This window comes from Xenopus laevis, chromosome 6L, assembly GCF_017654675.1.
Source record: "Xenopus laevis strain J_2021 chromosome 6L, Xenopus_laevis_v10.1, whole genome shotgun sequence".
NCBI lineage: Eukaryota > Metazoa > Chordata > Amphibia > Anura > Pipidae > Xenopus > Xenopus laevis.
In genome coordinates this window covers 74,205,440-74,349,618 of record NC_054381.1, presented here as the reverse complement: position 1 = coordinate 74,349,618, position 144,179 = coordinate 74,205,440, and the positions used below count along the sequence as shown (strand labels likewise).

At 39.2% G+C, this 144,179-nt stretch overlaps 2 protein-coding genes across 2 annotated transcripts; both read left to right on the top strand.

Moving 5' to 3' along the window:
* Positions 1-54,207: 54,207 nt before the first annotated feature.
* dap.L (death-associated protein L homeolog) lies at positions 54,208-111,034 on the top strand. Its single transcript, XM_018267642.2, has 4 exons — positions 54,208-54,429; positions 71,151-71,256; positions 106,424-106,466; positions 107,825-111,034. Exons 1-4 carry the CDS (start codon positions 54,375-54,377, stop codon positions 107,942-107,944), a joined length of 324 nt encoding a protein of 107 aa, XP_018123131.1. The 5' UTR covers positions 54,208-54,374; the 3' UTR covers positions 107,945-111,034.
* Positions 111,035-126,947: 15,913 nt separating this feature from the next.
* LOC108705944 lies at positions 126,948-127,889 on the top strand. Its single transcript, XM_018242681.2, has one exon. The coding sequence runs from the start codon at positions 126,948-126,950 to the stop codon at positions 127,887-127,889; it is 942 nt and encodes a 313-aa protein (XP_018098170.2).
* Positions 127,890-144,179: the final 16,290 nt, after the last annotated feature.

Genomic DNA, 144,179 nt, shown 5'->3' with positions numbered 1-144,179 from the left:
GTTAATGAAATACTGGCCACGTATTTCCTTGTTTGTATCCAAATCACCATCTCCTATGTTAAGGGGGTTATTTATTAAAATCCAAATGTTTAAATCTCGAAAAAATTAAAAAAAGAATTTCCACTAGAAAATTCTAATTTCTAGAAGGGAAAAAAACTTGAATTTTTTCGAGATTTATTATACCCCAATGCTGCAAAAAGCCTCAATCCAAAAATCCACCATCTCAGTCAAAATGTTTTCATTCATGTGCGTAAAAGATTTGCATTGTTTTGAAAACATTTTCATATATTTTTATATTAAATTGGTGCTAACTTTAGGATTGCTGCTTTCCAAATGCTCATTTGTGCCATAGTTTCATTCTTTATATTGCCATTTAAATTCAAAAATTCAATGCCCAAGTTATAGATGTCACATTAAATAATGTTACCAGTATGGTTGTAACAGATAAGGTAAATGTGCTAAATTAGTAACTTTTCTTCAGTGTATACAATAGAGGAGTCTGAGTTCCCAGGCTTACTTCATAGCTGCACTGATGGCTTAGCTCATTCTAGTCTAGACTCAGGATATGATTCATAAAGCTTTAATAAAAATGAATGTAAACAAGGTGCCATGGCCAGATGGCATACACCCCGGGCCCCTATTTTGAATTTTTCAGATTTGCTTTCATCTGGTATGGTACCTATGGATTGGCGAAAAGCTGATGTAATTCCAATATTTGAAAAGGGGTTACGATCTCCGCCTGGCAGTTATAGTATGTCATCTGTGGTGGGCAAATTATTTGAAGGCTTGTTAAGGGATCACATTCAATATTTTGTTCTAGTGAATGGTATTATGAGCAGCATGGCTGTATGTCAGACACATTTGATTGCTTTTTATGATGAGGTAAGTAAGATGCTGGACAGTGGGGGTCAGTAGATCTATTTGGGTATTGCCAAAGTGTTTGATACCGTGCCCTCACAAATGACTCCTTTCTAAACTAAGGTCTGTAAAGCTTAATGAAGTCGTTTGCACATGGATCGGAAACTGGCTACAGGATCGGGTACAGAGGGTGGTTGTTAATGGTACATTCTCTACTTGGAGTAAGGTTAGTGGGGTCCCTCAGGGCTTGGTATTGGGTCCACTTTTATTTAACTTGTTCATTAATGACTTAGGGGAGGGTAAGTAATATATCAGTGTTTGCAGATGACACAAAACTATCCAACCCAATTAATTCCACCAGGATGTGGCATCCTTGCAACAGGATCTTGACAAACTGGCAATCTGGGCAACTGAGTGGCAAATGAGATTCAATGTTGATAAATGTAAAGTCATGCACCTGGGATGTAAAAATATCCAAGCCACTTATACCCTTAATGGGGCTGCACTAGGAAATCCATTATGGAAAAGGACCTTGGAGTCCTTGTAGATGATAAACTTGCCTGTAGCAAGCAATGCCAGTCAGCATCATCAAGGGCAAATAAGGTATTGAGCTGTATTAAAAGGGGCATAGATTTAAGGGAGGAAGGGGTCATTCTTCGACTGGTAAGGCCAATCTAGAATATGTTGTACAGTTTTGGTCTCCAGTGCTCAAACAGGACATTATTGAATTAGAGAGGGTACAGAGAAGGATAACTAAGCTGGTAAAGGGTATGGAAAACCTGCTATGAGTTCTGGGGGTATTTATACATGGAATGACTTCTGCGTCACCCTGCTATGAGTTATGGGGGTATTTATATTTTGACTTGCCACTGTGCTATCCTGCTATGTGTTCTGGAGTTATTTAGACATGGCAGGAGTTTGTGAATGGGGTGAGGGTGGCGGGCCCTTAAGGCAGTGGCCTATGTGGGCCCCCCAACCCCCAGTCTGAGACTTTGGAGTGTGGAGAGAAAGCAAGGCCTGAAATATAAATGCAACATGGAGGGAGAGTGGAGTGAAAGTGAAGGCTTGGAACACAAATGCAGAGTGAGTCCTCCTTATAGGCCAGATCCTGATGTCTATGTTAATGCACACATGACTTTGGGAGCTCTATGCATCACTTTAGAATGGACTGACATCATTATTGAGTGGTGGGATTTAAAGGGGTTTTACGTCTGGTGCCTGATACATGAAACGCGTAGGGAAAAGGACAATTACGCTGCTTGAATTGGGATTGATCCATTATGCAATGCTGCTGATTTTATGAACTTTATTCCCATTGAGTCTTTTTATTTTTTGAATAATAAAATGTATTCCACTATCTGGCATTCTCTTACCCCATTATGTATATGGAGTTATATACCTGTGGATGTTGTTTGGCCTCTAATTACCAGGCATCTGGTGAGTAGGTGATCTAGCCATTAAAAGAACACCACTCACCTGCATGTTTGAAAAAAACAAAGGTGTGTTGCACGTGTACTTTATATATTTTTCTATATATTTTATAGAGATTACTTCACTAGGATATTCATGTATATTTGCACTTCCCTACAGAAATATATGCTATTGTGTGGATCCAGCAAAGTAGAAGGTTAAGTGGGAGCTGCAATCAATATAATTTACCCCACTGCTGAATGGACTTTCTTTGAGTTCTGGATGATTTGCCCACTTAAAACACAATTCACTGAACTGATAAAAATGTAATGAGTCCATTTTTTTGTCTTTTAGGATTTTTATTAGCGTACACTGTATATGCCTGCATTAGTTTAAAGAAGGTTAAAGGGCACAAAGGAAGAAAATGGCGTATTTTGTGCTTATAGTTAACAAAGCAGCACAAGTGCCAAGCAAGACATGAGATTCAGGAGATGTTTGAGTAGATTGAAGAGACGGGACAAGAAAGGAGGCAGACAGCAGTCAAAAGAATTTAAGAATAAGGCAAACATCCAGACAGACAGTAAGTAACAATCCAGAAAACAGGCCATGGTCGGTACCAAAACTCTACAATTTACTTTATAAAGCCAATGCCAAAATGCATTGAGGATCACAAGCTATGAACCCTTAATAACTGATAACCTTCAAACTGACAAACATGTATGTCTGTATTTCCTTTTGGCTCCCTGACATTTTTTCACCTAGGAAACACTTCTACTGAATAAAGTATTAAAGCATACCTGGTTGAATCCTGGAACTGACAATTTCCTGCACCTCATACTCTGGGGTAGGAGTATGTACTCTTCACACCTCAAACCAAGGTGAAAGTGCCCACATTGTTCACCTATTCACACCTCAGACAAAGGGGCACCAGCATTGTGTCACATTATAGCACAGTATGAACTGTTCATCTTAAAGTGTCTCCTGCTGTATTCTGCCTGCCCTATACTCCCTGTGTGTGCCATACTCTGCCCGGCCTGTGCTCATTGTGTGTGCCATACTCTGCCTTCCCTATCCTCCCTGTGTGTGCCATACTCTGCCTGTGTGTGTCATACTTTGCCTGCCCTATGCTACCTGTGGGATGTGAGCCTGGTAGGGTTTGTTCTGGGGATTTGTTAGCATTTGGAAATTGTTGTTAGGGCCCCCTATGGTGTTTAATCATGTGCTGGGGGTTGCTGTATTATCCACAGAGGAGGAGGAAGCATACGGATTTAAGGATATGTTTTTGTCACGGCCGGCACCCGATACCAGAACAAATGCCAAGCACCCTGGTCTCGGCTCGGCTTCACCAGTAATGTGACCACCGTTGGGCTTCGGGAGGAGCCCTCAGCTTACTTGGGTGCCACATGGACTTAACGAGGGGTGCAAGGCGAGATGTTCTGGCTGGCAAAGGGGCACGGCTGTTTAGCAGAGTCTTTAGGCCGAAGGTCACGGTACAAAAGGACCAGGCAAGCGGATAGTCAGACAGGCTGGATCGAGGCAGGCGGATAACAGAATCGTCAGGAAGGCAAAGGGTCAAAACCAGGTGATCAATCAGATGGGTTGAGGCAGAATTGGAGTCAAATAACAGGCAGAGGTCAAACCGGAACGTTAAACAGGAGGATTTAGCAGAGTCAAGGTCAATTTCAGGCAAGGGTCAGGTTCCAGAGATCAGAATAGTCAAACAGGCAGGCAAGGGTCAAAACAGATAATCAGGAACAGATTCACACAGAATAGCAACAGCTAAAGCACCAGGAACAAATCCTATCACGGGCAATGACAAACTGTGGGAATGCCCCTTTAATACTTTTGAATTTGACGTCATTACGTCAGCGTGCATGCACCTTTAAATCCGGAAGTGCGCATGTACCCCTATGAAAATATTAGCAGTGGACAAAAGGCCTCTGGGGTCAGGTATTATTTCTAAGAAAACTGTGTTTCATTCTATGCTTACTTTCATACATACTCCCAAATACACATACACTTTCCCTTACCACTACCATACACACCTACATGTATACACACTATTGTGCAACTGCACATATCACTCTACTTTGTTTTTAATTACAACACCTGACTTCTACTTTTCTAAAATGGGCGTTGGTTAAGGCAGTCTCTCCCTCTTAAAAGCCGCTTAGCAGTTGGCGGGGGAGGATTTAGCACAGAGTTTGAAACCAAAGCACAGGAGATGTTTACATAAAGAATTGTTACTACACAGAGAGGTAATATTCCTTTTTTACTATGACTAAAGATAAATAAATTAGGGACCACCATGTGGGGTTTTACCTTGACGTGGTATGGTGGCTTATCAATATTATGATCATATCTTTGTAACAAAAAAAACCCTGTTTCAAAATTACATGCACTTGCATATTTACTTGAATCATTTAGACAGGGCTTTAAACTTTTTGAAATTGGCCTTAGGTGTGCATCCACAATCCCCCCCTAGTTTTGAATAACAAATACCCTTGAAATTTTCCAGGTAAAATACAACTCAACCTTTGATATATAACACCTTTAATGCTTTAAAAGTAGGGATGCACCGAATCCACTTGGATTCGTCCGAACCCCCGAATCCTCCGCAAAAGATTCGGCCGAATACCGAACCGAATCCAAACCCTAATTTGCATGTGCAAATTAGGAGTGGGAAGTGGAAAACATTTTTTACTTTCTTATTTTCTGACAAACAGACATGCAATTTCCCTCCCGGCCCCTAATTTGTATATGCAAATTAGGATTCAGATTAGGTTCGGCCAGGCAGAAGGATTCGGCCGAATCCGAATACTACTGAAAAAGGCTGAATCCTGCCCGAATCCCAAACCGAATCCTGGATTCAGTGCATCCCTATTTAGAAGCACTACTACTGGTTGCATAAATAAGCTGCTGATTTTTGAGATATTAACAATAAACACAAATATGTTTTCTGATATGAAGTCCTTAATATGAGGCATTTTTAAAACAAAAATTTAAATAATTTAAAAACAGTTAATGAAACTGAGAGAAAACTGGGTTTTTCATTACTTTGTGGTAGATTTACTATGTCTCGAACTTTGCAATACATAGGGATTCCCAGAAGTTTTATATGCTTTTTTTTATTTAACAGTTTTCCCTACTGCCAGAAACATTTTCCTGATCATCCATAAAGTTTGCAACAAATTAACACATATATGAAAGCTTTTTTGGCATTTTTAACAGGTCAATTCATCAGAATGTGTTAAACTGCTTTAAGCATTCAAATTCCATCCTGTGCTATGGGCATTAGAGCTCACTGGTTGTTCTAATCTCTAACAACACTGAATCATTAAGCCCCATGAAATTAATAAACAACATGTAAAAAAATAACAAAATGCAAGTTAATAGGAGTCTGAATGCCACACAAAAAGTAATTTTCTGCACTGTAACTAACCTCTTAATACCAAGTGTAACCATCTGTAACCATCTGTACCTTTTGGTAAATCAAGTCTATAGTATTGTCAGGAATTGAAGAACTGAAATCAGAATAAAGAAATGCAACATACTGTACATCAAAAACAGTAAATAAAAATAATAACCTAAATACCTCTAAGTTTTCTATAGCTTATTACTGTCTTGTTTTACATTTTTTCTTACTATGTCCAAAGATGCATACATATTTTCCCTTGTAAGCTCCTTTTATAAAGTTCCTTGTAGTGTCATCTATTCAAGAAAGTTGTCATTCCTTATTGGATCCTTTCTCATGGTAAAGATACAAAATTGTGTCTGTATCTTCTGCCACCCTGTGTGCATGTTCTGGACTGTTGTGATTTCCATTTTAATTTGTTCCTTCCAGCTCTCTGCTTCTAGTTTATTATCCTCACAAATCTTGTTTTCTTTGAGTGTCTGTCTGTGTGACAAAGGTTAGTTACTGTGATATCTTGAAGTATGTGTACCATACCATACCATAGCAGCTTATTTGGTATTCTAGAAGCAGAGTCCTTGCTTTCAGTCAAATTATGCCCCAGTCTGTTTAGACTTTGAACTTGTCTCTTTTTAGAGCTACATGTCAAATATAAAGTCACGTCATTTATTTGTTCTGATATCCTACAACTTAATAGCAAAGGGTCTTGTGTCAATGGGAAAAATGTACTGAAGCCTGGAGATTGGAGAATTATTATATCAAGTGAGTAACACTAAGGTGCATTAATAAAGGTGTGTAATTCCCCTTAAAACGATATAAAACAACACATAATATGACTGGATAAGTAAAATAAATATCAACACATGTTACGTTGCTTAATTCTACTATAAATAAGAGGGGGTCTGAATGGTAAGTAACAAAAACTAATAATAATAACAAAAGGATAGCCTCACAGTGTATGGAGTGTCATTTGTCCCAATAGCACATTTTATTTAAAAAAAATACATTCTGTTTGCAGAAAGATATACATTTTTGGACACAAAGTTAATTTCTTGTAATTAAAGGGCCAGGTTGTGATCTAAAAAAGAAAAGAGACCGGTTGCTAAGAGAGGTATATTGAATATTAACTTGATTATTTCAGAAGTGATACAGAATGGTTACATTTATTATATTTTGAAAGTTTCTTATTTTCATGAAATGAAGTGTATATTATATTTCCCTGATAGTTTCCATTTAAGGCTACATTACTTTGATTGCAAATTATCTCCATGGCAACTTACCAAGAATACTGTTTCCATGACACCTACTATAATAGTATCCATGGCATATGTTAACATACCCATCTTTTTAATTGTCTTCATTTAAATAATTTATGAGAACTGTCTCTGTGGGTAAATGACAAAGTAACTGTAATAATGATTTTCACTCTAACAATGGTCAAACAAGAATGCATGGCAGTGTCCGAACTTGAAATGTTCTCCATGCCAGTCTTCACAATGGTCACTAATTTTTTTTCTGTTACTTTTTGTAACTACCATTTCTAGGACAACTATTACTATAGTTTGCACAACAATTGAATGAATCTCAAGTGATTTATTAAAAGATTTTTTTTTTTTTTTTTCATTTGAACATTTTATTGATTTTCAAAGAAAGATAGGTTTAACAGTCATAATACTGAAAACACAGTACAAATAAAAGTAGCACAGTGTCACTTTGTCTGTCACAATTATACATTGGTATGCATTCAGTCATTGAGATGTATGTGATTTGGTAATGCGCACATTGGTAACATAATGTGCTACAGTTTAGCTCTTACGTCAAACCAGTAGGGGAGGAGGGTGGGTATGGGAGGAAAGAAGAGATAAGGGTTGGGGTACAAGTTTTAGTACAGGTTCCATAGAGACTACTAAAACGGAGAAAAATACGTTCTTTATAATGGGTGCCCTAGGGGAGATTACTAGGTCTCAGCTGTGTGTTTTCCCAATAATGGGTCCACGAAAGCCACTCCAGCTCTCCTTCGTAGCTCCGCTCCAGTAGATGGTCCCTGATTTACTCCATTGCTCTGATCCATTTCACTTTTGTGATTAGCATCTGTAGTCCTGGTATGTGAGGTTTTTTCCAGTGTGCTGCTAATAGTGATCGTGCTGCCGTGAGAATGTGAGTGGCTAGTTTGCGGGACTGCTTTGAGTGTAAGGCACTTATTTTCATGCCTAACAAGAATGATTGAGGAGTTGCTGGTATGGTGCATTGTAGGACCTCGGAGAGCAGGGTTGCTACTGTATTCCAGAATGTTTGGGCTACTGTACAGGTCCACCATGTGTGTATGAAGGAACCCCTTTCCCCACAGCCTCTAAAGCAGGATGAGAGATTTGGGTTGCCACTCAGTTTACTGATACGAGAGGGAGTATAGTACCATCTGAAAATAATTTTGTAAGCCCTTTCACAAGAGACTGCACAAGTAGAAGTCCTTCTAGCAGTATCCCAAATGTTTGCCCAGGTCGTTTCTGAAATGTTGATGTTAAGATCCTCTTCCCATCTGGAAATATAAGGCTGTTGTATGGTTGTGGTATTGATCGCCAAATGGGAGTACAGAAGTGAAATTAGATGATTAGGATGGGCTTGTCTGTAACATAAGTTTTCAAAGTATGAAAGGGATTGATTTGTCTGGGTATTGGATTTGGATTGCACGAAATGTCTGATTTGTAAGTATCGAAAGAATTGTTTGTTTGGGATATCATGTTTTTCTTTGCATTGTTGAAAGGTAACAACCTTTCCGTCCGCTAAAAAGGCAGTTAGGGTAAACATATTTGCCTTTATCCAGGGTATAAAGTCCGCGGGGGTACACCCCGGCAAGAAATCCTTGTTGTGGAAGATTGTGATACAGTATGTCTAGAGGTGGGGGAGCTTAGATTCATTTTGAATGCTATTTTGTCCCATAAGTCTAGTGCCTGTCGCGATGTAGGCATGAGATCCGGGAGGGTGTTCCTGGTTTTCTTGGGTATCCAAAAAAGGTGAGCTAGATTTAAAGGGGCTGCACAATAATTTTCTATTTCCTTCCATGGCTCTCCCGAATGTGTATGCATGTTGACCATAGCCTCCAGTCTGCTTGCTATGTAGTACAAATATACATGGGGAACTCCTAAGCCTCCTGCTGATTTGGGTTTTTTATTAAAAGATCTTAATGAAAAAAGAGTGAATGAAAAAAATGTGAAACATCCGAATATGACAATGAAAACTCATTTGTGAAACCAAAAAAAATACAAACTTTAATAACCCTATTGATTCATTTTACAATGATCTCTATGATATCTGACACAGTGCTTTCAGTATAAATTGTTATCCTAATGCACCAGTACCTACAGTCAACATTTTACATGCTTGGACCTGCTGCTAGATCCAACGTGTAGTGTCGGACTGGGGGGCCCAGGGCCTACCAGGCCTGAAGCTTTAGGGGCCCCCACACCATCCCCAAGGCCCCCCAGCCGCAAAGTCCTCTCCGCCGTCGAACAACCGACAACCCCCCCGGCGCAGGCACATACCTTTTTCGGGCACATCGGTGCGACTGGAGTTAGGGAGGGGGGAAAAGAGAGGGAGTGCAGGGAGCAGGTCTGGGCCAGCCAGGTCCAAAAGAGCCCAGTCCAACCTTGCCAATATGCAATTGCTGTATCTGCATCTGGACTGCCTGGACACTTTATACACAGGAAATTACATTATCATATGCCCAGAAGTGGAAAAATGTCTAGTAAAGAACAGAAGTTTGAGACCCATAGTGATGAGTGAAATTTTTCGCCTCGAAAATCCAAATCCAATGCAGGACTGTACCCTATGACACTATATTTTGTAACTAATCTACAATGGTTTTCATAGCAACAGCTACAATGATGATTATAACTAGGGATGCACCGAATACAGGATTCGGTTCGGAATTCGGCCAGGATTCGGCCGAATCCTTCTTCCCAGCCGAATCCGAATCCTAATTTACATTTGCAAATTAGGGGTGGGGAGGGAAATTGCGTGACTTTTTGTCGCAAAACAAGGACGTCTAAGATGTTTTTCCCTTAGATAGCCTTAGCCTTAATGCAAACCACTAACATGATGTTTATGACAACTGTTGTAATGATCTCCATAACAAAAGGGTCTCCATGTCATCCATGTTACCATTACAACTGTTGCTGTTTCTGCTTAGCAAATATCTAAATAGCATCCATGATAAGAGTTCTCATACCTTATGGTATCTGTAGCAACCATTCCATGACTATGGATTCTGTGAACCCTGTTATCATGTTCACTTTGAAAACCACTACCATTAGAACTATGAACAAGGCAGGTTTGCTGTAGCTGCTCTCTTTCCTGATTGGGCCACACCAGTCCGACCAATATAATATGTAAGAAGAGGGATAGGATGGAGGACACAATTTAGCAGATTTTACTGCAAAATATTTATTAACACGACATGTTTCGGACCTACATGGATCCTTTTTCAAGTGTAAAATACAATTAACCACAGAAACCATTTTAACACAGAACACACCCAAAAAACTCCTCCTTTAGTGACATCACAGACACTTCAATTGGTCCTGAAATATTAGGGAAGTCTTTCCTTAGTCCAAGTGCAAAAGTGCAATGAATCCCAAATCACATAAACACCAATTCGCCAAGTGTTATATCTTTTTAGTAACGATGTCATATCCCCAACATTACACTGTAACGTTAAAAATATTGCAACAATTAAGTATATACATACACAATCTGATTGTAAGAAATGTTGCAAAATTTAAAAACTGTATCAAAATAGCTTAATAAATAATTGAAAACGTAGGTACTACTCTCTCTGGAGTCTACTGCGTAACTTACAGGAACATTTATATTCACTTTTTAACCCTTTAAGTGCCAGCAGAATTTCACATTTTGGTTACGCGAAATGCCAGCCGTTTTTGAAACATTTGTGCTCTCTCACTTTAGTGGCATTTTCTGAGGGGAAACCTATAGTTTACCTAGGAAAACTATACATTGTTTTTTTCGGGAGAAACTGAGCTTTCTAAATCTGCCTGAGTTGTCATGTATTTCCACCTCTGCAAAAAGATTTATAGCTCTAAATACAAAAAAAAAATGAAAAAATCCTATTTTTCACAATATATGCATTTATACCAGAAAAATATTTCATTTTACGCATGAAAATCCAACTGATTTGGAAAGCCTCGTGTTTCACGAACGTGCCAATACCAGATATGTATAGTTTTAGCCAGATTTAGGACATCTGTACAGCAAAAACTCCCGGCAGTATATTACCGAATTTTGAAAGCAGAAGGCAGAAAACGGCATACTTTAGATTCCAACTATTAGAAAAGAGAAATCGATGGCGGAGCTCTCCCCACTCCTTCCACTCTCCCACGTCCTCCGCAGCTATCGCGGGATCCCGGCAACACTCAGCCGAGCATTCACATACACACGACCAATTTACCGCTGGCAGCGCTGGAAAACGTATCCACGGGAGACGGTAGGAATAATATTAATGTCTGGCTTTATTTAAACGTACATAGTGGTTTCAAAGTAGTGGGAGTGCCAAAAACTGACGCGTATCGTGCCCCACACTGGGCACTTCTTCAGAGTTCAATAGAAGTGACGTAAAAATTCAAATAAATAGCTGTGTTCACACGTGTTGCATATTAATCAATTAATTAGTACTACAGAGTTCAATAGAAGTGACGTAAAAATTCAAATAAATAGCTGTGTTCACACGTGTTGCATATTAATCAATTAATTAGTACTAATTAATTGATTAATATGCAACACGTGTGAACACAGCTATTTATTTGAATTTTTACGTCACTTCTATTGAACTCTGAAGAAGTGCCCAGTGTGGGGCACGATACGCGTCAGTTTTTGGCACTCCCACTACTTTGAAACCACTATGTACGTTTAAATAAAGCCAGACATTGATATTATTCCTACCGTCTCCCGTGGATACGTTTTCCAGCGCTGCCAGCGGTAAATTGGTCGTGTGTACTTTAGATTCCAAGGCCACAAAATCCTGAAACTGTAGGTTTACCCCAGAAAACCATATATTTTTAGAAAGTACACATTCTGCGGATTCCAAAATGGTTAACTATGTCTCTCTACTCCTAACTACCAAACATCAAAGCTTGTCTGAACGTAGCGGTTTTTATAAAAATGTATCAAAATTTTGAAAAATCACTTCAAAGGTTTTATTTTGCTGCTCCGCATATCACACACTATATTAGATACCAAGAAAAAGCACCCTGAATATGATTGCCAGGGGTCCACTGAACAGTTTGATCCCCATTGTGCATAGGTTTACCAAAGTACCTGGCATTTAGAGACCCCAATATGAAGTTAGCACATCCAAATTGTCCAGGACTTTACTTCAGCTACTGAAAAATTAACACATTGACTGCATTTTTTGTGGGGTAAAAACACAGAAAAATAGGTTTACCCCCCAAAACCATATATTTTTGGAAAGGACACATTCTACCGAATCTAAAATGGGTACCCATGCCTTTCTGCTCCAAACTACTGAGTCGCAAGGCTTTCCCAAAATTGTCGGTTTTGGTGAAATATCTGAAAATTGCCTCAAACCTTCAACTTCCCAGCACCATATCACCCATGTATCATTAGGTACCAAGAAAAAGCACCCTAAATATGATTGCCAGGGGTCCTCCAAACAGTTTGGTGCCCATTGTTCATAGGTTTACAAAAGTAGCTGGCATTTAGAGGCCCCAAAATGAAGTTAGCACATACAAATAGTCCTGTGGGTAACTTCAGCTAATGAAAAATCAACACATTGACTGCATTTTTTATGGGGTAAAAACACAGAAAAATAGGTTTACCCCCCAAAACCATATATTTTTGGAAAGGACACATTCTACCGAATCTAAAATGGGTACCCATGCCTTTCTGCTCCAAACTACTGAGTCGCAAGGCTTTCCCAAAATTGTCGGTTTTGGTGAAATATCTGAAAATTGCCTCAAACCTTCAACTTCCCAGCACCATATCACCCATGTATCATTAGGTACCAAGAAAAAGCACCCTAAATATGATTGCCAGGGGTCCTCCAAAGAGTTTGGTGCCCATTGTTCATAGGTTTACAAAAGTAGCTGGCATTTAGAGGCCCCAAAATGAAGTTAGCACATACAAATAGTCCTGTGGGTAACTTCAGCTAATGAAAAATCAACACATTGACTGCATTTTTTGTGGGGTAAAAACACAGAAATATAGGTTTACCCCCCAAAACCATATATTTTTGGAAAGGACACATTCTACCGAATCTAAAATGGGTACCCATGCCTTTCTGCTCCATACTACTGAGTCGCAAGGCTTTCCCAAAATTGTCTGTTTTGGTGAAATATCTGAAAATTGCCTCAAAGCTTCAACTTCCCAGCACCATATCACCCATGTATCATTAGGTACCAAGAAAAAGCACCCTAAATAGGATTGCCAGGGGTCCTCCAAACAGTTTGGTGCCCATTGTTCATAGGTTTACCAAAGTATCTGGCATTTAGAGACCCCAAAATGAAGCTAGCGCATACAAATAGTCCTGTGGATAACTTCAGCTAATGAAAAATCAACACATTGACTGCATTTTTTGTGGGGTAAAAACACAGAAATATAGCTTTACCCCCAAAACCATATATTTTTGGAAAGGACACATTCTACCGAATCTAAAATGGGTGCCCATGCCTTTCTGCTCCATACTACTGAGTCGCAAGGCTTTCCCAAAAATGTCAGTTTTGGTGAAATACCTGAAAATTGCCTCAAAGCTTAAACTTTCCAGCATTGTATCGTCCATGTATCATTACCAGCATAAAGCATCCTAAATATGAATGCCGGGGGTCTACTTAACAGTTTGATACCCAATAAACATAGATTTACCAAACTATGTGGCATACAGAGACCCCCAAATCCACATAGGGGATATGAATTTTCACGTATGACACTCTGGCTACTACAACATAAGCACCCAATGAGAGCCCCTAACAATATGGAGACCCTAGAAAACCATATATTTTCCGAAAGTACACAGTCTGACAAATCTAAAGCATGTAAAGACATCTTTCTACTGCAAACTATCAAACCGCAAAGCAATGCTAAACATAACGCTTTTTATGAAATTTCTGAAAATAGTCACAAAGCAAGCATTTTACCCCATTATATACCCCACATTTTGTAACGTACCAGCAAAAGTCATCGTAAATATGAACGCCAGGGCTGTACTGAACAGTTTGATGCCTGATATGAAAAGATTTACCAAACTAGGTGGCATACAGAGACGCCCAAATGAAAATAGTACAAATGAATTTTCACATATGACACTCTGACTGCTACAATACAAGCACCTGGTATGTGCATTATGCACCATAAGACCCCCTAACAGTATGGAGACCCTAGAAAACTATATAGTTTCTGAAAGTACACATTCAGGTGAATCTAAAGCAAGTAATTACATCTTTCTACTGCAAACTACCAAACCACAAAGCTATGCTAAACATAAGGCTTTTTTTTTACTTTCTGAAAATAGTCACAAAGCTTGCATTTTACCCCATTATATACCCCACATTTTGTATTGTACCAACAAAAGTCATCCTAAATATGAACGCCAGGGGTGTACTGAACAGTTTGATGCCTGATATGAAAAGATTTACCAAACTAGGTGGCATACAGAGATGCCCAAATGAAAATAGTACATATGAATTTTCACATATGACACTCTGACTGCTACAATACAATCACCTGGTATGTGCATTATGCACCATAAGACCCCCTAACAGTATGAAGACCCTAGAAACCCATATATTTTCCGAAAGTACACATTCAGACGGATCTAAAGCAAGTAATTACATCTTTCTACTGCAAACTACCAAACCGCAAAGCAATCCTAAACATAACGCTTTTTATGAAATTTCTGAAAATAGTCACAAAGCAAGCATTTTACCCCATTATATACCCCACATTTTGCAACGTACCAGCAAAAGTCATCCTAAATATGAACGCCAGGGGTGTACTGAACAGTTTGATGCCTGATATGAAAAGATTTACCAAACTAGGTGGCATACAGAGACGCCCAAATGAAAATAGTACAAATGAATTTTCACATATGACACTCTGACTGCTACAATACAAGCACCTGGTATGTGCATTATGCACCATAAGACCCCCTAACAGTATGGAGACCCTAGAAAACTATATAGTTTCTGAAAGTACACATTCAGGCGAATCTAAAGCAAGTAATTACATCTTTCTACTGCAAACTACCAAACCACAAAGCTATGCTAAACATAAGGCTTTTTTTTAACTTTCTGAAAATAGTCACAAAGCTTGCATTTTACCCCATTATATACCCCACATTTTGTAACGTACCAACAAAAGTCATCCTAAATATGAACGCCAGGGGTGTACTGAACAGTTTGATGCCTGATATGAAAAGATTTACCAAACTAGGTGGCATACAGAGATGCCCAAATGAAAATAGTACATATGAATTTTCACATATGACACTCTGACTGCTACAATACAAGCACCTGGTATGTGCATTATGCACCATAAGACCCCCTAACAGTATGAAGACCCTAGAAACCCATATATTTTCCGAAAGTACACATTCAGACGGATCTAAAGCAAGTAATTACATCTTTCTACTGCAAACTACCAAACCGCAAAGCAATCCTAAACATAACGCTTTTTATGAAATTTCTGAAAATAGTCACAAAGCAAGCATTTTACCCCATTATATACCCCACATTTTGCAACGTACCAGCAAAAGTCATCCTAAATATGAACGCCAGGGGTTTACTGAACAGTTTGATGCCTGATATGAAAAGATTTACCAAACTAGGTGGCATACAGAGACGCCCAAATGAAAATAGTACATATGAATTTTCACGTATGACACACTGACTGCTACAATACAAGCACCTGGTATGTGCATTATGCACCATAAGACCCCCTAACAGTATGAAGACCCTAGAAACCCATATATTTTCCGAAAGTACACATTCAGACGAATCTAAAGCAGGTAATTGCATTTTTCTACTGCAAACTACCAAACCGCAAAGCAATGCTAAACATAACAGTTTTTATGGAATTTCTGAAAATAGTCACAAAGCAAGCATTTTACCCCATTATATACCCCACATTTTGTAACGTACCAGCAAAAGTCATCCTAAATATGAACGCCAGGGGTGTACTGAACAGTTTGATGCCTGGTATGAAAAGATTTACCAAACTATTTTGCACACAGAGACCTCCAAATGGTTATATAGCAGACAAAATTTTCATGGTCAAAATGAAGTAACAAAGAACAAAGCGAAATGGTATAAAATCACTAAAATCCAACAAAACCGCAAAAATCAATGCTTTTTTTTTTCCGCCTACTGTAATCAGCAGTCAGAATCAATGGTTGAATATTTTAGCATGGCCAAATAAGTTTTACAGACAGAAACAGGGGAACAACACCATCGCACAGCTGAAAATGTAATAAAATGGCTAAACATGCAATAAAATGGCTAAAAATGCACAAAAATCACCAGAATTGCAGTATAATCACCAAAATAACATACAAAAGGTATTGCGCAGTGCAATTAGCGAATACACTATTCGCAATGGCAATAAAACTGTTTTTTCAGGCAAAAAAAAACAGACGATGCGATAAAAACAAAAAAACAAAGACACAACATAGTGTAAGTGTGTATGTGTGTGTACAACTGACCAATTGCATGTTGTGTTCGTGTGCAAGCGTGTGGGGGTGCTGTGAATGTGTGTGACCCCCCCTGATCCCCCAAAAATGTATGTGATTGTGTGTATGTGTGAATGTAAGTGTGTAATGGGAAAATAAGTGTGTGTTTGTGTGTGTTTGTGTGTGTGGATGGGCACTAACCTGGGTGTAGTAGGGTCCAGATCGTCCAGATCTTTACAAGCCGCTCCTCTGTTCACAGAGTGCAGGCAGCAGCAGAGCACGTAGATTTCACGTGCCTGCTGCTGCCTAGGGGCCCCTGGGCGATCGTGACCCAGGGGCCCCTTGTTCTTCACCTAGGCTCGTTGCCTAGGGGCTGGGGAACCGGAGGATAGCACTTAGAACGGAGCGAGTGACTTTACAAGTCGCTCCTCCGTTCTGAAAGTGCAGGCAGCAGCAGGGCACATATATTGCACGTGCCTGCTGCTGCCTTGGGGCCCCTGGGCGATCGCGCCTCAGGGGCCACTCGTTCCCAGCCCCTGCTCGTTGCCTGGGGGCTGGGGAACGAAAAGGAACGGAGCAAGAGGCTTGAAAAGCTGCTCCTCCGTTCCCTAACCCTGAAATGCTGCAGAACGTAGAATCTACGTTCTGTGGCATTTCAAGTGTCATTCCCACAGAATGTAGATTCTACGTGGGGTGGCACTTAAAGGGTTAATATTGACAATATTCATTTGCTTAACAATACAGTTCTATCATATGATCAAGGCAAGTATATTAGGGTCAGCATATAAATATCTTACCGTACCCAAACATTAGATCAGTACTGTCTAGTAAAGGGAGTCGAAATCAAAAGAGTCTGAAGGGAGGAAAATTGTATATATTAATAAAGGTTATAAATGATTATAAAAAACACTTCACACTCCAAGCTCCATTTAAACCTTTGGGGGCTAGCGCATTTAATTTCAAAATTTGCTTAACAATACAGTTCTATCATATGATCAAGGCAAGTATATTAGGGTCAGTATATAAATATCTTACCGTACCCAAATATTAGATCAGTACTGTCTAGTAAAAGGAGCCGAAATCAAAAGAGTCTGAAGGGAGGAAAATTGTATATATTAATAAAGGTTATAAATGATTATAAAAAAAACACTTCACACTCCAAGCTTCATTTAAACCTTTGGGGGCTAGCGCATTTAATTTCAGAATCCAATTAGCTTCTCTCTGGAGTATTTTTTGTTTAAAATCACCCCCTCTATTTAATGGTTGTACAATTTCCAAAACCACCCACCTTAGCTGACCATGTGTATGTTTAGCAGCATTAAAATGACGGGCCACAGCTGTATCTGTATATGCACCTGGTTTAAAATTACGTATATCATTTTTGTGTTCTTTAATTCTCGTTTTAACATTCCTTATAGTTTGGCCCACATATATTAACCCACACGTACATTTGAGCATATAGATAACTCCTTTAGAATCACAGGTAGCATAATCATTTAGTTTGACTTTAGTTCCCTGAGTTGGATGGTCAATATTGTCTCCCTTTATAATTGAAGCACAGCACACACAGTTTAAACAGGGGAAAGTCCCTTTTTTTGGAGTCCCTAAAAACCCCTGTTGATTTCTCTTCATTTTAACTGCTGGACATAATTGATCTCTAATACTTTTGCCTTTCTTATAGCAGAACATAATAGGTTCTGAAAACAATTTGCCATACTGACTATCTCCCTGTAGAATCGGCCAATATTTCCTTAGCACTTTTTCTATTTCCTTATTATGTTTAACGTATTTAGAAATGAATGGTATCCAATTATTTTTATTTATTAAGCTATTTTGCTACAGTTTTTAAATTTTAAAAAGGTTTCTGTGGTTATTTGTATTTTACACTTGAAAAAGGATCCATGTAGGTCATGTTAATAAATATTTTGCATTAAAATCTGCTGAATTGTGTGCTCCATCCTATCCCTCTTTTACATACCATTAGAACTATCACAGTTGTTTCCATGGCAATAATTTCCAGCATCATCTCCATGAAAATTGCTTTCATGACATTCACAGAGAGCCCTGTACTTAATGCATTCAGGATAACTGAATACAGTAACTTAGTATCAAAGATAGTGTAGCCAAGCAGTGGCGTAACTTCGGATGTCAGGGCCCCCCTGGAAAAAAAATTCAGGGCCCCCTCTGCACAAAATAGTGGGAGAATTTTATGTGTAATATCCCTCATAGAAGGACAGTAAAGTGTCAATTTCACATATAAATACCCCAGAACTATAGAAGGACTGCAAAGTGTCAATTTCATGTACAAATACCCCAGAACTATAGAAGGATGGCTGTCACAATTTCACATATAAACACCCCAGAACTATAGAAGGATGGTAAAGTGTTAATTTCACTTATAAATACCCATAACTATAGAAGGATGGTAAAGTGTCAATTTCACTTATAAATACCCAGAACTATAGAAGGATGGCAAAGTGTCAATTTCACATATCCCTCTGTAAATGCTATAAGCAAACTGGGCTGGGGGTGTCAATTGGGACCATTTTTGTGGGGCCTCCTAGACTGCCTGGCACAGGGTTCCAGTACTTGTGGGCTTGTACTTGTGTCTCTCGATCTCTCCACTTGAGTGCTTCTGTAATCCTTAATTTTCACCTTTCTTTTGTTGCATTGGCCCCCAACATTTCATGGCATTATCTGGCTCCCAAGCTCTAAGCACTGACAAGCCACATACTAAATGCAATATGAAACAGTAGATACTGGCATCTTAAGGACTTTATACATAGTAAAAGACATACCCTGCAGTAGCACTATAAATGCAGTGGCCACTTTGTGTGTAATGTCCCAGAATTTTATGTTAAATGCCCCCAAAACACAGCAGTATAAAAGAGGGAAGGCTTTTATTTTACAAAAAAGACAACAGAGATAAGGTTTATTAAAAACAAAATGTGATCTGTTACAGATAACTTGTAAACCCCTGCTCCCAGTTCTTACCCTGTCAGCAATAAGTGCTGCAACTTCCCTACATTCACTTGTGAATCAAATGGATTGATTGTTGAATTTACTGGTATTCTTTATCTATCTGAGGCTCACAAGTGTCTGGTGAGAAGCTACAGCATCAATTACTCAAGTTGTAAAAAAAATTCCTGCACATCTGTCAATACAATGCTTTTAAATCATTACAAGAGTAAGTTATAGATCCACCAACATGCCACTGCAAACAAGCACATTGTTATGAATACAGGTTACTCATGTGAAAGGCCCACATTATACATGCATATATTTTTATAAAATATGTTAAACTAACATACTACTAGCCGTATATTTTTGCTGCCTGTTCTGCTTTTCTTTCCCTTTTATTTCTTTTATACATTCGTGTCTTGCTTTCTTCTATTTCTGTGTTTTTTCTTTCTTCCAGCATTTCTTTAGTTCTCTTTACATACTGCTCTACCTCTTCCTGTTCCCCAGCTAGCACCCCTCTTTTCTTTGTATCTCCCACTGAATATTTTGACACAGCTCTCACATTTTTTGTGCCTTGATCTCTTCATATTTGTTCTGTGCACTAAATGATGACTGCAAAAGCTGCCATAACCTTGCCCCTGATAGCATCAATCTCTTCACAGTAGAATCAGCAACAATAGGATAGTATCCTGCCTCAATACCCTGTAACCGTTCATTTTAAACAGCAGAATAGGGAACAATACTGTTGTCTTCTGGCTCTACTCCCCATCCCATGATACAGTTAATTTTAAACTATAACAAGCATAGCCAACAACAATGGCATCTGTCTTGCATCTTTACAGCTTCCCCCTTTCCAGCAGCCAGTATGCATAGTTAATTTATGATCCATCTTGTGACCTTAACCCACTCCCCCCCCTCAGTTAACTTAACATCTCCAGAGCAGTAGACATCAGGCGATCAGTGGAGTTCAATCCTCCCACATGATTTTATTGAGAAAAGTGCGCACTCTTACCGGACCTGTGTAACTGGATCGTAATTTATTTTCTGATTGTGGTCAAAAGATTTAAGCTACTATGAGCAAGTTTAGGCCTACACTGTGCTACTCCTGCACTCTGCACACAAGCGGGCCACCGTTCTGAGTAGGAGGTGGGCTGGGCCGATTGTGGGGGAAGGGCTCAGCTTGTGACTGAGGGTGGGCTGGGCCAATCAGAGCTGGAGGCAGGCTGGGCAACTTCATGTGCTTATCTACAACTAGAGCGTAATTTAATGGGTGGGACTAGGCGCGTGTGCATTGGTTAGTGACTTATCAGCCATTTGCCTGGTGCGCGTTGAGGCAAGATTGTCAGGCTAGAACTGCTGCGCATACCCCCAGGCCCCCCTGCGACTGCGGGGTCTGCTTCGTCTGTAGTTACGCCACTGTAGCCAAGGCTCACCAATATTGACATTCGGACCAGATGCATATTCTCCAGATCTACCGATTGAGAAGTATGCTTTTAAATTCATGGCTGGCACTAAGAACTAGACCACATCAGTTAAAAAGTAACATAGTAACATAGTAAGATAGGTTGAAAAAGACACATGTCCATCAAGTTCAACCTTTTAACTTTTTTTACCCAGCCTAACTGCCAGTTGATCCAGAGGAAGGCAAAAAAATTCCACCTGGCGCCTCGCCAATTTGCCTCAGAGGGGGAATAAATTCCTCCCTGACTCCAAAATGGCTTGGACTAGTCCCTGGATCAACTTGTACTGTGAGCTATCTTTCATAACCCTGTATTCCCTCACTTGCTAAAAAGCCATCCAACCCCTTCTTAAAGCTATATAATGTATTAGCCAGTACAACTTAGGGAGAGAATTCCACATTTTCACAGCTCTCACTGTAATAAACCCCTTCCGAATATTTATGCGGAACCTCTTTTCTTCTAAACGGAATGGGTGACCTTGAGTCAGCTGGTAAATAAAGCATTAGAGAGTTTGTTATATGATCCCCTTATATATTTATACATAGTTATCAAATCACCACTTAAACGCCTCTTCTCCAATTTGACAGTCTTTCTTCATAGCTAATATTTTCCATACCTTTTACCAGCTTAGTTGCCCTTCTCTGTACCCTCTCTAATACAATAATGTCCTGTTTAAATGATGGAGACCAAAACTATACGACATATTCTAGATAGGGCCTTACTAGTGCTCTATAAAGTGGAAGAATGACCCCCCCTCCCTTGACTCTATGCCCCTTTTAATACAGCTCAAGACCTTATTTGCCCTTGATGCTGCCGACTGGCATTGCTTGCTACAGCCAAGTTCATCATCTACAAGGACTCCAAGCTCCTTTTCCATTATGGATTTGCCTAGTGCAGTCCCATTAAGGGTATAAGTGGGCGGTTCCTGTCTCCAGTTCCAAACTGCACACAAGTGTGATGTAAACATTTTAATGTTATTAATAAGATATGTCATATTTATGACTGTATGTTCTATTTAAAAAAAAAATGTCAATAAAAAATATTGAAACCTAAAGTGGAAGAATGACCGCTTCCTGCCGTGAATCAATGCCCCTTTTAATACAGCTCAAGCCCTTATGCTGCTGACTGGCATTGCTTGCTACAGCCAATTTTATCATCCACAAGGACACCAAGGTCCTTTTCCATAATGGATTTGCCTAGTGCAGTCCCATTAAGGGTATAAGTGGCTTGGATATTTTTACATCCAGGTGCATGACTTCACATTTATCAACATCGAGGGGCCCATTCACTAAGCTCGAGTGAAGGAATAGAGGAAAATAGAGGGAAAAAAAATTTGATTTTCGAATGTTTTTTTGGCTACTTCGACCATCGAATTGGCTACTTCGACCTTCAACTTCGAATCGAACGATTCGAACTAAAAATCGTTCGAATATTCGACCATTTGATAATCGAAGTATTGTCTCTTTAAAAATTTCTTCGACCCCCTAGTTCGCCACCTAAAACCTACCGAGGCCAATGTTAGCCTATGGGGAAGGTCTCCATAGGCTTTCCAAGGTTTTTCTGATCGAAGGATAATCCTTCGGTCGATGGATTAAAATCCTTCGAATCGTTCGAATCGTTCGATTATTCCATCGATCGTTCGATTGAAGGAATTGCGCAAAATCCTTCGACTTCGATATTCGAAGTCGAAGGATTTTAATTCGGCAGTCGAATATTGAGGGTTGATTAACCCTCGATATTCGACCCTTGATACATCTGCCCCTGAATCTCATTTGCCACTTAGCTGCCCAGATTGCCAGTTTGTCAAGATCCTGTTGTAAGTGCAGTAAATAACATATTATTTAGGGAAAAAAAACCATCCCAAATGTATAAAATAAAATCCCTACATGTTTTGGGACTCCACGGGGTACTTTCATAGGTTAGATTATTAAAATAAAATGGTTACACATATTGGGGGAGCCCTTAAAAGGCAATTTTCTCTTTTTACTTATCCGACGGCAACTACTACTAGAAACATATATGTTTTAAGACTATTAATTATTGTTAATTAATGTCCTGTTTTGTATCTTTGAAGTAATTTGGCCTGATTATTTAAACTATAGCTTGCAATTTATTTAATCTTATAATGCCCTAAAATCCTTTTTGTATTTTAATAGAAATTTTCTGCATAAAAAAAATATAGCACTGCAAATTCATTCTTATATTTCCCTATAAACCCTACAGTAGAGGAAGATCAGTTCTTCTGTATCAGTATATTTAGTCTGAAAAGCTGACAAAGCAGTGAGCAATAAAATGCCTGTCCGAGATCTGCACCTGCATCAGTTCAAAATTCATGATATTAGCAGCATAAAACTAAATATTACAAATGAAAAACACAATAATGTAAATTGCAAAAGAGCCCTCTAAGAAATTTAACATTTAAAAAACAACTAAACTTTGTTTTTGGTTAACTCTGCAATAATAAAAAAAACACTAGAAAAGAAGATAATTTGTACAGGAATCAGGCTAACTAACTATATTAGAAAAATTTTTTTATTTTGCACATTCTATCTATTTACACAGTTTTTATTTTCACACTGAACTGTTCCTTTAAGGACCACCCTATGTGACTGAATTCAAGTACGTAAGGAAAAAAATAGTAATTAAAATAGAAACATTCAAATGATGCAAGTCAGAAGGGACATAAGCTGCCTTAAAGAATATAAACAAACAGATAAATCCAGCACTGAAAGTAGAATTCCAACATTAACTAGATGCATTCCATGTTCTCTGAGGAAGTGCGTAGTCATGAAACGAATCAGACCTCGGACGCTGTTTTATCAGATGGATGTAAAGGATGGATGTTTTTTAAACTTTAACATTGAATGGAGAGATCTTTGAGATTCTTTAAAATACAGCACTGCTGTATTTTACTTCCTTCAATAAAGAATATGCATACTACAAGTATGAAGGGAGCAAAGACTAAATCCCCAAAATCTTTAAAGTATATTAACAACAAATAAATACACTTGCAGCCCATATTGCAGGATTCATAAAGACGAGTGGGAGAGCACAGCTTCGCACGTTTCGTGACTGTGCTAGTCACTTCCGCAGAAGCCAGTGTGCCCTCTGCTGAGAATACACTTATTTTGCCACATGTATAAAATCATTGGTCTAAAGGCCGTTATACACAGTCACACAAAACGTTGCAAATAATGGTAAATGCCAATATTGTTGATATAGTTATTATACCGTATCATGGTTGATGTGTAATATAACAGCTGTCAGCAGTGAACAGCTTTGAGAACACTATCTATAAGTCTGTATAAATTTTTGGTTATAGGCTCATTGGGGAACAAACGGAAGGAGATAAAACTGAAGCTATCACAAAAGCAAGATCTACATCTTCTGTTTCAAAATATAGAGAAAATGGTTAAGGCACTTTCGGTATCTGGATACTCTCCCGGTGCTGGAAGCCAGTGGAATACCCTAGTCCCCTGGGAAAGACTCTGAGACACTATTAGCCCCCAACAACCCCTGCATCACTTGATGGATATATAGGGGCACTAGAGTTAACCGACTCACCCACTTGAATAACTTTTTGGTTTCTACTCTCTCAAGCCTTTCTTTCCCATCTATACTCTTTTTTACCCCCTACACTGTCTCTAGAACCTAATTCTTCCTCCCACCCTTCCCCCACTCCGATAGGACTCTCGCCGTTGCGAATGGCATGCCATGACCTATTAGCAACAGGGCCACAAATCCTCATTCTCACAGAAATACACCTGGTACATAATAGAGAACCTAACTACTAGCACAACTTTGATGGGAAATTTTTCTCATAAACCAGAAACAAAACCTGGGGAGTTGGGGTATTATTCCATAAACACTGTCCGCTTGAGATTACAGACATTCAGACAATGAAGGGCTGATACTTATACTGCTAGGTAACATTAATAATATGACACTCACATTAGTAGCTATATATATGCCCCTAATGAAAAACAATCAGAATTTTTTAGCACTGACACCCTTATTGACAAACACAGACGCGGTGAGCTTGTTGTGGCTGGAGACTTCAATTTGGTACTTATATCCAGATTAGATAAATCTAGAACTCTAACAAACAATTCCACACCCAAGGCAACCAAACGTCTACGTGAATTGACCAAGGCTCAGTTACTACTTGATACCTGGAGAGTTTTAAATCCAGACAGTAAGGATTACACTTTCTATTCAACTCCCCATGACTCATTAGAGGGATACTCGTATAACATGCCTCCCATCTCTGTTAACTGAGAGAAGCTGGAATCAAACAACTTACGACAGAAATCCTTCATCTAGAAACCTCACACAAAATAAATCCAGATCCCCTTACATTAGAGACACTAATTTCCAAAAAAGGGGAGCTTAAGCAAATCCTAATAGAAAAAGCTGAAAAAGCTTTAACATACACAAAACGTATGTTCTATGAAAAAGGGAACAAGACAGACTCCTTATTAGCCAAACTTCTGACCAACATAACCTTGACAACACTTATCATTACACCCTTAATCAACATACCATTAACCTCTGGGAAATGATGAAACTCAAATATAAGTATGAGATCTGCTCAAACCCATCTCCATTTACTCCACTATTCTATAACCCAGCCTTTCCTCTAGGCCAAGACTTGAAATCCTTCAGTTGGTGGCTAGACAATGACTTTTCTGACATAAACAGCTTGACCCCACTTGTAAACATTATAACGTGGGAGGACCTGTAAAACAAACATTCTATTCCCTTCGAGAACATTACAAATATTTACAAATCAGCCACTTTATACAAACACAAATGGACAAGACCCTTAAACAAAAGACATTCTTTGAACACCTCTGTATACATCCCCATAATAGGGGACAAGTCTCTCTGATCTATGCCAAACTCAGATCATATGCCATCCCAGATAAAAACAAATACATGGAACGCTAGGAAAAGAGACTCAATACTGTGCAAGATAAATCAATGGGAATTTACACTTGATTGTATCAGAAAGGCATCTATCAACACAATTGTTAAAGAAAACGCATATAAAGTACTGTATGACCGGTATCTGACTCCGGCTAAACTACATAAAATCTAACCCTAACTGTTTCAGGGGATGTGAGGTAGTGGGAGATGAATTGCATATGTGTACCTTCAAATCTGACTACCTCACCAAGAAGTAATATAAACTATGCTCACAAATTTGCCTAGCAACTAGATGTACTATAGCACACAAATGGAAGGAAGGCATTCCTACACTACTGTAAGTTAAAAGGAGGATCTGGTGGGTGTCCTCGATGGAAAAACTTACCTCAATGATTCACCACAAAATGGACAATTACAACGCAATTTGGACCTTATGGTTAACCTGGTGTGAAACGCAAATCCCCCCAAAATTAGCAGGAACTGCAACTTGAAGTAAACAATATATGAGACTACTATATAACTACTGACCCAGATTGGTAACTAGGATAGCTATGTTATTTTAAACATTGCACTCTGACTCTGTGAAGAATGTATATTCAAATTGGTGAGTCCTAAACCCCCCCTTCCCCCCCTCTTTCGTCTCCTTTCTTTTCTCTCCTATTTAGTTTTATATACTACAGTCTGTAATACAATAAAGTTGTTACATCACAGGAAAATAAGAAGATTGTACTTTACAGTTTAAACATATGATATGTAACGAATAAATGAACAAAACATCTGACTGTCAAAATGTTAAATAAAAAGTTTAAAAAAAAATATGCAAGCCTGGTATACCCTTAAAGGAGACACTTGGGGGTATATTTATCAAGGGTCGAATTTCGAATTTCATTTGAATCCCTGAAGAATACATTAGCGTTTTTTCATTCATCTTATTCAGGCAGAAACTGCCACGGGATCAATTTCAATTCACATCCTATGTGTGATAAAAAAATCAATCTGGTTAGAGATGGAGTAATATCTACTACTGTGTTTTTTAAACTTTGGGAAAATATATTTCATCTTACATATAACAGAAACTCATCCAGGTATTGAAATATATTCTCTTAGGTAAGCATGCCTCAAAGCAGGTTACACACTGGCAAAGTAACCTGCTACATATTTATTCTTAAATTTGTGATGAACCTGATAAGAAGAATGCCAGTTTCTGCTAGAAAATGCAGAGAGCTGGTGTTAGAAATTAAGGGAGTTATTTATCAAATTTGCTTTGCCAGAAAAAAATTTTGCGGGGTTTTTTTTGATTTTTCACCCGAAAATTAAGATTTTTTTTTGCCAGAAAAAAATCATTGGGACTTCTCCCATTGACTTATATGCAACCTGGACAGGTCTGAGATGAGACTTTTCCATTAATTATTTCTGAAAAATTCATGATTTTTTTTAAAAGTCAAATTTTATTAAAAAAAATCACAAATTGTTTGTGATTTTTGCATTCAGAGTTTAGTAAATAACTGCCCCTGTGGGACAGGGACATTTTCCCTGCTTTGTTTCTTACCACATGGCACTCAATCTCTGTATATTTACACTTGTTTATTTTGTGTGGTGTAATGCATGTCCTTGGCTTAATGCTAGCTTGAGCTAAAACAAATAGTCTGTGAAACAACACAACCACACAACTCTGTGCATCAAAACGTTGAAAGAAATTAATTATTTAAAGCTATAGGTCTAAAGGACTTGAGTCCTGAAAGAGACAGACAAGGAACAAGTAACACAATATTTTGAAATGAAACATTTTAAAAGTGGTGCCTTTTTTAGTTAACTAAGATGATTAACATAGCAAAGCTGATTACATAGAATCTCTGATATATATACACAGAATAAACCCCAGGCCGATGCTCCTATAAGCAGAAAACTGCACCGGCCCGGATTATTCCAGCGAGCACCACTGAGCGATACTTTTCCGGCTTCTTCTTGCTTCTCATGGCTGTGTATGCGCATTCGAGTGAAAGGCCGAACTTTAACTAAAAAAACGGCTATTTCATTCTACTGCAAATGCGTCTGCCTTGGGAAATTTGAAGAAAGAAGAAACCGGAAGAGGATAGCTCCATGGTGCTCGCTGGAATAACCTGGGCCGGTGCAGTTTTCTGCTGATAGGAGCACTGGCCTGGGGTTTCAGGTAAGTAAATACAATAAAGTTGTTACATCACAGGAAAATAAGAAGATTGTACTTTACAGTTTAAACATATGATATGTAACGAATAAATGAACAAAACATCTGACTGTCAAAATGTTAAATAAAAAGTTAAAAAAAAAATATGCAAGCCTGCTATACCCTAAAAGGAGACACTTGGGGGCAGGCCCGGACTGGCAATCTGTGGGTTCTGGCAAATGCCAGAGGGGCTGCTATAAGCTCCCATTGAAAGTCAGTATTTAGTGGGCTGGTGAGGGCTGTTTGGGCCTCTGTGTGGGCTGATTGGGCCTCTGTGTACCTGAAATGCCAGGGCCTATTTTAATTCTCAGTCCAGGCCTGCTTGGGGGTATATTTATCAAGGGTCGAATTTCGAATTTCATTTGAATCCCTGAAGAATGCATTAGCGTTTTTTCATTCATCCTATTCAGGCAGAAACTGCCACGGGATCAATTTCAATTCACATCCTATGTGTGATAAAAAAAATCAATCTGGTTAGAGATGGAGTAATATCTACTACTGTGTTTTTTAAACTTTGGGAAAATATATTTCATCTTACATATAACAGAAACTCAACCAGATATTGAAATATATTCTCTTAGGGAAGCATGCCTCAAAGCAGGTTTTGATAAATACCACTTCAGAATTCTTGAAACATCTAGAGAATAACGTCTTTTTTCCTCTTCAGTTGAAGGGTTTGGAAAAAAGGAAGGTAAAATAATTTCCTGATTAATGTTGACCTCTGAAGCAACTTTTGGTTGGAAAGAAGGAATTGTTCTTAACATAACTCTATCTTTCAGGAACAGTAAGTATGGTTCCTCTATAGATAATGCCCCTAGCTCAGAAACTCTTCTTGTCGAGGTGATTGCTAAGAGAAAAGTTACCTTCATTGACAAGATTTTAATGTCCATTAGTTCTAAGGGCTCAAATGGAGGGTTACATAACCCATTTAACACCAGGTTCAAATCCCAACTAGGGACCGGATCTTTGAATGGAGGTCGAAGTTTATTCAGAGCTTTCATGAAACGTATCACTAAGGGATCTGTTGAGAAGGATACACCTGTGAAAGCTGAAATAGCTGACACATGAGCTCTTAGGGTTCCTGGTTTCAGCCCTTTATCAAAACCTTGGTGAAGGAAGTCTAGTACACCTTGAATTGTGGGTAATGAAGGGTCAAATCCATGATCTGTACGCCAAGATTTAAATGTCTTTTGTACTCTACCATATGTTCTATTGGTAGAAGGCTTTCTGGAATGAAGCATTGTTTCAATCACTTTCTCTGAGAGACTCAATTGCTTCAATCGGGCCCTTCAAGTTCCAGGCCATCAGGTGAAGTCTTCCTACTTCTCTGTAGAGGAAATGACCTTGATACAGTAGGTCTTTGACCTGTGGAAGAATCCAGTAGTCCCAGTGACTCATTTGAATGAGTTGGGAAAACCATGTTCTCTTTGGCCAAAAAGGGATTATTGCTATGACTCTTGCTTGGTCTTCCCTTATCTTCCTGAGGACTCTGCTCACCATTGGGAAGGGGGGAAAGATGTATGCCAGTTTGTAGTTCCAAACTACAGACATTGCATCCAGTGTTTCTTTTTATGTGAATTGCTGAAATCTGATCCAGAAAAGTTTCTGAATGTTCATGGCTTATTTTAGTAGCAAGGAGGACCTGGTCCCCCCCCCCCTGGCAATTTATATATGAGACAACCGTAGCATTGTCCATCTGGACCTTTACGGATTTCCCTACAATATGATCCTGGAAACTGTCTAGGGCCAACCCTACTGCCCTCAATTCTCTGAAATTTGATGATAGAGTTCTCTCCATTAATGACCATCTGCCTTGAACTGATAAGCTGTCCAGGTGATCTCCTCATCCTCTGCTGGAAGCATCCGTGGTCACTATACATGGTTTTTTTCTGGAGAAGAGATTGTCCTTGATTCAATCTGGTTCTGTGGGACCACCGCATGAATTTCTTCTTGCGGGACTTTTTCCAAGACCTTGTCTTGGAGAAATTCTGAGTTGAGACCTTGTCTCCTTTGAAAGAATACAGGTGTTGTCTAGTGAGTTGATTTTCCTGTCCCATCTCTTTAGGACTTCTTGTTGTAATGGCCTCATATGTAGTCTTGCCCAAGGAATTGCCTCTATTGATGATGCCATCAAGCCTAAAACTTACATGGCTTTCCTGACTGAGACTGGATCTGGTCTCCTCAAACTGTCTACTTGCTTGAGCAGCCTCATCCTCCTTTCTTGAGAAATGCTGAGCGACATCTTTTCCAAGTCTATTATGAATGCCAAAAATGTAATCCTTCTCTAGGGAATTAGGGAGGATTTCTGGGTGTTCACAATCCATCCTAGTGATTGTAGCAACTCCAGGGTCTTGTCTAGATGTTTCTTCAAAAGGGATTCGGAGACTGCTTTGAGCCACCAGTCGTCCAGATATGGGACTATACAAATGCCCTGGGACCTCAAAACCGCCATTACTGAAGCCACAATCTTTGTAAATGCCCTGGGGGCAGATGAGATCCCAAAGGGGAGGGCTGTGAATTGAAGGTGCCATATTTTTCCCTGTATGGGAACTGCTATTCTCAGATATTTCCAATGAGGTTGATAAATCGGAATATGCAGGTAGGCTTCTTTTAAGTCCAAGGTAGCCATATAATCTCCTTGTTTTAGTAGGCCTATCACCGATTTTATTGACTCCATACGAAAAGGTTTTCTTTTTATGAAAGTATTGAGATGTCTTAGATCTACTACCATTCTGAAGCTTCCATCCTGTTTTGGTACCAAAAAAATAATTAAATAAATTCCTGCATGAATTTCTTCTTGCGGGACTTTTTCCAAGACCTTGTCTTGGAGAAATTCTTGAATTATTCCTTGTATGATTGATTGTTTCTTCGAATTCTGTCTGTGAGGGGTGAGAAGAAACCTTGGCTTGGGACGATGTTGAAATTCTAACCTTAGACCTTCTCTAATCACTTGAAGGACCCAAGGATCTTGTATTTTGTTTTCCCATTGATGCAAAAAAAGATGTAATCTTCCTCCCACCCTTAGCCTGGCGTCATGCATCTGAGGACTTGAATGACTGGTAAGGGCCTCTGCCTCTGAAAGGCTTGTTGTCTTGGCCTCTTGTTTTCGAACCTCTAAATCTGTCTTCATTGCCTGCCTGTGATCTATTACCAGACCTCTGTCTGTATCTAGGAGGGGATCTTTTGCGCCTATGAAAAAAAGCTCCTCTCCCTCGATCTCTTGTTCTATTCTGTAGCAGGTTTTTGCCCTTGTCATTTGAGAGTTTTTCCATTAATTCATCTAGTTGTTTTCCAAAAAGATGACCTGGTTCAAACTCCATGTTACATAGATTATTTTTGGACGTGACATCCGCTTCCCAAGGTTTCAGCCAAATTGCCCTGCGGGCTGCTGTTGAGAGTCCCATAATTCTTATTGACAATCTTAAGTTTTGAATTGACGCATCACATAGAAAATCTGATGCTAACTTGATGTTCTGTAAGGATTTTGCCAGGTTTTCCCTAGGTACCTTAGCTTCCACATCTTCTTCTAGTTGGAGAATCCAGTTTCTCAAGGATCTGGCTACAGATGTAGCTGCAACCATTGGTTTACACTATGCAGCCGCTGCTGAGTACATTCTTCTCAAGGATGTCTCAGTTTTGTGGTCCATTGCATCCTTCAGGCTGGAGCCATCCTCCACCGGAATAACTGTGCGTGCCACAGCCACATCTACTTTAGGGGGTGCTTCCCATTCCTGTAATTTGTCCTTCTCAAGAGGATATAAGAGTTTAAATCTCTTATTTAATACTGGAGCTTTCTCTGGATTCTTCCATTCCAACTTCATTAAATTCTTCATGAGTGGATGCATAGGAAACGCTTTTATCTTAGAACCGCTTCTGAGGTCCCCCTCTGGGGCCTTAGATTGGCTTGTTCCTTTAGCAGAATCAATTTCAGATCTCACCGCCTTAATCAATTTTATCACCTTTTCAGTCTGTAAAAGGGCCACCTCCTCCTCCTCTGAGGAAGAAGACCCAACTTCATCCAGGACTACCAGTTCCCCCTCAGGGCCTGTATCTGAGTCCTGTTGGGGTAATTTTTTCTTAAGCACGCCACTCTGTTGCTCCAATTCCATCCAAGATTCTTTAATTAGATCTTTAATCAATTTTATTGCAGATCCTGAAAGTTGTTCATTTTGGGAATCCTTCTGTAGGCAGTCTGCACAACGCCCCCTCTGGTAATCATCGAGCAGGGGAATCTGACATTCCCTGCATATAATATCTATACTTTTTCCTAGCTCTTTTCTGAGCCCCTTGGCTCTCTGATGAACTTGACATCTGAAATTGAATAATAGAAAAAAATAAAACCTGTCTTTTGGCGCCAAAACATGCTTAGGGAGACGCAGGATGCCTCTGCATCATTCTCCTCCCTCGCTACCGTGATTGGCCTTACACACACCTTCTGCGCGCTCTGATTCACTGTACATTTTCCATGCACGCTGGCGTAATTGCGCATGCATCTTTATATGCGCTGATGTCATCGCGCATGCGTCCTCCGTACGTGCTGACGTCATTGCGCATGCGCAAAAAAACTCGATAATATGGGCCAATTATACCTAACCTCTACAAGGTAATACCAGAGGGGGAAATTTTCCTTGCATCTTCCTTCTGTGGTTGTTTGTCCATGTAGATGAATCCAATCGCAGCACGGGTATTGTTGCCAGACTCATACAGTCCAAAAAACCCGTCTGGTCCTTATCCTATCCTTTATCCGCTAGGACAGAAAAAACAATAAGGGTGGAGTTACTAAGAGGCTATTTATGGGATTATGCAAATGTTATGTGTTAACTGTCCTATCCTTTTAAAGGGGTGGAATAAATCTCATGGTGCTGCTGCTGCGCAGGATGCAAAGGAAAGGGGTGTTTAAATCTGGTTTTCATCTGCCCACAAGTACTATTTATGGACAAATGAAGAGATATTGGGAGCACTCTTTTCAAAGTCAAAGTAAACTTTATTGTCATCTCAGCAGTATACGAATACACAGTGAGATGAGACGACGTGGCTCCAGCTAGTACATATCACAAAAAGGCACTTAGAATACACAGTAAATATGTAAACATTTGAAATGTGCAATATATTGGCAGAAATTGGATATATACATGTGTAAACCTTGAGAATTATGCAAATAAATTAACAGTTCACATATATCCAACCCATGTGCTGTTCTCCAAATGTTTTAATGCAAGAGGCAATACATTAGTAAAAATAATGAAAAATAAAATGGATATATGCAAAATAATGGATGATATGCAAGAGTCAACCAAGAGTATCTGAACTAAGCTAAAAAGAAGAAAAGAGTATATCATTCATCAGGTCTCGAAAAAGTATTTTTATTTCAAGCCCAACCTTTGGTCGGGATGGTGAAAAGGGTGCTTACTTTAGATATGTACACTGTTAATCAAGACCCAATGGCAATTATCAAATTACTACACTTAAAAAGGGAAAAAAGGAATGGAACCAGCAATCTTATTATTGATCATGTCCCAGTGCTGCACAGGTTAATATTAAAATATAACACAAAAAAAACTTTTTAAAAAATGAGTAATAATAGAAATATAAATGCATAGAGAATGGCCAGGCCACGAAAACATGTTGGTCCAACACATGGGGTCCTGTGTATAACATCATAGTTTGGTCAAGCTATACAAACAGTTCCTCTAGAATTTGTGTTTTGTAACAGTGTATTTTCATGACGAGTGCCCTATATTTGTAACAGTTTCAAATTTCTATGGCAACATTTTGTTCTGTGTAATACATATTATACTATGGCTACCTGAAAATTAAGCTTGCTTGGCCACGGTATTTTTTATATATTTCCATGTGGTAACATACCACTGTTTTGACACCCTTTTCATTTGAAATAGGGAAGGGACTATACAGTGACTACAATTTTTCTTTTAATTCCCTCACAAATATTTTTCACTTTGTCAAGACCTGTTGAGTGCTGTGTTGCTAAATATAAATATATATATATTTTATTTTTGATTGATAAAGGTCTGAATATGTGATATATACTGTATATATATATAGTTCTTATGAGAAATCCGGATGCACGCTGGGATTTTTGAAAAGATAAAAACTTCACCTTTATTTAGTTCATCATTAAAAGAAAACAGGCCAAAGGTGAAGGGAAGTTTTTTCTTTTCAAAAATCTCAGTGTGCATCTGGATTTCTTAGATGGACTTTAAATAATAGGCAAAGGAAAGCACCTGGTTTCAGTAAATAACTAGCGTGGGAGTGCTTGATCCACTACAACTTGTGTATATATATATATGTATGTATATATGTATGTGTGTATATGTGTATATATATATATATATATATATTTATAAATATATATATATATATATATATATATATATAACTCAAAGAAGAGGATCAGCACTCACAGGTCTTAAAATGATCAAATAATAGTTTATTACAGAGCTATGGACTGTGTCGGACTGGCCTGGTGGGACACGGGGAAAAAAATTGATCCTCATGGGCCCTCGCCGGGCCAGATCCCCTCTCCCCACATGGGATTCTACAAAATAAAAAAAAACGCGGCTGCATATGTGCGTACCGAACGGCGCCTTATAGTAGGGGACGGGCGGAGAGACCGGAGGGGGGCCCTGGACAGCGGTCCCGGTGGGCCCCGGGCCCCCCAGTCCGGCCCTGGCTATGGACTAACATTTCGGCCCCCCTTTCTCAAAGTGCCAAACAATCAGTGAAAATGGCTTAAATTCACGTACTGGCGGGAAAACAGCAATAGTGACATGCATGCATCGTCATAGAACCAGCGACTATCATTTAAACATCACATTGAAGTTATAAAATATAATTAATAAAAATTAAAAACTAACTCATATGTTGCTTCCCAAATGTATCATAGTAGCAAGTAAAAATAAAAACAAAGCAATGTGTAATTCTGTTATCTTTGTGGCAACATTGTAATGATCCCATTTAGAGTCTCACGTTACAAGAAAACTCTGTTGCCTGTGTTACTCTATGCTAAAATTTGGGAAGGTGTTTAAAAATTGACCCTTGGGTATACATCTCCAGGTTTATAAAATTCAGTACTCATCCTAGGTTATTGTAAATGTCTAAGATATTGTTATTTACCAGTTAAACTTACACTATAATAAATACACTGCAAATCTTCTTTCCGAACTCTGTTGTATTACATGCCACTATCTCACTTACTCTGCTGCTGATGTAATCCTCTCCCCTTATTTTCATATGTCTATTATTATTGTGTACCTCATGTGCCAATGTGTTATGCTCTCACACATCTAATTGGAATCATTTGTCCCCATTATGCGTTAACTGACTAATTGATCATTGCATGTGTTCCATTCCTATAACCTATCTCCACCCGGTGCCAAAACCCAGTATCTTATTAGTGCTAAATATTGCTATACCTGTATGTCTTTCCATGTAAGAATATATCAAACATCACCTAATTCAAAATAATCATATAAACCTCAGTACATCCCCATGGCTGTTGCGATCATACCCTCTAGAAAATCTACAAAAATTACAAATAATGCCCATAATTCAGAATCGTGAAAAAGTATAAAAAATATTAAAAAATAAAAAATGTGAGGAAAATGATGAAATGCATCCACCACGTATGTGTATAAAACAATCCGTATTTATCTGTCAGTCCGTCTTCATCAGTCGTTTGCATGACCCAATATAAAATCCATTAACAAGTCCTTAATGTGTAGAGAATATACAGTATTGTTTCTTAAGCTTACTCACACCAAAGGTATCTCTCAGTGCGGTATATCCATGGCCCCGTCCATAGGCAAATATTCAATGCCGCAAGGTACAGGACAGTCTGGGGCCTCACCATGATTTTCAAATCAGCAGTAACTCCCAATAAGCGGTGCAGGCCATTCATGTATTCACTTTCCTGAGAAACATAGTCTACATATTTAGGCCAAGTATCCACCCCAGTGTCAATGCCCATAGGACAGGGGTTCAAATACCTCTTTATTAGGACACGCTGGATAGTATAGGGGGCTCTCTGGTCTTCAGAGTCACTCTGTGTCCAACTGCGTGCATAGTATAACACTGCCTCTGCAGTACTAATTTCAGCACTATGTGTAATAATATTTGATCAAAAGAATATATATACACGGTTGCACAGCTTTAATATTTCACAACAGTTCCAAGGGAAGCCAGCACTCACGAAAAAGAACACAATTTAAATGCCTGAGTATGTGATCAGTAAATGCTTAGTATAAATCAAAGAAGAGGATCAGCACTCACAGGTCTTAAAATTATCAAATAATAGTTTATTATAGAGCTTTGGACTAACGTTTCGCCCCCCCAGGGCCTTTCTCAAAGTGCCAAACAAACAGTGAAAATTGCTGAAAGGAATTGTTCAGTGTAAAAATAAAAACTGGGTAAATAGATAGGTTGTGCAAAATAAAAAATGTTTCTAATATAGTTAGTTAGGCAAAAATGTAATGTATAAAGGCTGGAGTGACTGGATGTCTAATATAATAGCCAGAACACTACTTCATATCTGTTGCTTTTGAATCTTAGCTGAATGCTGAGGAACAATTGCAAATTCACCCAACAGATATGTACCATGTGGCCCCTCTTCAAGTCACTGACTAACTATAACTTATAGAGCTGAAAAGCAAGAAGTAGTGTTCTGGCTATTATGTTTGACATTCAGTCACTCCAGCCTTTTTAGATGACATTTTTGGTTAACTAACTATATTAGAAACATTTTTTATTTTGCACAGCCTATCTATTTACACAGTTTTTATTTTCACACTGAACTATTCCTTTAAATTCACGTACTGGCGGGAAAACAGCAAAAGTGATGTGCATGCACCATAGAACCAGTGACTATCGTTTAAACATCACACTGAAGTTATAACATATAATCCATAAAAATTAAAAACGTACTCATATGTACTTTCCCAAATGTATCATAGTAAAAATAAAAACAAAGCAATGTGTAATCTTTGTGGCAACATTGCAACAATGTAATGAACTTAAGCCATTTTCACTGTTTGTTTGGCACTTTGAGAAAGGCCCAAGGGGGGCTGAAACGTTAGTCCAGGGGTGTCCAAACTTTTTACAAAGAGGGCCAGATTTGGTGAGGTGAAAATGTGTAAGGGCCGACCATTCAGCCGGACATGCTGGATCCCAGGCAATATGAAATGGGAAGCCACTATAGACACTGGGACTGAACCAGCAGCAGCTGTAACACAACGACAAGTACCAGTCTAAAGCAGTGCAACCACAATTCCCAGCATTCCCAATTGGCCAGACACGCAGCAGCTGGGGCAGCATACTGATATATGCTGCCATAGTTTTATGCCCGGGCATAGGATTGAAGCAGGGATGCCCAACCTGTGAGCCTGACAGCTGTTAAAACCAAGTGGGCCCCGGCATTGGGGGGCCCTAGGCCCTCTAGTTGCATAATTGCATTATGTGCCAGAGGAACCAGCTGCTCTGTAACAATGGGCCCACTTGCGCCTGCCCAGCCCATTTGCCGCTTGCCCGGCCCACTTGCCGCTTGCCCAGCCCACTTGCCGCTTGCCCAGCCCACTTGTCGCTTGCCCAGCCCACTTGCCGCTTGCCCAGCCCTTCTGCCGCATCGCTCTACACTCACGAAATGCGATGCTTGAAGGAGTACTGTGGCAGCCCAGCCAGACTGTATTTAGAGCAGCGTGGACCAGGAAGTGGATGCTGACGGGCGGCTGGCTCTGACATGCACGTAACCTCGCTCTCATCCTGGAGTGATGCGATATCCCAATAGCCAACAAGCATGCGCAGCAGTAGAGGTGCGGTTGAGCTGTTCTGCAGCGTGCACGCCGAGCGCTCCTAGAAGTGTGCGTGCAGAGCGACGCGGCACGGTAGGGGGCGGGTGGGGAGGCCCTGTCTAGGGTGCCTTGTGGGTAATCCGGCCCTGGCTGCGGGCCGATTAAAACTGGAACGCGGGCCGCAGTTGGCCCGCGGGCCGTAGTTTGGACACCCCTGCGTTAGTCCATAGTTCTATAATAAACTATTATTTGATCATTTTAAGACCTGTGAGTGCTGATCCTCTTTTTTGATTTATACTAAGCATTCACTGATCTCGCACCCAGGCATTTAAATTGTGTTTTTTCCATGAGTGCTGGCTTCCCTTGGAAATATTTTATATACATATATACATATCTGTATATACAGTTAGTTCATTAATGAACAACTGGCGAGAGCAGGACCGGGGTTTTTTTCTGTATAAGGCATAGTGCCCCTCCGGTTTGCATTATGTCAGTTAAGCCTTCACAACATACCAGGAATGCATGAACAATTATAGGAGCACCATCAAGTCAGCTCTGGAAACAATAGCTGTCTCAAAGCAGATCCATCCTGAAGTGATGGCTCCTTCTAAAATTTCAGGATCAGGCACAATGTACTGAGATGGCTATCTCCACATCAATATTACAGCTAAAAAAATACATTTGTTGGTTCAAGAATAAAATTTTAAACGGTAGAGTGAATTATTTGCAATGTAAGAGTAATTTAGAAATAAAAAGTAAACCATAAAAATCATGACAGAATCCTTTTAATATGTGCCCTACATTCCTTTGACAGGGTATCTACATATATTTTAGCCACTGACAGTCCATGCTGTTTTAATGGGTTTTAGATATTGTTATATTCTACAAATTTCCACAGTGCTTTACATAAATTACTACAACAGTAGAGCATACGATCTGCTAACATGTTGCAGATACATTAATCTGGCTAGAATCAAACTCAGAAATCCTGCACTGGTAGGCAGAGTCACTAACGCTGCCTGTGCTTCAATACAAAGCTTTGAAGTTGGAGAAGCCAGGAGAATTGAGGTGCGCGGAGCCGTGGAAAATGTTTGCGGCCGAAAGTGTTCTGCGAGTGTGCACATCTCTCCACTGACATCAGTGAATGTTCCTGTTCACTGTGGATTTCGGCTGAGACAGTAAAAATCCAGGGGATGAGTTATAATGATGGAAAACCGTTGGAGGAAATAATAAATCGGGTGATTCCTGGCAAAATAGGGGGGTTGGCAAAATATGTTAAATTAAAGTATTAATAAATATTTTTCAATTGGTTACAGGTAGCTCCTGGATCTTGCCAAGTCTATTGTGAAGGATAGTGCAGCAGTTGCCCACCTTCCAGGTTACATATGATGCAGTACCTTAACATACAAGGGGCATCAGACACCGCTGTACCGATTCAGAGCAAGTCTTTACCACACTCAGTCTTGAACATACTGGTTGCTCATACAAAGACATAAACATGGTCTGTGCTATGTCACTTATGCCTGGTTTATAAGCAGTTTCTGAAAGGCAAGAGAAACACCAAAATAATTTTGTAACATTTTAGCAAATAATACAAACTTTTTTTTACCTTAAATTGAAATTAAAACTTACCTGGCCTATGTGGTTTTTTTTTTAAGCAAGGTTTAGCATTATAATTTTTTTTTACATTTATGTACTGTATGCTGCATCGTGTCAGACAACACCAGCATGCCCCTCCATCTGGTCCATGGCAGTCCGCCTATTACTGCGAGTCCAGCCAGCCAGGCCAACTGATGGACCAAGCCCCTTCAGGGCAGTCCTCCCCTTGTCGTTCCCCAGACTTCTGTAGCACTTAAAACAGAAATTTTACCTGCAGTCATACATTAGGATTGCCACATGTCTAGTTTTGACCATTCCTTGAACTACCTGCCTGGTTTTCCTAATTAGGATATCTTGATAGGACTCTCCTCGAATGGCGCGACAATTGATAAATGGGAGTGTTTGTGAAGATTCTCATTCATCCAGGTCATGGTATATCTGTAGAAATAAGTCTAATCAACTGGACTTGCTATGTTTTTTCCCTTGAAGATGTTTCAACAGTCATCCAACTGGCTTTCTCAATTCAGAATAACTTGAAAATCTTCCTTCGAGAATATATATCCTCTGGAATGTTGCTCGAATCAGCATAATCTGTTTATCATAATCATATAATATCTGTCACGGCCGGCACCCAACACCAGAACAGATGGCAAGTACCCTGGTCTCGGCTCAGCTTCACCAGTAGTGTGACCACCGTTGGGCTTCGGGAGGAGCCCTCAGCTTACTTGGGTGCCACCTGGACTTAACGAGGGGTACAAGGCAAGATGTTCTGGCTTAGCAGAGGGGCACGGCAGGTAGCAGAGTCTTTTGGGCCGAAGGTCACGGTACAAATGGAGCAGGCAAGAGAATCGTCAGACAGGCTGGGTCGAGGCAGGCAGATATCAAGAATTGTCAGGGAGGCAAGGGTCAAACCGGGTTGTCAATCAAAAGGGTTAATCAAAAGAGGTAGTCGGTAATCAGGCAAGGGTTAGGATCCAGAAGTCAGAATAGTCACAAGCCAGGCAGGGGTCACAACAGGAATCACAAACAGGTTCAGACAGAAATAACTTAATCACAGAAGCACCAGGAACAAATCCTATCACGGGCAAGGTGCTGTGGACAGAAATGGCCTTAAATACTTTTGAATTTTGCGCCACGTCAGCGCGCCTGCAAATACAAGGAGATGCGCCGCGCGCGCCTTAGAGAACAGCTGGCGCCAGCGCATACACGCTGGCGCGGCTAGAGGAAAGGATGGTCTGAAGGGCGTCCCCGCCGATGGCCCGGCGGACGACCCCACCGCACAGGTATTATTACTGTTATGGACAGAAATATGTCCCGAGAGTATCTGTCCCTTCCAAATTGTGGTGAATAAGTTCAGCTAGCTGATAAGCAGGAATGACACTGACACAGACAGTTCAGTATACAAAATGCTTCTTCACACTTTATTGTAAGGTACAAAAGGTTATATAGGCTAGGTGGGGGTTGTTATGACACCCTCCTAAGCTTGCGGTTTCGCTATGTGGCTTCAAATGGAAAAGTACAAACTTCATAGATATAAAAATAGATATCAAACTTCGTAGATATATATCTTGAAATGGGAGGAAATACAACGAAATATAAAGTACAAAGTTCTTATGCGGTTTTAATTTAGCAGTCATCTTCCAGGAACAGCTGCATAGGGGCATGACCACAAGCTGGCGTGACCTTTTAGGCCGAGTCTGTTTCTGTGAAGAGGTTTATCTTGATTTCATCCTAGCTAGTATTGATATATGTTTTGCAAATAGCTGAGTAAGGAAATATAGCAGACACACAGTATAATAGGACACACAGTATAACAGTAAAATAGACTTTTTAAATGAGAGCACACAGAATAAACTGACCAGTCCACCACAATCCCCCCTAAAAACGTCTATTTTGCTGTCCCTACCTAGATAGAAGTTAGTAAATTGCTCCAGAGGGGGTACACCCTAGTGGTGGGTATGATGCTTCAGCGTGGTCTGGAGAGACCTGCCCAAAATCAGTGACCAACCCTTCCAACTTAACTAACAGCACTGTCCTTAAACTAAGCAAGGGAAGGGGTGGGGTCATAGGAATGTATTGGGAGAGTACTGTAGTCGGAATGTGAGGGACGGCCCGAAGGAGGGGCAGTTGGTAAAGGATATAGAACAATATCTGGTTCCTTAGGTGCATCTGTTTTCTTGCAGTGTGAGGCATGGATCCAGGTGGGTTTTCCTTCTAGCTTCACTGAAGTAGCTGTGGTAAGGAGAACTTGGAAGCGGCCATCAAATTTGGGCTCCAAACAGTGCTTTCTCAGAAACTTCTTGACTAGGACCCAATCTCGTTGCTTGAGGCTGTGAGTACCTGTGGCAAGAGAGGGATCTGGAATAGAAGAAAACCTGAGCATGCACTCTTGTTAGTTCACTGGTTAATTGAGATACAAAGTCAGTCAATACATTTGATTGTAATTGTAATTGTTGGGAAAAATAACACCCTAACCTGGGGGCTGACACAAACAGAATCTCGAAGGGGGACAATTTATGGTCCCCCCTTGGTGTGTATCTGACACTGAACAGAGCAATAGGCAGGCTATCCGGCCATTTCATTCCTGTATCCTGCGCCATTTTGAACATTCTGGTTTTCAATGTGCCATGCATACGCTCCACTTTCCCACTACTCTGAGGATGGTAGGGAGTATGGAAATGGAGGGTCACCCGAGAGCAGTGCAAATTTCCTTGGTGACGGTAGCGGTGAACGCTGGGCCCTGGTCACTCTCTATGACACCGTAGCGACACACAACTTCGGTAAGTAATTTCTTGGCGGTGGTGATTGCTGTCATATTGGCCACGGGATATGCTTCCGGCCATCCTGAGAACATGTCGACAATCACAAGAACCAACTATAGAACACCTGCATCATGCGGACCTTGTATTTCTCCACGGATTCCGCCTAATCTTGGTTGATGTCCTGAATGCTTATAGCCTGATCAGCCAACCTATTCTGTGCCCAGGATTTAATTTGCTCACAGAATTCCACACCGGATTCATAGGTTGTGTCATTTACAACTTTAGTGTTGTCAAGAGAATATGTAATCTATCTGCAATATCTGAAATGGGTACATTGAGTGTACATATTTGGCTGCAATAGATGAGAACCCAGGGCAAACCACACTCTTGATACTGCATCCCACCTCCCCCCTTTTGAAATGTGGGTGAGACCATGTGAGGCAGCAACCAAATATGGTAACAGAGCACGGGGTGCAACAGGGCAATCGCCTAAACGGCAAACAGAAACATCACCACTCATTCTTGCTGGGCTTTTTAATTGGCAAGATGGGCTGATCTTGTGAATTAACACTCCCCTTTCAAGTAACCCTTGAATGACTGGGCGGATCCTCTCTACTTGCGCCCTGGACAGTGGGTGCTGTGAGATTTTGGGCATCCGTCGGTAAGAAAGCCCATACATCACCTAGGACACATTGTAATTCAGGAGGTAGGTTCCTCCTTAGACATTTCTTTTAGTGACAGATTTGCTGTATCTGGGGCATTAGTCATCTCAGACACTTACTGAGGTGGGACAGACACAAACACTGCATCCTGCTTGCAGTATATGTTGCACCCTAGTTTACAAAAGATGTCCCTACCTATGTAACTGTCAGGGATGGGGACAAGGGATAATGATAAGAAAGGAAGCTTGTGTAAATACGGGACCCCCTACTTGGGCTGGGTCAACAGGGTTAATGTCCCAATTCATTTTAGCTAGCAGATGTTGGTAATCCGCTGGACCACACACATGTTTGATTACAACTAACATATCAGTCCAATTGGGGTTATGAGCACAATGGATAAACAAGAGTTCCTGTCCAAATTTGAGTGGATTAGTACGGTGGTTGTGAAACGTCTTGAAAAATCCTTCTAAGATTTGGTGCTGTGTGTGTGCCCCCGCCTCTCCCCCCCTCTTCTCTAGTTTGTACTGTACGGGCGGGGTAGAGCTTGGCTGCGGGCTGAGAACTGCCTGTATCAGCGCTGCTGTTTTCAGCACTGAAAGATGAATTGTCTCTTCTCACTATTCTCTATTTTTCTAACTTAACCCTTCTGCTAGCAGCTTTTCTTGTTCTTCTCTTTGATTTCTATGAGTGGTGGGATCAATGATAGCTGTTCTATTGGGAATGGATTGGAATAATCTCAACAGCTACTGATGGAATTTTGCTCAGATCACCAACCTGGAAACAAAGAGACAATGTGACAATATCTGGTGTTCTGTTAATACTGACTTATCTAATGTACTAGCTAAAGAACTCTAATGAAACCACTGTATGAACTGTCAGTAATGAGAAGTGGTTGTACATTTATGATATGAGTGAAGGACGTTCGTTTGCTTGTGGTTAATTCAAATGGAGAAAGTCCACAACACCTGATAGGATTGTTGCGGAGAATTGACAGGACAGCTGGGAATAAATCCAACCAAATGCTGCCAGTAATTGTGTTGTTGGAAGTGGGATGGTACAAAGACACAACTCCACTTAAGATCAGTGATATTTGCAAATTTGTAACAGAATCGAAAATTTAATTGTGTAAACTATCAAATACAACCTGTACTGTTTCCTTCTTATAACAAAATAATATTGATTAATCATAACCAGGAAAAACATTTAACAAGTTCTCTCTTGTACCTTTATATATATTTATATATATTTTTATATTTTTTTCCTAAATGAGAATGACATAGACCCATTTTAGTAGCTTTATTTTTCTACAAATTTGGTAGTTAAATTACTGGTTATCAGACAAAATCAACAATAAATCGAAGTCACTTCTGCATTCTCCTTACACTTGCAGACTTGTGATGCAAGATACACAAGTGCAAAGATTACGGGAGAAAATTTTTTCTTTTTTTTTTTTTTTTTTTTTTTTTTTTTAGCAGCGGCACAAGCACATAAGCTGCATTTTATGAACTGAAGCTTATTTAATTAGAGAAAAAAAAAAAAAAGTAACAACAACATAACCCACAATATAATACTCCCCTCTTGTTGTACTGCAAATGCAGTACAATAATATGAAATAATAAATTCACATCTGTCTAGAGAATAATGAAAATAATTTAACCTGTACCAATGAGTGAATTGGGTATGGATCCAAACTGCATCAAGTTTACCTTCATGTTGGTGAAAAAGATCCAGATTGTGGTTATGCCATATGAGTAACAACCACTCAACTCTTGTAGGATTAGAGCTTCTAATACATCACTTTAACTTTTCTATTTGATTCGATTATTCTTTGTGTAAGCATTTAACAACTTTAAACTTCAGCGGTCTCTACAAAACCCTTATCAAGTAGCACACCTCTCTTCTCGGTTAAGAGAAGACGCCATTCTTCCGGCTGTAGGCGGGGGTCATTCTTGGTCAAATTGCATTCTTTTGGCAATCTATCATATTTTCTTACGTACCTTTTTACCCACCCGGCCTGCCACTAACTCACATGCCGGGACCCCCTCACTCATTGTACTGATGTTTTTGTCCCATTATTACTCTTCAGATCTAGACTGGGGCAGTGACCAAGGGGAAGATGGCCACCAGGGAAACTCAATGACGTTTTAGTTCTCATACTCTGGCTATCTGTCCTTTTTCTGAGGCGCCATTATAAGGCGGTGGCTGTATATTTGCCATGCAATGGGAAAGGTGGTACAAATACTTGATTTTTGCCATCTGGCTGTATAACCCTATCCCCAGACCTAATACAAAAATTACACTTTGTGGATAGACAAGGAGTACAGACTATATTGCGCAGGGTTCTTGGTCAGTCTGTATAATGATTAAATTGATACACACAAGTAAAAACAAACACGACATAACTGAGCTCATGACATTGACACAATTTCAACTCTGGTGGGATGTCTTACTGGGTTTAGCCAGATATGAACAGAGACAGTATGATACGTGGGGGACCGCCACAGGCTTGACAGGTACAAAACTCAGTCAATCGGGAACTTTTTATCTCCACACGTATTATAGACAAACCGCCTCCCACTGACTAATCACAAAGTTCATCAGTTGGGAGGACCCAGGGTATTGTGCCTATGTATATGGACAATACTTGCCTCCACTGGCTCTCGCCTTCGGATACATCAGGGCCGGCCTTACTGATACTGTCCATATACTTATATAGATACCTGCCTCCACTGGCTCTCGCCTTTGAATACATCAGGGCCGGCCTTACTGGTACTATATCTGCCGATACTATCTCTGTTTTTCTCCGTCCAGGGTCCCTTCTATTTTATCCAAATCACCCAGAGACGAAGTAACACATAACATAAACAGGCCAACACGCACTCTGGACAGGACATCGGACACACAATACAATACTCAATGACGTCCACGAGGGGAACACCAACCTCAATACTGGTGGGTCTTCTGACTATCACAACTAGGGATAACAGGGACAACCCGTCACGGAGTAGGTGTGCTATCCTACTCCAGCAATTTGCACGCTCCCACGCTTGGGTAGTCGGGGTTTGCTAGCCCCGAAGAAAGACCACTTGTGTCAATCAGCTGCAAATGTACTCATCTCCCACGTCTGGGAGATGTATGATATACACGCTTCTCGGGGTCGACACGTTTGTCCTGGACACTTCTGTCCTTCCCCCCCGTAGCAGACACTGCTTAACACTTTGCTTGGTCCTACGCACAGGACGCCGGGGGGCCGACACGTTTGTCGGGACACGTTTGTCCCTCCCCCCACAAAATGTCAGAAACAATGTATATCCAGTTGTCACCTGTTGTCCGAAGTATTACCCTATCCTTTTATTCTATATTTTCATCCACCAGTAAGCAGTTAATAGACAATAAACATCAACCATAGATTAATAGGCGACAAGATACTCTTATACAGGTCAGGTAAATGGCACCAGGCAAGATTTTACCTGTCTTTGCTGGCTGATAGAAGTCGATATTGGCAACAGACACCATCAGCAGTAGGTACAGGTATGACACAGGCAAGAAACTAATAACATAGGTCTTACCTGTGTCCCGGAGGTGATCAGTCTCCGTCCTTTTCCTCTACTGGGCGACTGTTGTCCTTGGCATCGGCTAGTGGTCAGCCAGAACCTGGTGCCCCACGTTGGGCGCCAATTGTTATGGACAGAAATATGTCCCGAGAGTATCTGTCCCTTCCAAATTGTGGTGAATAAGTTCAGCTAGCTGATAAGCAGGAATGACACTGACACAGACAGTTCAGTATACAAAATGCTTCTTCACACTTTATTGTAAGGTACAAAAGGTTATATAGGCTAGGTGGGGGTTGTTATGACACCCTCCTAAGCTTGCGGTTTCGCTATGTGGCTTCAAATGGAAAAGTACAAACTTCATAGATATAAAAATAGATATCAAACTTCGTAGATATATATCTTGAAATGGGAGGAAATACAACGAAATATAAAGTACAAAGTTCTTATGCGGTTTTAATTTAGCAGTCATCTTCCAGGAACAGCTGCATAGGGGCATGACCACAAGCTGGCGTGACCTTTTAGACCGAGTCTGTTTCTGTGAAGAGGTTTATCTTGATTTCATCCTAGCTAGTATTGATATATGTTTTGCAAATAGCTGAGTAAGGAAATATAGCAGACACACAGACTTTTTAAATGAGAGCACACAGAATAAACTGACCAGTCCACCACATTACATTACCCCCCTCTCCAGGGGGGCCACTGGACCCCCAGTGTTCCCAGGAAACTTTTGATGGAATTGCTTCCTGAGACGGTCAGCCTTGATGTCCTCAACTGAGACCCAAGATTTCTCCTCGGGACCATAGCCCTTCCATTTAATTAAGTACTGGAGCTTACCCCTTACCAGGCGAGAATCAAGGAACTCTTGGATCTCAAATTCAGGCTGACCCTCGACCAACACTGGGGGAGGAACAGATGACTGCCGGATTTGTGAAGCTGGTTTGAGAAGGGAGACATGAAAGGAATCATAAATTTTAAAATTAACAGGTAACTTAAGACGAACAGAGGAAGGGTTAATTATTGCGGTGATGGGATATGGACCAATGAATTTAGGACCCAGTTTGAGAGAGGGCACCTTCAACTTGAAATTCTTGGTAGATAACCAGACCAAATCTCCCACTTTATACTGGGGTGCCTCTCTACGAGATCTGTCAGCAGCTTTCTTTTGAGCTGATGTAGCTGCAGACAGAGACTCATGCACTTGAGACCAGACCTTAGAAAATAACTCAACAGAGGAGTTGGCAGATGGTACAGGGGAACCAGACCCAGAGAACGAAAAAGCTTTGGGGTGCAACCCATTGACAATAAAGAAAGGGGATTCCCCAGAGGAAGAATGAGTAGCATTATTGTATGCAAACTCTGCCCAAGGTAATAGTCCTGCCCAAGTGGACTGGTTGTTAGACACATAACACTTGAGGTACTGCTCCAGTGACTGATTCACCCTCTCAGTTTGGCCGTTGGTTTGGGGATGATAAGCAGTGGAAAAAGATAACTCAATCCCCACCAAAGAACAGAAAGCACGCCAAAACTTTGAGACAAACTGAAACCCCTGTCAGAAACAATATTTTCAGGAAAACCATGTAACTTAAAAATGTGATTAACAAAACAATCAGCCAAGGTCTTAGCAGAACGGAGGTGTGGAAGGGGAACAAAATGGCTCATCTTGCTAAACCTATCCACCACCACCCAGATCACAGTTTTCCCCTGTGAAGGGGTCAAATCAACAATGAAGTCCATCGAAAGATGGGACCAAGGTTTTACTGGAATGGGTAAGGGAATTAACAGACCCTGGGAAGAATTTCGAGAAACCTTGGATCTTTGGCAGACTGGGCAGGAATTAACGAAGGCCTTCGCATCCTGTTTGAATGATGGCCACCAAACATGACGGGATAACAAGGACACCGTCTTAGAAATGCCAGGATGCCCTGCTATCTTAGAATCATGAACCTCCCTCAATACTTGCTCCCTTAACTCCTGGGGTACAAACCATCTCCACAAAGGGGTATCTGTAGGAACAGATGTTTGAAGGGGAAGCAAAAGAGAAGAAAGGTCAGATTCAAGGGTTGCTATGATCATTTCCCTGGGAATAATGGGAGTACACACACTAGAGTCAGAAGAAATGGATTCGAAACTCCTAGAGAGTGCATCCGCCTTGGTGTTTTTAGTCCAAGGCCTGAAAGTCAGAGAAAAATTAAACCTTGTGAAAAATAGAGCCTGCCTAGGATTAAGGCATTTAGCAGACTCTATGTATAGTAAATTCTTGTGGTCAGTATAGACCGTCACCAGATGTTTTGCACCCTCCAGGAGATGCCGCCATTCCTCAAAGGCCCATTTGACTGCCAACAATTCCCTGTTACCTATATCATAATTCACCTCTGCGGGTGAAAACTTCCTGTAGAAGAAAGCATAGGGATGCAACTTGTTGGTAGTCGGGTGCCTTTGAGAAAGGACTGCCCCAGCTCCCACCTCAGAGGCATCAACCTCCACAATAAAAGGTAATGCAGTATCGGGGTGTCTGAGAATGGGGGCTGAACTGAATTCCTTTTTTTAGGAAATTAACCGCTTGAATGGCCTCAGGGGGCCACATACTGGGGTCAGCGCCCTTTTTAGTCAGATTAGTAATGGGGGCCACAATGAGGGAAAATTTTTTGATAAACTGCCGATAATAATTAGCAAAACCAAGAAATCTTTGGGTTGCACGTAACGAAAGGGGTTGGGTCCAATCCAGGACAGCTCTCAACTTGCCTGGATCCATTTCTAGACCCTTGCTGGAAATGTTAAACCCCAAAAACTGAACAGAAGAAACCCCAAAAGTACATTTCTCTAGTTTCGCATAAAGATTATTTCCCCTTAGCCTTTGTAAGACTTCACAAACATGATTTTGATGTTCTTTCATGTTGGAGGAAAAAATAAGAATATCGTCTAGGTAGACCACTACGAAGATCCCCAGCAAATCCCGGAAGATGTCATTGACAAACTCCTGGAACACTGCGGGGGCATTACAGAGACCAAAAGGCATAACAAGATATTCGTAGTGGCCATCCCTGGTGTTAAATGCAGTCTTCCACTCATCACCCTCCCTGATTCGAATCAAGTTATAAGCCCCTCTAAGATCAAGCTTGGTAAAGACTTTTGCATCTTTAACTTGATCAAAAAGTTCAGAAATTAGAGGGAGAGGATAGCGATTTTTTATGGTAATCTTATTGAGCCCCCTATAATCAATACAGGGGCGAAGACCACCATCTTTTTTCCCAACGAAAAAGAAGCCCGCCCCCGCAGGGGAACTAGAAGGTCTGATGAAACCCCTTTCCAAATTTTCTTTAATATACTCTTTCATCGCCTGGGCTTCGGAAAAAGAAAGAGGGTAGGTTCTACCATGAGGAGGAGTTGACCCAGGGACAAGATCTATAGGGCAGTCATACTGCCGGTGTGGGGGTAAAGTTTCTGCTGCCTTTTTAGAGAAGACGTCAGCAAATTCTGCATATGCAGCAGGTAACCCCTCAAGCGATGTAGTTGCTACTACAGAGGGAAAGCATACCCCACCACACATAGTACCCCACTGTACCAACTCCCTTGAGACCCAATCAATCAGAGGGTTATGCCTCTGGAGCCACGGTAACCCCAAAATAAGAGGAGAGGAAGCACCCTCAATAAGGTAAAAAGCTATCTCCTCACAATGCAAATTATTAATACACATAGAGAGAGTTACCGTCTCATTAGAAATTACACCTGACCCTAAAGGTCTTTTGTCTACTGCCATTATTCTCATGGGGGCACTTAGAGGAACTAAAGGGATACAGAATTTAGCTGCAAAGGCAGAATCCAAAAAATTACCCTCCGCCCCTGAGTCCACAAATGCGGACACCTTGACAGAGCCCGTAGGCCAGGTTAGTTTGACTGGTAACAAAACCTTAGAGGCAGATTGGGGAGAGGAAACTCCTGCACCCAAATGGAGCTCCCCTTCTCCATTTAGGTTTCGGAGTTTCCCAGCCTCTTAGAACATTGGTTCAGAAAATGTCCCTTTTCACCACAGTACATACAGAGACCCAGGGAACGCCTGCGTGCCTTTTCCTCAGGAGTTAGATGGGATATGCCTAATTGCATAGGCTCCTCCTGAGGTAGAGGCACAAAGGGGTTAGGAGATTTTACATTGGTCACCACATTGGATCTTATATTAGTAACCCCAGAGAAGTTTGAACTCCTCTCACCCCTTCTCTCCCTTTGCCTTCTATCTACCTGGATGGCGAGGGACATGAGACCATCCAGGTTAGAAGGTAGGGGGTAATTAAACAGACTATCTTTTACAGAATCGGATAACCCCAAACGGAATTGACTCCTTAGAGCCAAATCATTCCACCCAGTCTCCACTGCTCACCGGCGGAATTCGGTGCAATACACCTCCGCATCCCTTTTCCCTTGGTGCAACTTACGAATCGCGGTATCGGCAGACGATGCACGATCCGGGTCATCGTAAAGAATGGCCATTCTGTTAAAGAAGATGTCTAGGGAATAACGAGCTGGGTCTGAAGAAGGCAGCCTGAGGGCCCAAATTTGGGGGTCACCCAAAAGCAGGGTCATTGTGAACCTTACTTTCTCCTCATCAGATTGGAAAGAATGAGGAAAGAAACTAAGGTACAGCTGACAAGCCTCTTTGAAAACAAAAAATTTGGTGCGATCCCCACTGAACCTTTCGGGGAACACAATTTTGGGTTCATGGGGTTTAGATGAGTTACCCCAACTGGCAGAAGAACCCACAGGAGGTGCAGGAACAGGATTAGGCGGCTGCTGCGAAGGCCCCAACTGGCGGGTCAGATTGTGGAATCCTTGAAGCAAATAGTTCTGTTTTTGCTCTTGCTCCTCCATACGTTGCAGCAAGGTAGTGAGCAACATCTCAGTGGAAGTTTGAGGTGTGAAAGAAATAGATATTTGCCGCACCTTCTAACCAAATGTCTTTCCCTAGGGAGGTCCCTTAGCCGAGAGCTGTGAGCAACTCGGTGTAGATGTGCTGACTACTCCTATATATAAAGAACTGATTTGATGCTCAAAGAGAGAGACAAAAAAAGGGAGTACGTGGCGTTTGAGGTGTAGCAGAGGCAGCAGCAGCTTCGTGACCGTCGTCCTCCATGGCCCGTGATAATGTCACGGCCGGCACCCAACACCAGAACAGGTGCCAAGTACCCTGGTCTCGGCTCGGCTTCACCAGTAGTGTGACCACCGTTGGGCTTTGGGAGGAGCCCTCAGCTTACTTGGGTGCCACCTGGACTTAACGAGGGGTACAAGGCAAGATGTTCTGAGGGACACGGCAGGTAGCAGAGTCTTTTGGGCCGAAGGTCACGGCACAAATGGAGCAGGCAAGAGAATCGTCAGACAGGCTGGGTCGAGGCAGGCAGATATCAAGAATTGTCAGGCAGGCAAGGGTCAAACCGGGTTGTCAATCAAAAGGGTTAATCAAAAGAGGTAGTCGGTAATCAGGCAAGGGTCAGGATCCAGAAGTCAGAATAGTCAAAAGCCAGGCAGGGGTCACAACAGGAATCACAAACAGGTTCAGACAGAAATAACTTAATCACAGAAGCACCAGGAACAAATCCTATCACGGGCAAGGTGCTGTGGACAGAAATGGCCTTAAATACTTTTGAATTTCGCGCCTTTGCGCACTGACGTCATACATCAGCGCGCCTGCGCCTTTATATACAAGGAGACGCGCCATGCGCGCCCTTAGAGAAGAGCCGCCGCCAGCGCATACACGCTGGCGTGGCTAGAGGAAAGGATGGTGCAGCGGGCGTCCCCACCAATGGCGCGACGGACAACCCCGCCGCACAGGTATTATTACAATACCATAAATCACAATGATGTCATTAAGTTAGGTGTTGATTGTTGAGGTGTTGTATTAGCAATATTGGAGCTTTGGTGTGTTATTAAACCTTCCAGGGAGAGGTGCCAAAACAGCACTGTCCTGCCCCTTCATGTCACAAACCCACCCCAACATGACATCATTGTCCTGCACCCTGTTGTCACCTGCTCCATCACCTGCCCAGTCCCTGCCTGGTTCAACCCTAATCATACCCCGTAAAATTCACATAGACTCTGTGCTCTCTACAGAAGAGGAAAACCAGCCCCTTTAAATAAATCCCAATAATCCATGACGATTACAGGGCACTAGAGTTTTCTATCAAATACAAAACTCTATTGGAGGTTAGTACTGCGAAACAGATGTGTATGCTTGGGGAAAAAAACATGTCTGTTCGAAAATATTTCAATTACTGATTTAGTAGTGAAAGTGGCTAGAATTGATTTCCAGATCCCAGCAGTGCAAGGCAGAAGTGCATGCGAGCTTTTGTTTATAGGTAAACAATTTGATTGATTACTTTACTTTGTTTTTGATTAAGAGAAAGTACTAAAGTTTTAACATTAATTATATTTTTCTGTATATATCACAGCAGTGGTGTAACTACCATACACAGACCCTGAGCCCCTCACCCTCAGCCGCAGGGTCTGCTGTATAGTATTCACAAGTGAAGTAAATTCATTTACTTGTGGAAGGGTGTTGATGCTCAGTCCATTCTGAAGATTTGTTTTAGTTACACGACTGTAACTATAACAAAGTATTATAACATAGTATTAGCGAGTACCCTGACTGGAACTGAACTCCAGGGCAGAAAAGCTACCTACTGTATTATTATTTATTGATCGAAAAAAGATCTCTATAGATTAACAATTGTATTTTTCCCTTTATGCCATTTGCACATATTACATTTAATGCTTTAGTTATATTTAAACTAGTATTCAACACAGAGGATTATAGGAAATGTAATGTCTATTTGTTCTTGATTTTATTTACTAGAGGACGATGGGAAATGTAGTTAACAAAACAGACATTTAAAATAAGAAAATGGATTTATATTTTATTTTATTCCTAACAACATTTTAAAACGAACTCTAACAATTTGAATGTTGTTTTAAAAAATGTACACAAAATAATGCATGCTTAAAAAAACGAAGTTCAAGATGGCTGCTAAATACATCGCTACACTTCTGGTGCCCCATAAGGCTAGTTTGAAGACTTTATCTACAGCACATTGATTGATACATCAAGGTAAAAACTTCACGTTACTCACACAACAAAATTTCAGAAGGTGGTGGATATTTACATAGTCTCACATTAAACTCTAGACACGGCCCACTCACCACATTTGCACCTGCGAAACAGCATTGTTCTTTCTGCAACTTGCATCCTATACAAGAAATGTATAAATAGCATTGGTGTGAGCAAACATTGCACCCATCTTAGTTGCGGTTATAAATGACTCCTAATGCCTCTGGTCTCTTGGGTGCAAGAGTTTAAAAAATGATCTTCCTGCCCATTTTCTTATCCAATACTAGTTACATACAGTCTGTGGTACAATTTTTATTTTCTCTATGCTTTCTACAATGCATAAGTTTTTATTTTTTTAAATCTGTGATAAAATTACTGAAAATGGTACATGGTACACTAGAGTAGTGTAAAATGTTTGCATTGTATTGAATTGTAGGCCTTATTAAAGAATATACACACGTTTATAAATAAGTCTTAAAATTATTTAGACATAATGTGATGCAGCAGGCCCTTACTTCACAGGTTAACTCTGTGAGTGAATGGTTAAATGGTTTAAAGTTGTTAAATCTGTTGCTTAGTACCAAAGACGATATCAAATGCCTTCCTGGAATAAACACCTACATGAGTTGTCATTTATCAATAAAGTTATGTTAAAGAAAAAAATCACTGCTTTAGAAGCCACGTTGACAAGAGCAGCGTTTGTAAGCAAGCATTTATTGCCGAAACTACAATTCCCATATCCCGCCCATTAGCTTGGCTACTAAGTGAATGGTGGGGAGTGTAGTTCTATAACAGTTTTTTTTTCTGCTTCTCTGAGAAAGGAAGGAGGAGGAGAAGGGAGAGAAAAAAGGAAATGGGGCGGGCATTAAATCAACTGCTGATGTGAGACTGTGAGCTGTTCACAAGCAAGTTGCTGTTTACTGTATCTTTAGTGTTTCTGGAGGGTTGCTGGCAATTGACAACCTTACACAGAAAGAAGACATGTCTTCTCCTCCCAAAGAGAAAATGGACACCAAAGGCGGTCACCTTCCTGCTGGTATATTCAGATTTAATTTGCTTTGTTTACTAAATGCCAGGACTGGGAGGAGGGAGAAGGTGCTTGGGCCGAGAGAGACGTATTTTAACAGTGCCATATGCTGAAAGAGCAGCTGGACAGATTAGTAGGGAAGGTGATTTGCAAAACCTGTAAGCCTTGATTTAACTGAAGCAGAATACACGCAAGGAATTCTTCACTGGTTGCAAGATGGATCAGCACAGGGCCGTGCAGCCTTGCAGAATTGTTGCTGTATTGACTTCAAACAGTTAACATACGTGCCCAGGCAAAACACACACCACCCAAGTAAAGAAAGTAGGGACTGTAAAATATTTTTTATGGTACATTGAACGACAGTGTGGCTCTTGGTTTTCTCAGTGATATTTATGTTAATATTATCAATATTAGCTGACCTGTTAAACTATTTACAAGCAGATGTATATAAAATGAAAGCTGTTTACTCAGTGTTCCTCAAGCTCCTGCTTCATCTACGTCCATTAGTTTATTACATCGTACTATGTTTGCAACCTGGCTGTTCCTTTACCTGCCCAGCATATTTGCTATGCTTCATAAATTCCTTTACCTTGTTTCAATTGTATGTTCTGTGTAAAACATAGGGGGGTTATCAGCTAAAGGGGAATGTAAATAAAATTGGCCAAAAAGTGTATAACTGGTATTGGGTTATTTTCAGCATATTTTGTTTACCTAAAATGGAGAAGAAATACTGCTCCATATTTGTTTGTTTGGGGCACAGAGTAATATATTGAAGGGGTGGTTCACCTTTAATTTAACTTTTAGAATTTTATAGAATGGCCGATCCTAATCAACTTTTCAGTTGACCTTCATTTTTTCTTTTTTATAGTTTTTGAATAATTTGCCTTCTTCTGATCCTTTCTATCTTTCAAATAGGGGTCACTACAAATGTATTGTTATTGCTGCTTATTCCTCATCTTTCTGTTCCGACCTTCTCCTATTCATATTCCAGTCTCCTTCAAATCAGTGCATGGTTGCTAGGGCCATTTGGACCCTAGAAACCAGACTGCTGAAATTGCAAAGTGGCGAGATGCTGAATTAAAAGCTAAATAATTCAAAAGTCATAAAAAATTAAAACCAATTGCAAATTGTCTCAGAATATCTTTTCACTGTTGTCCGTTGTAGTACAGATCCATTATCCGGAAAGTCCCAGGTGCTGGAGGATATATAATGTTGATGACAAACCATTATGTGTGCCCTCCCCTTAAGAGAGAATAAACAAAGAATCTAGTGATTAGTAAACACTATTGTCACAGAGAACACAGCAGTTCATTACAGTATGTGGCTTATTTACATTACAGGCCTCCAATGCACTATCTCCGTTATTTAGATCATGGAGAGCCAACCTAACCCCATTTTTTGTTCTGAACAACAAGAATCACTGCAAAAGTAAATTAACTTTAAGTCCCATAAGGCATGCAGCCATTGCAACCATGTCTATGAACTACAGCTACAAGCATCCTTTATTAGCTACTAAAGTTACTGAAAATCTGGGTGTTGAACATCCATATGTCACATTGTTTTTGTGTGTTTTTTTTTATCCAGAATACTCGGGACCTGTGGTTTCCGAATAATGGATCATTCTGTAATTTGGATCTCCATACCTTAAGTCTACTAAAAAAATCAATTAAAAAGTATTTAAACCCAATAGGATTGTTTTGCTTCCAATAAGGAATAATTATATCTTAGTTGGGATCAATAACATGGTACTGTTTATTATTACAGAGAAAAGAGAAGTCATTTAGAATTATTTGTTTATTACAGACTCTATGGGAGATGGCCTTCCTATAATTCTGAGCTTTCTGGATAATGGGTTTCCAGATAATGGATCCTATACCTGTACAACTTTAGCTTAGAACTCCAATAATTATAAAATAAAAAAAAATTGCTTAAAAAAAAGGACATTTCTAAAACTATAATGTTTTTGTGGCTAAAAACTAAAAACAGTTTTGCAAGAATAGGTGCATATACAAGTTTAAAAAGTTGCCTATAGCTGTTGTATATTGTTTAATCATCTTTTCTCTAACTTAATAGATGCATTGCACCACAAGACTTTTCAGTAAGATTGGTGTAACTACCATACAGGCACAGGGTCACAGAGTAGCCCAACCAAGTGGTATGCTGTATAGTAGTCTTTCTTTTCGGCTACATCTTCTGCCTCTCACAATTTTCCCCACCCAGAACACATTAACACAGAACAGTGTATAATTTTACTTTGTCTGCTCATATGTCTTGAGCCAATAAAATCACCTTGCTGAAAAGCTATTCACTTTGACAGTGTGCTGCAGTTTATTGGACTTTGTCTCTAAAAGGAGTGGTGACAAGTTTCTGAAAAAAATGCGGGGGGGAGCTCTTGGTGCTTGTGATGCTACTGTTCAGTAGCATAACGGCGATACTGTTTTTCAAGTATTGGAAAAATAAATATGGCATCTTACACGCAAACCCTTTTTTCTTTGTGTTTTTTTAGTGATTTCAGCATGCCATTTTATTGTATTGTGAACCCTCATATAACACAGAAATGTAGCATGCTGTGAATTGTAATGCAACTGTGCTCACATGGAGATTTAGATGCTGGTGGGTACAATCCAACTGAGTAGATGGAATCTGTTATCTCATGTGTTACATGCACTCAAATCTGCATCTCAAACATTCATGAAATACACACAAAGGCCTGTGTGTTAGAGCCCTAACAAAAATCTTGCACTATTTTAGGGGTTATTTTTTACATTTTCTGTTTCTTGACAAAAAGCATAAATAAACACTCTGCCTCAAAAAAAGCTTGTACTGTTAAAACAGTTTTATACATTTTATTGAGTTTTGTACATTAAAGCAAAATAAAAGCTGTTAAGATTTGTATACAATATAAAGCTGCACCCCTAGAATAATATCCTAGGATAGATTATTTGTGTTTTTAGCATGTAAGATGTGGAAGTGTGTGCCACTGATCTGCCGTTCCCAAACATGACTTAATTATATCCATTATACAGCCATTACATACATCCATTATTCATCCTAGCGTGTCCTCATAGTAACATAGTAAGTAAGGTTGAAAAAAGACACACGTCTACAAGTTCAACCTTTTAGTTATTTTTTTTTTTTTATCTGCCTAACTGCTAGTTGATCCAGAGGAAGGCAAAAAAAAAAAAAAAAAACACCTGAAGCCTCTCCAATTTGCCTCAGATGGGGAAAAATTCCTTCCTGACTCCAAAATGTCAATCGGACTAGTCCCTGGATCAACTTGTACTATGAGCTATCTCCCATAACCCTGTATTCCCTCACTTGCTAAAAAGCAATCCAACCCCTTCTTAAAGCTATCTAATGTATCAGCCTGTACAACTGATTCAGAGAGAACTCCACATCTTCACAGCTCTTACTGTAAAAAAGCCCTTCCGAATATTTAGGCGGAACCTCTTTTCTTCTAATCGGAATGGGTGACCTTGTGTCAGCTGGAAAGATCTACTGTTAAATAAAGCATTAGAGAGATTATTATACGATCCCCTTATATATTTATACATAGTTATCATATCACCCCTTAAGCGCCTCTTCTCCAGCGTGAACATCCCCAATTTGGCCAGTCTTTCCTCATAGCTAAGATTTTCCATAACTTTTACCAGCTTAGTTGCCCTTCTCTGTACTCTCTCTAATACAATAATGTCCTGTTTGAGTGATGGAGACCAAAACTGTACGGCATATTCTAGATGGGGCCTTATAAGTGCTCTATACAGTGGAAGAATGACCCCCTCCTCCTGTGACTCTATGCCCCTTTTAATACAACTCAAGACCTTATTTGCCCTTGATGCTGCTGACTGGCATTGCTTGCTACAGCCAAGTTTATCATCTACAAGGACTCCAAGGACCTTTTCCATAATGGATTTTCCTAGTGCAGTCCCATTAAGGGTATAAGTGGCTTGGATATTCTTACATCCCAGGTGCACGACTTTACATTTATCAACATTGAATTTCATTTGCCACTTAGCTGCCCAGATTGCCAGTTTGTCAAGATCGTGTTGCAAGGATGCCACATCCTGGACAAGATATTTTTGGTTTAAAACTTTAAAGCAAAATTCTTCTTGCTATGGTATACACGGATTAACAGATAACCATGAAGTTGATACGTTTTACATCTAGCAGCTAGCACATTAAAGGGGTTGATTGCCTTTCAATTAATTTTTTGTATGATGTAGGGAGTAATATTCTGAGACAATTTGGTTTTCATTTTTAGTTGTGTTTTTTAGTTATTTAGCTTTTTATTCAGCAGCTCTCCAGTTTGCAATTTTAGCAATCTGGTTGCTAAGGTCCAAATTACCCTAGCAAACATACAGTGATGTGAGTAAGTAACTGGAAAATGAATAGGAGAGGGCCTGGATAGAAAGACAAGTAAAAAGTAGCAATAACAATACATCTCATTGTTTCAATAAAAAAAGCTCAACCAAACTCCCATTCCTAATTTTCCCTTCTTTAGTAATAAAATAACTCAAATAAATTGGATTAGTAAAAAACTCGATAAAATCTGGCAAAAACCCAAATCATACTATATTTTTCCTGACTTTTCTCCCGAATCAGATTTTTCCAGGTTTTTGCCAGAAAACCCAGAATTTATCAGATTATCTGGCTAAACCCAGCACAGACCATGATATCTTCCAATTGCCAAAGGGACATCTTCCATTGACTTATGCATGGCATCGACAGGTCTGGGGATTTCGGATTTGTGCTTTTTGCATCATCGGGGTATAATAAATTTAGTAAAATGTGAGTTTTCTTTTTTCCACAAAAAAATTGCTTTTGCCCCAAAAAGCCTGACCAGATAAATTCAAAGTTTAGTAAATAACCCCCTAAAAATTAACTTAAAGGTTAACCACATCCTTTAAGCCCACGGCTACAAAGATCTTTTTTAAAATCCCTGTATCTGTAATTTTTATGACCAGGCAATTGCTTATGGGACACCAATGACACATATGGGGGAATGTAATAAAAGTCGGTAACGGAAAAAATATTCGCAATGAGAAAAGTTATGCCCCATTGCTAACAAATTTTCCTTTGCGAATCCGAAAACTGTTTAGCGACCATTTCCGACAGTGGAAGAAGTTTTGCTAATTGTATAGTTTGCGCCAGTGCGCAGTGAATGTAATAAAACTTCTTACTGTTACGTTTGCTCCAAAAGATTACGACACCTTCAAACACTTCTTAAGTGGGCAATGCGCAATGAAAATTCACAATGCACAATGAAAATTCGCAATGTAATAACAGAAGAGTATTACATTGCAAATATTAATTCTTATTTGTGCAAATTGTTTTGCTCTTTGCGACTTTTACTACATTCCCCCAATAGTGTGTTTTAACTGCTAGTGTGTTTTGACTTCTGCTGTTACCCTGCCTGTCTGTTACCTTTCCTTATGTCATTAAATGGCAAGTGCCCTGACTGGTGCATACAATACATTTTTTGAGCATTTTTGCTATGAATTTGTATTATTCAGTCATGACACTTGCCATAAAATAAGGAATGGTGACAAGGGCAGACAGTGCACTATGTGTGTCATTATATTTAGTGACATTTTAGAGCAGTAATCACCAGTGGCCACAAAACAGGTGCATTTTTGGATTTGAGGCTTGGTGGCAAGTTTTGATTGTATAAAAACTAGGTGTATGGCCAAGTAGAGCCTCCTGTAGGCTGCCAGTCCTGATAGAGACTACCAAATCACAGCCCTTATTTGGCACCCCTAGTGACTTTTGTCATGGGGCTCATGGGTAATATAAAGTTTGGGGAACAATAATAAACAAGCTGTAATTGGCTCATATAGTATTTTATTTCAAGCAATTTCCATAAAAGGAATTGGGTTGAGCAGCAAAGGGCCAAAAAATGCTCTAAGTGACCATGTTAGGAGGCCATTTAAAGAGGAAGTAAAGTCTAAAATAGAATAAGGCTAGAAATGCTGTATTTTGTATACTAAAAATAAACATGAACTTCTTAACAACAAGCCTAATCAAACAAAAGATTTCTGCTTTCAAAGTTGGCCACAGGGGGTCACAATCTTGTAACTTTGTTAAACATCTTTGCAAGACGAAGACTGTGCACATGCTCAGTGTGGTCTGGGCTGTTTAGGGGTTGTCATAAATTATAAAAACAGCATATAATAATATCAGCCAATACAGCAAGACTTAATAATAATCAGAATAGACAGACTGCACTGGGTCCTGTGTTGTCATGTAATCTAATGTGGATTTCATAGTTTTTGTAATATTTAATACAAACTTTCTCCAACTCTGCAGAACCAGTGGTTGCAGCAAAACAATCCTCCAAATAGAATCCCAGTTTATATGTTTAAATCTGACTCCATGATCTTTGTCCCTGCAGCTGGAGTTGGAAACAGTAAAGGGGATGTAAAGGCAAAAATAAAATTCAATACAAATCTCCACCGACTGCCTAGTCGACTATCGCCGACTGCTCTACAGGGAAACAAACAAAGCTAATTAAGTTTTACATGGCAGGGGAAGTAAGGCAGGGGCTTCCCTTGCTGTTCATAATAATTACTCTATTCCTTTTACCAGTTTAATTGTATTTCTCTGCATTCTTTCCAGCTCATTTAAATCCTTGGTCCTAAAAGGCACTGCATAAGGAAGATGAAGCATTAAGGCAATATTATATTTTCATTCCTCGAGTCAGTGCCCTTTTTTTATTGCAAGACAGTACTTTATTTGCTTTAGTAGCGACTGATGGACTGTCTAGAGGTACAGTATTTTATCCACAAAAATACCCAAATCCTTCTCAATTAAAGGACCAGCCATATCTATTTAAACCCCCCTGTCTGTAAATTGTGCCCCATTTCTTACATACTTGATGCTGTATGCTGATTTACACTGATGGGAAGCTGAGTAGAGAGTTTGTGTTATTTTGAATGACCCCTAGGTGTCTCTGTCCTATTTATCTTCCCATGGCTCTCTCACCCAAAGCGTGCTTCTGAAGTTCATTCCTGCAGAATACAGCTAGAATTTTCACTGACCACTTGTGGGTGCTTGGCGATTGTACCATACATGAGCTTCACAGTAATAAGGTTACCATGCATATTTTACATAGTAAGTTAGGTTGAAAAAAGACACTGTAATAAAATCTGCTACTCACACCCCAACACCAAATTTAAATGCTAGCTAGGTAGGCAGATGTTGAAGTTCTTTACTCAAAAGACTGCAGGAATTGACTTCTGGATTGAACCAGAAGTCAGGACCAGGGAGAAGGAGAATATGCACATAGAGTCTCTGTACACAGTATGGTTCCCGGTTGCCCTTTTTGGTAATAATGTAAAGAGCTGGTTAACATGTATTGATATAAGTTTATTAAAAAAAAACCAGATGAAATAATTGCTGTATTTTAGAGAAGAGATATTCATGTTAAAAATATCTGGTGTTACTGTTCCTTAAAGAAGGCCCCAATGCACTACCAATAAGTTCCGCAATTTAGTTAAACCACTCTGAAAAATACAGCAACGTCCTGCATGGAACGTATAGTTTCGCACAATGTGTTATCAATAGCAGAAAATAGAAACCATACTTACAATGCCAACCTCAGAGTCATGAATAAACTAATTATAAAAAGCAAAGGACTAAGGCAATACCCCTTAGGTACTCCACTAACAGCTGACTATTCACCACAACCCTTTGTGATGTATCTTTCAGTCAGTTCTCAATCTAAGTACAAATATTATGTTCTGTGCCAATATTCCTTAAATCGGTGACCTTCCGTGTGGTACTGTGTTAAATACTTTAACAAAATCTGAGTAGATCACATCCATTGACACAACAATGTCTAGCATCTGCTCACATCCTTATAGTATGCAATTAATTTGTTTTTTTGAAGGTCTATTGTACATGCTGACACATAGATGGTGGTTTGAAATATATTCCAGTATCTTTTCACTAAATCCCCCTTGAGAAGCTTTTCTAACACTGATTTCAAACTAACTGGCCCATAGTTTCCAGGCTGAGAAAGAAATCTCTTTTTAAATAATGGATCTACATTAGCTATTTGCCAAACTCTTGGCACCATGCTAGATTTTACCAAAAATCTAGAAAATTAAGTTGTTTGGCAATCATAGAGCTGAACTCTTGTTATCTTAAATGATACTTTATGATCACTGTTCCCTAAATACAAACCCCTACTAGTGCTGGAGATAAAGTCTGTATTATAAACGATTACAAGATTTAACTTTCACAAAAGCTTACATTCTGAAGCCATTATAAAGATATTAGGAGTTATCTGTTGTAATATCAGGCTTTTGGCTTAGCAGTTGTGCCAGCAATTGATTTGGGTATGTAGACACTGCTTTGCCTATTACTGTATTTGCTTCCTTTCAATATTATTCCTGTGCTGATATCCAGAGTTAAATAATATGGTTGATTAAATGGATCTGAGAGCACCCAATCCAAGTCAGATTACTAGCAAGACTTGGGCCTATAGGACAGCAGCTGTAAAATGACTATGACGATTTTCATTCATCCAGGTCATGGTATATCTAGTATAGGTAAATCTAAAAACAACTGGACTTGCTGTGTAATCAATGAAGACGTTTCACTACTTATCCGAATCCAACTGACTAGTGTGGGAAGTTCTCGTCATATAAACTCTTCCACTAATCCAATCACAATGGCACATTGTAACTCTTAAAAGGGGTGACATCTGAAGAAATTTGCAGAGGTGTTGATTCTGTGTAGTTACTGCGATAGGATTATCCAATGTGTCATGCAACTCCTAGAAACAGGTGTTACTTGTGAGAGTTGCATGAATGACCACTCTACTCAGTGATAGCAATAAATATGAACCCTTAAGGAAAGACCCAACCAGTGGTTACAAGAAAAAGGTGATCGGTTGCCTACAACAACTTGAAAAGGAGAAAGCCACCGCCTGTACCCCAGAGAAGCCACACCATGCTTATACGGACTTCCCAAGATACACAAAGAAGGAGCCCCACTAAGACCCATTGTCAGCAGCATAAATTCAGTGACATACAGCATTGCAAAATTCTTAGCTAACATCTTAGCCCCATTGGTAGGCAATACAGTGCATCATATCCAGAATGCCAAAGAGTTCGTAACCAAGGTTCACGGCATTACACTAGAGGCAGAAGAAACAATGGTATCATATGATGTCACATGTATACCTACTACAGAGTCAATTGAGACTGTAAGAAATTGACTGCAACAAGATAACACCCTCAGCAGCAGAACGAAGCTCTGTCCCAACCAAGTATGTTTTTTGCTAGATTTGTGCCTTAACACCACATACTTCAAGTACAGGAACATTTTGTATAGAAGGAAACATGGCTGTGCAATGGGTTCTCCAGTCTCTCCCATTGTAGCAAACTTGTACATGGAGGAAGTGGAAAGGAGGGCCTTACTTACTTTCCAGGGGACTACACTGAGTCACTGGTTCAGATATGTGGATGACACTTGGGTTAAAATCAGATCCAATGAAGTGGCGGCCTTTACAGAACACATTAACTCAGTGGACAATAACATCAAGTTCACAAGGGAAGATGTCCATGAGAACAAACTTGCCTTTTTGGACTGTTTGATATGCATCCAAGAGGGGGGTAACTTGAAGACGGAAGTATACAGGAAACCCACTCATATGGATCAATATCTGTTGATGGATTCCCACCATCAGCTGGAACACAAACTGGGTGTCATTAGAACTCTGCACCACAAGGCGGAATGTGTGGCAACTGATACAGAGTCCAAAGACAAAGAGCAAAAACAACTTAGAGGAGCTTTGAAAGTGTGTGGCTACCCATGCTGGGCCTTTGTATAAACAGCAGCAACCAAGCCCAACAGGAACACCAATAGAAATAACTGCCCGGAGACACATAGTAAGTGAAACATAGTCATCCCATATGTAGCTGGAGTGTCAGAGAAACTCAGGAGGATTTTCAATAAACACCACGTCCCTGTGTTTTTCAAACCTAACAACACACTGAGACAAAAACTGGTACACCTAAAGGATCCAACACCAAAAGAAAAACAAAGCAATGTGGTATACGGAGTCCAGTGTAGCGAGGAGTGCACTTTGGGGAGACAAAACCACTGCTCTCCAAGCAAATGGCTCAGCATAGGAGGGTGAACTCTACAGGGCAAAACTCTGCTGTCTTTCTACAAATAAAAGACAAGGGACACTCATTTGAAGATAGCAAGGTCCAAATCTTGGATAAAGAAGACTGCTGGTTGAACGAGGCGTGAAAGAGACGCTTCATGTCAAGGTGGAGAAACCATCCCTGAACAGATGCGGGGGCCTTCAACACCACCTGTCTGCTACATACAATGCTGTTCTAACATCTGTACCCCGGCGGTTTCAGAACACTTCACACATCCATTCATGCAACTCTCACAAGTAACACCTGTTTTTTAGGAGTTGCATGACATATTGGATAATCCTATCACAGTAACTACGCAGAATTAACACCTGTGAATTTCTTCAGATGTCACCTCTTTGAAGAGTTACAATGTGCCATTGTGATTGGATTAGTGGAAGAGTTTATATGCCGAGAATTTCCCACACCAGTCAGTTGAACTGAAGAAGCTGCTCGGATGAGTAGTGAAACGTCTTCATTGATTACTCAGCAAGTCCAGTTGTTTTTAGATTTACCTATACTAGATACAGCTGTAAGATAATGCTGCTGAGATAAAAGCATGATACACACAAAAATGTACAAAAATACACTCACTCAGCCAGGTTCTCATGCAAAGGGATCTGTATCTGATTTTGTTAAACAATCAAGCAGCCCTCCAACAGTCAAATCATGGTGGGAATAGTTGGCTGTAAACTGCGCACCTGTGAAAATGGTTGTACCTAAGGCATCAACTGCAAATTGTCGACCTCTAGGGATGGGCGAATTTGACCCGTTTCGCCAAAAATTTGCCGGCGAAATGTTGCCGACGCCCATTAAAGTCTATGGGCACAGCTCCATACAAGTCTATTGTCGTCATTTTTGCGGCGAAACAAGGCGAAAAAATTCGCCCATCCCTATCCACCTCTCAAAATATTCCTGTATCTGCAGTGTTTTTATGGCTCCAGGGGAAATAAATGTTGTTGTTGCATCTTGGAAATTTGTTTGCAGTCATGTAATATGTCCAAAACAGCCAGTATCACAAATACTAGCTACAAAAGTATAGAAAGGGTATGGATTATATACTTGTATAGTCATGGACAAATCAGACCCATTTTGCTTTACCGAAAATTTACGAAATAGCAAAAAAATTGCTAAATGCATTGAAGTCAATTGTTTTTTTTTTCGTGCAACATTTATTTTACTTCTTTTTTTTCTTCACCTTTCAACACCTTCCTTTTTTCAGTTCAGTTACGGTATATGCAGATTTTTAAATTTTTCACCTTCTTAAAGGGAAACTCCACAAAAACATAACTTGAGCTTTTTGAAAAGTAAACATATTTTCAAGCAACTTTGCAATATACATCAATTAAAAAATATGCAGACGTTTCATGATTTTTAATGGTTTGGAACAGTTCCCTAAGCCTAGCTCCCTGCTCTCCTGCTGATCTGTCTGACTACTTTGCTGAGCTGGCTTACTACTGTTACTTTGTATCAACAGCCATCTGTCCTAAGGATGCATCCTCCAAACCCCACAATTCCCTGCACACATGATTTCAATAAGGACAGGAACATCACAGTGAAATGCATTCTGGGTTATGTAGCTCCTGTATGCTGTCTGTAATTTGTGGAGAAGTTGTTACAATTTGTAACATCAGTGTTTTAGTCCCCCCTTCCCTGCCAGGATTTCAAATGATGCAGAAAGAGAAGAACTGTTAACCAGCTGAGTTTCAGCATAGAAAATGGCATTTATTCATACTTTTTGAAGAAACCGTTAACTGTTATGGATATATTAGGGGTTTCTGTGTTATGTGGGCCTCTTTATCAAATTTTTTTTGGAGGCCGGAGTTCTCCTTTAATATTTTTTCTAAAGCATCTCTGGGAGGGGGTCACCGACTCTGTAAACTGTTCTAAATTGATAGATACATCAAAACAAAGGAAAGACAGCACTTACGCATTTTGGGAATCAATCCCTTAATCATAGGTTGCTTATGATTAAGGGATTGATTCCCCAAACACGTAAGACATATGATTCCTGTAGGATAATGCAATAAACCTGCTTTTTCCTTAACCGGAGTGCCATCCTTCCTTTGGTTTGATGTGTGTATGAGCTGTGGGCGGAGCACCCAATAAGGAGCAGAGGAATAGCTTTAGGGGAACGTGAGCTTGGAGCAGTCCCTTTGGTTTGGTTAAATTGATAGATACGTTGATAGATTTCTTATCTTTGACCCTGCTGAACAGAATCCCTGAGTTTAATGAAAGACAGCAGCTGTTATAACTGATAAAAACAGTTGCAAATATTTCACAGATGCTGCTGTACCAACTAATGCAACAAATTGGTAACTGTTAAGACTCTGCACCTGGATTACTGAGCTTGCAGACGGAAACACTAGAGATTGGAACATTTTAAACGCAGAAAATAAAAAACAAAATGGAAAGCAATTGATGAAAGTATTTTTTTTTTCTGGTGAATTATCTGAAAACAGCTGAACTGAAAAAAGTCTAGAAGGTGAACAACCCCTTTTAACACCTGCTGCCTCCCATGAACCTAAATTTGGAATGTGCTCTACTGCACATATAAGCCAAGAACTGCCTGTAATAATGGTCATATAGATCATATATCGTTCAAATAGAAATATCAATTTGCTTGAACTGGAACTGCCAATTTGCCAGTCATGCTATATTTGCCACCCACTTAAAAGGCACATCAACACCAAAATACAAATGTACCTAATAAAACAAAACATACAGTAATTGTAAGCATCTTTCCAATACACATTTATTAAAACATTTCAGTGCTTTTAAAGTTATTTGTAAATACAATTGCTATTGAAAGCAACATTTGCTTAACTCCTGGTTGGTATTTTTCAAACAAAGTTGCAAAAGTCTTTCTTCCCCAGAAAAATCAGGTCTGTTAATAAGCTTGTTTGTCATTTTGTTTTGGGGTTGACTTGCCCTTTAAGTATCCCCTCCAGTGGTTGGCACTGCTACTGTCTTTTAAAGTTGTAGCTGTAGTTTTCCAGACATACAAAATGTGTATCATTTAGCTCAGTGAATATGGCGATTGGTTAGGAGTCAAGGATATTGTCACCTTCTAATCTCTAGCGATTATCTACCGAAACATCAGCAAGAGATGCTAAAGCATTCTGCATTTATAATGCCTAAGAAAGACACAATTGTAGAGTGGATGCTTGAACTGCAAAAGTCACAATTGTTATGAAATAAGGACCAAGGTAAAGGTATTTAAGAAACGTACTTACACTATGCCACTTTCCCAGTTCTCTTCATCTTTTAATTTTGGAAATGTGAGTCTTAAATTCACATTTATGAGTTACCAATTTTGTTAGTATTGTTGAACGGAAGAAGATGATGTGACCCCTAAGGGCAATGACACATTTTGCTACTTGTCATCTATGATTTGTCAATGCTGCAAAACACCAGAATATACCCTAGACAATACTGAGAATTGTCTCCGCTAAAACACTCAAATCGTATCATCGCTCAAACGTGCCTTTGTGACACTGTGGGCCTTATTATATCAAGTCCAAATTTTTCTGATTATTTTAAAGGGCACCAATTATAACTAAAATCATTTACTAAGTAAATATACTATGTGAATGTTCAAGAAAATCTGGTTTTTAAAACAGTTAGAATTATTTGTATAATATAAATCATCAGCTCACTATTCCTTCTGCAAGATCTCCCCTATCTCCACTGCAGTTCTAGCTGAGGCAGGCATCTTGGATTTCACTGGCCCCTCCTACCTATATCTTCCCAGCCAACTGTAGCTCTGAAATCTCGTACATGCTCAGTTGAAATTCCTTTGTTGCTTATAAAACCTTCTAAGCTATTTTCAAATCAGCCAAACCTCTGTGTTAGATGCTGTTCAGTAGTGTTGCCACCTTGTGGAACTTAGTACCGGCAAGTGCCCTTTATTTGCATAATAACATCACCAGCAGGGGACAAGAAAGGGAAATCTCATGATACTTCTAGTGGAGGAATTTACTAAAGCTAGGCATTCTGGGTAGAATGCTCAAGGCAGTGCTACAATCTGAGCATGCTCCTAAAATTTGCATGTTATTGTCTCTCTTATAGTCTCAGTATGGACTCCCTCAGTGAAACAACCCATTTGATAAAGTAAGGGATTTTTTAAACCTGCAGTTTTTTTAAAAAAAAAACTATATATGTAGTTTGATTAAACATGTTTAGGTTTTACTGGTTCGATTCTTAATATGTGTTTGATTTTGGCCGTGATAGGTGCCCTTAAAGCCGATCAAACTAGAATCCACGATTGGACCTTATTTATAAGGTCACTATTTTATTGGATTGGGGACAAACACAAAAAAATCAAGCAAAAATCCAAATCGTATGATTTTTTTCTGAGTTTCCGAATTGCTCAATTTGTTCTGGCTTTTTCCTGAAAAGCCTGATTTTTTTTCGGATTTTGTTTTTGTTCTGCAGGAAACATACATCACCTTCAACAAGATCCTAGACAGGAAGCAGACTTAAAGGGATACTGTCATGGGAAAAAAAAAATTTCAAAATGAATCAGTTAATAGTGCTGGTCCAGCAGAATTCTGCACTGAAATCCATTTCTCAAAAGAGCAAACAGATTTTTTTATATTCAATTTTGAAATCTGACATGGGGCTAGACATTTTGTCAATTTCTCAGCTGCCCCTGGTCATGTGACTTGTGCCTGCACTTCAGGAAAGAAATGCTTTCTGGCAGGCTGCTGTATTTCCTTCTCAATGTAACTGAATGTGTCTCAGTGGGACATGGGTTTTTACTATTGAGTGCTGTTCTTAGATCTACCAGGCATCTTTTATCTTGTGTTAGGGAGCTGTTATCTGGTTACCTTCCCATTGTTCTTTTGTTTGGCTGCTGGGGGGGGGAGGGGGGTAATAGCATTCCAACTTGCAGTACAGCAGTAAAGAGTGATTGAAGTTTATCAGAGCACAAGTCACATGACTTGGGGCAGCTGGGAAATTGACAATATGTCTAGCCCCATGTCAGAATTCAAAATTGAATATAAAAAAATCTGTTTGCTCTTTTGAGAAATGGATTTCAGTGCAGAATTCTGCTGGACCATCACTATTTACTGATTCATTTTGAAAAAAACATTTTTTCCCATGACAGTATCCCTTTAAATAGCAAGAGGACATGAATGGCAATCAGACCATTCCCTGGATCAACTTGTACTAGTACTGAGCTATCTTCCATAACCCTGTATTCCCCCACTTGCTAAAAAAAAACAAAAAACATCCAGACCCTTCTTAAAGTTATCTAATGTATCAGCCAGCAAAACTGAGTCAGGGAGAGAATTCCACATATTCTTAAATGAGCTACTGTTCGAGAAAAAAAACGCAAGTATTTTATTGGCATTTCTTTTCCCTCAAACTCGATAAATCGGCCTACCCATGCCAGAAAAAGTCTTTTTGCTTGCATGCAGTTTTGCATGGAGAAGTTTTTATTTTTATGCAAGTTTGAGATGATTATATCCATTAGTCATATTGGTCGTCATTGCTTAAAATATCATTGTGAATGTAATGTAAATGTATGGGACCTGTTATCCAGAATGCTAAGGACCTGAGGCTTTCCGGATAACAGATCTTGCCATAATTTGGATCCTCATACCTTAAGTCTACCTAAGTAAGTACCGACTAAATGCCTAAATATATGCACAATGTATCTCACTAGGTGTAGATATTCCTAAGGCAAGGTAAGAATCCTTGCCCTGTGCTGACACGCCTGGCACACATTAGAGAGGCATCAGAAGGGTTTTTTGCCTTCCTATGAATCAACTGACAGGCAGGTTATACACAGATATAAAAGGTTGAACTTGTGTCTTTTTTTTCCAACCCAAGTCACTATGTTATTGTACTAGAAACATACCTCCTAACATGTTGGAAATAAAAAGAGGGACAAAAAAGTTGCCCATTTTTGTGGCAACACCCCCTAATTACCATGTTCATTTTACAAAATTGTTTGTTATTACAGTTCTGCTAATGAAGGTGAGTTGCCCTTTAAGCTGTGAGTCTAACTTTTCCCAAGGGACCTGTTATCTTATATTTACAATTACTTATTTGCTTATCTAGATTGCTTATCTAGATACATTCGAATAGTTACAAATGTATCTTATCTTCTGTTGTTGCTGTTCTGGGCTCTCTGCCAAAAGTCAATTAAGTTAGAAACTTTCTTTCTTTTTCTGGCTGTTCAGTGCAGAGAAAAACAGGACTTTCCACTACAAATAAGGGACAGCAGATTGAGCTGTCAAAAGAGGGACTGTCCCTCTAAAAACTAGACAGTTGGGAGGTATGCTAGAAAATCATGTAAACATAAAATAAACCCAATAGGCTTCCAATAAGTATTAATTATATCTTAGTTTGGATCAAGTACAAGGTACTTTTTTATTAATAAAGAAAAAAAGGAAATCATTTTTAAAAATTTGCATTAACAGTGCTTTGCTAATCCAAGTGAAAGGCATTTCTGCCATGTATATCAGTTCAGTCTACTGTACTTGTTCTGCAGTGGGATATTGTACTTAAAATGAAGTTGTTGAAAAATTATATAATCTGTGACTGTCATTTTATGTTTTTCAGTGAAGGCTGGTGGGATGAGGATAGTGCAGAAACATCCTCACTCACCTCATGCAGAAACTAAGGAAGACAAAGATAAAGATGAAGAGAACTGGGAAAGTGGCATAGTGTAAGTACATTTCTCAAAGAACTTTACATTGTCCTTACTTCATAATAATGATTGGGTTTTTCATAGTTCAAGCATTGGGAGACAAATGTTTAGAGTATATCTAAACACAAAAAAAATTAAGGTTGAGCACTTTTACAACTTATATTCATTTTCTGTTCTTAGCAGTTTTCTAGTTTCTATCTTATTCCAGGAAGTGCACATTGGGCCTCTATTTAACCCTTTAAATGCCACAGATAGTAGAATCTATGTTCTGTAGCAAAGTAACTTGAAATGCCACAGATCGTAGATTCTACGTTCTGCAGAATTTGCAGACTTGGGAACGGAGGAGCGGCTTGTAAAGCCGCTCGCTCCGTTCCTGCTTGTTCCCCAGCCCCTAGGCAACGAGCCTAGGCGGGGAACAAGTGGCCCCTGGGTCGCGATCGCCCAGGGGCCCCAAGGCAGCAGCAGGCACATGCAGCATATGTGCCCTGCTGCTGCCTGCACTTTCAGAACGGAGGAGTGGCTTTACAAGCCGCTCGCTCCGTTCTTAGTGTCCCTGGCAGCTTCCCCTAGGCAACGAGCCTCGGCAGGGAAAATGGGCCCCTGGGTCGCGATCGCCCAGGGGCCCCAATGCAGCAGCAGGCACATGCAGCATATGTGCCCTGCTGCTGCCTGCACTTTCAGAACGGAGGAGTGGCTTTACAAGCCGCTCGCTCCGTTCTTAGTGTCCCTGGCAGCTTCCCCTAGGCAACAAGCCTCGGCAGGGAAAATGGGCCCCTGGGTCGCGATCGCCCAGGGGCCCCAATGCAGCAGCAAATGTGTAAAAGAAACGGATCCGCACACACACCGATTAGTGCAGTCGGGGATTATCCCCTTTTATTCAGCCACCAAACATCAACGTTTCGTGGGGGAACACCCACCCTTCATCAGGACCCAATGCAGCAGCAGGCACGCAAAATATACGTGCTCTGCTGCTGGCTGCCTGCATTTTCTGAACGGAGGAGTGGCTAAAAAAGCCGCTCGCTCCGTTCAAACTCGTCCCCCAGCTCCTAGGCAACGAGCAGAAGTGGGGAACGAGTGGCCCCTGAGGCGCGATCGCCCAGGGGCCCCAAGGCAGCAGCAGGCACAATGAAATCTAGGTGCCCTGCTGCTGCCTGTGCTTCCTGGCCCTCCAGCTCCGCCCATTCACCAGATCCAGCAAAGAAGACAGTTCCAGCTCTTCATGCAGCCCTCCTGGACGACCTACAGCCTGCCACCCCAGGTTAGTGCCCCCCCCACACACAAACACACACCTATTGTACTAATACACTTACATTCCCACTTATATTCACACACATACATTCAATTTTGGGGGATCAGGGGGGTCACACATATTCATAGCCCTTACACACTCTTGCACACACTTGCACATGCAAAAAACACGCATACAGCACACAATTTGCCTATTGTACACAGACATACACTGTTTTGTGTGTTTTTATTTTCTTTTATCGCATCGTCTGTATTTTTGCATGTAAAAACTGTTTTATTGCCATTGCGAATAGCGTATTTGCTAATTGCACTGCGCAATACATTTTGTATGTTATTTCGGTGATTATATTGCAATTTCAGTGATATTTGTGCATTTTTAGCCATTTTATTGCATATTTAGCCATTTTATTTCATTTTCAGCTTTGCATAGGTGTTATTCGCTTATTTCTATCCGTAAAACCTATTTAGCCATGCTAAAATAATCAAACTTTGATTCTGACTGTTAATTACATTAGGCTAAAACAAAAAAAAGCCATTGATTTTTGTGGTTTTGTTGGATTTTACTGATTTTATACCTTTTGGCTCAGTTCTTTGTTACTTCGTTTTGCCCATGGAAATTTTGTCTGCTATAGATTCATTTGGGGGTCTCTGTGCGCAACATACTTTGGTTTATCTATGCATATCAGGCATCAACCTGTTCAGTAGACCCCTGGCGTTCATATTTAGGATGCCTTTTGCTGGTACATTACAAAATGTGGGGTATATAATGGGGTAAAATGCAAGCTTTGTGATGATTTGCAGAAATTTCATAAAAACCGTTATGTTTAGCATAGCTTGGTAGTTTGCAATAGAAAGATGTAATTACCTGTTTTAGATTCGTCAGATTGTGTACTTTCGGAAAATATATGGTTTTCTAGGGTCTCCATACTGTTAGGGGGGTCTTATAGTGCACAATACACATACCGGGTGCTTGTATTGTAGCAGTCAGAGTGTCATACGTGAAAATTCATATGTACTATTTTCATTTGGGGGTCTCTGTTTGCCACCTAGTTTGGTAAACACATACCGGGTGCTTGTATTGTAGCAGTCAGAGTGTCATACGTGAAAATTCATATGTAGTATTTTCATTTGGGGGTCTCTGTTTGCCACCTAGTTTGGTAAATCTTTTCATATCAGGCATCAAACTGTTCAGTACACCCCTGGCATTCATATTTAGGATGCCTTTTGCTGGTACGTTACAAAATGTGGGTTATATAATGGGGTAAAATGCAAACTTAGTAGCTATTTTCAGAAATTTCAAAAAAAGGCGTTATGTTTAGCATAGCATTGCGGTTTGGTAGTTTGCCGTATAAAGATGTCATTGCCTGCTTTAGATTTGTCAGAATGTATACTTTCTGAAAATATATGATTTTCTAGGGTCTCCATACTGTTAGGGGGTCTTATTGCACATAATACACATGCCAGCTGCTTATATTGTAGTAGCCAGTGTGTCATACATGAAAATTCATATGCCCTATTTGGGTTTGGGGGTCTCTGTATGCAACATAGTTTGGTAAATCTATGCATATTGGGCATCAAACTGTTTAGTAGACCCCCCACATTCATATTTAGGATGCTTTATGTTGGTAATGATACATGCACGATATGATGCTGGAAAGTTGAAGCTTTGAGGCAATTTTCAGGTATTTCACCAAAACCGCCAATTTTGGGGAAGTCTTGCGACTCAGTAGTTTGGAGCAGAAAGGCATGGGTACCCATTTTAGATTCGGTAGAATGTGTACTTTCCAAAAATATATAGCTTTGGGGGGTAAACATATATTTGTGTTTTTACCCCACAAAAAATGCAGTCAATGTGTTGATTTTTCATTAGCTGAAGTTACCCTGATAACTATTTGTATGCGCTAACTTCATTTTGGGGCCTCTAGATGCCAGATCCTTTGGTAAACCTATGCACAATGGGCACCAAACTGTTCAGTGGACCCCTGGCAATCATATTTAGGCTGGTTTTTCTTGCTACGTAATGATTCATGGGCGATATGGTGCTGGAAAGTTGAAGCTTTGAAGCAATTTTCAGATATTTCATCAAAACCGACAATTTTGGGAAAGCCTTGCGACTCAGTCGTTTGTAGTAGAAAGGCATGGGTACCCATTTTAGATTCGGTAGAATGTGTACTTTCCAAAAATATATGGTTTTGGGGGGTAAACCTATTTTTCTGTGTTTTTACCCCACAAAAAATGCAGTAAATGTGTTGTTTTTCAGTAGCTGAAGTAAAGTCCTGGCCAATTTGGATGTGCTAACTTCATATTTGGCTCACTAAATGCCAGGTACTTTGGTAAACCTATTTTGGGGCCTCTAGATGCCAGATCCTTTGGTAAACCTATGCACAATGGCCACCAAACTGTTCAGTGGACCCCTGGCAATCATATTTAGGGTGCTTTTTCTTGGCTTTTTCTTGGCAATTTTCAAATATTTCACCAAAACCGACAATTTTGGGAAAGCCTTGCGACTCAGTGGTTTGGAGCAGAAAGATATGGGTACCCATTTTAGATTCAGTAGAATGTGTACTTTCCAAAAATATATGGTTTTGGGGGGTAAACCTATATTTCTGTGTTTTTACCCCACAAAAAATGCAGTCAATGTGTTGATTTTTCATTAGCTGAAGTTACCCACAGGAATATTTCTATGCACTAACTTCATGTTGGGGCCTCTAAATGCCAGATACTTTGGTAAACCTATGCACAATGGGCACCAAACTGTTCAGTGGACCCCTGACAATCATATTTAGGGTGCTATTTCTTGGTATGTAATGATTCATGGGCGATATGGTGCTGGAAAGTTGAAGCTTTGAGGCAATTCTCAGATATTTCACCAAAACCGACAATTTTGGGAAAGCCTTGCGACTCGGTAGTTTGGAGTAGAAAGGCTTGGGTACCCATTTTAGATTCAGTAGAATGTGTACTTTCCAAAAATATATGGTTTTGGGGGGTAAACCTATATTTCTGTGTTTTTACCCCACAAAAAATGCAGTCAATGTGTTGATTTTTCATTAGCTGAAGTTACCCACAGGAATATTTCTATGCACTAACTTCATGTTGGGGCCTCTAAATGCCAGATACTTTGGTAAACCTATGCACAATGGGCACCAAACTGTTCAGTGGACCCCTGTCAATCATATTTAGGGTGCTTTTTCTTGGTATGTAATGATTCATGGGCGATATGGTGCTGGAAAGTTGAAGCTTTGAGGCAATTCTCAGATATTTCACCAAAACCAACAATTTTGCGAAAGCCTTGCGACTCGGTAGTTTGGAGTAGAAAGGCTTGGGTACCGATTTTAGATTCAGTAGAATGTGTACTTTCCAAAAATATATGGTTTTGGGGGGTAAACCTATATTTCTGTGTTTTTACCCCACAAAAAATGCAGTCAATGTGTTGATTTTTCATTAGCTGAAGTTACCCACAGGAATATTTCTATGCACTAACTTCATGTTGGGGCCTCTAAATGCCAGATCCTTTGGTAAACCTATGCACAATGGGCACCAAACTGTTCAGTGGACCCCTGGCAATCATATTTAGGGTGCTTTTTCTTGGCTTTTTCTTGGCAATTTTCAAATATTTCACCAAAACCGACAATTTTGGGAAAGCCTTGCGACTCAGTGGTTTGGAGCAGAAAGGTATGGGTACCCATTTTAGATTCAGTAGAATGTGTACTTTCCAAAAATATATGGTTTTGGGGGGTAAACCTATATTTCTGTGTTTTTACCCCACAAAAAATGCAGTCAATGTGTTGATTTTTCATTAGCTGAAGTTACCCACAGGAATATTTCTATGCACTAACTTCATGTTGGGGCCTCTAAATGCCAGATACTTTGGTAAACCTATGCACAATGGGCACCAAACTGTTCAGTGGACCCCTGACAATCATATTTAGGGTGCTATTTCTTGGTATGTAATGATTCATGGGCGATATGGTGCTGGAAAGTTGAAGCTTTGAGGCAATTCTCAGATATTTCACCAAAACCGACAATTTTGGGAAAGCCTTGCGACTCGGTAGTTTGGAGTAGAAAGGCTTGGGTACCCATTTTAGATTCAGTAGAATGTGTACTTTCCAAAAATATATGGTTTTGGGGGGTAAACCTATATTTCTGTGTTTTTACCCCACAAAAAATGCAGTCAATGTGTTGATTTTTCATTAGCTGAAGTTACCCACAGGAATATTTCTATGCACTAACTTCATGTTGGGGCCTCTAAATGCCAGATACTTTGGTAAACCTATGCACAATGGGCACCAAACTGTTCAGTGGACCCCTGACAATCATATTTAGGGTGCTTTTTCTTGGTATGTAATGATTCATGGGCGATATGGTGCTGGAAAGTTGAAGCTTTGAGGCAATTCTCAGATATTTCACCAAAACCAACAATTTTGGGAAAGCCTTGCGACTCGGTAGTTTGGAGTAGAAAGGCTTGGGTACCGATTTTAGATTCAGTAGAATGTGTACTTTCCAAAAATATATGGTTTTGGGGGGTAAACCTATTTTTCTGTGTTTTTACCCCCACAAAAAATGCAGTAAATGTGTTGATTGTTCATTAGCTGAAGTAAAGTCCTGGACAATTTGGATGTGATAACTTCATATTGTGGTCTCTAAATGCCAGGTACTTTGATAAACCTATACATAATGGGCATCAAACTGTTCAGTGGACCCCTGGCAATCATATTCAGGGTGCTTTTTCTTGGTACCTAATACAATGTGGGATATGCGGAGCAGCAAAATAAAACCTTTGAAGTGATTTTTCAGAATTTTGATACATTTTTATAAAAACCACTAAGTTCAGACAAGCTTTGATGTTTGGTAGTTAGGAGTAGAGCGACATAGTTACCCATTTTGCAATCAGTAGAATGTGTACTTTTCAAAAATATATGGTTTTCTGGGGTAAACCTAAAGTTTCAGGATGTTTTGGCCTTGGAATCTAAAGTATGCCGTTTTCTGCCTTGATGTTTTCAAAATTCGGTAATATACTGCCGGGAGTTTTTGCTACACAGAAGTCCTAAATCTGCCTAAAACTATACATATCTGGTATTGGCACGTTCGAGAGACATGAGGCTTTCCAAATCAGTTGGATTCTCATGTGTAAAATGAATAATTCTTCTGGTATAAATTCATATATTGTGAAAAATAGGAATTTTTCATTTTTTTTTTTCGTATTTAGCGCTGTAAATCTTTTTCCAGAGGTGGAAATACATGAAAACTCATGCAGATTTAGAAAGTTCAGTTTCTCCCAAAAAAAACAATGTATAGTTTTCCTAGGTAAACTATAGGTTTCCCCTCAGAAAATGCCCCTAAAGTGAGAGAGCACAAATGTTTAAAAAACGGCTGGCATTTTGCGTAACCAAAATTCTGCTGGCACTTAAAGGGTTAAGAACGCTCAAGCTAAAATTTTACTAATACAGGTATGGGACCTGTTATCCAGAATGCTCGGGACCTGGGGTTTTGCGTATAAGGGATCTGGATCTTCATACCTTCTACTAGAAAAATCATGCAAACATTAAATAATAAACCAAAATTTTGCTACAATAAGGATTCACTATATCTTAGTTTGGATAAAGTACAAGATACTGTTTTATTATTATAGAAAAGAGAATAATTTTTACAAATTTGGATAAAATGGAGCCTATGAGAGACATCCAAAAAGCTCTGAATTACAGAATGGTGAACAGGTATCCTGATAATGATCCCATACCTACTATATAAAACTTATAAGCTTATATCTAAAAAAGGATATTAATGTAAATCGCAATAGTACTTATGATGTACTCTATTTTTAAGTTTAAAACAGTTGTTCTTATGATGTGGCTGAGAACCTTGTATATACCGCCTGGTCCGAAAGTAGTGGTAGGTCGAGGTTTTCCATAGTGGCCTGTGCCAACATAACTACGCTAAATTCGTGGCAGGAGGAGCACAGCTATACAGAAGTAGAAGGAGAGCATTTTGAATTAGATTTTTCAAGCAACTCACAGCAGCCAAGGGCATCTATGGTAAATGCCCCACTTGTGTTTGTTTAGCTTAGAGAAAACATGGCAAGCAGAATGTCTAAACTGGCCAAATATGCCACAGCCCATAAACTCTGCACACCGTTTTTATTTTGATTTGTCCAGTATATTTTATGACTGTAGTGGAATATAAATTCTGTCATATTTGTGTTGTCTCTTCCTTTGACAAATATTTTTTAATTCAAATATTCATGTTTTTGTTCAACATGTAGGAGCAACATATTGTTTCCTTTCTTTATGTAGGGCATGCTGGATAAATTATCCAGCTGCTGTAGGAAAGAAAACATAATTATGGAGTTCTGGATACTGCATAAAGAAGTAGACTGTTGCATAATTTCCATTTTTGAGGAGGAATTCTTAGTTTTAACATCTGATTATATCTTGTCATATCTTTTTGGTGCCGCTCTTTAAATTTGTACTTTTATTATTAATATTAACCTAGTGTTCCAAAATGTTATTTTCAGTAACCTCAAAATCCTCAGTGAGAAAAATATACACCCTCTGGCAGTCAGAAAGTAAATTAAGTGAATGGAAAGCATATGGGACAGCATATGTGAGGATTGCCTAACTGGTTTCCTTTCATTCAAAGCGAGGAGGGAATTATATCACCGCTCAGACTTACTCCTTTATATAGCATCGCACATCTTATCTTGAAATTATTACATAAAGTTGCTTGCTGAGACTTTTTTTGTATGCAATGTTATATCCTCAAAGAATATCCTAGGCTGCACCAATTATCTTATTTGTTGGCACAAAAACTGGTGCAAGGTGTGTAGGAGATGTGCTTCCCAAATGTGGCATGATAACCACTTGTGTATTTGTACTTGTTTATGTTATCCATTTTATTTTATCTTTTCTTCTTAAAGGACCAATAACATAATTTTTTAATTTTTTTTAAATTTGCTTTCGCTCCTCTTCAGAAAAGGCGTTAGGGCGGCAATCCATCATGCGGCTCTCGATATCTCCTCCCTGGCTATCTCCTATAAGGAAGGCGAGGGAGGAGAAATCAAGCACCGCGCAATGGATCGCTGGATCGCCTTTTCTGAAGAGGAGCACAAGCGGCGTTTCGGTAAGTTATTTCTTAATAAAGACTTTTATTTGCTTTTGTGGGTTTTTTTTCGTTGTATACTTACTAATTTTTTTTTTTTTTTAAATGTTGGTTTACTGGTCCTTTAAATTGCCTAAAATTATGCGATACTTATTCTTGAGAATAAAACTAAAATAGAAGCTCATGGTCTATTTTTATTTCTGTATTAGTTCAGGTAAGTTTTAATGATTGCTATATATATATATACCTTATAGCATCATATTAAAATAGTATGTTCATGGCTTCTTTGTTTTGTGTTTAATTAACCACAAAATAAACACATTTAATTATGTGCTCATATTCTTTGCTAAAAAGTGAGGAGTTAAATATGTATTGTTTAAAAACACTATAATTCACCCATAATACATAGGATTGTTGTCATTTATATTTCCAGTGGAAATGTTTTTCATTGCTTATTGAATCCCGCTTGTAAAACATTCACTAGGAAAGTACTGCAGCTTTATATATTTTCCCATTAGATCATGGGTTATTTCAGCACATCACATCTGCACATGGTTTCACTGATGTATAAAGTTTGATTATTATTAATATTCTAGGTATCTGAATAGTCTGGGGACTGACTTATGTGTCCCAGCAAATTTGGTCGATTTATATGTCCTTTTTATTTCTTTTATTTCCCCCAAGATAGTAAAAGCATGTTGAGTTAACTCATGAAGAGTTGACTGCATCACAATGAAAACTTCAACTTTATTAAATTCTTAAAAGTCACTATTTTTAAAGACATTGACTTATTTTACTCCTTTTAAACACTTTATGCTGGCCAATATGGCACATTGCAATCTGACTCCAACTCCCGAGAGACAGATAGTGAGGGATAGTGAAGAGTAACTTTAATATTTCAGAAATGGTACAGTATTTGTAATTGTTTATATCTAGAAAGTTTCTTATTCTATTCTATTTAGTACACGGTCCTCACTTTTTTGAAAACTGGTTTGTATTTAATTTAAAGTATAGATAAAAAATATATTTTTCTGCTGTCATTTTGCAACTTAAAGGGGACCTGTCACACTAAGAAACAATTCCAAATTCTTTTCTATCATGTTAGTTGAGTAAAATACACTATATTTATTATCTAAATTTTGTTTTGTTCACTCTTGAAATTACACTATCACACCAAGCAGGCAGCAGCCATTTTGTGGGCATTTAGATAAATTGTGTATCACCCCAAAATCTTGTGTAAGCACGAGAAAAGGGAACCTAATGCCCATACACTGTGCTCTACATAATTATAGGGACTGGGGAGGGAAGGGTCAATGTAAGATGTGCAGTGACTTGTAGGAAGTGCTGAATGGAAAGTGAAAGTAATTGACTGCCCCACCTCTATGCCTCAGGTATTTAAATGCCTTTATAACCGGTATGGATGTTTTAATGAAAAAAAAATGTTTGTATTTCATGTTTAATTTGCAAAGGACTTTCATAATGCAGCTTTTTATGTGTAGGTGACCACAGAAATGTGTTCAAACATAGCCTGCCAAATTTTGTAAAAAGGATGTGGTATTTAGGACGTGTGGCCATAAAATGGGTGTGATCCCTTTTCTCTTTCCAAATGTTGGGAGGTATGCAATAACTTCTAATTACATTTACAGTTTAGGAATTTAAAACCAGTGAGTTATGCTAGTGCAAGCTGTGTATGCTGTCCATTTAATGCATTTCGTTTGGGTTGTTTAGCTTGCAAACAAATGAACTCATACAGTATGTACAAGCAAATTACCCAAGAGTTAGTATTACTATTATCGTGATATTTCCCCACACAACATTGAGGGGCAGATTTACTTAGGGTGGTATATCGAGGGTGGTCGAATTAGCCAATTCGATGGTCAAAATAGCCAAAAAAAAAACGTTCGAAATTCAAAGTATTTTTTCTTCTATTCCTTCACTCGAGCTAAGTAAATGTGCCCTTTATACTCCCTGTTTTGTTTCTATTTTCTCAGGTATGAAATCTAAAAATTTGTTATACAGAAGGCTCCAAATTATGAGTAGGACACCTCCCATTTTAATTTTTTTCATTTTTCTCTGTAATAATAAAACAGTCCCTTGTACATGATTCTAACTAAGCTGCACAAAGCCAATCTATATAGATGACAAAATAATCATATTGGGTTTATTTAATGTTTAAATAATTTTAGCAGACTTGTTCAGTGTAAAAATAAAAACTGGGTAAATAGATAGGCTGTGCAAAATAAAAAATGTATCTAATATAGTTAGTTAGCCAAAAATGTAATGTATAAAGGCTGGAGTGATGTATAACATGTCAGTCAGAACACTACTTCCTGCTTTTCAGCTCTTTTGGTTTACACTGAGAGACTTGAAGGGGGGCCACATGGGTCATAACTGTTGCTTTTGAATCTGAGCTGAATGCTGAGGATCAATTACAAACTCACTGAACAGAAATGTACCATGTGGCCCACCTTCAAGTCGCTGACTAGCTCAGATTTACAAAGCTGAAAAGCAGGAAGTTGGATTCTGGCTGTTTTATTAGACATCGGTTCACTCCAGCCTTTATACATTACATTTTTGGCTAACTAACTATATTAGAAACATTTTTTTATTTTGCACAGCCTATCTATTTACACAGTTTTTATTTTCACACTGAACTGTTCCTTTAAGGCAGTGCTGTCCAAGTTCTGTGGTACCGAGGGCCAAAATTTTACTGGCCTATGTGGAGGAGTGCCGATAATGGAAGTCAGTGTTGGCCACTCCCCTTTTAAACCACACCCACTGTAAACCACACCCATATTACCACAAGAACTTTTAAGATCATATCCACATTAATGGTGGTAGCACACCAAAAAACCAAATGGTTGGTGCTCACTGCAGGGAAATCCCTCATCACTCATATGTGAAAAAATGAAGTCATGTTACAAACATAACCTTAAATCCATATGCCTCATCCTCCCCTGTGGATAATACAACAACCCCCCAACACATGATTAAACACCTTAGAGGCTCTTAACAACAATTTCCAAATGCTAACAAACCCCTAACAGTCTTACATCCAACAGGTAGGGTAGGGCAAGCAGAGAATGGCACACACAGGGAGGCAGGGCCGAGCCAAGGTATTTTGGCACCCTAGGCAAAGGCTTCAATCAGTGCCCCCCACCCAGTCCTGCATTACCATTTCCCACCTTACCAGTCATATAGCCCCCTGTACATCCATCATATTTTTTACCCCCAATCTGTACCTATGCCAGCGGCAACCAAAATAATCCATCATATTGCCCCAATTTGCATCTGTTCCAGCAGTAGCCAAAAATCCATCATATTGCCCTCAAACATCTGTGTACCTGTGCCAGCAGCCACCATATTGCCCCATGTACCTGAGCCAGCAGCAGCCAATCCCTTATATTGCCCCCAATCTGTACTTGTGCTAGCATCAGCCAAAAAATACACACTATTGCCTCCATATATGTACTTGTGCGAGCAGCAGCTAAATATCCATCATATCATCTGTTTACCTGTGCAAGTCGCAGCCAAGATATTTCCCACAAATCTGTACCAGCAGCTGCCAAAAGGGAGCTGGGAGTGATTCTGTCTGGAACAGGGGGTTTATAAAGTTGAAAAACTATTAAAGGCCAAGCAAATCAGGGTTTAAAAAAGAAAGAAAGGAAATTCTCCTTAAAAGTATGCCCCGCCCATGATTGCGCCCTAGGTGGCGCCTACTCTGCCTGCCCCTAGTTCCAGCCCTGCAGGGAGGGAAGGCAGAACAGAGCAGGAGACAAGTAAAGCGTTCATTCTAATATGTACTACATGCAGTGACACGGTGCTGGTGCCCCATTAGCATTTTGAATAAGGTGTGAACAGGTGAACAATGTGGGCAGTTTCAGTCTGGGTCTCAGGTGGGAATAGTACAGGTCTTTAGGATATAAACAATAGAGGTGTCACAAGTGTGAACAATACAGGGGGATTAGAGTCTGAATTTGAGATTTAAACAATGCAGGCTGCAGTTTATCCCGTGGGCCGCCAGTTGGACAGCCCTGCTTTAAGGTATAGTGATCCCATGCACTATACCAGGGGCAGGGCCGCCATCAAGGGGTCACAGGGGGGGCAGTTGTCCCGGGCCCGCAGGATTTTCAGCCTAAGGGGGGGCCCCGACCATGCTCACTTACTTGATTTCAGATCAGCATGCTGCCAGTAGGATTGGATCCCCTTGTCCAATCCCTGTACAGCTTTACCGGGACTTATTTTTAAAGGACCACGAGGGTACAGGAAATCTTAATTGAAAAGCTTCCGTGCACAGAGCTACAGTGTCCTACTGGCAGCACGGTGAGCTGAAATCAAGTAAGTGAGCATGGTCGGCCCGCCTTAGACACAAAGCCCTGGCAAGTATTTTTTTTTTTTTTTTTTTAAATTTGGTGATATCTAGCCAATTTTTTTTTGTACTTGCAGGAGGGCCCCTGATCACCAATGGCTTTTTATAACCTGTGGGGGGGGCAGGCCATCAAAAAAATTTTATTTGCAGGGGGCCCCAGATCAGCAATGGCTTTTTATAACTTGTGGGGGGGCCTGGCTATCAATTTCTTTTTTTTACTTGCAGGGGGGGGGCCTGATCACAATGGCTTTTTATAACCTGTGGGGGGGGCAGGCCATTAATTTTTTTTTTTTTTTTACTTGTAAGGGGGGCCTTGGCACCAATGTTTTATTTAACTTATAATGGGGCCTGACAATCAATAGCTTTTTATAACTTGTGTGTGTGGGGGGGTTACCTGGCCCTGAAAATTTTGTTGTACGGGGCCCCGTGATTCTCATGGCGGCCCTGACCAGGGGTGCCCAAAAGTTAGATCGGGATCTATCAGTAGACCTTTGGCTGGTGATCAGTAGATCTCAAGACAGTGTCAACAAACAGCTTGTCTAAATCACCCTTATATTTAATTATTTTCATTCACAATGTTAAGGTTACAAAAAATAGTTGTTTGTTAAATATAAATTTTCTCATAAATCATATCAAATGTATAAATCAATATTTAAGTAATATTTTCCATGGAGCAGAATGCTAACAAAGCTTTTATGGATGTAGATCATAATGGGAAATCATGACTAAAAGTAGACCTCCCATTAGTAAAGTATGGACACTCCTGCACTATACCCTATACTTGTAACTCTACCGTATTTGTGTTTACATCTTCTAAACACTGCATACATTTGCATTAGTGTTTTATGGGCCAGCCTAATACCCACGGATCGGGTGGGTTCAAGCCAACCTCGGTGACCTTACACTGATGGCTTGCAGCTTTATAAGTGCCTGTCCCTTTTGTGACATCATCGGCTGGCCGGCGCAGGTCTATAAATTGAATCGAGAAGCTGGGTGCGGGCGGGTTTGGGTGAGATGAGTTTTTCTCGACCCGCACAAATTTACAGTGCTAGATAAATAATTACCGGTACAATACAAATACAGTATCTTCTGGTCTTGAAACAATTAGCTGGCAAACAGTAAAACGCAACCTGCCACTGCAGTGCACCATAATATTTTCACTTTTACAGCCTTTTGTGGCTGTGCTTTTGCCAAGCAAACATTCTAGCATTTTCATTCTGCAGAGACCAATGCAACGCTAAGTAATTGGCAATTTATTTTTATATTTGCAGAAGAGCATGAATGATTGAAGATTGAAATATCACATTCTAAGAAATGCTGGAATCTTTTTTCCCATAACATTTTTGTTGCATCTCTCTAACCTGTTAAACTGTCAGAGACTTAAACGGGGGCAATGGTACATAACATCAGTTATTCAAAGAAAAAGATAGTAAGAGCCCCCGTACTCTCAAATGAATTAACTAACTTATTTAAATTATATAGTGAACCAATTAGTCGATAATTATGAAGTGATTGTGCTAATAAAAAAGATTTGCTTGATTGATTAAAGCCTTTTGATAGGCTTAAAATAGATAACACAACAACAAGTTCAGAGAAGCATAAAGTTGCTTTTTCTGTGTATTTAAAAAATGGCCAGTGCCGACTTATTTATGTACTTAATCTATAAGCAATAGATTCAGGATTCCAATAAATTATAAAGTGCAAGTGCTCAACCGTTACTCCATACCATAAGCCTACCATAGAGCACTCTATACAGATAGAGTACAATTACTAAATACCAAGACCAAATCTCAAACCAATGAGGTAGTCAGATTCATTACCACATATAATACCAATAGCAATTTGATTAACAATATCATTAATAAACATTGGACCATTCTCCTAGAAGATGAAACCCTCAACTCTGTTTTACAGAATAAAGTTTCAGTATGTTACAGGCATAGCCCCAAACTAAAAGACATGCTTTCTAAAAGTCATTACCAAAACCCACGTAAACCCATCAATGTAAAGGGATGTTTCCCCTGTGGAAATTGCAATATGTGTGACAAAATGCTTAAAAACACCACATTCACCGATCGATTTGACCAAGTTCATCACATTAACAACTATATCAATTGCAAAACCACAGGGGTAATTTACTGTTTGGAATGCCCTTGTAACAAAAGATACGTGGGAATGACGACTCAGATGTTAAAATGTCGAATACAGCAACATTGTAGCTCAATTAGGAATGCTGATAAAGCAAACAAAACAGAAAAATCATTGTCAACAGTAGCATGTCATTTTAAACATTTTCATAACATGAATCCAATTAATTTAAAATTTTGGGCCATTGAGAAAATCAACCTGGGCATCAGAGGGGGCAATCTGGAGCAGGAATTACTGAAACGTGAAAGTCATTGGATCTTTAAATTAAACACCGTTTCCCCAATAGGAATTAATGAAAATATACTTTTCCATGCTTTCTTATAAATTCATATTCCCTTGGGTGTAATCTCCCCTTTTCACACGTGTGTAACACGTTTCCCCATTCAGACATGTTCACCTTGACTTAGGTGAAGTGTAATATATGGGGTTAATGTGGAGGACATAGGATGTCCTAATATGTCAATCGAGTGTGGGCGTTGACTGAGACACGCCTCTAAATTTTTGTTGATGTGCAAATCTCGTGAGAACACAAAATACACGAGAGAATGCCATTTGACGCAGGCGTAAAGACGCACAGACGTCATAACGCTGCGCAGGCGTAAACACGCTGCGTGTATTCACGCGAGTTTTCTTAACGCAAGCGAAAACACGCACAGACATCATAACGCTGCGCGAAATCTTGCGAGATCTCCAAACACGGAAGCCCTTAAAAAACGTGCAAGCAGGAGTGGACACCATTTGCCTTGACAAAGCTTTTTAGCGAAACGCGTTGGCAGAGCCTCTCTTCACATTAATATTTTATTTTTATTTTATGGTTGCTTAGATTCTAACTACCATTTCGATCACCTGGAAAAAATTTTTTTTAAAATAATCTCTTTTTTAACTGAATTTGGGTACTCATAGTCTGGTCCAGGGAACCAGGACCAGTAAAGGACCAGTAACATCAAAAAAAAATGTTCAAAAATTCGTTAGTGCACAACGAAAAATAAACACCAAGACAAATTAAATTTTTAAATAGCAAAGCCTTTATTAAGAAATAACTTACAGAAAGTAAAAAGGCGACCATCCACACTGCAGCAATCGATTTCTTCTCCCTGGCTATTCACTGACATCCTCCTCCAGCAGCTGGTTTGTTCCTGTGCTGGCGGCGATGAACTGACAGCAGCGAGTCCTCTCACTTCCCTTCCACTGGCCTGGCCGTCTACGGCACACTTGTTCCTGCACTTTCACTGTGCATCGGCTTCCCTGCTCCGCTCTCCTCACCTCCCTCTCCGTCTCCCCTCCTCCCCAAGCTGCTGCCTTATCTCCCCTTTGATTTCAAGAAACAATAAAACCTCTGTTATTATTCATGCAAACCTTATCCCAGGGATTAATAAATAACGCTCGGTGTGCTTCTAGCGAACATTCTTTTCTCATCTGTTTCTCATACTTCCAAAGTGTCGCCCTCTCACTGTGCCTGCAAAGGGGGAGTCTCTGACCGGCTATTTATTATATACTCTCGGGCTGCAGCGTTATGTCAGAAGGTAGAAGGGAAGGACAACGGATGAAAAGTGCACAGAAGGTCTACGTAGAGCGAGAGACAGAGTGCCCAGACCACTAGACCCCCACAGCCTTCCCAGCAAGGTAGCGCTTTCTTTCGCTCCTACTCCAGTGCTTTGCGCCTGACGGCTGTGCGTGCAGACAGGGAGATTAAACGTGTCAAATATGGTTTTATTGTTTCTTGAAATCAAAGGGGAGATAAATCAAAGGGGAGATAAGGCAGCAGCTTGGGGAGGAGGGGAGACGGAGAGGGAGGTGAGGAGAGCGGAGCAGGGAAGCCGATGCACAGTGAAAGTGCAGGAACAAGTGTGCCGTTGGGAGACTGTAGACGGCCAGGCCAGTGGAAGGGAAGCGAGAGGACTCGCTGCTGTCAGTTCATCGCCGCCAGCACAGGAACAAACCAGTTGCTGTTGGACACCGGGAGGAGGTTGTCAGTGATTAGCCAGGGAGAAGAAATCGATTGCTGCAGTGTGGATGGTCGCCTTTTCGCCGTTTCTGAAGAGGACAGGAAGTGGACTTTCTGTAAGTTATTTCTTAATAAAGGCTTTGCTATTTCAAAAATTTAATTTGTCTTGGTGTTTATTTTTCGTTGTGCACTAACGAATTTTTGAACATTTTTTTTTTGATGTTACTGGTCCTTTAAGAGATAGGGCATGTAATATACGAGACCACAGTCCTCAGTGTACTACTTTCTCCCCGTGTGGGGTCCCAGGGCTTAGAAAATAATAGGCAGCAGTTTCTTTGGGACTTCTCCACCTCTACACTATTTTCCTTTTCCTACTCAAACTTCCTTGAATGTTGGTCCTGGTTCCTTTTTTTGTAAAACTATATTATTAACGAATTACCTTGTGATTTTATAATGCACTAGCACTTGCATAAATTAATTATTTTGAACCACACTCAGTCGGCAACTGAGTAACGGTTGAGCACTTGCACTTTATAATTTATTGGAATCCTGAATCTATTGCTTATAGATTAAGTACATAAATAACAAGTCGGCACTGGTCATTTTTTAATACACAGAAAAAGCAACTTTATGCTTCTCTGAACTTGTTGTTGTTTTATCTATTTTAAGCCTATCAAAAGGCTTTCATCAATCAAGCAAATCTTTTTTTATTAGCACAAGCACTTTATAATTATCGACTCATTGGTTCACTATATAATTTAAATAAGTTAGTTAATTAATTTGAGAGTACGGGGGCTCTTACTATCTTTTTCTTTTTCTTTGAATAATTGGCAACAGTAATTCACGCCTCCTATCCTCCACAGGTAATATTTAAACCTAAAGGACTGACTTTCTTCCTTGTCACATAACATCAGTTAGTTTGCTTTTTATTCTGAGCACACAAGTCCAGATCAAAAGCAAACTAACTGAACAGTTGTGTCCCATGTGGCCCCTAGGGTTGCCACTTTTTAGGAAAAAAATACCAGCCTTCCTGTATTTGTAACCTTCTTCATTAATAATAACATTGGCATCAGGGATCATTTTTACCAGCCAGGTGGTAAAATACTGGCCAGGTGGCAACCCTAGTGGTTCCTGTCTAGTCGCAGACTGACTAAGAGGTTAGAAAGATGCAAAGGAGAAAGTTGTGTTCTGCCTATTACATTTGACTTCTATTCACTCTTTATAGATTACTACTATTATTTTACATGGCCTATATTTTTAACCAGTTTTATTTTAACACTAAGGGGCCGATTCACTAAATTCGAGTGAAGGATTCGAAGTAAAAAAACTTCGAATTTCGAAGTATTTTTTGGGCTACTTCGACCATCGAATGGGCTACTTCGACCTTCGACTACGACTTCGAATCGAAGGATTCGAAGTAAAAATCATTCGACTATTCGACCATTCGATAGTCGAAGTACTGTCTCTTTAAAAAAAAACTTCGACCCCCTACTTCGGCAGCTAAAAGCTACCGAAGTCAATGTTAGCCTATGGGGAAGGTCCCCATAGGCTTGCCTAACTTTTTTTGATCGAAGGATATTCCTTCGATCGTTGGATTTAAATCCTTCAAATCGAACGATTCGAAGGATTTAATCGTTCGATCGAAGGAATAATCCTTTGATCGTACGATCGCAGTATTTGCGCTAAATCCTTCGACTTCGATATTCGAAGTCGAAGGATTTCAATTCCTAGTCGAATATTGAGGGTTAATTAACCCTCGATATTCGACCCTTAGTGAATCAGCCCCTAAGCTGTTCCTCTTTAAGATAAAACATATTTATAGCCAAGTATGTTTGGAGAATGGGAACATGCATTGTCTAGACTTATTTTTTTGTCAACATTGTTGGTACCAAGGATTCATTTTATTTTATTTTGTCATATTTTTCTCAAGAAATATAACGAAACTTAGTGTTTTTCCTGTTTTGGCAGAAGAGGCAACATGTAAAAGCTCACCACAGGTACACATATCATTTAAGATGTTACTGATTTCTCCTTTAAACCTCCTAAGCATTTAAAGGGAATTTGAACCCAAAAAATTGATGTAAAGTTACTCAGGGTTCCTCTATGAGCACTTTTGGAATTTACATTTACATTCATTTTGTATTTTTAACGGATTATGAGATATTTGCATTTAATACCAGGTTTTTTGCTCAATTGGGAGTCAGCAGTCGTACAGTTAGCCAAATATAGGAAATACCTCAATCCTGTTCCTTCAAAAAAATCTGTTGAGCCAAGCCTGCCTAGCAGTATAAAATTGCTAATATCGCAGAAGACATTGAAAATAGAAAATTGATGTAAATTGCAAAAAATGCTTTGGTAACCACACTGATTAAAGAGATACTGACACCAGAAAATGAACCTTCCATAAATTGACTTTGCATGCTTCTTATAATTTTGCCATAAAGTATTTACCCAATGCTTTTACATTACCTATCTGACTCCCTGTGATCGCCTATGAGGGGGCTGCCATATTTTTGGAGCAGGAGTCCGTTAGCATTAGAAACTTTAACTGATAGGCGGAAATGGGACAGTCATGTTGGCAAAACCGAAATTTAGGAACTTCAACTAACAATTACTTACAAAAACAAACCTCTCAGCAAAAAACAATCAGCATGACCTATAGGTAACCCTTAATGTACATTCATATTTTAAAAGGTAGTTTTTTAGTGTCAGTATCACTTTAAGTTTACAACAGTTCAACTTTTGGGGCTTTAGATCTTTTTTGAAATATAACTTCAGGGGGAGAGGTGTCTTTAATTCTCACCATATTAACAGGAATTTGTATATAAACTGATAACCAGGTGGTATTATACACCGGCCCGACTGAAGCACATGTTTCCAGAAGTCCAAAGTCAGTGCTGGAGAAGTAAAAAACAAAAAGGCACATTCAGCCACATTTAGTACCAATGCAGCAAACCACTAAGATACTGGCAGGAGACAATTAGGATTATGGAAAAAGTCACCGGGGAAACAGTAGCTACAAACTTTCTACCTAAATTGATACTCCACTATGATCGGAACTTTAACTTCATAATCACAAACAAATTGTTGCTCCACATGTTACAAAATGCAAAAGCCATGATTTCAAAAAAAATGGAAGGATATGACGCCACCTACATGCCAAGAATGGATACATCTGATGGAAGAAACCATGAAACTGGAAGAGATTACAGCAATTATCCATAACAAGAACACCAAATATGATCAATTATCTTAAATGGACTAACTTATAGAAGGAACTCAATCAGAAATATATTTAGTTTTTTCAAACCATCTCATCTCATCTTGTTACAAAATCTATTAATATGAGTTAAAAGCAATAGGATTAGTAAATAAGAAACCATTGAGCTCTCTTCCAAATTAATAAACAACAGTATTCTGAATAAGTGTATGCTTTGCAAACAAAAGTACTTATAAACCGTACTGCTGCAATATTTGCTTATGCATTTACTCCTTCTCCATCCCTCCCTTTCTTCCTTTCTGTATCCCTCAGACCCCTTGAGAATTGTTTAAATAAAGAATTTATAAAAAAAAATCTCACCATATTATCAAAAGGTGACTAGACATTTGACATGGGTATGTAATATATGGTGCAACATTTGCTGCTGGTTTGGTCACCTATGTCATCCAATCATTAGGTAGCATTTACTTGTCACCTCTTTAAAATCAAACATGGTATTGATTGCTATGGGTTACTACTTATTTCCTTTTATTACATGATAGGGTGTGTCCCTTTATTTGAGTTATAAGAGATCATGAAAGAATATAAGACAAGTTTACATATATATGAACCCCATGTGTACAACAGAAAGAATTGCCTACAACCAGTCTTGTGAATGCATTGCAGCCTCAAGATGAGACCTGTTCTTGCCAGAGCTTTTCCTCTCAGTTTCTGAGCACTCTGATTAGCTGCTGCATATGCCAATCTCTATCAATAATCATTATATGCTTCCTGTTGGATGCCAGTTCAGCCCAACCTACTTCAGTCAAGCAGTCAATGTGAACATGGTATAATTCATTATGGATGATTTTTTTCTCACAATGTGAGCCATTAAAATCTATTTTCTATTGTTTAAAATGGTAATGTGTTTTGTCTTTTACCGTGTGTCAGTGCTGTCTGACTTTTTCCAGTTATTTGACATACCACATGTTTGAGGGCTGTATTGTATTAAATCATGCCTGTGGAGACTTTCACCACGCTGGTGACCATCAAATGCCTTATAAGACTGTGTCTGGCTTTTGGACCTAGCCTTTATCCACAATGTCATACCAACAGTCCTCTAGCTGTACAACTACATATGAACACTACCCTGGATAGCTGAGTTGTATTTCTGACATAACTGCATATTTTAAGTGCAACATTCCTTCCTTTAGTTACATTTTTATTAAAATGAAAAACAAAAAGCTTTTCAAGCAGAAGAGATTTAAGATTGTAATATCACATTCTGTGAAGTGCTGGAATGTTTTTCATATGCAGGTATTAGTGATGTGAGGGTTGAGGAAACCTGAACCCAGACCCGCCTGACCACCTGCCTTCCCCCGTCCATTTAAAGACCCGTACCACCGATGGCGTTACAAAATGGTTGGGGCAGGCGCGAGTCTATAAAACGGGAAGCCGGCAGTCTAAGGAGGAGCAGCGCAGTCAGTCTAAACCCTGACAGACCCGCGGGTATCGGGGTGGCCCTCACATCACTAACCGGTATGTTTCCAGTTATCCAGAAAGCTCCAAATTACAGAAAGGCCATCTCCCATAGACTTCATTTTATCCAAATAATCAATTTTTTTAAAAAAAAAATCCCTTTTCTCTGTAATAATAATACAGTACCTTGTACTTGATTCAAACTAAGGTATAAGCATGCCTTCTTTTTTATGTAAAAATGAATAATGTATGCAGTACGTTAAGCAAAGCAGTCATGCAGTGTAATTGAACGACGAACAGGGAAAAGGCATTCATATTTTATAAAAAGTTCATATTTCCTTTATTTGCTACTTGGTCAGGATGGTGATTTTGAACAGGTTAAAACCTAAAAGTTTTAGATTTAAAAAAAAAATCAAATGTACTGTATGTCTCTTAACATTCATATAGAGAATTGAGCCTTTTGACTTTCAACTCATAAATCTATAAAACTATAAATCTGCACAAATGGTATTAAAATATGTTGGTCAGGTGTCACATTTCAACCATTCATCAGAAAGTGCAGAAAGCGGTCATTTGGCACCCTATGTATATGAAGGAATACCTGAAGGGAGTTATTTTTCTAGGTGTCTTAGAGATAAAGATATTTTTTTAAAAACCACTGTGCTGTCCAAACAGAATATAATTTATTTTTTTTAAATGATATGGGGTGCCAAGAAGCTAATTGAACTGTTTACTGTTGAACTGTTTACCATTACTACAACCTAAATATTTCACTATTTTCCCTTGATAATAATTGAAGTGTATGAAACTAGTATAAAAGCATGAGGTAGTATTCCAACTAATTATGTATTCCAACTAATTATGTCAACACAAATATTTTTTAGCATTTGCAAGTATAGGTATGATACCTGTTATACAAAATGCATGGGACCTGTGGTTTCCCTAATTTGGATCTTCACCTTCACCTTTGGATCTTCAGACCTTTAGTCTAATAGAAGATCATGTAAACATTAAATAAATCCAATGAGCTGGTTTTGCTTCTAATAAGGAGTAATTATATCTTGTATATTTTTTGAAAAAAACTAATTTTCGAGATTTATTATACCCCAACCCTGGAAATATCTGGAATCCAAAAATACACGATCTAAAACCTGTCGAGGTCATGTAGGAGTCAGTGGCAGAGGTCCATTGAATCATTTGAAGATGATAATAGCCTTCATGATGTTCCGTTTTTTTTTCCCACGGAAAACTCAATTAATTTGAGTATACGAGTTTTGCAACTCGAACTCACAGAATCAAGTTTTTTCCATTCGAGTTTTTTTTTTTAAAGAAACCATTCGAATTGTGAGTTCATTCGAGGTATAAAAAAACTGTTACATTGAACCTTTGATAAATAACCCCATAGGTGTCAGGGTTTTAAGTTTGTGTATTCAATATGTTTCTTCCTGCGATATAGTCTGGGCTATATTTCCTCCTCTCCATGTTAATACTTTAAGGCAAATACTAGCGTTTTTTATTACAGATGGATCAACGTTTTGGCTTTCTTTGAAGCGAGCGTACACGCTATAAGTAGTAAGCCTATTGTATGCCTATGTAATGTTTCATACATGCTTGCAAAACCTACCGTAACTTGGTTGTTCTACCACGTATTGCAGCTTACATTAATAAATCACGTTCTTTGTAATATCTTTTTTTGTTAAAGATTTCTGTTGTAACATTTAATGGCTGATTTATCAAAGGTCAATGTTTTTTTAACCTTGAATGACCACAAAACTTGAATGGTATCTTACTTAAGAGAAAAACTCGAATGGCAAAAACCATATTCTGCGTTTTCGAGTCCCGCAACACGAAAACTCAACTTTTTCAATGGAAATTAACTAAAATTAAGTTCTGATTCGAGTTTTCAGCCAAAACCCTCTGAATAAAACTCGAATCTCAAGCAGGCTTTTAACCTATTCAAATGCTTCCAGGGACCTCAGCCATTGGGGTATATTTATCAAAGAGTAGAGATCACCACAGTCCACTAGAGTGCAGTTAGAGATTACCACAGTCCACTAGAGTGAAATACCGCCTCTCTCCATTCAAAACTCGACAGGTTTTAGATGGTGTATTTTCTGCTTTCAGGCATTTCCAGGGTCAGGGTATAATAAATCTTGAATATTCATTATATATATATATATTTTAGATATTTTTTTTTAAAAAAAACTTTCATTATAATGCTGTTTTTGTTTTTTTACATAGTTTCCTCTTTCTGGAATTATTATAAGTGGTAATAAAAGGAATATTATGGGGCAGATTTATCAAGGGTCGAATTTCGAAGTACAAAAAACTTCGAAATTCGACCATCAAACTGAAAAACTTTGAAATCGAATTTGAAGTTTTTTCACAGAATTTGGCAATCCTACGATCGAATAAAAATCGTTCGATCGAATGTTTTGAATGTTTTTAGCGTACTATCGAAGGATTTTTATTCGTTGTGTAAAGACTTAGAAAAAGTTTGTAGAAGGTCCCCATAGGCTAATATAGCAATTTGGCAGGTTTAATTTGGCAAGTATTGAAGTCGAAGTTTTTTTAAGGAGACAGTACTTCGATTACTGAATGTTCAAATATTCAAACGATTTTTATTTCGAAATGAAGTCAAAGTAAATTCGAGGTCATAGTATCCTATTCGATGGTCAAAGTATCCAAAAAATTACTTCGAAATTCAAACTTTTTGTACTTCAAAAATTCACTCGAACCTTAGTAAATCCGCCCCTTTCTGTCAATTTGGGAACCTGCTTTGTGTTATTATACAATAACTCCATTCTTTCTTATCTAATAGTTCTCAGCTAATCGCTCTATTTTTACCTTCTCCTTTATCAGTTGGTTTTATAACCATCTCTCATTTGGCTTCCCTTCTGCATTTGTAGGGTTTAATGTAGACTTGGTTTTAGATTAGTGTGTTTAAATTCATTCCCTTCCTGATTGGTTTTTAAGTCATTTGTGGAATAATATTGTTTTACTCTTAACTTACGAATAAATTTATATACCTCTATATCTGTTTGAAACATATTGAATTTGTTTATAGGGGCATATTATAATCCCTTTTAAGCACAGGTATGGGATCCGTTATCCGGAAACTCATTATCCAGAAAGCTCCGAATTACGTAAAGGCCATCTCACCATACTTTCCATTTTATCCAAATAATCCAAATTTTTAGAAATTATTTCCTTTTTCTCTGTAATAACAAGACAGTACCTTGTACTTGATCCAAACTAAGATATAATTAATCCTTATTGGAAGCAAAATCAGCCTGCTGGGTTTATTTAATGTTTACGTGATTTTCTAGTAGTCCTAATGTATGAATATCCAAATTACAAAAAGATCCCTTATCCAAAAAATCCCAGGTCTCAAGCATTCTGGATGACAGGTCTCATACCTGTACTTGTAAGTGCAAAGATTTTAATGAGTTGAACTGAAAATAACTACAAAAGAGTTGACATCTTCATTTGTCCTTTCCTTCTATATTTAGTTCATCCTCTACATCCCTCCTTTCTTCTCTTATTATGTTGGCTTTGAAAAAGCCAACATCTTGATCTACTAGTTCGTTTTAGGGGTAAAAGCGCCAAACTTTCCACACCTATTCGCCTTATAGCAAAGTACGTTGCTTGTGCTTTAGTAAGCGATCCCACCCACTGCACCCGTGCGGCGGACCACCGAAGACGCCGTTTTTCGTATTGACTTTGACAGGGAAAATTTTCAAATCGCTGCCGCTCGTACAGTTTTGAAGCCACACTCCCCAAACTCGGACCCCATATTGTTGGTGCCACCCCGAATAAAAATATGTATTTTGGGGGGGCACCCTAAAGTGGGCGGAGCTACCAACAGCCAATGAAATTTTAGCAATTTTCTAAACGCTACTCCTCCCAGAGTTTTAGGAGTACAATTATGAAACTTTGCACACTTGTTCGGCTCATACCCGAATAGGTTGCTTGTGCTCTGTTAAGCAATCCCACCCTCCGTGGCCCTGTGGCGGCCCCCCAAAGACCCCATTTTTTCCCATAGACTTTCATTGGGAAATTTGAAACTTTTGCCACTCGTACAGCATTAAAGTTACACTCACCAAACTTGGGTCACTTAGTCATGGGGTCAACCTGAAAAGTTCTGTCACATTTTGGGGACTCCAAAAAGTGGGCGGAGCAACAAACAGCCAATCAGATTTTCCCTATTGACTTCAATGAGAAAATGTCAAACACTGTCATTCCCACAGTGTTAAAGCCAGAGACCCAAAACTTGGCACCATGGGTCACTGGGGTTAAAATTTTGAAAAGTGGGTGGAGTCTACCACAGCCAATCAAATATTAGCCATTTGTTTCAATGGGAAAAGTTAAAACTGTCGCCGCTCTTAGATTGTTCATGGGAGGGTCCTCAAACTTGGCACAGTTGGTCCCTGGAGGACCGGGATAAAAATCTGGAAAAGTGGGTGGAGCCAAAAACAACCAATCAGATTTCTTTGATGATTTCAATGGGAAAAATTTAAATTGCTGCCATTTGCACGTTATTGATGTCATGGACCTCGAATATCACAAATGTGGTCACTGGGTGTTTGCACTTCAAAGTTAGGAAAAGTGGGTGGAGCCACCAACAACCAATCAAATGTCATTCATTGATTTTCAATAGAAAAACATAAAATTGCTGCCATTTTTACATGTTAAATGTCATGATCCCGAAACCTTAAAGTGTTAGTCACTTGGTGACTCTGGTTCCGAATTAGGAAAAAAAGGGGGCGGGGCAACAACAGCCAATCGGATTTCAGCCATTGACCTTAATGAAAAATGCCAAATTGCTGCTATTATTACGGCGTCCATGCCAAGTGTCCCAAACTCAGCACAATTACTCACTGGGTGACTGTGGTCAAAATTTAGGAAAAGTGGGCGGAGCCAATAACAGCCAATCAGATTTTACCTATTGACTTCAATGGAAAAGTTTCAAATACTGCCATTCTCACAGTTTTAAAGCCAGAGGCCCCAAACTTGGTACAGACCATGACTGGGTGACTGGGGTTAAAATTCGGAAAACTGGGTGGAGCTTAAAACAGCCAATCAAATGTTACCTATTGCTAATCAATGTCAATATATAAGTTGCTGCCATTCTTTCGCAGTTAATGGAAGGGACATCAAACTTGGCACAGTCGGTCACAGGGGGACTGGGATTCAAATTTTAACAGTGGGTGGAGCCAAAAACAGCCAATCAGGTTTTTGGATTGATTTTAATGGTACAATTTGATCTGCTTCCATTTTCACAGTTTTAAACCAGATTCTACCAACTTTGTGTACTCTCTATGCATCAGGGGCGACTGGCCCCAACACCTCTTGCGTTTCAAAGCCAACATCTTGTGGTTTCTTCAGAAACGACACCATCTAGTTAATCTTTATCTTTTTGTTTGATGAATATACTTCAAATTCTCCTTCTCTTTCCCTTCAATTTCTATTAGCTTTGTATTTGAAATTCTCTAATGGAAAATCCACATGGCTCCTTTATCTGCACTAACGGGCACTGTCTAAGCCTGTGTGCAGACACATGAAACAGATTTCGGCACAAAAGTATGCATTGTTGCACCAAACTCTACCCTATTGGGTGAATGTAATATAGGTCACTAACAGAAAAATTGTTTGTAATGTGAATACATTTTCGCAATGGGAACAAGTTTGCCTTTTTGCCCCTCGTGCGACATTAGGATAGTGATTGCAAATTTTATAGTTGCTATAGGGTGCACAATGTACTGTATGTAATAAATATCTTAATGAAAAAGCTGTTACATTTGCTTCAAAAGCTTACACCACCTTCAAGCAGGTGTTAAAAGTTTGCAATGTGCAATTAAGATTTGCAATGCAATAAAAGCCTAATGATGAATATTAGATTGCGGCATGCACATTTTTATTCTTGTGTGTGCAAATATGTTCTCTTTGCGAATTTTAGTACATTTCCCCATGTGTGTACACACTGGCTAACACAGTGCCTTTTAGTGCAGACACACAAGTGCGCTGTGAAAAGCAGATTGGCTGTTTCCTGGCCTCCGGTAATATGCAGGCTGAGAAGCAGCACTTTGTGACTGTAGCCTAATAAGTAATACTTTGCTCAGAAGGTATTTGCTTGGCAAAACCAAGCAAGCATACTTTTCCTGATAATTTGGCAACTGAAGGGCACTGCTTGATGAGTTTAACTTATGATCATTTCTGGTTCCAGTGATACAAATTAAAAAGCAGGTATATAAACAAGGATCACTGTGCAGAAAATCACATTAATATGTTCTACTGATCTTTTAAGCAGAAAGAGACTGTAAAACCTGTTATATACCGTAAAAACCTCAATTTTACATACCCAGATTTTAAGTTTTCCTGCGTTTTATAAAAATTTTTGTGGTTTCACTATTGTGAAATGTATTTATACATTTTCCCAGATATTACACCATTTCTTTTTTTTTTGGGTCCCCTGAAAAATGTACAATGGAGGTACTACTGAATACCCTTTATTAGGAGCTTTATTATTATAGAATTCGGTAATTTTGAGTAATTTTATAACATGTTATATACACAAAGAACTTAGAACTGTTCTATAATATGTAATTATAGAAAAACATAGAACTGTCTTTTACAGTGCTTTCCTATGCACTGGTAGTAGGACTGCCTGTTTTGACTTTCCTTCTAAACATCTTTAGCCATTTAATATTCCTCAATAAAGGCTGCATATTTTTCCATATAATTGAGTAGTATTCATCCTTAAAAGTGCCCGGAATGGACAAAGGAAATGTTTGTGGTTTATGGAGTGCATTGTGTATTATTTTCCTGTCAAGGCAACTGATGAATTTGACAAAATAAATCTGACATATGACACATTGTATGTAAAATTCTATTGTTTCATATTTATTACAGTAGATTTTAAAACTATCTTTCCAGCATACATTTTTCAATATGTTCTTTTTCTTTTGACTTAAAATGTTTAAGCATTATCTTCAAAATGTGTTACCTTTAGGTTTTCTTCTGCATTGTCAGAATAAATAATGCTTCGAAATCCGAACCTAAGAGCAAAAAGTGGCAAAAGGGGTTTCATTTCTCCAAACACACACTTTGGGCTAAAGAATGATGCAAAATACGGGTATGTTTAGGATGATAAATTCTACATGAAGTAGAATTTATCATTAGACCTATGGGCAAATGGAGAGCAATAGTACTTCTTGATTAGCCACACTTTGGGCTAAAGAATGATCACATTTAAAGGGATACTGTCATGGGAAAAAAAACATTTCAAAATGAATCAGTTAATAGTGCTGCTCCAGCAGAATTATGCACTGAAATATTTTCTCAAAAGAGCAAACAGATTTTTTTATATTCAATTTTGAAATCTGACATGGGGCTAGACATATTGTCAATTTCCCAGCTGCCCCAAGTCATGTGACTTGTGCTCTGATAAACTTCAATCACTCTTTACTGCTGTACTGCAAGTTGGAGTGATATCACCCCCTCCCTTTCCCCCCCAGCAGCCAAACAAAAGAACAATGGGACTGTAACCAGATAATAGCTCCTTAACACAAGAAACAGCTGCCTGGTAGATCTAAAAACAGCACTCAGAGAAATGGATTTCAGTGCAGAATTCTGCTGGAGTAGCACTATTAACTGATGCGTTTTGAAAAAAACATGTTTTCCTATGACAGGATCCCTTTAAGAAAACTATTAAGATTGGTCGCCATGCAAAATATGAGTATGTTTAGGATTTTACATGAAGTAAAATTTATCATTAGACCTATGGGCAAATGGAGAGCAATAGTACTTCTTGATTAGAACATAGAAATTAAATTATGAACCATGAATTATTAGGTTGGCTATCTGACCCCATAACATACAAGACACTGTCTTCTGAAGGCACTATGATATTTAAATAGAAAATGGGCACTCTGGTTAAAACAAGTTGGATAAAAACTTTATTGCCACAATGCCTAAATCCATAGAGGCACCAACTGAATAGCCTTTAATCTTGCTATCAATTCCTTGATCACACTGGTGATACGTTTATAGACCTTTTTTTTGGAATCAGTATGTCATTTGTAATAACAGCCACAGCCCATTTTATAGAAGAATAAAAACTAGGGATGCACCGAATCCAGGATTCGGTTCGGGATTCGGCCAGGATTTGGCCTTTTTCAGCATGATTCGGATTTGGCTGAATCCTTCTGCAAGGCTGAACCGAATCCTAATTTGCATATGCAAATTAGGGGAAGGGAGGGAAATTGCATGACTTTTTGTCCCAAAACAAGGAAGTAAAAAATGGTTTCCCCCTTTTCACCCCTAATTTGCATATGCAAATTAGGATTCAGTTCGGTATTCAGCCGAATCTTTCACGAAGGATTCAGGGGTTTGGCCGAATCCAAAATAATGGATTCGGTGCATCCCTAAAAAAAACTTACAAGTACCACACTGCTAGTGAATTTTAATGCCAGCCACAGTGGTAGACACAGCATTTTGTTTGGTCATAATATATTGTTGCATAGCCTAGAATGGAATGTAGAAATCTAGAATTTAGGGTGCTTCTCACCCAGTGCAATTCTGTCTTCTGTGACCTATAAATTGTTACTGATAATGCAAAGTATGTAACCAGTCACCAATAGTCTGCAGATATGTATTACAGAATCATATAAACACCATCTTGACACATCAGGTGGGGCAGTGCTAGTTGAAAGAAATGTTATCCCCTTAACCATCAGTACAGTGAGGATGTTAGAAATAGAAAAGCAGAAATCACTAGAGGTCTGCATAGCTAAAAACTCTGTGGGGAATTCAGTTATGCTCTATTCCCTTTACTTACGTTTAGGGGTATAGTGGATATCGGTGAAGTCCCATATACCAACATAAAGTAATCTATCTCATAATATTTTTTAGATAGGTGGTTCCCTAAACTAATATTGACCCTGTCCTTTGACCCCTTAACTCTCTACAGGTCTGTTATTGTCCACAAACCTGAAAAAATATATTTATGTATTTGTTTATCTTTTACAGCAACCTTCCATATAGGTTACAACTCCAAACCTCTTCACAGTTGGGTCATTACAAATAATAATTAATAACAGCCATAAAGAGCACCTTTAAACACATAACTTTAGAACAAAAAAGAGTAAAGGGAGTACATCTTATCCACCCCTGGGCTAAACTTGGCATAGGTAAGAATTATAGCTCTCTTAACTTCTCCACCAGAAGCACTAGGAGGTCATGGAAAGGAGACATGGGTAGATACATTACAGCCTTAAGGAAGGGCAAAATGGTCCATAGTTTGGATTTGATCAGCATCTGCCCTGGCTGTGTTTTTAAACCCAGTGGGTGAGCTTTAAAAGAACAGTTCAGTGTAAAAATAAAAACTGGATAAAAAATGTATATAATATAGTTAGCCAAAAATGTAATGTATAAAGGCTGGAGTAAGTGGATGTCTTAACACAACAGTGGAAACCAAGAGAGATGCAAAGCAGGAAGTAGTGTTCTGGCTATTATGTTAGACATCCAGTCACTACATTACATTTTTGTAGGGATGCACTGAATCCTGGATTCGGTTCGGGATTCTGCCTTTTTCAGCAGGATTCGGATTTGGCGAATACTTCTGCCAGGCCGAACCGAATCCTAATTTGCACAAGGATGGGGAAGGAAACCGTGTGACTTTTTGTCACAAAACAAGGAAGTAAAAAATGTTTTTCCCTTCGGTTAGGTATTCAAAATAGTGGATTCGGTACATCCCTACATTTTTGGCTAACTAACTATATTGAAAATGTTTTTTATTTTGCACAGCCTATCTACAGTATTTACCCAGTTTTTATTTTTTATACTGAACAATTCCTTTAAATTCTTGAGCATCCAATGAAATAAAAAATTTAAGAAGTAAAACTGGGTTTCTGTCTACAATCCCCTATGATTTTACAGTAATTCAAAAGAGTAGAGACTCTCCTCACTCAAATGCTTTTCATGTGAATCAGCATAATTTTGTAATGGTCTTTTAAATTCGTACACAGGCATCTCTAGGCACAGCATAATAAATGGTAATGAACCTTTCAATGGGTGCTCAGTGTATATGTACAATCTTTGACCTAAAGCAAGCCAGGACTTTTTTGCTAGAAAAGATATAGAAATAACGGAGGGTACTCGGGAATTTTCAAAATTAAGGTAAAACGTTTTTGGAATTTTTTTTCTCTGCTTTACTTAATATTACAATGGTTATAGGCATAAGTAATAACTTTTAATTGTGATAACAGTGTCATTTTAAGTAGCAAACGGTTGTTTTAAAGGAGCTTTTTCAGCCTTGCCCTACTTTGTTTATGCAGTAATTTCATACCCATGATGCATGGAGGATCTGCTGCCAACCTTTAACAAGTGCTGAAATCCTTGCCAGCAACCTAATTTCATTTTAGTGTCTGCAAAATGCAGATTTAAACGATTTACTGTAGCAGTAGGTGTCTCCTGGCAGCCTGGGCCAGAAGCCTGGTTGTTTTTTTTTTCAGTTCGCTGAAAAACTATAACACAAACATATTTGCAACATTAGGAAAAGATTTTCATTTTGTGAGATAAAATATAAGGATTTTTCTACAATTTACAGTATGCTTTGTTACTTAAATGGACTCTATGGCTTTTGGCCTTCTTGTAATTAGGAGCTTTCTGGATAACAGGTACTGTTTTAATATTATGAGCGAAAAAGGGAAATCATAAAAAATACAGAATTCTGACACATAAACATTTGCAACATAATGAAAAATATTCTATGAGAAATGGCCTTACTGTAGTTTGGAACTTTTTGGATATCTGGTGCACTTTGCTAAGCAGGAGCCCTGTTTTGCTAGGTGCATGACCATAGTGGTATTCATGTATATAGTCATATGAAAAAGTTTGGGAACCCCTCTCAGCCTGCATAACAATTTACTCCACTTTCAACAAAAAATATAACAGTGTTATGTCTTTCATTTCCTAGGAACATCTGAGTACTGGGGTATTTTATGAACAAAGATTTTTAGTGAATCAGTATTCAGTAATTTTGCTAATTTGAATGCATACTCATGCTCAATACTGCTTACTGCCAACACCAAATTGGTTGGATTGGCTCTTTAAGCCTTGAACTTCATAGGCAGATGTGTCCAATCATGAGAAAAGGTATTTAAGGTTAACAATTGCAAGTTGTGCTTTTGTTTGACTCTCCTCTGAAAAGTGACAGCATGGGATCCTCAAAGCATTTCTCAAAAGATCTGAAAACAAAGATTGTTCAGTATCATGGTTTAGGGGAAGGCTACAAAAAGCTACCTCAGAGGTTTAAACTATCAGTTTCAACTCTAAGGAATGTAATCAGGAAATGGAAGGCCATAGACACAGTTTCTCTAAACGCCAGGCCTGGCAGGCCAAGAAAAATACAGGAGCGGCATATGCGGAGGATTGTTAGAATGGTTATGCTGCAGATGGTGTATCTGTACATCGTTCTGAAATTAAGCGCAATTTGCACAAAGAACATCTGTTTGGCATGGTGATGAGAAAGAAGCCTTTCTGCACTCATGTCACAAAAAGAGTCGCTTGTTGTATGCAAAAGCTAATTTAGGCAAGCCACAGTCATTTTGCAACAAATTGCTTTGGACTGATGAGACAAAAATGTAGTTATTTGGTCATAACAAAAAGCGATTTGCATGGTGGAAGAAGTACACTGCATTCCAAGAAAAACACCTGCTATCTACTGTCAAATTTGGTGGAGGTTCCATCATGCTGTGGGGCTGTGTGGCTAGTTCAGGGACTGGGGCACTTGTTAAAGTCAAGGGTTGGATGAATTCAACCCAAAATCAACAAATTCTTCAGGATAATGTTCAAGCATCCGCACAAAGTTGAAGTTACACAGGGGTTGGATATTCCCACAAGACAATGACCCTAAACACACTTCGAAATCTACAATGGCATTTATGCAGAAGTAAAATATTATGGAATGGCCATCACAGGCCCCCGGCTTGGATATCATTGAAAATCTATGGTATGATTTGAAGCAGGCTGTCCATGCTGGCAGCCATCAAATGTAACTGAACTGGAGAGATTTTGTATGGACGAATGATTAAAAATACCGCCATCTCGAATTCAGACACTCATCAAAGGCTATAGGAGGTGTCTAGAGGCTGTTACATTTGCAAAAGGAGGTACCCAAATGTATGCACCGGTCTAATTTTGTTATGATGCATAATGCATATTTTCTGTTAATCCAATAAACTTTGTCACTGCTGAAATAATAGTTTTCACAAGGTATGTTATATATTAAAAGGAAGTTGCTACTTTGAAAGCTCAGCCATTGATAAACAAAACTCCAAAGAATTAATAGGGATTCCCAAACTTTTTCATATGTCTGTAAGTGCATGACCAAGCCAGGTGTCCAAGGAACATCAGCATCACAACCACCAAGTATGTGGGACGTCTTCATAACACTGGATGCCTAAGACTGTCCATATATGGAATGACTAAAAATAACATTGTGAATATGTATTATTAATGCAAAACATTTCTGTTCATTTGAATGATTTTAGATGGGCTTTTAAGGTTTTATTCCTTTATTTGTCAGCATTAGGAAAAAAAATTCAAAATGCTCCTAGTTTCCTAGTTACAGTACATGCAAAAAAGAATTTTAAAAAGTTTTTTTTATTGAAATGTGGGGTTTAACTTTCTGTTAATGCTGGAGTTCATAAAATTCATAATTTGCAGTGTGAGCTATTTATTATTCATCAGACTTTTTATGTTCATCTGTTGTTCCCTTTAGTTTACAATTCTACATTTTGCTTTCTTTATAGGCCTTTGCCCATGTAAATTGTTATTCACATTCAAGACATTTGACTTTTGTGCTAATTTTACATAGCGTAAAGATATATAACCCACTGAGGATTCTATTTCTGTATACTGTAAATATTTTATGTAATCACTCCTTGTGCTATAATGACATGATGTCAGCATGAACTTATTCACTGACAGCAGTCACTTATTTATTTATGTGTAGTTGCAAAACTCTAAGATATCAAAGATTATCTTTTTTTATACAGTATTTAATTTTTTCTTTCTTTGATTTTTTTTTAACTTTTTTGGTTCATTGACTTTGGAATTATTCAGACTTTCAGGTATATCCTGAGGCATGATATAGGAAACACCTAAAAATCCAAATAAGATGTGTACATTTCCTTTAAGGCTTGCTTGATTACCAGTCTTCATCAACTATAAACTTTTAAAGTCCATCTAATAAAGAATGCTTTGCATTGCATTCTAAAAAAATCTTCACCAAAGTTCCAAGGGATCAGTACTTTTTCTTTCATGCTACTTCATTGTTCAAATTTCTGTAGTTTCACAGAAAACAGCATAACCTGGTGGATGTGGTCATTGTTTTCGCTGTTGCCAACACTGTGTATTAAATTCGCAATAGAAAAATTGTTTACGCAAAGTGTAGATTTTCACAGTGTAGTAAAATCTCAACGTTTTACTCTGCTATATAGGCGCACTTCTAGGTGTAAGCTAGGGTTGACTAGAAAAGGTATATAAAGTGTGGTGCATTTGGTGCTGCAATAGAAAGTTCTCTGGGCCACTGGCTCGGAATAAAAAACTTAGCAATTAAATTGACACCAAATTGCCGAAAATATTGACGTACTGAATTTACGTGTCCTTGTTTTCATTTTTTTATTATTTTTTTCAGGCAACCTAAACCAACATTGATTATTTCGGGAGCTGTTGCAAGGGTAAGCCTTTATATCAGCCTTCAGTTGTTGATTTATGCAACTGAATCATAATTTATCATACTTCTTTATAAAAGGGCTACTATATGTGTAGTTTTTACTTTGGGTAGCATGAAGTTTCTAGAAGATAATGCTTTCACATATTTAGCGATGTTATTGTCACTTGGACTTTAAAGGGGCCATATGCTGGCTGATCCTGTAAACTACTGTTAGGGGCAGATTTATCAAAGGTCGAGGTGAATTACCGAATTGAAAAAATTCGAATTGCAAGCTATTTTTGTGTACTTCGACTAGGGAATGGTCCTTATTCGATTCGAATTTGCAAAAAATTGGAATATAGAAATTTACCGTGTACTGTCTCTTTAAAAATTCGACTTCGACCATTCACTAAAACCTGACAAATTGCTCTTTTAGCCTATGAGGGACCTCCTAGAACCTATTTGGAGTCAATTGGTGGAATTTGAAAAATCTAAGGTTTTTTTGGGAAAAACATAGAATCAAATTCGATCGAATGCGCTATTCCTTTTCGAACGATTCGAATTTGGCCCAATATTGACCTATGCGACCCAAAAAAAACTTCGACTTAATTTCGGTTGGTCTTTTTTAATTCCAATTGTATGTTTTTTTCAATTCTAAATTCGACCCTTGATAAATCTGCCCCTTAATGTTGTTCCATCCATTCCTGCAAGAATGTTAAAGGTTTCCAATGCTTTTTAATATGCATTAGTAGCTTAGCACTTGGTGGAGTAATGAGAGAGGTTATGGACACAGGAAGGGGAAGTGAAGTGGAAAGAGCAGAGAGTGTGGAGAGAACAGCCAATAATAGGAGTTCTGCCCTGCAGTCTGGCATCTCTGTGCTGATTCTTCTAGTTATACTACGCCCTGCACTGGGTTATCACAGGTAACCAACTGATTGTCCCACAGGATAAACAGACAGATGTCTTACGATGGGGCTATACTTGATATGGACACCTTCCTGTGGTTTGTTCAGCTGATGATTGGAACAGAAAAAAGGGTGGAGAAGCTGCATCTCCATTCTATTCTGCTGATGAACTATTCATTTTCCAGCTTTTGAATAAAACTCCATGCAGTGCATTTGCCAATATAAATGTTTTCGTTATTGTGTATTGTCTATTTTATTTTTTTTCTATCGTTATTTTGCATGTTTGATTTCCCTTTCTCCCTTTTTTTTATATTATTATTATATATTATTATAAATATAATAAGGAAAAAATATAAACAAAGCCTAATTTGGGTAGAAGTAATAGAAATTAAAAACAAGCGAGATTATATAATACTTTTTGGTTAAAATTATGTAAATTTATTTTTTACAATTTTTTTTTATTGTTCTTCCAATGCAGGGTGACAAGGATTTTCCCCCAGCGGCAGCCCAAGTAGCTCATCAAAAACCTCATCCATCGGTAGAAAAGTTGCCTTCTGCTCACCATATGAACCACCACATCCATCAGCCTCGCAAGTGAAGGGTGAAATATTAATAAATGTGCAGTTTCAGTCACCAATTGCCAAAAAAATAAAGAATTAAAATCTGATCCATATCCTGATCTACCACAACAGTTTAGCACTTGTTTAGTAACAATGTTATGTTGGACCTTCTCTACTTGTTAACTTTATATGATTTTTTAATATATTGAAATCCTTTAGATCCTTGTGATATTCCAGCTGTATTCTCTAAATTTTTCTAATTCGGTACAAATTGTTCATGAATTTAGTAGATTTTCTATTATTTTTTTTTAATCATTTTTACCCTGACTCCTGTTAGAGTCAGTCTCGAACATATGATCTCTCAGTGCAGTGCATTTGAGGTAATGTAATAATAGCATGGTCCCGTTCTGTCAGGTAGCATGTACAACCTTTTATTACATTACCTCCAAATTGTTTATACTCTCAGGCATTTCAGTTCAATTAAAAAATGTACTTTTAATATTTTCATTATCAAACACATATCACCAGAAATGAAATGTAATAGTTAGTACCAGATAGTCTACAAAGAATTAGTATGTGGAACTCAAGTGAAACTTCATACTACTGCATAATTGTTAATTAGCTTTTTTACAGAAAAAAAGGTGAAATGGTATGTAATATCTTCCTCCAAAGTTTAGGAATCCTAATAGAATCACCAATAGATCAATTGTTTGTATTCTATCTTTTTAAAAACAGCTGTATTAGGAGCTGTTTCTGCTACTGACCACATCAGCAGTCATCAAAAATAGACACCGATCAGATGTCACCAGGGTCGGACTGGGCTCTTGTGGGCCCCGGGTCTCTTGGGCCCCGCAGGCCCAGATCCTTCGATTTCCCCGCTCCTTCCTGCTGCGACTACATGCACACAATCGCACGGTGGCCCCAGTACGACCCTGAATGTCACTTATCTGTAGAGAGCATGGCCACCACCCTTCTGATTTTATGATGGTCAAATCTTCACCAGTCAGATGCAGCTGAAAGAACTAGCACTTTTATCAGAATTCCCCTACACTTTTGGGAGAACTTTACATCCACTTTAAGGGACACTTAACATTTACATTCCATTTAACAGCAAAAGAGATATACATTTGGTGATATGAGGATCAGTTTTGAGTTTGTTTTTTTAAAGTTATACCAACAGCTAATGTCATTACAGCAGTCAAAAAAAATCAAACATTGTGAGATAAAACATTTTTATAGTTAACTTTTTAAAGAGGCTATTTAATGAAATGTAAAAAGTTTGCTACAGGTCTAATCAGCAGGTAGCATTCACCTGTTTAGAAGCAAATATCTTATTGGTTGCTATGGATTACCATACCTAGCCTAATTTAGTGCTTTTTATTACTGAGTGTGTTACAGTGTGTTCTGCTGTTGACTTTAGTAGTTGTTTTTTAACTCCTTATTCTTTTGATTCATAATCAACAGGTGTATAATAAAAATTGCTGTGTATCGTTACAAATGTATTGCTTTGGTGATAGTGGTCATATAATTTTTTACTGTTAACAGTGAATAAAAATTACAGAGTAAAAAAAAAAAATAAGATTTGGATCTAAAATTGCATATTCAAAATTAAAGCCATTAAAATTTAGATGTATAATCTATTCTGAAGACATTGTGATTTCAATGTATATTTCCTTATTTTGACTAAAGCAATGACAGGGACCAAAATGGCTAAAGTTTTTGTGCTGTTTTTCTTTCAAAACTTCAATGCATGGCAATTGTTCATACTGCCCTGAATGCTGCAGTAGCCATTTATGCCCTAGTATGCCACACTTGTTTGCCTGGTGTAAATTCTAATTGTTTCAAATTAATTTTGTATAAAAGAGCCTAATTTAAATAACTTTTTATGGTGTAGCTTAAATAATGATCTTCTTTATTGAAATACAGACATTTTATTTCTTAAAACATAATATTGTTCAATGTTAATATAGCAAACTGCTAGGAAAAGAAGATAGATTATCAAGTTTGATAACCTTCAGATTAAAGGATTTGTGCTAAATACCAGAATAATATGTCAGCAGATCTTTTAATTCATCAAATTGGTTGGAAATAAATCTTTAGTAAACCCTTACAGGTTTTAAAGGGACAGAGTACCTTTAGGTAACATCTGTTTCAAAGCGCACAAATAACATCAGTTTTAATTTCCTTTTTTGTACAGTTTATCTAAACTGTAGGTTTCAAGAATGATTGTATTTTTCTACCTCTCATAAATTTGCTATAAGGTAGGTTTGCCAACCTGAACTATTAAACTGCTGTCAGCGAAATGCCAGCAACTAACAGTCTGTCACAGACTTTTGTAAAGCTCCAGGAGCATGTTTAGTTGGAAAGAAAGATTATCATGCTACCGAGCACTGTAAATGTATTATCAAAGTAATTAATCTGACTTACTGATCTGTGCTACTGGAAAATATGGGAGGGAGAAAAATTCATTATTAAAACTTAAATAATAGAGAACAGTAGAGAAAAGGCTTATTTTGTGTGTGCTATTTGAAACTGATAAATGAAGAACTACCCATTTAACTCTCTTAAACTACAGTGTGCCCTGGCAGATTTTCATCTAAACCATTTAATATCTTAAACATGTAAATATTTATTTTGTTGTATTATTGTGTTTTAATTGACCTATAATTTTAAACCTTGTCCGAAACATCTATGTACAACCTGATATAGCCTCCTCAATAAGCGTGGCTCTGTCTAGTTTTAGGACTGCCAACATCCAGTCATGGACACATAAATATAAAACAAATATATTAAGTCAATAAGAGGAATATTTTTTGAACCAAATACATCTCAATTTTTAGTAGTACATAGGCATGGTGATAAATCAATATAAATACCAGTGTTTTGATACCTTTAATACAATTCACCCATTTCTATCAATATTTTTAAAAGTATCTGTTTACGAACAGGGCACTAGACACATTTTGTGCTACATTAGATTCATTTTCCAAATAGCTATGAAAGAGTTATTTCTAAGATGCGTACATGGATCATTTATGCTATCCGATAATTCATATTCATTTAATAAAAGCAGGTTTGCATATAATGGACTGTGTCAATTTTCTTAAATTAAATTCTTCATTTCAGTATGTCTGGCTTGTGTAATGCTTATTTCACAAAATGATGGTTAATATTTAGGAAAGAGGGTGTTGTTTAATCATTCAATATTGCACTGCTACACTTTGATTTTAGTTTTCTGGGTTTTTCTCTCTAGTAATTGTCTGAAAATTTGAGAGGGTTTCATATCTGTAGCCCACTGCTCAACTTTTTTTTTGTTTGTGCTTTTTATATTCACATTTTTTTATTAATTATATGGCATTCATGGGTTTTAGAGAAAATTTGTTTATTGGAGATTTCAAAAACCTCTATGACCACTAAAATGAGAGTGTTGAAAAATGAGGGGCCTCCAAGCGGCACATTTAGCAAAAATCACACCTAGTGGCCGATTCATCAATAGTCGAATATCGAGGGTTAATTAACCCTCGATATTCGACTGGGAACTAAAATCGTTCGACTTCGAATATCGAAGTCGAACGATTTTGCGCAAATCCTGCGATCGATCGATCGAAGGATTTTTCGTTCGATCAAACGGTTAAATCCTTCGAATCGAACGATTCGAAGGATTTGAATCCAACGATCGAAGGAAAATCCTTCGAACAAAAAATCACAGGCAAACCTATGGGGACCTTCCCCATAGGCTAACATTGACTTCGGTAGGTTTTATCTACCGAAGTAGGTGGTCGAAGTATTTTTTAAAGAGACAGTACTTCGATTATCGAATAGTCGAACGATTTTTACTTCGAATCGTTCGAATTCAAACGAATTTAACCAATTCGATGGTCGAAGTACCCAAAAAATACTTCGAAATTCGAAGTTTTTTACATTCGAATTCTTCACTCGAATTTTGTAAATCTGCCCCCTAGTAACGAGTAATTGCTATCAGGACCTTTCATGAGCTGCATTTTTCAATCTGCAAGAAAATCACAATAAAAACTTACTTGAATGCTGAAGATAAAATTTTGAATTCTTTTTTGCAATTTTTTATAAACAGCAGATAAATATATCAGAGAAACATAATAAACTTTCTGTGATTTTGCCAAATTTATATTAAATAAATCAGCTGGCAGTGGCTGCATACAGTATACACTATATTGGTGGTTTGAAATGAACTTCACCTTTCCACATAACAACCTTATTATGTTGTCACCCCTATTATCTGAGAAGCCATCTTGTACACTTCGGTCCATAACGCTGAGACAATGGGGCAATACCACCAGGCATGAAGATATTTTCCCCATGTTGTGCAGCCTCTAAAGCAAGTGTGTGGGAAGTTTGGATCAATGGCATGTTTGCGGTTGGGTGTAAGATACCAGTGATACATTACTTTGTCTGCTGTTTTCTGGACCCCTACATTAGGAGAAAGTTTCCTGATAGACCTCCATATTTTGGTCTCAAGTGAAATATGAGCTCCGAGCAACAGAATTCATACAGCGAGCCTTCTAGCTTTGCTCGATGGGGGGCTCACTCAAATAACTGATTCTAGTACAAACAAAATGTAACAAAATAACTGCCTTTTGCACAAATTCTGCATGTAGAGAGACATGATGTCTGGTAATTTTATTAGAGTGAGCTCTAATACATCTTGTAGGCAAAATGATTCCCCCTATAAGATATATTGGATCATTCATCTGACACCCAACTCCTGAATGAAGACAGAATGAGGAGAAACCAATGCTGAGAGAGGAATAGTGAAGATAAACTTGTTTCAGAAAAAGTACAGAGTTTTTAATTGATTGTATTTAGAAAGTTTCTTATTTCAGTATGCTGAAGCTAATAATAGTGGGAGAGTTGATTGTAGCGGAATTGTTCCATATCTGGGATAGCATGCATATCACGCAATTGGGGAAAAGGATTTCAGTCCTTGTATGGACAATAAAAGCCGCTCAGCAGTTGGCGGGGGAGGATTTAGCACAAAGTTTGAAACCAAGGCACAGGAGATGTTTACATTAAGAATTGGTACTATACAGAGAGGTAATATTCCTTTTTTACTATGATTAGAGATAAATAAGTTAGGGACCACCATGTGGGGTTTTACCTTGATGTGGTATGGTGGCTTATCAATATTATGATCATAACTTTGTAACAAAAAAAACCCTGTTTCAAAATTACATGCACTTGCATATTTACTTGAATTATTTAGACAGTGCATCCACAACCCCCCCATAGATATATATATAGATATATATAGATATATATAGATATATAGTTTACTGGTTGCCTTGGAAGGCGGGAGAGAATTAGCCCAGGGAGAAAGTCTGGGTTGCCCGCTAATAGCTGCATATGACTTCAGGAGGTGTGTGAGATAAATTTTTGCTTCATGGTTTCCATAAACGTAGATGAAATTTAATTGCAGGGTTTCTAATCTTATATTTTTGAATCGCATCTGTACTGGACCATAAAAGTGAGTAGACCCTCAAGGGATGTATACTGGCATTTTCAAAGTCCACCAATTTGGAGTGACCTGATGGTAGGTGTCATTTGTGCAAGCCTTGCTGCTTTAAAATAGTGCATCAAATGAGGGACCTTCAAGCCTTCCTGGTTATAAGGCTTAAATAGCACATTTTTGTTAATCCTATGTGATTGTGACTGTTATGGGTAGGGCCCGAAAGGAATGTAAGAGTTGGGGAGTAGCATCATCTGATTTTTCAGCAATGCGTCTCAGCCAAGAAATAGAATATTTACATAGTTAGTTACATAGTTAAATTGAGTTGAAAAAAGACAAAGTCCATCAAGTTCAACCCCTCCAAATGAAAACCCAGCATCCATACACCCCCCCTCCCTTCTTTTTATTTTTTTATAATCTCTTTTATTTTTCAAAAGTAGATACATTGACAGAGAATAACGTAAATATCTTTTCCAGTACAGAACATTGCAATTAGTTCACATCAGTACAACTCCATGTAGTATAACATACATTAAACGCATTGTTTTGCTCAAGGTTGCAGAAACACATTCCATGGGGCCCAAATTTGCATATGTCTCTCTACCCTGTCATCTAATAAAGCTGTTAAATACAACATATTCTGTGTTTGAGTAATTCTTGCAGTGACAGCATGAATATCTATAGTGTGTTGGAGCCAGTGTTTCGCTAAATTGGTTCGTGCAGCAGCTAAGATTTGTCTCATCAAGGTATTCTGGAGTTTCGTAAGGGCTTTGGATGGGCAGGCTAAAAGAGCCGTGGTGGCTTCAGGGACTATATGCGTTTGAAATACTCGCTCAAGTAAGCTATAAACCTCCGCCCAATATTGTTTCGCCACTGGACATGTCCACCAGATATGTAGATAATCCCCAACTGCTGTACAACCCCTGAAGCAAGAATCGGGAGTGGAAGGATCAAAGCAATGTTTCCTTGCTGGTGTGAGGTGCCAACGCATCAGCACTTTATATGTAGATTCTCTAATGGCAGTATTAGGGGATATCCTGGAAACAGTATTCCATATTAGTGACCATTCTTGTTGAGATATAGAACGCCCCAAATCTTTCTCCCAGTCCAGCATGTATTTAAGGGGCTTTTCCACATCTATAGAGACTAAATATTTATATAGTAAAGAAATGGTACCTTGCAGTTTCCCAGCTCGTTGAGAGCAGGTTTCCAACAGGGTTGGAGGTCTAGATTTAAAAGAGGGGCCCCTCCCTACTTTTAATTAAATTCTATATACCCATACCTATACTAACTATAGAGCTTAGTATCACAATAGCCTTTGATATTATGTCTGTCCAAAAAATCATCCAAGCCATTCTTAAAGGCATTAACTGAATCAGCCATCACAACATCACCCGGCAGTGCATTCCACAACCTCACTGTCCTGACTGTGAAGAACCCCCTACGTTGCTTCAAATTAAAGTTGTTGTAGTCTAAAGGGGTGGCCTCTGGTACGGTGATCCACTTTATGGGTAAAAAGGTCCCCTGCTATTTGTCTATAATTTCCTCTAATGTACTTGTAAAGTGTAATCATGTCCCCTCGCAAGCACCTTTTTTCCAGAGAAAACAACCCCAACCTTGATCGTCTACTCTCATAATTTGTCTTCCGTCCCTATAACCAATTTAGTTGCATGTCTCTGCACTCTCTCCAGCTCATTTATATCCCTCTTAAGGACTGGAGTCCAAAACTGCACTGCATACTCCAGATGAGGCCTTACCAGGGACCTATAAAGAGGCATAATTATGTTTTCATCCCTTGAGTTAATGCCCTTTTTTATGCAAGACAGAACTTTATTTGCTTTAGTAGCCACAGAATGACACTGCCCAGAATTAGACAACGTGTTATCTACAAAGACCCCTAGATTCTTCTCATTTAAGGAAACTCCCAACACACTGCCATTTAGTGTATAACTTGCATTTATATTATTTTTGCCAAAGTGCATAACCTTGCATTTATCAACACTGAACCTCATTTTCCAGTTTGCTGCCCAGTTTTCCAGTTTAGACAAATCACTCATCAAAGTGGCTGCATCCTGCTTGGAACCTATAGTTCTGCACAATTTTGTATCATCTGCAAAAATAGAAACACTACTTTCAATGCCCACCTCCAGGTCATTAATAAACGAGTTGAAAAGCAAGGGACCTAGTACAGAGCCCTGCGGTACTCCACTAACAACACTGGTCCAATTAGAAAATGTTCCATTTACCACCACTCTTTGTAGTCTATCTTTTAGCCAGTTCTCTATCCAGGTACAAATACTATGTTCCAGGCCAACATTCCTTAATTTAACCAGTAACCTTTTGTGTGGCACTGTATCAAATGCTTTAGCAAAATCTAAGTAAATCACATCCACTGCGATCCCAGTGGATTTGTGAAAGGATTTTGACCCCAAGGTAGTCCACTGAATGCTTTCTCCAATGGAAGGGAAAATTCAGTTCCTGATGCATATATTCCCAATTAAAAATTATAGTTTAATCGTACATATTTATTTTAACCTTGTCACTATTTCTCACTCCCTTATACACTTATTTTGTTACATTTAAACAGAAATACCTTGCATTTTAATAGATTGCAGAAGAGTTATAACAGGGTAAAGGCATGAGCAGCATCAGCACAGAATGTGGATTGTTTTTTGTAAATCAGAGAAAGAGAAAATATGCCCATCAGCCATAATAAACTGCAGGATTTAACACAACATAATAAGGATTCTGTGATTTCATCTGCAAATGTATATAATTCCAAAAAAGTATTTGTGAGGATGAGAATAAAAGACAATCATGTTTGGTGTACCTGTGAATAGAGCTGTACAATACATAAGACTAATGAGTAATCATTAGTCTTATATATTAGTCTTATGTATTGTACAGCTCTATTCATAGGTACACCAAACATGATTGCCTTATAGGGCTGGATTTATATTCAGGGCAACCAGAGGCCGGCATCCCTTGCCACAAATCCAGGCCTGGTAACAAACAATGTGAAATGTACAAATCAACATAAGAATGCCTGAATAAACTAGGAGTGAAGAGGGATCTCAGATGGTAAATGTACAGTTCAGAAAGATAACCAATATAACATTAAGTCTATGAAGGTTTGATATACAGCTTCTAGTGGAGATATTTCTTTCTGAGTATTATTTTCAATTAAAAAGACTGGGAGTGTGAATTATTCAATTTGGTTTTACTTGTAAAATGAACACCTGACTTCCCTGCAAACCTATAGAATGACTTGGCTGAAACCAAGTAAACATCTGGTGTGAGGTGTTGGGAAAGCTCATCAAAGATGTAAATAAAAAATTTAAAAAGGCTTCAAACAGAAAAAAAAGACCCCATATAAGCAACTTTGCTCTATTATGTTGCAAAACGTTCACATGGGTCACTTTGGCATAATTGATGATCTTTTTTTAATTAACCACAAATACATGGCAAGTATAGCATGACAAGTAAACAAATTTTACTTTAAAAAGCACATTACTTTAGCTATGGAATATCATAGATTGTATTTTATATTATTTTCTTAGGGGTGTTATCCACAACCTATGGAAAGTTGTTATTAAGGATGTTGGTTTTATCGGAAATAAATTGTAAATGATCTTAAAGGTCTGCTAACTATTCTTCATGATATAGGTTATATTATAAAGTCATTAATAAGAAACTAAATGCAAAATGTTAATGCTTATTATTTATTTTTTTACTTATTTCCACAGATATAGTGAAATGTATTATGCATTATATATATATATATATATATATATATATATATATATTAGTGATGTGCCAAGCGGCCCAATACCCGTGGGTCAGGCGGGTTTCGGCCAACCTTGCACCCCCCCTTTCCAGGTCGGGGTTGCCTGCTCTCCCCGCCCGTGACCTTACAATGCCGGCTTCCGACTTCCGGGTTTAATTTTTATAGACACGTGCCTGCTCCCTTTTGTGACATCATCAGTGGGGCGTGTCGGCACTGGTCTATAAAATGAACCCGGAAATCGGGAAAGTACTGAAAGGATAGAAGCATAGGAGTCCGTTTTACTTTGAGATACGATATTTACTGTGTTAATAACAAGGGTTAAAGAGGTTGTTCACCTTCCAAACACTTTTATAGTTCAATTGTTTTCAGACTGTACACCAGAAATAAAGACTTTTTTCAATTGCTTTGCATTTTTTAATTTTTCAAAATCTAAGTTTAAAGTTGAATGTTCCTGTATCTGGTGTTTCAGTCTGGCAGCTCAGTAATTCAGGTGCAGATTCTAAACTGTTACATTTTTGCAACATTTAGTTGGCACATTTCTTATCAGCATATCTGCAGTATTAGCATTGTATCAATTCTAACAGCTGCCTTTAAAGGAATAGTTCACTGTGAAAATAAAAACTTTGTAAATAGATAGGCTATGCAAAATAAAAAAATGTTTCTAATATAGTTAGTTAGCCAAAAATGTAATGTATAAAGGCTGGAGTGAACAGATGTCTAATAAAACAGCCAGAATCCAACTTCCTGCTTTTCAGATTTATAACTGTGAGCTAGTCAGCGACTTGAAGGGGGGGCCACATGGTACATTTCTGTTCAGTGAGTTTGCAATTGGTCCTCAGCATTCAGCTCAGATTCAAAAGCAACAAATATGCCCCATGTGGTCCCCCTTCAAGTCTCTGATTGGTTACTGCCTGGTAACCAGTCAGTGTAAACCAAGAGAGCTGAAAAGCAGGAAGTAGTGTACTGACTGAAATGTTATAAGTCAAATCACTCCAGCCTTTATACATTACATTTTTGGCTACCTAACTATATTAGAAACATTTTTTATTTTGCACAGCCTATCTATAATAAATGTATCAATTAAATGTTTCAATTTAGAACAGTAAGTGATTTGTGCAGGACTGTATAATGGGCAGAAAAATTGGAATTGACCCAGAACCATGGCAAACTATACATCTGGTTAGTATTGTAAACCTTTTTTTTTTTCACAAATAACATTTATAGAGGGAAAAAAAAGCAGTTTTTGGGTAAATCAGGGCCAAATATTGAAGTAAAATCTGGGAAAACATGACTCAGAATCAGGTAAATGCACCCATTGAAATGCATTATAAATTGGTGGGACCACAAATAAAAAATTTAAAATGCGGGAAAACTTAAAATCAGGGTACTTAAAATCAAGGTTTCACTGTATTAATAATTATTATCCCTTTCAAAAGCTTTTCATATCACTGATGTCAAACTACCAAGGCTATCATTTCCAGGCTGAGAAGTGGATCTGTCTTAAAGGAGAAGGAAAGGCATTTTTACTTGGGGGTGCCAAAAGTTAGGCACCCCCAAGTGATTGTATCTACTTACCTGACACTCCAGGCCGTTGTACCAGAGCACCATAGTGTTCCTGCTTCTGTGTTGATAAATGTTTGGTTATGCACCTGGTATTTAAAAATATGTGTGCAACGTATTCTCTTAATGGGACTAAGACAAATCCTTCATGGAGAAAAATCTAGGGGTACCTGTGGATAATAAACTTAGCTGTAGCAGGCAATGCCAGTGGCTACAATTGCAAACAAGGTTTTGAGCTGTGTTAAAAGAAGTATAGATTTACAGTAGCAAAGGGTTAATTATTCCTCCTTACAAGGGACTGATAAGGCCCCATCTTGAAAGGCTAAATGGAGATGGCTTCAGATAGGGAGTTTTTACTTTATAGTGGACTAACCTGTAGTTAGGCAGCATTATTTAGGCAAAACATTCGAACTTAATTGGCTGTGTGTTTCTTTTTAACCTTAATTATTATGTTAATATGCAGTGCAACAGTGGCTCCACTGAACCATGAGCTATAATGATAATAATATGATAAAAAAAATATATATATTTTTATTCAGGTTTACACAATAGTGGGATATTTATCAATCAACAGCAGTTAATGAAGTTGTTAAGCTTTTACTAGTGAATTGTCCATTGTTCCTTTGAGAATTACGTCTGTATGTATGTCTATTTTTATTTGTATAGCACTCTTTGAGGGCAAAACACTGTACAGCAGAACAATAAATTAGTAGATGAACAGGGGAACGTTGCAATAATAAATACCAATAAGTATATTATGAAAATACAGTTCACATAAATATATGTATATAAGTATAGTTACAATACAGATTAAGTGCTCAGTGTCAAGGAGACAAAAGGATGGAGGTCCCTGCCCCATAGGGCTTACAGTCTTAATGTAAATCCAGTGTAAGATGTAAGTTGATAGGGCACTGTGTCTATTGTATATGCTGCTAACAAAAAACTAAGGAGGCTTTAATTTTCATAGTATAAAAAAAATATACTTGCTGAGAGACAGGTACAGGAGGTTGTATGGTGGTGGGAGAAAAACAGGCTCTTTGCAGCCCCAGGTGCAAGCTGTACCCCCTGCCAGGGCAAAATTACATGGATCAATGAAAACCGCAGCACTCCGGTATTGTTGTAACAAACCATATATATAAAATGGATTTATAAAAATGTACTAAAAACATTGAAACGATATCCTTAAGACTTATAAACAACACCGTAACAGTATATGTTGGACAGTAACGATATCCTTAAGACTTATAAACAACACCGTAACAGTATATGTTGGACAGTAAGCCTTTCTTTATTTTGTCTCTATAATAAACATCTTGAAAATATCTCTGACTCCAATGCGATTTCAGGGGACAAATACCCCAGAACTATTCTGGATCTGGAGCTCCCATATCTTTAAATCTTGCTGTCCTAAAATATAATAAACAAAAGAAAAAAGGGAAAAAAGATATAAATATATAAACATAGACTTATGTTAAAAACAAGCACTAGAGTAAAATTACTCTTAAACACTTACTTATATAAATAACATAGGAGTGTATTCTCTGTTCAGACCACCCGGCAATAGAGTGCCCAATGTACTAATCCAACCCATCTCTAATTTTTTAAGGATTTGCTGTCTATCAACACCACGACTAAAAGGCTCTACATTGTCAATAACCTGGTATGGCAATGTGAAATTCTTTTCATGAAAATGTGCAGGTATCGGTAAATGTAATAATTTACAAAGTATATTCGTTCTGTGTTGTTTCACCCACATAAGCTAAGCCACATGGGCACTTAATCAGGTAGACCACATACCTAGATTCACAAGTATAATATTTTTTAATCAATATATTTTTACCAGTATGGGGATGTGTAGAGAAATTTCCTTTAGTAATATTATTAAATGTTCAAAGGATAAACAAGGGAATGTCTACTTTTGAGGGGTTTCCAAACATTGTTGTTTCAGTCTCTTTTGTGGACCTATGTCCGCCCTTACCAAAAGATCCCTTAAAATTTTTTTATTACGTTTACATGCCATTAAGTGAGGTGAAGAAATTCTTTAAAATGTGAAGTACCCGTCTGTAGCACCTGCCAATGTTTTCTCAGGATATTCCTACTATAATCGCTGGCCACTGAATATTGACTAACAAAAGCCAACACATCTTCCTTTTCTTTGGTATCTTTCTTTTTAGAAGCTCTTCACTGTATGGGGGTTTTTCTCTGAATTGCTGTTAAATTCTCATTAAGTTTACATCTGGAATACCCCCGCTCAACAAACCATTCTGACATCTCCTTTAAATGTAATTCACATTGTTGTTCACTAGAGACAATCCTTTTTACCCTTTTAAATTGTGTCATTGGTAAAGATTTCAATAATACTTGAGGATGAAAACTAGTGTTATGTAGTAGGTTATTCCTGTCTGTGTCCTTCTTATAAAGGTCAGTTTCTAATCGTGTGCCAGTTTTTTGTATACTGACATCTAAGAAATTAAATTTCTCTATACCATGGTATAATGTAAACTTCAAAGTTGATACTATTAGAATTTGAAGAAATTCAATAAGTGTGTCCACAGACCCTTCCCAAAACATGATAATATCATTGATATATTGATTTTAAAAGGAACAATATTGCTATAAAAGTCTATTAGTATAGACAAAAAAGTTCTCAAAATGTGCCATATATAGATTGGCATATGTGGGAGCAACGTTGCTCCTCATTGCCGTCCCCTGTAATTGTTTGTAAAAATTGTCACCAAACAAAAAATAACTGTCATAAAGTACTATCTCTAATAAATTTAAGAAAAATTTTTTTTTGTTTATCAGTATAATCTGGAGATTTTTAGCCAATTTCTAACTGCAGCCAAGACTGCTGTATGTGTTATGGAAGTGTATAGGCTACTTACAGCTAGACTGATTAAAAGAGAAGGAAAGCTACCAAAGCAGTTTATTGCCAATAGATTAGCCACAATAGTGCAAGCTATATTTATTCTGCAGAATGCTTTACCATATCTGAGTAACAGCTCTAGAAGCTCTCTCTGTTTGTTTAGGATAGGAGCTGCCATATTTGCTTGGTGTGACATCACTTCCTGCCCAAGTCTCTCCCTGCTCACTCATATCTCTGCACTCAGATTACAGCAAGGAGGGGAGGAGGGGGGGCAAGGGAGGGGGAGAGGGAGAGAAGAGAAAACTGAGCATGCTCAAGCCCTAGCGGGTTATGCTGAAAGCAGGAATTCCATACAGAAGCCCATGTGTACACAATAGAAGAAAAGAAATTTGGGGCTCAGAGCAGCATTACTTTGAGGGTTTACTGGTGTATTTATACAGACCTTTCTGATAAAGCTTACTTAGTTTTAGCCTTTTCCTTTAACATCGTCTGGTCAGTAACATGGCAGAACATCTAACAGTTGATTGGTATCTTTAAGAAAAGATTCTGTATTATGGTTGTAGGACTCTATCCAAATAAATGGACAAGGGAGAAAAAACCGAATCAGTATTGGCCACTATGGGTTGCCCTGGTGGATGATGTAGGTCCTTATGGATCTTAGGTGTGCTGTTTATACCTTATCTGATGGCATTGTAATGTTAGGTTGTATGCATTAATATTGGTTTAGCTGTTATGCGCTGCCACCTAGTGGACCATTTTATGATAGCTGCCCACATGTTAATTAGACTTGTCATTCAAGGTTAAGCCTTCCCACTAAAGTTCACAGGAAGTAGAGGAGAATCCATTTTGAGCACACACAGACTGCTCACAAGCAGAGGGACAGAACTCCTTAGGATCTTTCACTTTTACACAGGCCCCTGGTTACATAACCGTCTGTAAGTAAGATGATATGTTTCCTGTATGTGTTTACATGTGTGTATATGCTGTACAGGTTGTGATGCAATGTTATTATGTTTTACAGTTTTACAGAATAATAAAATAAGAACCCATATAAGGATAAAGCATTCAAGTTTATTCAACTCACAGAGCATTCTGAGTATTCTTTGCTGAGTCTTATGTGGAGTGTGTTAAGCTGGCTGGTTAACCTATATTACGCAAAGGCACAGTATAGTGTGGAAACAGTACAGTAAAAAGACGGTTGCAGCAGACCTGCATACAGAAGTGACTGCATTCCAAACATGAGTCTGAGATCAGGGAAGAAGTATATGCCTGAGGATGGGCCCCCCATGAGACAGCATGGCAGGGAGAAAGCTAGCGCCCAGCAAGATGATTTATCGTCACATGTGTCAAAATCATCTAGGTCTAGCAAGATGTCTTCAGCAAGTTCCCTAGCACTCAAAGCACGAGCGAAGGCAGAGGCTGCACATGTACAGCTAGCCTTTGCAGAAAAAGAAGCTAGTGTGAAAAGAGAAATCGCAGAAAAACAGGCTAGCATGAAACGAGAAAAAGCAGAAAGAGAACGAGAAATCGCAGAAAAACAGGCTAGCATGGAACTAGAAAAAGCAGAAAGAGAACAAGAAATGGCAAAAGCAGAAGCAGAACTGCAAATCCTGCAGTGTCAGAGAGAACTGCCGCAGCAGCAGCTGAAGCCGCGGCCTACCTAGAAACATATTCATCAGAGAGTGAGGGTACCCATGAAGGTCCAGAAGTGCCAGAAAAACCTCTTTCCTCCACAGAACGTGCAAGCGAGTATGTTCAGTGGGTTACTGGTATGCCAACTACTGAACGATCGATTAAAACTGTGCCAGCGGAAGTATACAGGCCTAAGCCAGCAGAAGCATACGTACCTAAGCCGGCAGCAGTTACAAGTACACAAAAGCAGCGCTACAGTGCCAGTGACATCAAACCAGCTAGAGAATATCCAGCAGAATACCCTAGAGACAGAATTCAGAGTTTCCCATTGCCTCAGCCTAAAGATTGTGCGCCTGAGCAACAATGCATACAAGATATCACTAAATATCTGCTACGCAAAGAAGCAGTTAACTCAAGCTTCATCAAGTTTGATGACTCCCCTGAAAATTACTGGTCTTGGAGGTCCTCCTTCCTGAATGCAACCAGAGATTTGAACCTTTCAGCCTCAGAGATGCTTGACCTGATGATAAAATGGCTAGGTACTGAGTCGGCCGAACATGCAAAAAGTATGCGCAGGGTGCATTTGTTTAACCCTTCGACATGTCTTGATATGGCTTGGCAGAGACTAGAGAAAAAATATGGCTCACCTGAAGTAATTCAGCGAACATTACAAAAAAGGTTAGAGGCCTTCCCCAAGCTGACCAACAAAGATACCAAAAAACTAGAACAATTGGGAGATCTTCTTCTGGAGATAGAGTGTGCTAAAGAAGAAGGATATCTGAGAGGTCTAACATACTTGGGCAATGCTATTGGTCTTAATCCCATAGTGGAGAAACTACCATACCACATGCAATTAAAGTAGGCATCTGTTGGAACTAAGTATAAAACAGAAACAGAAGAAGATTTTCCCCCTTTCTTTGTGTTTTCCAGGTTTGTGCAGCAGCAAGCACAGTTGAAGAACGACCCCAGCTTTGCCTTTTACAGCAACAGTGATCAACCGCCTAAACCTGAAAGGCCTTCCAGATACCACGGTAGGACCTCTGTGTCCACACACAATACATTTATCCCTACGAGAACCTCACACTCTCAAACCTGCAGCAAGGAGGGCAGTATAGAGAGCCCTGATAGACAATGTCCAATGCACCGAAAGCCCCATCCTTTAAAAAAGTGCAAAGGATTCAGAGGCAAACCTATTGGTGAAAGAATGTATTTTCTCAGACAGAACGGCATCTGCTTCAAGTGCTGTGAATCCACCAACACATAGGCAGAGACTGTAAAATATCAGTGAAGTGCTCAGAATGTGGCAGTGAGAAACACATTGCAGCCTTACACCCTGACTCACCTGCGCCACCAGCAGAGACTGTACAAGCAGAGACAGATCACAGCAGGGAGCCTAGTGACAGCTCATCTCCTCCAGTAATGTCTAAGTCAGGCCCGGACTGGCAATCTGTGGGTTCTGGCAAATGCCAGAGGGGCTGCTATAAGGTCCCATTGAAAATCAGTATTTAGTGGGCTGGTGGGGCTGTTTGGGCCTCTATGTGGGCTGAATGGGCCTCTTGTGTACCTGAAATTCCAGGGCCTATTTTAATTCTCAGTCCGGACCTGGTCTAAGTGCACTGAAATCTGTGGCACAGGTAAGAGCTTTCGATCATGCTCTAAAATATGTTTAGTGACTGTGTTCCCCTCTGGACAAAGAGAGTGAGCAGTGAAAATGTACGCAGTTCTCGATGAACAAAGCAACCGATCTCTTGCAAAGTCAGACTTTTTCAACATCTTCAACATTAAAACTACTGTAACTCCATACACTTTAAAGACTTGTCAGGCGTTACAGAAACTGCAGGCAGAAGAGCCACAAACTTTATTGTTGAATCCTTTGACAGAAAAACACAGCTCCCTTTACCTGCATTAATAGAATGTGACATGTTACCAGATGACAAGGAAGAAATCCCTTCTCCAGAAGTAGCTTATTACCATCTCCATCTCCGTTCAATTGCTAACCTCATACCAGCTATTGATCCTGAGGCCTCCATACTTTTACTCTTAGGAAGAGACATTTTAAAAGCACACAAGGTGCATGAGAAAATCAATGGTCCCTTTAATGCCCCTTATGCACAGAGACTTGAATTAGCATGGGTAATAGTAGGAGAAGTTTGCCTGGGATCTACACACCAGACTAATAGCATCAGTACTTTAAGAACATCTGTGTTACCGAATGGGCGTACCACCTCATTGAACCCATGTCAGAACCGGCTCATAGTCAAAGAAAGTTTTGATAACCTAACACATTTTAGTGACTCTTCCTTGTGCAGACAAGAAGACATCAGCCTCAATCCAGAAATTGATAAGCTGGGAACAACAGTGTTTCAAAAATCGAAGGATGATGACAAGCAAGCTCTATCCATAGAAGATCAAGCGTTTCTTCAAATCATGGACAAAGACACCCATCAAGATGACAGCCACAGCTGGGTCGCTCCATTACCTTTTCGTACACCCAGATGTAAATTGCCTTCCAACAGAGAGCAAGCCATGATACGTCTCGCCTCACTTCGCAGAACTCTGCATGGTAAGCCAGGAATGAAAAGAGACTTCACAGAATTCATTAAAAAGATGCTGGACAATGACCACGGTGAGATTGCAAGACCTCTGGAACAAGGTAAAGAACACTGGTATCTGCCGATGTTTGGCGTTTACCATCCACAAAAACCTGATCAAATAAGAGTTGTATTTGACTCCAGTGCAGAGTGTGAAGGTGTCTCTTTAAATAATGTACTGTTAAGTGGCCCTGACCTAAACAACACATTGTTAGGGGTTCTCATACGCTTTAGGAAAGAACCTATTGCCTTTACAGCAGATGTACAACAGATTATTACTGTTTCTTGGTGAGAGAAGACCACCGAGATTATTTACGTTTTCTGTGGTACAAGGACCATGACATAGACAAAGAAGTAGTTGAATACAGAATGAGGGTCCATGTCTTTGGAAACAGTCCTTCTCCTGCTGTTGCTATATACTGCATGCGTAAAGCAGCTCTGACAAGTGCAGAACAATTTGGACAAGATGCCAAACACTTTGTGTTGAGACACTTCTATGTAGATGATGGACTTGCATCTGCTAGCACCCCTGAGATAGCGATTGACATTCTAAACAAGACAAAACAGATGCTGGCAGAGTCTAATCTGAGACTTCATAAAATTGCATCAAATAGCACACAGGTCATGAACGCCTTTCCTGCTGATGACAGAGCTAAAGACCTCAAGGACCTTTGCCTGGGTACAGACACCCTGCCTCTTCAGAAAAGTTTGGGACTGAGCTGGGACCTAGAAAGAGACTCTTTTTGTTTTTCAGGTATCTTCAGAAGAAAAACCTTTCACTAGAAGAGGAATCCTGTCTACAGTGAACAGCCTTTACGATCCTCTTGGGTTTGTAGCACCTGTAACTATAAAAGGTAAGGCCTTAGTACGAGAACTGTCATCTAAGAAATGCGATTGGGACGCATTACTCCCACAAGAAAAACTACATGACTGGCTTCAATGGAAGGAATCCTTGCAAGCTTTGGAACACTTAGAGATACCCAGGTGTTATGTGTCTATTCCCTTGTCAGCAACAAGTAGAAAAGAACTGTATGTATTTGCAGATGCATCCAACACAGCGATAGGTGCTGTAGCCTACTTGAAAACAATTGATGTTTGCAATGAGTGTTCGGTTGGATTTGTTATGGGGAAGTCTAAGTTAAGCCCCAAACCAGCCCACACAATTCCTCGTCTAGAACTATGTGCTGCTGTTCTAGCAGTAGAGTTGTATGAGCTCATCAGAGATGAAATAGATATAGATTTAGATGCTGTGCGATTCTTTACAGATAGCAAAACTGTATTCGGATATATCTGCAACACCTCCAGAAGGTTTTTCCTGTATGTTGCCAACCGAGTGAATAGAATTAGGCAAGTAACCCACCCTGATCAGTGGATTTATGTGCCCACAGAACAAAATCCTGCAGACTATGCCTCAAGGCCCACACAAACTGTTCATCTGCAGAATTCTATATGGTTCTCAGGCCCTTCCTTCCTCTACCACACAGACAGAGAGGAGTTAGGCAATTCAGCAGAAAAACACCCACTTATAGAGCCTGAAGCTGATCCGGAAATTAAACCTACAGTTGCAAGCTTCAACACCAAAGCTTCTGACACTTTCCTCCATTCACATGTCTTTGAGAGATTGTCTAACTGGGTGTCACTGTGTAAGACTATTGCCAGACTTATCCATGTAGCTAAGAGTTTCCAGAAAGAGCCAAGCAATGTACAATGTAGAGATTGGAAATGTTTCCCAGAGAAAGTCAACTCAGAGGAGATCTCACAGTCAAAAGCTACAATAATCTCTTCTGTTCAGCACGAATATTCTAAAAGAGAGTACTTGTCTAACTTACAAAGTCGCAGAAAGTGGACCCAAAATCGCCCAGACATCCAAGTGGGTGATGTTGTGTTAGTGAAAGACAGTCAAGAAAGCAGGAATGAATGGCATGTGGGACTCATCATCAACACTCTGCCAAGTAGAGATGGAAGAGTAAGGAAAGTTGAAGTAAAGATTGTCAAACAAGGGACTGCCAAAACGTATATGAGGCCAGTTTCAGACATTGTCGTTCTTCTTTCTGATAATACTTGAATTGTATTCTGCATAGCAGTAAGTTATATAGTGACATATTGAAATATGCCAGGCAGGGAGTGTGCTGTTTATACCTTATCTGATGGCATTGTAATGTTAGGTTGTATGCATTAATATTGGTTTAGCTGTTATGCGCTGCCACCTAGTGGACCATTTTATGATAGCGGCCCACATGTTAATTAGACTTGTCATTCAAGGTTAAGCCTTCCCACTAAAGTTCACAGGAAGTAGAGGAGAATCCATTTGAGCACACACAGACTGCTCACAAGCAGAGGGACAGAACTCCTTAGGATCTTTCACTTTTACACAGGCCCCTGGTTACATAACCGTCTGTAAGTAAGATGATATGTTTCCTGTATGTGTTTACATGTGTGCATATGCTGTACAGGTTGTGATGCAATGTTATTATGTTTTACAGTTTTACAGAATAATAAAATAAGAACCCATATAAGGATAAAGCATTCAAGTTTATTCAACTCACAGAGCATTCTGAGTATTCTTTGCTGAGTCTTATGTGGAGTGTGTTAAGATGGCTGGTTAACCTATATTACGCAAAGGCACAGTATAGTGTGGAAACAGTACATTAGGTATAGTATAAAACACAGGTGTAATAGGATTAGTTTTGTACAAATAATTCCTAAGATCCTCATCAATCTCATTATTATTATATTATTATGCTTGCTCCACTACCCCTTTGATATATCCCGTTATATTACTCAAAGGGTCACTAGGCAATATACAATACACTGCTTCATCTGCCAGTTGGGTAGTGATCTCGTTAATATAGTAACTTTTGTCAAGTATAACCAATGATCCCCATTTATCAGCGGGTTTAAATATAACATCTTTGTATGCCAATAGCTCAGACAAATGTTTTCTTTCACTGATTGTTAAATTATTTCTCATATTGAGCATCGGGTTAGACTTTAATTTAGACAAGTTTATTCACATCCGATTTCATCAGTTTAATATATGTTTCCACTACTGGAACTACAATAGGGGGGGGTAAATTGCTTTTCTTCCGTAACCCCACATTCTTTAACGCTAGTTTAGAATCCCCAATATCAGTATGAACTACTGTATCAAACCCCAGGGAATTTGTCTGTGAAAAAAAGGATTTCAATCTTAAATTAAAATCTTTCTGTGCTCTTCCTATTTTATAGGTGCATTCGCGCTGGCGTGAAATTCAAACATATTTAAAGGGGCTGTTTGTATTTTACAGTTGCCCATTATAGGATCATTGTTTGTGAGTTCCTGGTGCCTCTGTGCTGCTTAAAGCTTCTGATATGTGATTACCTGGTGTGACCCCTGCCTGTTTGTGACAATCCTGACTTCTGAAATCCTGACCCTGCCTGGTAACCGACTCTTCTGTATCCGTATCCCTTCTGATTGATCTCCTGGTTTGACCCTTGCCAGTGACGGAACTAAGTGGGGGCGGGCCGTGCAGCCGGGCCCTTTCCCCACCCTCGTCCGTGCGGCTGCAGCCGACTCCAGTGGGCGCGTGACTGCTGGGGGGCCCTTCGGGGGTGCGGGCCCTGGCCCAATTGCACCCCCTGCTACCCCGGAAGTTACGCCACTGACCCTTGCCTGTCTGACTCCGCTATCTGTCTACGATTTGTACTGTGACCTTCTGCCCAAAGACTTTGCCTTACATTCATGCCCCTTTGCCAGAACCCTTAGCTTGACATCTCGACCTGGCGGCATCCGATTAGCCGAGGGCTCCTCCCGAGGTGAAAGGCGGCTGTTATAGGCTGAAGCCGTGAACAGGGTGCTTAGCATTGGTTCTGGATTTAGGGTGTGACACTATGTCCAACTGAAATGTGTCACAATTCCTTAATGGGCAGAAGGAGAGACCTTTACTAAGCAGACATATTTCCCCAGACGTAAAATCATGTTTTGAAATATTGATTGCCAACGTTTTTTTGTGTGTCCGTGCTTGCGGTATGGTTGCTCCCTCCGTTCGTAACCTCCGGGTCTCCTGCCGCCCCTCCTTTTCTTCGTGTAGGTTGCACTGTACTGTACCCTAAAAAAGAAGAAGACAACGCATCCGAAGTAGACTCACCATAACTACTATTGGCTAAAGAGATCCATGCAGCCTGGTCCTCCCCCCCACTCTCTCTCTCTCTCTCTCTCTCTCTCTCTCCCGCTAACTACGCCAGAATGTCTGTCCTTCTCTTCTTCCTGGCGAATGCTGGCCGCTGTTCTCTGTTACCCGGTGACTGTGTTTGGCGGTATTCTCTCCTAACTGGCGAGTGTGTTGCCCGCTGTTCTCTTCTAACCTTTGAGCATGTTGGCTGTTGGCCACGAGTAGGGAAATGGTGCTTAGGACCCTTAGGCGTCCCAGTCATGCCAGAACCTCTCTGCCTCTTGTAAATACGACCTGCTGTATAATCCGCTTCATCCATTAGAAATTTCTGTCTTTTTCGCTCCTCAATGGCCAAACTGTGTTTGGATTAATTTCTTTAATGTCTCTCAAGCAGTCCTGCTGGAGGTGAGAATTGTGGCTCCTCCTTGTTTTGTGTGTATTTGAACACATGCTGTCATTGTTAATTAAAGGCTTGACAAGGGCCTGAGTAGCCCGAAACGTTGCCTAAGGCACTTTAAGTAGAGTTCTTCAATGTATACAGTACCTGAGCTGATGTTTTCATTGATCCATGATAGGATGCTAATTCTGATTCTTCCCTTTGAAAGGTTTTCATATTGTTCACAATATTATTATCTGACTTTAAAATGATCGTGTTTTTCTGCATAACCTATCATTGCTATTTAAGGCTATATAATCATGCTTATCTATACTCTTCTACCTGTCTTGTATCAGGTAACAGGTAACTGTGTATGAGGCATTTATTCAATTACTAATTTTCTCCTTTTAACTCCAACAAAGTTTGTATCTAAACATATGGCATATTGAAAAGAAAACCTTTTTTAGCATTATTTATTTTTCAGATTATATTTTAAGAAAACATTTTTACACACATCATTTTATTCACCAACGGCTTGAGGACACAGCTGTTATTTTAATTCTATATTTATTTATTAAGTCCAAAGTAAGTGTTGTTCTGTTTTATTAACTCAGACTTCCATTTCTGATGTACAATAGGTAAAAGTCCCTCTGTGGTACTGAATGCAGCCTTGTATTTTGTATTCATAAATGTTCATTTATATATATTTCTTCTAGAACTGTCAGGTGGTGCTGGGATTGACAGGTTGGATTTTGTTTGTGCATCTCCAGATTAGACATGTTGGTAATTCATATTCACATATTTGCAAGTTAAAATTATTCTGTCTAGCACCTCCTCCAGCTATATGCATGAGAAATACTATATAGAAATAGCTGAAATAGAGCAGATTAATAATCATAATGTCATCATGGGGCAATCATGTTTATACTATGTGACTACTATCTTGAAATGTATTTGAATAATTTTAGTGTTCACTGCCATCTTTAGTATTAATGTAAAACGAAGAGAATATGGTATAAAGCTGCTGGGAAACAACGGATAATCAGATGTAATTACAGGAATGGTAGAAAAGGCTGGAGTGACCGAATGTCTAACCTAATAGCCAAAACCCAACTTCCTGCTTTTCAACTATCTAACTCTGAGTCAGTCAGCGACTTGAAGGGGGGCCACATGGGACATAACTGTTCAGTGAGTTTGCAATTGATCCTTAGCATGCAGATCAGATTAGAAATTAACAGTTATGATCCATGTGCCCCCCCCTCAAGTCACTGATTGGTTACTACCTGGTAACCAATCAGTGGAAACCAAGTGAGTTGCAAAGCAGGAAGTAGTGTTCTGTTATGTTAGACATCCAGCCACTCCAGCCTTTATAGATTACATTTTTGGCAAACTATATTAGAAAAAAAAATTTCCTATTGCACATATGATCTATTTACCCAGTTTTTATTTGTACCCTGAAGAATTCCTTTAATATACTTCTTGAGGACTGTAGTTTTTAACCTCAACTATTTTAGGAAATGGCTTTTATCCTTGTTCGTGTTTATTCTTATTCATGTTGCATACATTAAAGGGCAATTATTCTTGTTCATGTTTATTGTTATTCGTGTTGCATACATTAAAGTTTCAGGTATGGAAAGCAAATCCACTACAGATAATTTGCGCGTCATGTACCAGGCCTGCCCCCCCTCTAGTTACGTTACTGTAATGAAGCATTTACCACAACATACTGTTCCAAATATAATCATAGGCCTGGGGTTACATACACAACTTAAAGGGGTTGTTCACCTTTAAAGGAACAGTAACACCAAAAAATGTAAGTGTTTTAAAGTAATGAAAATATCATGTAGTGTTGCCCTGCATTGGTAAAACTGATGTGTTTGCTTCAGAAACACTGCTATAGTTCATATATTTCATATAAACAAGCTGCTGTGGAGCAATGGCGGAAATTGAAAAACAGCTATATGGCACAGGTTAACTAATGGATAACAGATAACACCATTAGACAGACAGAGCTTATTTGCTATATGCTGTGTAACCTGATCATTTTCTTCTTTAAATGGCTGCCCCCATTGCTACACAGCAGCTTATTTATATAAACAATAGTAATGTTTCTTAAGCAAACACAGCAGTTTTAGCAGTGCAGGGCAACACTGCATTATATTTTCATTACTTCAAAACACTTTTATTTTTTGACGTTACTGTTCCGTTAAATTAACTTTTTGTATAACATAGGGCAAATTCACTAAAAGATGAATTTTCGCCTGTGAAAGCTTTGCCACACAAATGTGGCATGCCCATCAAATGGATAAAAAAAATTTAAAACAAAAATTTTTAACAGTTACAACTATTAAAGACAATCCCGCTTTAAAATATAAAAAAACACCAGCGTTTTTATAATTTTAATGACTCTTTGGCATACAGTATATGATGTCACTGACATAATCATCATCTTATCAGTTCGGCAAGTCTAAGCTGGAGAAGGAAACTCTGGCAAAAGGGGTAACATAATGTAAAATTCACTCTGAATTTGCAGAGTAAGGATCGTTCACCTGAGAGAAAATTCACCTGGCTATAGGGTGCAAAAATCTGTTAGCGATGGACTCTACACAAGCAAATTGTCCTCTACACCTGTTAGGAAATTGGCGATGTCCCTGTGGTTTTCATTTTTTATTATTTGTGTTTTTTGAGTTATTTAGCTTTTTATTCAGCAGCTCTCCAGTTTGCAGTTTCTGCAATCTGGTTGCTAGGGTCCAAATTACCCTAACAACCATGCATTGATTTGAATATGAGAGAGGCCCTGAATAGTAAGACGAGTAATAAAATGTAGCAATAACAATACATTTGTAGCCATACAGAGCATTTGTTTGTTATATTGTTTGAAAGCTGGAAACAAAACAAGGCAAATAATTCAAAAACTATAAGAAACAAAAAAGTTGCTTAGAACTGACCATTTTATAACATACTAAATGTTAACTTAAAGGTGAACCACCCCTTTAATGTTGCAGTATGCTCATTTGTTTGGGGGAACTAGAAAATTTAAATTATCTATGGGTGAAAATTTGTGAGATTCTGGTGTCTGCAGAAATGAGTGGGAAAAATTAATTTCAAATTAATTTGAAAACATTTTAGTATGCTGTTTTTCTCTAGATATATAAATATAAATCTTACATTTCTTTATCCTTCATAATGATTGATGATTCAGACCCTCTTAGTTCTTGGTCTGAGAGGCCTGACTCTGTGTGACTTGGTGTTGCAACTTCCCTTCACATCCACCATTATACTGGCTATAAGTTCTATTTTTTTTAAATTATAAACGTACCCCGTAGACTGTACCCCAGATAAATAAACGACATTTGTATTTACTCACAAGTGTACCATATAGGGATAATTAGTAGTTTTTGGCCACTGTATTTGGTCAACTTTCAAAATCACTATAATCCGATAATAGGACTATATTTTTACAGGGTCACTTTGTCTGGCCAAAGATACCATTGTGCAAAAAAGGGTTAAACGCCAAGGTAGACAGAATGCAAAACAAACATCTGAAGCATGCACCTACTTGTTATATGATAGTAAGACAAAGTTTTTGGTACCAGCATATAGTTCCAAGATTCTCACAGCTGCAAATTCCAGGAGTTTGTGTCACACTCCCAAAGTCATCAGGGTAATAGAAGTAGAAAAACGGAATAAACAGCTTCAAAGGCAGTGATTTCAAAGGGCAAGTGCTTTCTTTCGGAATAAACAGCCTTTGAAGCTGTTTATTCAGTTTTTTCTACTTCTATTGTTATATGATATACATTGTATCACTAAAGTATCAAAAGGATAACACTATATCAAATTAAAGTCAATAAAATGCCAAATTGTTGCAAATGAACTCATTGTTGTAAAATATTTAGTCTCTCATTCTGGTCACAAAACAAGCCCAAAATTATCCTTATAGTAAGCATACCGGTAATCAGTTGGAAAAGTGGAATCTTATTAGGTCTACCTGTAAGAATACCTGGTGGTCCAGTGGTGCGGGGGGAATGCTCACGGCAGGGACACTTGATGCTTCCTCTTCTTCTGCGTGCTGTTTCGGATTACATGCACGTTTGCATGGCTTCCGTGGTTTTGACATAAGTGATGTGTCTGACATCCTCTTGTTTGGTGCGAAATTCAAATATTTAAAAGGCTTAAATATTTTAAGGGCCCAACATATGGTAGGTCTATTTTTATAGTTCCTGGGTGCTATTTCAAGTCTGTCTAAGCTGTTCCTAAACTTGCCTGTTCCTGATCATTCCTAGTCTGCTGCCTGTCGTGACCTTTGCCCATTTACTGACCATTCTCTCGGATCCTGTCCTGCGATACTGTTGGTTTGGACCCGACCACACTCTTGTCTCGCAAATTTGTACTGCGCTTGTCTTCCGAATTTGTTGTCAACTCTGCCTGCACTAGACCATGCTCCTTGTGCTCCATTCTTCCTGCACGTGCTTGGTTCCCATGTCTGCCCAGAACTCTTTCCTTGGTCCTCTCACTATTAGAACTGCTGACATCCGAGTATTGGAGGGTTATTATTAACATGTATTTATATAGCGCCAACATATTGCGTAGCACTGTAAAGTAAATGTGATTATACAACTAAATCACATGAATTACATACATAGAACATATGGAGTAACAAACATCACAATCAATACAGGTACAAAAAAGGTGAGGAAGGTCCTATGCATAGGCATACAGTCTAAAGTGAAGGGAGTAATACACAAGGTGTGGGAGTGGGCAAGATCGAATTAAGTGGTTGAGAAATGTGGTACTGTATATGGTGTTGCGTTTGGTAGTTAAGCAGAGTGAGGGTAGGCTTCTCGAAAGAAGTACGTTTTCAGAGATTTCTTGAAAGCAGAAAGGTTGGGTGAAAGTCGGACAGACTGTGGGAGAGAGTTCCAGAGGAGGGGTGCAGCCCTTGCAAAGTCTTGAATGCGAGCATGTGAGGAGGTAATGAGAGAAGAGTTGAGTAGCAGGTCAGTAGAGGAGCGTAGTATGCGATTGGGTGAGTATATAGAGATGAGTTCAGAGATGTAGGGTGGGGCAGAGTAATGAAGTGCTTTGAAAGTCAGTGTCATTAATTTGAATTTGATTCTGAAAGGTAATGGAAGCCAGTGCAGGGATTGACAGAATTGCGAGGCAGAGGAGGAGCGGTTGCTAAGGTGTATGAGCCTCGCAGCAGTATTCATTATGGACTGGAGAGGTGACAGTCTCTGGAGGGGGAGGCCAATTAAAAGAGAGTTACAGTAGTCTAGACGCGATATGATGAGAGAGTGAATAAGAATTTTGGCAGCGTCTTGGGTGATAAATGATCGTATTTTGGATATGTTCCTTAGGTGGAAGTAGACACAGAACACACCGGCACAACATGGGTAATTCTAGCAGGCTTAACCTTGCTCGTTTATTGCGGATCAAGCATGAGAAAGGGGTCACGCCCCGAAACGTTGCATCCGCAATAAACGAGCAAGGTTAAGCCTGCTAGAATTACCCATGTTGTGCCGGTGTGTTCTGTGTCTACGCTGTTTTTGAGGTTGCCCAATTCCTCTATCATCGAGCACCTGGGATTCGTTTGATTTTGGACGGCCAGGGTGTGCGAGTGTAAGTTTTTCTTTTTTGCAATTACCTTAGGTGGAAGTGACATGATTTAATAAGTTCCTCCTGAAGCAAAAAGGCGGTGTAAGGTTATTACATAGGCGGCGAGGTCGCCCACCTTCTTGATTGCAGGAACGCCCATGTCCAATTCTGCCCCTTCATAATATGTGCCACTACTTCCGTTTTTTTTGCGGCACTCGGTGGTCCTCGGCTTTATTTGGAGCCTTTGCGCTTGATGTCATTGTGCTGGTGTGCAATTCAAATATGGGTCTTTTCTACTGAGTTTATTAAGTTGTTGTTGACCCTACCTGTTCCCATTTTCATCTAGTCTGCTTCCTGTCCTAACCATTGCTTGTTTTTGACTACTCTCTTGGATTCCTACCTGGTACTGTGATATTGGTGTGTTTTGACCCAGTCTGTGACCCCGACTACACTCTCGCTTACTGCATCTGTAATGCCTCTCCTGTTTAGTTTGACCCGGCCTGTGACCCAGACTACTCTCTTGCTTACTGAATCTGTACTGCCTCTCCTATTTGGCAACTGGGGCAGGGGGCATGACTGGGATGGGTGGCAGCCCTGGTGGGCCTTGTACACCCTAATCCAACACTGGCAGGAGTTCATGCCCAGCTCTCAGAAAGTGTTATGCAATGGACTGTTCCAATTTCCCCATAGAAAATGCTGATTTTATTTTTCATTTAATAGTTAGCAAAACATGGAACAGCATTTGACCCCATTGCAGTCCCTGCTATTTGTAGGCAGTACTTGTTGTCAAAGATGAAATCAGTGTGTGATAAAGCTTTGTCAAGAAGGTCCTGTATATTCATGATTATCTTACCATTTACTAAAGATAAGACAGCAGCCCCCATATGTAATAAAAGGTACTAAGTTTGCCCAGAAGCAATAACTCAACAATAAGATGTTTGCTTTTAAACAGTTGACCAGTAAATGCTTTCTGCTTCTTAATCCAGAAACTCTTATACTCTTTTTCTTCTATAGCAAACCCAAAAGTGAAGCATCATTTGCATAAAATCACAAATTGCACAGTTCTCTCTCCAGTCAGATGTAGTGTGTGTGTTTTGTGTGTTGTACCTACCTCTGGATCAACTAGCAGTTAGGCAGATTTCACTTCAGACTAAAAGAATGAACATGATTAACACTTTCATTTTTAAGTTCCCAAAACTGCTGCTGCTCTAATGTTGTGCATGACACAGGTAAATAAGTACCCTTGAAGAACTTTCCTTTAGCTATGAGCCATAGATTCTAAATCTTTGAACTCATACTTTAAGTGCCATCGTCTACCATTTAATTTTGCATAAGTAAAAATATGTAACTAGACTGGGGCATGGTTATCCCTACCAGGTCAACCTCATACAGAAGCCTTGCATTAGGGAGAGAGAATGGTAGTAGCGATCAAGGAAAGAGATTGCAGGATTTCCAGCAGTTCTGTTCCATTGGAAGCTATAGGAGAGATGATAATACAAAGCCAATGATGCTTAAACATAGATGTGGTGTGCCAATAGATGCTAAGCTGATGAACAGTACATAAAAACAACAAGTAGGGGGTGAAAAAACTGAGAAATGGATTTCCTTTCTTAAAAGAAAACAATGTTTATTTTCTAAAATTGTCCACATTACATGTTTAATGACACTTTATACAGCAGTGTAAAAAAAATTAGCATAAAAACTATTTTCATTACTTCTATAACACCATACTACAATCCATAAAATCCTTATTACGGTATGTGGAATGCTTGAGATCTGGGGTTTTCCATGTAAGGGGCCTTTCTGTAATCTGGAGGGCCATTCATTAAGGCTATTTAAAACCTCTTAAACATCTTGAAAATAGCACAGGCCACCTAGCACCCCTTCCCAGGTTTCTTTGCTGGGCTTCTCAGCCTGCAAGTAAAGCTTCTCAACCATTACATCTTAGGGATTGATTTATCAAAATTTGAGTTTGCATTTTTTCAAAATACAAGAAAAAATCCAGCAAAAAACCACAAACCACAAACATAAATTTGCTCAAAAAGAACCTTGAATAGTCATTATTTATTAAAGGGGTGTTCACCTTAGAATTAACTTTAGTATGATGTAGAGAGTGATATTTTGAGATAACGTGCAATTGTTTTTTTATTATTTGTCATTATTTTAGCAGTTATCCAGTTTGCAGTTTCGGCAAACTGTTGCTAGGGTCCAAACAACCATGCATTCATTTGAATATGAGTAGGAAAGGGTCTGAATAGAAGATTCAGTAGAAGATGAGTAATACAAAGTAGCAATGAAAATACATTTGTAGCTTTACACAGCATTTGTTTTCATAGATGGGGTCAGAGACTCCACATTTGAAAGCTGGAAACAGAAGAAGAAGGGACATAATTTAAAAACATAGAGAAATCAGATGGGAGAGTTTCAGACAAAAAGGGAAGACCTTGTAAACGTTCAGAGGTTAACCTGCAAAATGGAAACCCTACTCAAGTAAACTCCAGTCAACTTAGCTTCTCAAGTAATGACTATATATCTATTGCAAAGGAAGTAGCTAAATTGGTTAATCCTACTATTGAAGCTTCCATCAAATCTTCAATTAACACAGCTATTAAAAATCTACAAGATAATCTATATCTCAGAAACTCTCTAGAGTTTTACAACAAAGAGGCTCTATTGTTACTAAAACTTTTCCAATGATGCTTCATATTCAGGATAAACTTCCTAATACAAGAATTGAATGAATTCATGGTTTGGGTCCACCTAGGGAAAACATGAATTTTAAACCTTGTGCTGTCATTGCTAGATTTCTGGAATATTCTGAAAAAAAATCAGATTTTTCAGGAATACAAGAAACGTAATCTCAAAGGAGAAAATAATTCTCTAATATCTGCCAAGCTCTATCCAAGCTTAATAATTAAGTTCTCTTTGAACTATCCTTCTAGAATTGTTCATTCTTCAGGAACTTCACAAGTAAAGAAATCTGCAAATTTCCAAGACTATACTCGCATCCCTTTGAGATCTCAAAGAAGAGATGATAAACCAGTTCATAGATCAAGATCTCCCAGATCACTTTCTCCTGTTCATCAAGATCTAATGGTCCATTGATTGTTCAGTTCCTTTTCTCTAGGTTTTCCAACTTATTTTTGATTTTGGAGATTGCTCACCCACACTCCTTATCTTAGTGAGATAAGTGTGTTGCCTTCTTCCTTTTGAGGAAAAAAAAGGAAGTCATTGAACAGGTTTTGATGATCCTACCTTTAGGGTGGTTCCTTTTCTTGTCAGTTTTTGGTTTCTTGTTTTTTTTCATTAAATTACTGCGTGTTTTTTTCCTCTCTATCTGACATGTTATATTTATCACATGTTGTCCTTTTTAAGTATCAAATTAAGCTAGATTCTTATCTCATGCTCTTTAATGAGTAATTTAAAGGTAGTAACTTGGAATGTTAATGGGTTAAATTCTATTATGAAGAGAAAGAGGATTCTTAGTGCTTTAAAGAAACAAAAGGTTGATATAGCTTTACTTCAAGAGACACATCTCTCTGACCAAGAATCTATTAAGTTAAAAAGAGATTGGGTGGGGTCAATAGCTTTCTCTCCAGCTTTTAACAAAAAGAGAGGGGTTGCTATTTTATTTCATAAATTGTTAAATGCTTAAATTATTCACATAGAAATAGATGAAAGTGGTCATTTGTTCTCACTGAAGTTCTTATCAGTAACAAAATTCGGAATTTTTGTTGCATTTATGCTTCTAATGATAGCAAAATTACATTTTATAAAATGTTGACCCAGAAAATGAACTCTTTGTCCCAGAGTAGGCTGATTGTAGGTGGGGATTTTAATGAGGCACATGTTGCTTCTATGGATAAGTGCCCAAAACTAAAACCTTCCTTTAATAAATCTCCATTGATATCTAATGTATTGAAGAATACTAGATTAACTGATATTTGGAGAACTTTGCACCCTACTGAGTTTGATATTTGGAGAACTTTGCACCCTACTGAGGTTCTCATCCTCACAATATGGGTTCCAAGATAGATTTTATTTTTAGTCTATAGACATTTTGAATATTGTTCAATCAGCTGATATAGGGATAATTGACTTATCTGACCATGCACATGTTTGGGCAGAATTTAGGATATACCCTGCTCATAGATCTTATATTACTTGGTCCTTTCCGGTTGCTTTATCTGAGAAACCTGATTTTATTAATATGATATTAAATACATGGGACTCTTTCTTGAAAGATAATATTTCCTACCAAAATGATCGCTTTTTACTATGGGATACTTGGAAATGTGTTATTAGAGGTGAAATCACTTCCTTTAAAGTGCTTTCCTAATAAGGGTGCATAAGGAATATCTTAATTTAAAGAATTTTCCAACACTCCATAATGCTAATAAACTTAAAAAGGTTATGGAAATAAGTAATAAGCCTAATAGGTTTTTGGCTAACTTAGGAAAAAATTGGAATAGCTCTTCTCATACAATTAAAGATAGCAGGAATAGGGGGCAGAGCCGAATGCCGTGCAGATAGGCAGCACGAGACGGGAGCTCCGCTATCAGCGATCCTGCACAGCCCATAAACGACTCCCATTGTGAATCAACCTACACTGCCGGTTACCTCTGATTCCTCTGCACCTCCGGTCGGCTCTGATGGGGAAGCACACGCACAAGGTACGTGCTGAAACAGCCGAGAAGCTGGGGCGGTTTGCTCGCAGCGCAGCACAAAATGAAGCCTGCAGCCCCACTCCACCGCTGACGCGGGCCACCTCTCCTGCACCAGATATGGCTACTCAGGAGGAACCTCCTCCGTCCACGCAGGATATACTTGCGGCGATAGCTGCCTGCCAGTCCTCTATTACCTCCACCCTTACTGCGAAGATAGAGGAGGTTAAGGTGGAAATCTCCCTCCTCAAACAGGATGTACAGGCCATTAGAGAACGCACTGGCGCACTAGAGGAGAGGGTCAGTGGGCTGGAGGATCGCACGGCCCCAGTGCACAATGACATGGTCCAGATTAAAAAACAGCTGAAACTGGTCACAGACAGGATGGAGGATATGGAAAATAGGCAGAGGAGGTCCAACATAAGGGTGGTTGGCCTTCCAGAGAGGAGTGAGGGCCAGAACCCGGAAAACTTTGCTGAGCAATGGCTGAAAGAATTATTGGGGGCAGAGACTTTTTCTCCACAGTTTGTTGCTGAAAGAGCACATCGTGTCCCCACTAGACCCCTGCCACCGGGCGCACCATCTCGCCCATTCCTAATAAAACTCCTAAATTACCATGACCGAGACGCAGCTCTCAGGGCTGCAAGGCAGAAGGGAAATTTACAGTATCAAGGTGCACGTGTTTCCCTGTATCCTGATTATTCGGCTGCGCTCCAAAAGCAACGCAGTTCCTTTCTGGGAGTCAAGAGACGCCTGCGGGACAAGGGAATCAACTACAACATGATATTTCCTGCCAAATTACGAGTGGTGGATGGAGACAGGATACAAATTTTTGAGCGACCTGAGGGAGCCATTCACTGGCTGGAGACAAGGCCTCCAGAACGTAGAGGATGCCCAAGTCCTAGGCAGTCTAGCCCACCCTCCTCCCCATCCAGGGCCCCTCCACAATAACACAGATTGGGAGGTGTCTGCAGTTGCTACCTCAATGATATCCATGCTTTAGGAGGCCCACCAGTGGTACCACAGTAACCGCTGGGTCCAACGACTGGCCCAGTACACTGTTCGGTAACTGGACTGCACTTGTCAACCTCAGTGTGATCTAAACAATGACAGTTATCTTACTCTCCTACAATTTAAGGAGTTATTATGGTTTTACTTATGCGGATCTCCCCAGACTCTGGCCGTAACCCTGACCCTGGACTTGGCTGGGATCTTGATCCCGGAGTGCTTCTTACCCCAAGTTACTTGTTCTGGGAATAATGTATCTCCAGGTTTGGGTGGGGATACCGGGTGGGGGTGTATGTGGGAATGTATGCTCTTATGCTTTAATCTTTGTCTCTTTTTCCCCTCTTTCTCTGTTTTCTTTTGCTGGATGGGCTCCGTATGTGAGGATACCATGGATCCGCGGTCGGTCTGTGAGCAGTCCTTGGGTACTCTACACTGTCACAATGATTACATGATGCATCATGGCAGGTACAAAGATTAGACTAGTGTCATGGAATGTAAGAGGCCTCAATGACAGGGTTAAGCGCTCCCTTGTGCTAGACCATCTTAGGAAGTTGGTTGCTGACATTGTCCTCTTACAGGAAACACATTTGATTGGCCAAAGATTCAGAGCTCTCAAGCGTCATTGGCTCCAGCCCACCTTTCATGCAGAGTACTCTACTTACTCCAGGGGGGTGGCTATCCTATTTAGCAAGACCCTATTACCTACTATAGATTTCATTATCTCTGATCAGTATGGTAGATACTTGATTCTTAAAGTAACTATTGCCCGAACCTCGCTTATACTGGTTAATGTTTACTCCCCTCCTCCAGGGAACTTGACTCTCTTGCAGTGCATACTAGGCAAAATTGCGACACTGGAGGAATGTCCTACTATATGGATAGGGGACTTTAATGCAGTGCCTAACCCTGACTTGGACCGCCTTAGACCTCATAGGGGGGACTCTGCTACCCTTGGTGACTGGCTACGGGCATCCAATTTAACGAATGTCTGGAGATGGTCTCATCCTGATACACAACAATTCTCCTGCTATACTGTCTCCACTGCCGCTCTGCCGCTCTGTCGCGTATAGATCTTGCTCTCGCCATTGGTCCTACCATTGGTAGACTCTGTTAGCTACACCGCGAGAATATGCTCCGACCATGCTCCATTGCAGCTGGATTTGAGACTATCTAGCCGAGTAGACGAGCGACAGTGGAGACTTCCCCCAAAATGGATCCAAAATGAGTTTGTAAGAGAAGCGTTCGTCCCACAATTTAAAAGCTTCTGGGAAATAAATGTTGGAACGGCTTCAGCACAGATAGCCTGGGATTCAGCTAAGGCCTACACAAGACGCATGTATATCTCTTTAATCAAAGAGGCTAGGCGGAAGCTAAAATTAAGGGATGCCAGGTCTTCACTAGAGGATGCTGAAAAGGTATATGCTGGAGACCCGACGGAGGGAAAGGGAGAAGCACTTGCAGATGCCCAAAGAAATGTCAACATAGTCTACACAGAGAAATACTCACAGAGGGAGAAGAGCCGTTTGGCCAGTTGGTATGACAAGGGAGATAAATGCGGCAGGTTGTTGGCCATGCTATCCAGGGAACCTAGTCAGCTAACAGCAATCCCCAGAATCATTACAGCAGAGGGGTGTGAGCTTCAGGATCCCGACCAGATCATAAGTGAATTTCGCTCCTTTTATTCTAGCTTGTACAACTCTAAATTTACCCACTCCCAGGAAGCGCTGGCTGAGTACCTGGATGGCATTCCAATCCCTAAACTTCCCAGGGAGAGCACGGACTTCCTGAGTCGGCCCATCACTATTGATGAGGTGACTGAGGCTATTTCTGCCTTTCCAAACGGAAAGACGCCTGGCCCGTATGGTCTCCCCATTGAGTGGTACAAAGCTCATGGGGACATCATTGCACCCCAACTGACTACCCTCTATAACGCTATCACTATAGGCGCCCCATTACCGCATACAGCCAAATTAGCTACTATCACACTGATACTGAAGGAAGGCAAACCCCCTGAGAACTGTGGGTCGTATATACCAATTTCCCTCCTGAATTCGGATGTGAAAATACTGGCTAAAGTATTAGCAAATAGGCTTAATCTGTAATAGAAGATTTGATACACCCGGACCAAACGGGCTTTATGCCCAATAAGGGCACAGACATTAATCTTATGCGTCTATACACTAATCTTGCCGCCAGTCATCAGAACCCGGGCGAGAGAGTGGTAGTGTCCCTCGACACTGAGAAGGCCTTCGACACTGTTGAGTGGCCCTATTTATGGCAACTTCTCTCCCGTTTTGGCCTTGGGGAGAATTATATAACATGGGTAAAGGCACTCTATGATTCCCCTATGGCCAGATTATGGGTAAACTCGGGTCTGTCACAGGAACTGAAGCTAGCGAGAGGTACCCGACAGGGCTGCCCACTATCTCCCCTTCTTTTCGCACTAGCGATTGAACCGCTAGCCATCAAAATAAGGGGCAACACTCAAATTAAAGGACTGCAAATGCGGAGATGGGAGGAAAAAATTTCCCTGTGTGCTGATGACATGCTGGTATACCTGG

Bases quoted from the DNA above. Each gene is read 5' to 3' on its own strand.
- dap.L (XM_018267642.2), top strand. From the start codon at position 54,375: ATGTCTTCTCCTCCCAAAGAGAAAATGGACACCAAAGGCGGTCACCTT. The intron at 54,430-71,150 runs GTATATTCAGAT...TATGTTTTTCAG, and splicing joins AGGCGGTCACCTTCCTGCTG to TGAAGGCTGGTGGGATGAGG. The intron at 106,467-107,824 runs GTAAGCCTTTAT...CTTCCAATGCAG, and splicing joins TTTCGGGAGCTGTTGCAAGG to GGTGACAAGGATTTTCCCCC.
- LOC108705944 (XM_018242681.2), top strand. From the start codon at position 126,948: ATGGGGAAGTCTAAGTTAAGCCCCAAACCAGCCCACACAATTCCTCGT.